Source organism: Anopheles coustani, chromosome X (genome assembly GCF_943734705.1).
Source record: "Anopheles coustani chromosome X, idAnoCousDA_361_x.2, whole genome shotgun sequence".
In the NCBI taxonomy this organism is placed as follows: Eukaryota; Metazoa; Arthropoda; class Insecta; order Diptera; family Culicidae; genus Anopheles; species Anopheles coustani.
In genome coordinates this window covers 16815035-16931798 of record NC_071290.1, presented here as the reverse complement: position 1 = coordinate 16931798, position 116764 = coordinate 16815035, and the positions used below count along the sequence as shown (strand labels likewise).

The 116764-nt window shown below is 47.0% G+C and overlaps 9 protein-coding genes across 9 annotated transcripts; 3 read left to right on the top strand and 6 right to left on the bottom strand.

Annotated features, from left to right (window-relative positions):
* Positions 1 to 376: 376 nt before the first annotated feature.
* Positions 377 to 58004, top strand: LOC131269369 (uncharacterized). Its single transcript, XM_058271719.1, has 11 exons — positions 377 to 2985; positions 16936 to 17083; positions 54647 to 54719; positions 54793 to 54859; positions 54930 to 55043; positions 55133 to 55223; positions 55425 to 55595; positions 55661 to 55830; positions 55934 to 56047; positions 56204 to 56394; positions 56513 to 58004. Exons 1-11 carry the CDS (start codon positions 377 to 379, stop codon positions 56629 to 56631), a joined length of 3867 nt encoding a protein of 1288 aa, XP_058127702.1. The 3' UTR covers positions 56632 to 58004.
* A 2436-nt stretch (positions 58005 to 60440) lies between these two features.
* On the bottom strand, positions 60441 to 68366 carry LOC131268684 (dipeptidyl aminopeptidase-like protein 6). Its single transcript, XM_058270937.1, has 14 exons — positions 68185 to 68366; positions 67091 to 67205; positions 65407 to 65505; positions 65179 to 65282; positions 64990 to 65084; positions 64616 to 64917; positions 64413 to 64557; positions 64043 to 64331; positions 62691 to 63640; positions 62427 to 62618; positions 62302 to 62354; positions 62119 to 62226; positions 61364 to 61569; positions 60441 to 61280 (listed from the first exon to the last, which is right to left on the bottom strand). Exons 1-14 carry the CDS (start codon positions 68245 to 68247, stop codon positions 61146 to 61148), a joined length of 2856 nt encoding a protein of 951 aa, XP_058126920.1. The 5' UTR covers positions 68248 to 68366; the 3' UTR covers positions 60441 to 61145.
* A 1932-nt stretch (positions 68367 to 70298) lies between these two features.
* LOC131268700 (NADH dehydrogenase [ubiquinone] 1 beta subcomplex subunit 1) lies at positions 70299 to 70911 on the bottom strand. The gene is made up of 2 exons (XM_058270955.1): positions 70876 to 70911; positions 70299 to 70717 (listed from the first exon to the last, which is right to left on the bottom strand). Exon 2 carries the CDS (start codon positions 70564 to 70566, stop codon positions 70396 to 70398), a length of 171 nt encoding a protein of 56 aa, XP_058126938.1. The 5' UTR covers positions 70567 to 70717; positions 70876 to 70911; the 3' UTR covers positions 70299 to 70395.
* Positions 70912 to 71265: 354 nt separating this feature from the next.
* On the top strand, positions 71266 to 74522 carry LOC131268686 (SET and MYND domain-containing protein 4-like). Its single transcript, XM_058270939.1, has 6 exons — positions 71266 to 71393; positions 71455 to 71970; positions 72046 to 72222; positions 72293 to 72617; positions 72686 to 73355; positions 73423 to 74522. The coding sequence occupies exons 1-6, from the start codon at positions 71266 to 71268 to the stop codon at positions 73839 to 73841; spliced, it is 2235 nt and encodes a 744-aa protein (XP_058126922.1). The 3' UTR covers positions 73842 to 74522.
* A 671-nt stretch (positions 74523 to 75193) lies between these two features.
* Positions 75194 to 76826, top strand: LOC131268695 (syntaxin-16). The gene is made up of 5 exons (XM_058270951.1): positions 75194 to 75417; positions 75511 to 75608; positions 75679 to 75769; positions 75852 to 75933; positions 76013 to 76826. The coding sequence occupies exons 1-5, from the start codon at positions 75337 to 75339 to the stop codon at positions 76666 to 76668; spliced, it is 1008 nt and encodes a 335-aa protein (XP_058126934.1). The 5' UTR covers positions 75194 to 75336; the 3' UTR covers positions 76669 to 76826.
* A 296-nt stretch (positions 76827 to 77122) lies between these two features.
* Positions 77123 to 77842, bottom strand: LOC131268697 (cytochrome c oxidase subunit 6A, mitochondrial). The gene is made up of 2 exons (XM_058270953.1): positions 77654 to 77842; positions 77123 to 77524 (listed from the first exon to the last, which is right to left on the bottom strand). Exons 1-2 carry the CDS (start codon positions 77748 to 77750, stop codon positions 77289 to 77291), a joined length of 333 nt encoding a protein of 110 aa, XP_058126936.1. The 5' UTR covers positions 77751 to 77842; the 3' UTR covers positions 77123 to 77288.
* Positions 77843 to 78734: 892 nt separating this feature from the next.
* On the bottom strand, positions 78735 to 82541 carry LOC131268698 (small ubiquitin-related modifier 2-like). Its single transcript, XM_058270954.1, has 3 exons — positions 82381 to 82541; positions 81611 to 81733; positions 78735 to 79592 (listed from the first exon to the last, which is right to left on the bottom strand). Exons 1-3 carry the CDS (start codon positions 82396 to 82398, stop codon positions 79455 to 79457), a joined length of 279 nt encoding a protein of 92 aa, XP_058126937.1. The 5' UTR covers positions 82399 to 82541; the 3' UTR covers positions 78735 to 79454.
* Positions 82542 to 84783: 2242 nt separating this feature from the next.
* On the bottom strand, positions 84784 to 86956 carry LOC131268692 (glutathione hydrolase 1 proenzyme-like). Its single transcript, XM_058270945.1, has 7 exons — positions 86613 to 86956; positions 86344 to 86544; positions 85890 to 86281; positions 85663 to 85708; positions 85286 to 85526; positions 85107 to 85220; positions 84784 to 85025 (listed from the first exon to the last, which is right to left on the bottom strand). Exons 1-7 carry the CDS (start codon positions 86948 to 86950, stop codon positions 84879 to 84881), a joined length of 1479 nt encoding a protein of 492 aa, XP_058126928.1. The 5' UTR covers positions 86951 to 86956; the 3' UTR covers positions 84784 to 84878.
* Positions 86957 to 94980: 8024 nt separating this feature from the next.
* Positions 94981 to 115663, bottom strand: LOC131268701 (alpha-1B adrenergic receptor-like). Its single transcript, XM_058270956.1, has 4 exons — positions 115537 to 115663; positions 102053 to 102319; positions 100744 to 100953; positions 94981 to 97065 (listed from the first exon to the last, which is right to left on the bottom strand). The coding sequence occupies exons 1-4, from the start codon at positions 115633 to 115635 to the stop codon at positions 95824 to 95826; spliced, it is 1818 nt and encodes a 605-aa protein (XP_058126939.1). The 5' UTR covers positions 115636 to 115663; the 3' UTR covers positions 94981 to 95823.
* Positions 115664 to 116764: the final 1101 nt, after the last annotated feature.

Genomic DNA, 116764 nt, shown 5'->3' with positions numbered 1-116764 from the left:
TTGATAAAACGACATGATCAGCAGGCGAATAATTTACAACGGTGCCTTAGCGTAGTGATATTTTTATAGTGCGCGCAAGAAAACGCCACCTTTTTTTTTTCGGTGGCGTTAAAACCATTCGTGATCTTCCAAAAGAACTCCAATCAACCCGAACAACGAATCAAACTCCTCGTTATAGACACACACCGTTCTATATCCTACGTGTGCATGCGTGTGTGTGTGTATGTGTGTATACTGAAGTTGCTAGTCACTGACGTGTAGCTCTCGTGGTTTCTGCTGAGGCTGTGATTCTTCTTAGGAAATCGTATGGTTAAAATATATTGCTCAAGCGTTAAGTAAGAGTTGCCTAAATCCGGTTTAGAATTGTATTACCACGATGTCGAGTAGTCTATCGGCAATGCCCTTTGCGCGCCAGTATGGTTCGTTTCGGGCTACAACAACTACTAACGGCTCGGGTACTGGCAACACGACATCCTCCTCATCATCGGTGGCCGGTGGTCTGCATCATCACTCCCGGTACTCGTCGGGTGCTGCCGAGGGCGGTACAACAGCTGGCTCTAATAGCAGCAGGGTACGGCTACAGATGGCTCCTTTGTCCGGTTACCGGCTTTGCAACCAAGTCAACCGCACACCCACCGTAAGCACGTCCTCCTCGTCGTCAACGTCCACGAGCGGTAATGGCAGTGGCAGCTCCTCTCGCCAGTCGAAATACTCACAGCAAGCCGCGTCCGGTGGGACGAAAAATCAGGAGAACATTCCCACGGCAACCGGGCGACCCTCCGGTACCGTTAGTGTTGCACCGGCGGCGGCGGCGGCAGCTAAGCTGAACACAACCCCCCAGCACAGCTACAACTCCTCCGCAGAACGGTGTGCTGTGCACCATCATCGAGGAACGGCGGTGGGGGGGACGAAGAAAGTTGGCGAACTGATCGGCGACTCGCCACTCCTACAGTCGCCCCGTATTATCGCCCGCTCGGCCAGGATTGTCGAGCCGAACGCCTGGAACCGCCGGTTAACCGCGTCCAACTTCTGCTCCCCACCCGTCCCCGCTAGTCATCACTTTCAGAGCAGCAGTAACAGCGGTGGTACTGGCAACCACCACCACCTGTCGGCCGCCACCGGCCAGAGGTTGCCGCAAGCGGCGTCGTTGGTCTGCCGAAAGTCCCCGGGCAGCTCCGGAACGTCGGTCGAATCGATCGTGCCAAAGTACACGCGAACGACGCAGGTCGGCGCAGGTGGCGGAGCGGCACTGAGTACCGTGGCGCAGAAGCGAACGTACAACGCACAAAAGCCGCAGCTTCGGATCGTTTCCAGCCGAACGTTGGCGAACACGAGCGGAAGAATCGGAGCCGGTGGTGCGGCCACCACCAGTATCGCCAGCAGGAAAACGGGGGGAACCACCGCCTCGGTCGCCGTCGGTCGACCGATGGCGCAGCAGCAACAGTCCACACAGGGGTTGCCTACGGCCGCGCGGGAGGTTGCCAAGGTGTTGCAGCACCACCATCACCACCATCATAGTGGTGCGGCGTCCATGCGGGTGATCGATGTGCTGAACAACAATCATCTGCAGCACCAGCAACCATCGGGGGCTTCCTACAGGCCTCCGGGCCGAGCTCAGGCCGGAGAAAACATCGAAAATCATCACCCTCACGATACGCCGCGTGTTGAGACGGCTACGGCAAACCGTTCTAATGGAGGTCTGCAAAAGCATCTGGCATCTTCAACGAAGAAACAATCCGCGATCCCGCAACGGTTGCCACTGACACTGGCGACCGATCAGCTGCAGTCGGGGGCAGCTTCCTTCTCCAGTAAGTTTCCCAACGGGCTACCGTTCGAGCAGGAATTCTACTACCGACGTCCACCGCCAGCCCCAGCCCATCGGCAGGATGATCAGGAGGAGGACGTGGACGAAGAACAGCAACATGCTGATGAGGACGAGTTGGAGGGCGAATCGGACGGGCAGGAGGACGTAAAGATGCGGGAGGAAAACGGAAGCTATATGCCCGATTCGTGGCGGAACACCTCGCGCAAGATGAAAAAAGTTGGCTCGACGACGCGTACGGTAGCGTTAGGAGGAGGGAGGGCTCCGAAGGAGCACCATCATCAGAGGAATCGCAGCGAGTCGACATCGGAGGACAACAACACGACGTTGGTCGGGTCGGAGGACGTTCGGTTTGTGGATTTTCCCAACATTTACCCATCTTCCGGTGGGCTTCAGCAGCTCCATCGAAGGCACCAGACACGCCATGAGCTTGAGCTGGAAAAGGATAAGCACAAACAGCAACAACACTATCAGCGAAAGCAGGATGCTGGAGATGGAGACAATGTTGTCCACTCCAGCGGATGTCCGATGACTTCGGTCGTCGAGTATCGGCACATCAACCATAGCAACTACTATTACAAGTTCGAAAGCGTCCGCAGTGGCGCGGCCAAGCTGGGTAGCAAGCAGCATCAGCAGCAACAGCGTAAGCTCCTACAGCGACGCCCTTCGCAGGTTGCCGCCAACGGCGATGAGGAGGATGAGCGCGTCAGTCGACGCCAGAGGACGATGCGATTCGGCGAGGTTGACGGAAATGGAAATCACAAAGGCGATGGATTTTACGCTGACGAGGGCGATGTGCTGCTGCTACACTGCAACGGTAGCGACGCAGACGAACATTACGATTACGATGACGACGACGACGACGACGACGACGACGACGATGACGACGATGAGGTGGAGGATGCCGATGGCGAACGGTCGACGGTGTACGTGGCCGTCGCTACGTGGGTTCCGAAGTGTAACCGGTTGCCAGTGGAGCAGCAACAGCCCGACGCAGACAGGCCCATCTGTCTTACGCTGTCGGGCGGCGAAAAGCAGCAGCAGCAGCAGCTAAAACAGAAGCAAAAGCCAGCGGTCAATAATCCCCCCGCAGTAGTTGTGCCATCCGCCGTCTGTCGGACCGCTCCGCAGCCCGTCCCGGTGGCTTCGGTTCATGGTTGCAAGTAAGTTCTCCTCTTCTCCCGCTTCGGCCAATGTCGAGGGATGCCTTAGACACCCTAGAAGGGGCTATATCTAACTATCACCCGAAGATGTGTCGTGTCCAATCAATTGTGAATCATCCTGATATTGCTCCTGGTGCAAAGACTTCTTATCCTTATATACTTATTATTATATATACTGGAGAAATGGGGAAACTTTATGTCTTGGTTAATTTAAGGAGTGTTTGGGAAAAACAAATCAAACATATCAGAGGTTCGTTGCTCATGTTGTGGTCTCTTATTTCCAATTGCGGTAAATGAAGCGTAATCGCTAGATTCACAGAAGATTCATGCGAATGAATCTCATCGAAAGATCAATGAACACCACACCCCTAATGTAGACGCGTTTATGGCTTGGGAAACCTGCGCGCGAAGGAATATGGCAATGCTTCGGATTTCCCCTTCGGTGGTTAATACGAAAAATTGGGAGGCTGCTGCGAGAGCTGCGTGTACAACTCCCGGGTGTTTCTCTTTCTTGACCAAAGAAGGCCTTTGCAGCAAACACCAGACGCGAATGGAAGTGAGGCTGTTCGTCTCCTTTCACCCTGACCACACCACTGCGTATATGAAGCAGCATGCCCATAACCACTGTCCCTTGTGTATTCCTTTTTTCATGCTCCAACGTTATCGATTTACAGTCAGCCTCCCTGGATTCCGTTCGATCGAGAGACGAGACGGGCTTTGGAAACCAAGCGGGCTGCTCCGCATCGGGCAGACGGCTTCCAGCGACATCGGGAAGCCTTTGGGCAAAAGAGAGAGTGAGAGGGAGAGCGCGAAAAGCGATCAAATAAAAGCGACACGACGGTACATGTCAAATGATGAAAAGTTGCGGAGGAGCCTGCAAACCGAACCGCGAGGCAAAGCACAAACGCAGCAATGGTAACGTGCGCGCAACTTGTGTCCCTCGCGGGTCGTTACAAACCGGTCCACAAAACGTCGTCGACGCGAGGCCCTTGCATGGCGGCGGCGGCGACGTTGCCCGCACGTCATCCGTAAGAGAGTTCCCGCGTTCATTCGCACGCGGAACGCAAGCTCCGATGCCTTGAGTGGTCCGATTTTACTGCAACCCGTCGACTCTCGGGAAGCGTGCATTGACTTTTGAGGGAGATTTCAGCCCGTGGGGGAAAGAAGGCTGGCTTTGGCTTTATATGAGTACGGGGAAAACAAAAATCGCCGTAAGAAACATCAGGGGCAGAGGCAGGGCGCGGGGGGATATAGTGGTTGAGAGATCTGGTGGGATCGCACCTGCGGTAGGATTTTGGGAGGCTGTCATGTCCTGCACGTTTCGCGATGGATTATTCCCGCCGCCCCAAACAAGACACGGGGTACGTAGGAGTTCCAGCCTGCCTTCCAGAACTCCTCAGAACCAGCGTCACACTACCGACCGCCATTTTCACCGCCAGGTTTTCTCACCCTCTCACTCTGCACCAGTGAGGAGACGGGGAGGGGGGAGGTTATTCCCCGGTTCCGTCCGGCAGCGTATAAATCATTAAACTCTTATAGTTTCCCAACAGCTAGAGAGAGGAAGACGGAATATAGACAATCTTAAAACAGGAAGTGGGGTAAGGAGCATCGGTAACGCGTAAAGTGGGCTAATAGAAATCGTCGATGGCAAGCCGATGTACGATATCAGCTGCTGTTCTCCAACATTAGGGAATTTAAAGCATAATATTTTGAATCTACATTTTAAATACAAACTATACGCCTCTCCACAGTGCGACGGATCTGGTTGGAATTTACTTTACAAACACTTTGAATCGACATACCTTCGCTTTTTGAGCTACACATTCAACGAAACACCTGATAGCCCCCCGGGGTCTGCTCCGACATACGGCAAACTGGATATAAATCTCTGATTCTGTGTGTAGGATGTCAATGCAATCGCTTGCTAGAACCACCTGTGTATAACCGGCAGCTAAGGTTCAATCACTTACCATGACTCACTCACGATTTTGACTGGTCCAGAGAAGAAGGATAAAAGAAAGCCCCACTTCAACTGCTGCTACCGGTACGAAAGCGTCCGCGGTTGTTTTATCTTGCCTTAGTTCTCCTTTGCAGAACCCGACCGAAGCAACACTGAAAGTGTCATAAAGTAAAACCCCCAATAAGCAAACGAGGCGAAACTCCTTTTACAATAAGTAATTAGTCATCTGTCGCAGAACGACGACCCCGAACGCGATCCCAAGCCGCTTGCCAGCTATTCCAGCGGTGGCTTGTAAGGGGGGACCTATTACCTTTCTCGCTTCGACGCTATCCAGCCTCTTCGGTACGTTCTACGCATTCTCCTCTCTGTAGTTCCTTAGCTCTGTGGCAGATTTAAGGCAAAAATGTGTCCAGTCGAACTGCCGCGCTGTGCTTCCGGCGAGTGGCGAGACCCAGCTTCCATATTTGGCAGTGTTTTGGGTAATCGCGGGGGAAGGGTACTGGGACTGCTAGTGAGTGGTGTGTGCGGTAAGAGCACGGTGTCACGCCTGAGATATGCGACTGGCACAACTGGGGCAAAACGACTACAGGCTGGACCCGCGAGTCGGACATGAATGATTGAATATAAATCAGCGATTTTAACGCACGCCGTCGAGGTCTCGGGCCTGATTCAGATCGTCCAGGTTTGTCCCTTTCCCCGGAGTGGGATGAAGAATGTAAATGGAGTTGTAGAGATGGAGGGAAAAAAGCCAAACAAACGTACAGAACAACTTGTCGCCGTTAGTTTATCGAATGAGAAACCGTGGGAGATACACCTTCCTTGCGACAACAAAAAGGGAAAACACGCGAGAAATGGGAATGCGGGAGGCATTGACTGAGGCGCAGCTTCTGAATCATCTCGCGGTAGACTAAATAAGGCACTGGGAAACATTATCAAATGGTAGAACTCTAAAATCCGCTGAGTTACGCAGTATCGCGATAATCTCCTACCGACACTCGCTTCGGCTGCCGCCAAGTGGCGATAAATCTATCACGGCGGGTTTCTGTCGTTCGCTCGCATCGACATCATCTAGCTCTAATATGCAAGCCGGAAAAGCTTCGGATCTCGAGGATCTCCATAAAATACCACTAATAATTCCTAGGTTAAGTGAGAGATACTTGAAAGCGATTGATTCCGAGTTATTTTGCGTAAGAGTTCCAGTCGAGATATTGAAACGGAGGAAGTCGGGTTCTATACTGCACGCCAGTATAGGCACGCGCATTGCCGATGTCCTTGCGTCATCGGGCAAAGAATCGCGATTCGAACCATAGGAACCGGTATGCAAAGGCTCAGCTGTCGGGTGAGGATAGTGTCATAAATTTCTACCAAATTGTCTTGCTAATGGGACCGGATCTCTGTAAGTAAACATCGGCAGCCTGGTTTACGAGAGTGCGGCGCTAACAGTAGCCACTTCGGGGCGATTCTAGCGAACGCGCATTTGATCACCGTTCTGTATTCTCCTATTTAGACGTTTTATGTCGCACGGATAAAGAAACACAACCAGCTACCGCACTTAGCGATAAGTTAGATTATGAATTCTTTAGGTGGGTATATCACCTGTTGTTACCACTTACATCACGCGGAAGTAAGCCTGTGCTAATAGATCCAGTTCCAAGTGATCCCATCGATCGTACCACTTCCAGTTCACGGATATAGCAAACAATGACTTTTAAAGTATTGCCTACACCAAGTCGTGGAGTTGGAGATGGTTCGATTTAACGAAAACCCTTGACACGAAGAAGGAAGGTTCATGGGGATTCCATAGTGTGGCGAACCTGCGACCGGGGATTGTTGTGCAAGCGTCATCCCCTATTTCGGGCATCAAAAAGTCAGGGACAACCTGACTTTGGCTTTGACTTGTACCACCGTACCTTTCCCACATCCTCAATCGCTAGGTTCTCAAACGAGTATGCAGTAGCTGTTGCGGCGGGAGTTGGCGGTGTGCCACTGTTTTTCATGGTTGCAGTCCACCCGGGGTCTATGACTCTCGGCGGAACTGCGGAACCAAAAACTGCCTAACCTGTTGCTGCGCCGTCGGCGGAAGGATTCCGCACCAACACCGCGTGGGTGTAACACGGGTCGGTTATGGCCAGGGCGACTTGTCGAAATTCAACCAGATGCCAGATTCGTGAAGCGAGAGGCTGCCGGCCGCGTTCGCTGATTGAGTAATCGACGGGCACTCTAAGGACAGGAGGGCGTCCGTGGTTTTAATGTGAGCAAGCTACCTGGGCGGACCAAGCGAGACAAGTTCGGATGTCGTTGATCTCCGCACAGTTTTTGAGCATTCACCACCGAATATGTCATAGGTTTCGAGCTATGGCTGTAGGCGGGAATCCCTGCCGACGCTTTTGGTGGGTTGTAGTTCCACTACTGTGCATTTTTGACATTCCATCACCGAAAACCAAATGGTTTGAGGGTTCCCAGATGGGAACTGAAACACCTTACGAGGTAGTAAAACCTTTACAAACAATTGTTTCTCGTGAATTGTTTACCTTTGGATATAAGTTACACGCATGAATACCGCAAAATTCATCGTAAGTTGTTCTGACATTTGCTAGGGATTCTTGTCTAATGTCCAGCTTCATTTCATCACTATGGGTTCATTTGTTTCTCCATTAGAATCAACCCGGTGTCTTGTATTACAAAAACCGTTGTCACTAATGTTATTCCCTCCAACCTCTCCACCCTCACCCATGATTGAAATAGCGCATCAACTTTTGTCTTGGGAGGTAGCTGTTTTTGACACGGCACATCAATTTTCGTCGATTTGAATGATTGCACATATAATGCTTGTTTATTGGCAAATGTTTTCTAACTTTTTGAACTTAATTGTATTTAACACCCTTTTTCTTGGTTTAATATTGCGTTGCTCTGTGGTTTTGAAGCTCTGCAACAAGCAATCCATACGATGTAAATTGTAAATAAATCGATTGTTTTGCATTATGCTAATATTTTTCTATGATTCTTATATGATTCCACTTGATTATAAGGCAGATTAAGAACAAAACGGCATTAAGAAATACAAAACAAAAAAAAAACCTAAAAAAACTGTAGTGCAACTAACTCGGTTAAAAGTTACCAATCGAAGAAAGTTCCTATAATTTGTATTTGTAAAACAAAACTTCATTGGAGGGTTCATCTAGGCGAAGTGAACTGCGCGAATGCACCGTGTCAGTCAACCGTGCTCGAATATTACTCGAGCTGTTGCTCATTGCTGCGCCTTGACTGTGCACTTGAACCTCAGGTGTTCTAAATATTCACACCGACGACGGACGGGGAGGGAAAGGGTATGTACGTGTATGGAACGCGTGTCGAGGACAAAACCACTCATCACATTTCGCGCAAATAATGCCTTAGATGAACTCTCCGCCCGCCGACGTGGGAACAACGACCCGAAGAGTCCGCGGCGTTGCGTACAACAGTTTCCCCTTCCGGCATGTCCAAGTGGCGCTAAGGCGTCTCGTGTGTGTATGGGCCTAACCTGGCAGACAGTACACAACACACTGTACCGCCGAGCGATGACCCAATCGAAACCAATCAGTCAACACCTCCCCGTATACGTTCTGTCAGTGTCAGAGCCTTCATCTGTCTTTCCTTCCCTTCCCTTTTTGTGTTGTTGCACTCGTAACGGTGTGTGTATGTGTATGTGTGGGTGTGTGTGTGTGCGTAGTTCAAGGTCGCATTGCTCATTAATTTGTTAGCCATTATGTTTATTTTGCGTTAGAATGCATATGGCGATGGGTAGAAGAGCGTCCGAGCAAACAATCAATTATGACGCACACACGCACCTACAAACTCACACTTCTTGAAGAAAAGGAACAACAGTACGGCCTGATCACGGGCAGATCTCTCCTCCATCAAGGCGGCTTTGTTGTTTGTCCGCCCGCTTGAGATGTTTTCGATGATCCGCGCGCGTAAAGCAATCCGAACACTTTCGCTTTCCATCGTTACCTCTCAGCATCCAACCGATACAGCATCCCCTTCCCCCTTCTCCCTTCCCCACCTCGTGTTAAAGTGGCCGAAGAACAACTTTTGTTGGTCTTTCTTCTGTTCGACGTCCCCGAGGGGTTGGTGTTGGTGCGCGTCCGGTTTTGGCTGACGGTGTGTGCATTCACTCCACTTCCTTTTATTGCCATTTATTACATTTATCCGCGGACCCCCGCGCTCTCTCGCGCGGCATATTTGGCAATTTAATGGCCACAACCGTGTGGCCACTTTGCTTGCTTGCCGATCAATGGACGGCGGCGAAGAGGCGCACTCGGCGGGGCGCTGTTAATCGTCGTCGGTCGGAGGAGGACTGGTGCAAAAAGGAGAGCAACACGCGACAACGAGACCGGTTCAGCGTACGGGTTCAGGTTCAGTGGTTATTGTTGTTGTTGTTGTTGTTGTTGTTGCTGTAGTACCACGTCATCGTGGCCTAGCGCCGCAGACGGGCGATGACTCGGCGGCTTTCGGTGGCTTTTCTTTCTCTTCTTCTTGGATGGGTGTTCCAGTGAAGTGTCAGACGGCGAGGCCACATACGGTACGGCCCCAAACCGTCTTGTCCGCCTTCCCCCGAACCGGGTCGAGGAAGAGAAGGAGGGCAGTGTTGTGCCTGGCAAGGGTTCTAGAAGGCGCTAGGAGAACGTGGGGACAGATGCACTTTATCTGATTTGTCTAAAAAGGTCTTGTCGGATTTGACTAAAAAGGGATAAAGTTTAACGTAATCGTAGTTCAAACTATAAAGGTGATCAGTTATTACAAACAGGTATACATACATCCAATAGCTCTATACGCTACTCAACGAGTACTGAAAACAATTTCGACAAGATTCATGCTTATGAATGTCTCAATCGTGAATCACTCGGTGTTTTTAATTTTTAATTTAATCCCAATTTCTCGTAAAACTGCGTACTTATCGCTTTTCCAACAGAATAGGAGCGATGTTTTCTTGCGACACCTTTTTTATGGCTTTCTTCCGCTCCTTCTGTTGGACTCATTTCGCGTGATCCTATCCGTTTAACTCCGAACCCCCCTACTGTCACATTTGCCATCTATCGCGATCATTACACATTAATGCAATGCTACAAGAGACCCCAGCTGTGTAAAAAAAACAACGGGTCGTTCTTCAGAGTACATTCTGCTTTTAATTCTGTTAACTTTTTCCCGTATCTGTACGGAAAACATGGAGTAGTTCAATGCTGCGGGCGAGGTGGATTTCCGGGATGGTTATGTACAGATACAAAATTAGACGGCCCTACCGGATTGAATAGCTGCCAAACTCAAACCATAACTGGTATTACCGGAGCCTACGAAGCGCCCCCTATATGCAACATTGTGGTGTCCTCCTCAGCCGGATTTAACCCTTAAAGGTTTGCTGAATTGAATACGAGAGTTTTTAGTTACGATTGGTGGTTTTAAATGTTCAAAATATAAGTAACTGTCGGCAATGATTCAACAAATGGACAGCACTTCAAGACTCAACATGTTTGTTTACATAACAATCATCCTGCAACGGTTCCTTTAAGGGTTCACTCACTGAGAGAGGGGGGGAAGCATAATTTCATGCACACTTGTACAAGGAAAAAACCTTGTATGTATACTTTTCTTCCTAGCCTCGTAAGCGATGTAAAGCCTTTTTGTAGCATTTCCAGTGGTTACGCGTTAAAAACACGACCCAGCACAACCGAATTCCCCTGCTGAGGACCAGTTCTGGAAACGCGTTGGCCGTGCGAGGGGGGAGGGGGTAAGAGGAGTGTCTTTTTACGGCCTCAGACCAGGCAAGCATTTCCATCGCAAACATCACCGGGCCGAGAGAAACGCACATTTTATACGACTGTTGTGTGCTGTTGTACACGGGCGACGCCGTACGCCGCTTTTCCTGTAGAGTCGTGTACGCGCATTCCATACGCATCGATGGTTCGGCGCTGGTACCTGAATTGCCGTACGTTGTTGTATATGATACCCAAGAGCGTAGGGGAGTCTCATGTAAGGTCTTTTTTCCTCCACACCTCCAAACAGGGCAATAGAACATGGTCAGGCTACATCGTAACACTCTCCCTACCTTCGGCCACACATCTCTCACGTGTACCGGAAGTGTGGACCCCTTGAGCCCCTCCCTCTTCTCCTCGCGCTGCAGTCGGAGGCATATTTGGAGCAGGAAATCGATGAACAAGACATGTTTGCTTCTTATTTTGTTACCGAAGATGATGAATCAACGCACCACATCTTGGATTGATTTGATTGCCGATTTCACCATAATGGTCGTCGGATGATTTAATAACCACTTCGCTTCCTCTTTTAACCCTTACCTCTTCACGGTCGAAGAGTTGCGCGGATCATTCCATTCGAAACTAAATGACAGCTTTCTCGACGCGTACTGTCAACGGTGCGGTACACAAAGTAAACAAACACTAAGATCGTGTCACCTAAACGCTCAAAGAAGTTCGTGACACTCTTTAAAATATGTTCTTTACTTTTTGTATGAAATGTTGACAGGTCGCTATTTGGGAATGACCTAAATTATTTTGGAATATGTTCCTAGTCCACAATTCTGGTTAACTTGTACTAGTGTTGATGAATGTAATTCTTTGACATGCGGGAAATTACATGCCTAATAGCTAGAACTACGGTATTACGAACTATTACTTCCCAGTCACTGGTCACTGTGCCTTCCTTTCTGCCAGTTGTGCGTTGGTTCCTTCAAAGCAAATTTTCGCTTTTTATCGCTCGCGCCGGTTCACCTTATTTTCTTTTTAAAGGCCAACCGGGGCGCAACAGCGACAGTGTTAAGGTGACTGTCTAGGGTACCAGTTCTTGAGGGCAAGATTTACCAATCGTTTAGTCCGTCTGGCGGGGTTGGAAGGAAGGGCGGGGGTGGGAGGGGATCTTTCCAACCGCATGAGAATAAACCTGTTTTGTTGAGCGTGAGTTCACTCTCCTGGCGGATGCGCCCGCGTGGACCAACGGAAGGTGCAGAGAGACCGAGAGATCCGTAGTCGGTGCGAACACACACTCCCCTGGGTGGAGGCTGTAGGCGAGAAGGATACATGGTGGAATGTGCACCAATGCATACCCTGTAGCAGCGTGTGTGTTGCCGATTGCAGCCGAAGTTCAATACCGAATTTGGCATTATTTTTAGCAATCGACCGTCAGTACGTACGTCTACAACCGTCCCTCCTATATAGTAGCGTCGGCCGGTAGGGTGGGGAGGATCGAAGGGGCCTGAGGTGGGGCCGCGACTGTAGCTGCCGCTTAAGGTGTGCGACCTTGTGCAACTCGACAGCACGACCAGCGTATAACAGTCGGGACCCTTTACACCGTAACGGACGGTGTACGCTCAGGAGGGTAACCTTTACGCGGATCGCCCTGCCTGTAAGTGGTGAGTTCTCGCGGAGTTGGGGTACACCACCGACAAACTGACCGGCAACGTAGGCTAGACCTTCAACGACCTTCAGGCAAACGGTGATCACGCGAGAGGAAGTCGTCTGGTCTGCTTATCGTAGCTAGTGATGAGGAAATCGAATCCCTGGATCTAGGATTCGAATCCCCGAATCCGGATCCAAAACCGAATCCATCCAACGAAAGAGTTCACCGTTATACAGTGTTCTAATGATAATAAAGATACCTAAACACTGTTAGTGGAATGCATTAAGAATTGGATCGTCGGCTCGTGGATAAACTCTTGATAATCGCAACCGAATAATGGAGTTCCAAACGAATCATATCGATTGTAAATAAAATCGTACCCGAATTGAATACCAAACAAACTGATTGAGAAGTTTATTCGATTCTGTCAATCCGATCCACTCCCTTTCGGGATCGAGTCGTCGAATCTTTCTGCATCCGCAGTCTACCATCACTAGTCGTAACACAACTTCACTTTCGACGCTATAAGGCATTTTGATATCACAGCAGTCTTCCGAGTTGTGTAGACAGCAAATTTGTTTTCATCATGAGACTTTAGATCATCGTCCATATGCAAATCCTACCCGCAAGACTGCAACAAGCTTGATGAGAAGAACGGATTGAATAAGCTGAAGCAGAGGCGCTACGCTGAAAGTGAGCGAGAGAAAGGTCAGGCGACGACTCGTTCTACGGTCGGTCGTGTAAAAATAGTGACTGGTGCGGTGTCACAAAAGTCGTTTATTTTCACACTTATATTTATAGTAGCGCACAGCCACTTGCGACCCTAACGCCCCTTGTTGTGACTTGCTTCTCGCTCGCCCCTGATCCGCTCCTTCCGGTTTTCTCCAGTAGGCCGCGCTGTGCTTCAGCTGTGGGACTGTGGTTGGTACTCCTACTGCTACTACTTCACCGAGCATGGGTTGTGGACGAATAGTTCGCATATTTAGGTCAGCGCTGCTGTGACTCACAACTCGTGGCGCGCATATGCACGGTGCCATCTGCGTCGCTGTCGAAACATCATCGGCACGACGGCCCTTGTTTGGATCTGGATCTGATTCCATTCGCAGCCCGCACCGATACCGATCGGGACACGACCTCTTGAATGGATGAGCGATCGCTCGGGATAAGTGTATTCTCCAAACATTACCTCGGTACACATCTGCTTCCGCTAAAGTCCGAGCAGATGTTCTTATTTGCTGTCAACTCTTGCGTGCAATAAATGCGAAATCTGTCATTTTCATCCTTCCACCCAATTCTTCTTCTGGTTGTCTTAGTTGCTCTAGATGTCTTGGTGTCCAGCTACTACTAGATAGAGATCTTGCTATTCGTGAGCTTGGAAGAAGTATAATTGAAAATTAACTCGCTCTAATTTTTGTTTTAGTTAAAACCTACCAAAAATATTCTGACATAACATAACAAAGCTGATGCAATCAGTTGTTCAGTTGCTTTATGTTGAAATAGCCTAAATTGTAGCATTTAGAAAAGGTCAGGATTTGAGAGATAATCCGTTGCTGCTCTGTGTCTAAGAGTTGGACTCATAGCTATTTGAGGCAGTGTATTCGTACTCTGGAGAAGTTAACTTCCATGCTATATTTTCTCCAACTAATAACTTCTTCAAATACTAATCCCAGGGACTTCTGGTTTCTGTTAAAGTGCCTTTGTCTGATGTGAGAACGTGGTGAAGGCAATATCCGATTTTCATATCCTCAAAACTCCACCAGCGAAAGGCAGTGAGGGATGTAATTCTTGAAACGAACTGGTTGACATCATCGTATGATTATTAAACGCAGATGTTTTCGAGGCAGATGTATTTTCTCAGTCGCTTTCCAGCGTGTTTCCCACGCGGAAAATTGGTACAATTGGCAGTTGGAAGGATGCCAAATCTTTGCCCCCCTCATGTGTAGGTCGAGCTCTGAGAACCACCGTGTACAGCGAGTTTCCTCCGTCTTGGGCGGATCGATACGCTGTGCGTTTTGCACGGAAACTCCCCTCTAAGGGGCCATTGGCCAAACCGCGACACACACACATGCCTCCGTACAACCGAAAATCGGTTAATTAGCTGTGCGTTTGCGACTCCGATTTGTTTTTCCGCTCTTTTTTTCTGTTCGGTTTTGCGGTGTGTGTCACATTCGGCTTGTCCGGGCGCGCGGTGTTTATGCGGGGCTGCCCTTCGAGTTTACTCATTGCTCCATTTATTTTCAAGCGCGTTTTCATTAAACCGTAACCAGTTGGTTATTTTTCCTTTCGGGGGCCCCCCCCCGAAAATCGGCGGTCCGGATTTTCCGAGTATTTTCGTTACACTTCGGAGTTTTCGTCACCCACTTCATAACGGGTTGGCTGGTGGGAGGAGTTTTATTCGCGGGGAGGGTGTTTAAGCTAAGCATAGGTGGTTTTATTGAACTGAACGCCCTTGAGTACGTGAAATGGTCTTTGGCACACAAACAAGGTTGAATTGCGTTGTGTAAACTATGCCGAAACCAGGCGGACCGTATGCTAAAAGTAAACAATTATAGTTTTACACGTTACAATAGTATGCGTAGCAAAAGTAAAACAACACCTATTTCTTCAAATGCTGTTGATTATTATTCAAAAGCTGGTTATGAAACAAAAAAAAACAATTGCTCAGCAAAAGTAAAACAACTTCCATTTCTTCATGTGCTGTTGATTATTCTTCAAAAGCTGGTTATGAAAAAAGCCCTTCCGTTTCGTCTACGTTTTATACGTTGTATGTTATCATAATTGCGTTTTGCAACTCTTGGTCATTTGCTACTTGATACCATTTGATTTGTATTGCGTTGTACGCTCATTCCGATGCGTTTCCTTTTCCCTCTAGATTAGTATGTTACCGACTTACTCTAATTTGTGTCGCTATATTGAGTACAGCTTTCGGCGGGTCGATGAATATATATTCTGGTGGGGGTCCTACTTTGAACGTCTGATTGCGAGTGTGTAGAGTTTAGTGCCCTAATATTGGAGAGGTCTGTTAATTGGTGGTGAATTAATTTGTTCCGAACGAGAGACCACCGCGCCCTATAACGCAGTGGAATAACTTATTAGAACAACCGAGTCCGATGAAAAGGCAGCAAAGAAAGTATACGAAACTTCTTTCAGGGCGTGACCTTCTTCTGCTAAGCCCCAAGATGTTTGATTATTTGGCAAAACTTCATTTTGCAATTAACGCGGCTGCTCGTTTATCTGAGGCACCTGTAGGGGAAAGTGGGGTAAGATGCATCCAGTGAAATTAAACAACTAAAGAGAAACAAGGATTAAGCAAATTATGCACAGTCTGTGAAATGTGATTTTTGAAACAATTTATCATATTATTGCTCCATTTAACGAAGACTCTTAAGAATGTGAGGTCAAATTGAGGGATATTCCGACTTACGTGGGTTTGCTGATTAAATTAGTTACTAAAGCTAAATAAAATTGGAGATTTTGTGTATAACATGGATACATATTAACAAGACATTAATTTGACATCTTATATTGAATCGAATTACATTTGATGGTGGAAATCAATGTTATTGGATGGACTGAAATAATTCATCTTGTTTTCAAAAATGCAGCTACTGAAAAATTATGAAGTCTCTGTACATAGTTCACATTAAATATTTGTTAATGTAATGCGATCCCTCCTACTCTTTGGGCTTGATTAGTGCGAAGTAAATATTTTTCGCTTAAGCGGTACATATTGCCTCAGTTTACCTTATTTACAGTCATGTTATCATGCGCCAACTAAGCAGTCGTCCTTGGCGTTTATCGGCTATCCTAATATTTCCATAAACCCCTAGTATTCTGGGACAAATGAATATTCAAGACCCTTTCCATTCCAACAACTGCGGGTGTGTGATATAGGGAGAAAAAGAAAGAGCATACTATAACTACGTTTTTTGTTGGTGAGAAGAAGATTTATTCCTTTCATATTTTCGAGCCTTGATTAGTCAGAGTTCAGTTTCATTCTGTCCACAGGAGCGGAAGAATTGTTTCTGGTGTTATTTTAACACCTTCGCTTGCCTCTTCCTGCTTGCGCTGTCCAATCATCTTGTTTCGTTTGGACCCCAATTTGGTTCCATCTGTTGTGCTTTTTGTTCTCCGTTGCTCGTGGTGTTTGATTGCGCCAAACCGTTCGCGTCATGGTAGTGATTGACCTCTACGATGTCACTTTCGGTTGTTCAATGCTCGGTTCTACTGATATTGTGGCCGTGGAGTTGCAGTTGCTTGCTGTAGTTTGTCTCGGGGTTCCGCGTGGCGAGGCTGTGTTTTTGTGTCTTCTGACGTTTGTGACGTTTGTGACGTTTGTGACGTTTTAATAAATACTATTACTTCGTTTATCACCCGCCCTTTGATAAAACAAGATAAAATCTGGGAATAGTTAATGTCGGCTGTTCTAAACGATCGGGCCGTTGCTGCCGTGCAGGCAGGTAGGGGATCTTCTGCCTTCGCCTTTGTTCTATAGTGTGATGATAGTCTTGACTTATTATTAGGAGTTACTTTTCACTCTCGGATAGTCGTTCGAAAATTATATTCGTTAACGTTAAAATTATATTATTTTTTTCACCACACAGTTTCACCCCGGATCTTGAAGGAGCCGGACCGGACGAGCCTCCCAGACGGGGGGAGCGCGAGCAGAATCAAAGCCCGGTTATTGTGTCCACCCTGCGTCGTAACCCCCGCCTCAAGCAACTGTCGTACGGGCCGGGGGGAGAAGACGAGGTAAGTCATTGTTATTATTTACCATGGAACAAACAAAATGCAACGAATGATCATAGCTGTTACAAGGAAGGTGTCATAATTTACAACATTTGTTAACAACACAACTAACTATGATAAATGCATAGCTGCATAGCCTTTTTAGACATCAGCAAACCATTTTCAAACAACATCCTGTTTCGGGTTGTCACTGTTCTTTCCTCGATTTTGTTTATTTTGTCATTTATTCGTCGCTTATCTGTCAACCCTCGGCCGAACTGTCAACCAGAGACCAGTGCGCGTTAATGTCAAAACATATTCTCCTAAAATTCCCCATCCCAAATCTTCGTCGCAGGGGAAAACCAAAAGTTATGGAGTAATTTCTTAAATATGACAATTCTTCTATTGAGGTACTCTAGTCGAGTATAGAGTTTGCTGTTTTGCTCTTTCTAAACATAAACAAACGCGAAGAGGGGAAAAAAAGCTGTAACAGTAAATCGTTTGTTCGCAGAAATGTGCCCAGCTAGATGTTAGATCGAATCAGATTCAACAGTGCGAGCATAATCGGATGACAAATACAACGAACGTGCATATAAGACCATCGAAAGGAGGTAAAATGTCAATACACGCGTTACCGGTTTCGTAAGGTCTCTTGTTGCCGACTTCCTCCCGCATTCCCCGTGCGAGTGAGGTTTCGATTTTAACGTGTCTCGTTGAAGGTTACTTCCGATTTCAAGTTCAAGTTTCACCGTCCCCCCCCACTCATCCCCCTATTTCTGGTTGCGTCGTGCGTCGCCACTTTCCTTCTTTCACTAAGCAGCATATGCACATGTACCTGTACGTTTTTTTTGTTGTTGTTGCTGTGGTTTTTGCACATTCACCCTGACGGGCGATCGTCAAACTGAACCTTAGCCAAAACAAACAAAACACAGCGCTTCGGGGAGAAGGGTTATGGGGGTAGCAAGACGAAAAAGGAAACCCTTGTGCGCGCGGCATTGACTGAAGCCGAAACCTCCTTTTTCGCGCGCGGAAAAGACAATCGCACACACTCGGCAAAGCTCTTGTTGCAGATGGCGGTGAGTGAATCTACCTTTGGCACGGATGTTTCTGAGGCGATACGAAGAGGGGGGAAGGATGAAGCTGGGCGTGTGAGAGAGGCTTGTATTACCTGTCTCTGCTGTTCGAGGCCACCCTTAAGACGTGCGATGCGTGCACGTTTCTTCTCCTGCGTCTCTTGCGTGCGTAAGGTTTGGGGGATCTTCACCCAACGCCACCGAAAAACCCTTCAGTGTCCAAGGAGGTGATTGGCACCAAACGATTGGAAAAGCCGCGAGCGTCAGGAAGTGCCCATTATTTATCAAAACGTCTGCGTTTGTTTAGTGGGCACGCCCTGAAGAAACTGGAGTTAGCTTCTTCTGAACTCCTCCGCTTTCTTCCGCGCGTCGTTGGAGTTGCCGGTAAGGCACCGTCCGCCGCCGTCTCTGTCTGGTCAACATCTGGCACAGTGGATCAGTGGATCTCTGGCCGATGCCGACACTGCTTTCCGTAGGCGATAGCTATCTTGCATGAACTTATTTCATTTCCCTCGGACACTAGCCGGCCTGGCTAGTGCCGATTGTCAAAAAATGTCTACCTGTGTCTAGACACCAATTAACACTAGCACACTATCAGTATGTTTCAGTTTTCGGTAAAAGAGTAAATGAGGCCCCGGCCGCCATGTTTTCGATCGTGGCTACACCTCTTGTGGACGTTTAAACTGAATGTATGCAATTGGTGATACATTAATTCATTAAATTCAACCTACGAGTATTTGAACCGTAGTTTGTACCGTTAATTTCGGCTACGCAATCAACCTACTGGTGCGGTATGAGGGGGGCCCACGGGCTCCATGATATCATAACAGTATCAGCATTATTTCTAACTGCAGCACATAAAAACCCTGTATTTAGTACTCTTGCAATATTTTCTGTTTCACTTGTTGAGATTATATCTTTTAATCATTCACCACTTACTGCTTTGGAAAATACTGCACAGTGTTACCATGTACACGAAAATTGAATTAAAATCGGTTTTCAACTTGGAACTAATAATTTCAAAATGGCGGATAGGAACGAACAGGGCTTTTTGTGAGCGAAAACTAACTATCAAACAGATAAGTGGCTGGTTTAATCACGTCGTAGGCATTGATTGTTTGCCGCTAGTTTGTGCAACAAATACTGATGGGTGTTGTTACTACACAAGTTACTACATTATCGGACCTCAATAAAGTTTGCTCGCAGTAGAATTACTCCCAAGATAAGTTTTTTTTTGTTTACCAATGAGAGAAAGGTTTTTCTTTCGGCTTCTTTGAAATTAATATGTTATCAATTAATAACAAGATAAGTTTTTTATTTACCAATAGGAGAAAGGTTTTTCTTTCAGCTTCTTTAAAATTAACATATTAGCAATTAACAACTGTTACGATAAGTGAAAAGGACTGGTCCGGTAGTTCTAGTGTGAAACAGATTTATTTTCATAGAAAATGTTCCTCGCACAAGAAGTGTAATTTGTTCAGCTAATTTCATGTGGTTTCTAATAAAATAACGTTTAACTTAGTTAAACATAATTTTATTTTACTTTTCGAAGTGGTGAGATTATCTTATTGAAGGTGAGTGAGGAAAAATATTATGTGTTGGTGGAAGTTATGACAAACGTAAATCATTAAAAGTGATAGAAATAGTGATTGAAACTGAACACAAATATGGCAAACATAGTCTGCCGGTACGATTAGTGTTCGGTAGCCTCGTGTGTATGTGTGTGTGTGTGTTCCTTTTCCTATCCGATTCTTCGGGTGCGCTTTGGATTTTCTGCTTCGTGCAAGATCAATTTAGGTTAGTAGTGTGAAGCGGCGGCGGCAGCGGTTGCTACCTCCAAGACGCTAACATAAACACCCAAATCGAGGCCCAATCCCACACCACAACACACCACCACCACCCCTGTCTAATGCATCGAGGCCAACCAAGACACGGGGTATGTGTGCCGGCGATTCCGGAAGCCAACATGTGTAAACGGAAGGAAAGCATTGGGGGGAAGGTGGGGGGTTGGATGCGTCCATCGAGGATGGTTAGAAAGATGAAATTAACCGAGAAGAAAAATGTACGGAAGTTGGTGCGAACGAAAGAAGACATACGTTTTCACTCACGATCCGGCTGGGGAAGCATTATGTTGGAAAATGTTGCGATCATATGTACAAACCGCGCTTTCCCTTTCACTGACTTTCACACGCACACCGCAAACCCCCGCCATCCGGGTTGCTGCTAGTGTTGGGCATTGAGGAATCACTGTGGGGAGTGATTCGGATCACCGATATGACTCCGGACGATCTAAATCAGGGGTCGGCAAAGTCCGGCCAAATCCGGCCCGTAGTAACATTTTAATGCTTCATACAAAAAATCCATATCAATTAAAGTTTTTTCCCAAATTGAAGCTTAAAATTGTGGAACGAGTTGTTCAATACCTGGTGACTTTCTCTTATGCTTTTTGTTAGACTTTTTTTTATCGTATTTGTATTATAAAAAAACCAGGATATTTCAAAATAATTTTAGTCGAGAATCAATTTCAAGTACAATTAAAGAAACTAATTAACAGTACAACGAATCGAAATTTATTTGTTAAGAAAAACTAAAATTCAACTAAAAGAAGTAGGAAAATGTAAAAAAAAGATAACTTAATTTCTTTTGTTTTATCTTACACCACTTTTTAATGTCACTTTACTATTTAAAAGTTTAATACTCTATTCAAAAGGATTAAGCATTACATATAAGTTATCCGGCTCGCACTTTCGGTTTCTCTTAAATCATTTGGCCCTTTTTAGTGATTGTTTGCCGACCCCTGATCTAAATGATCGAAAGATGTACCATTTTCATGCTTTTTGATATTGATTGATTTTGTTGTAGAGAAGAATCAATCCGACATACACAATTATTTGGTGATTCAGACTGAGATTCATGATTCTTAGCAAGATTCACCCACCACTCGTTAAAGCTGTTGTATTTTATTGGTTTATCGCTCGTTAGTTTCTGTTGTACTCTTCTCTAAATTTCAAGATAAAATATATTTTATTTTGTGTTTTAGTAACAGATTTTACTTTAATTTATTCATGTTTATTTGTAGCTCTTGGGGTGTTTTCAAAAAAGAATCACACATTCAAACAATGAAGCCATCCCTTGTTCATCAATTAGTTTCTAAGTGAAGTGGATTGTGCGATGTGCAAGCCCTGCTGCGCACATTCTCCCCCCTTCTTTTTATCTTTTTCTCTTTCTCTTTCACTCGTTGGACGAAATCGGAAATTCAAATCGGAAAATTTCATTTACAATCAGCTTAGATCGTCCGTGTGATCATGTGCCGGGTGGGTTCATGCAGTGTGTGCTAAACACAGCTTTACCCGATGAGGAGGATCGACACACAGGAAAATCTCTTTTGTGTGTGTGTGTGCGCATGTGGGTGAGGGAGCGAGTGGAAGATCGAATGAGCAGCTTGGTTTGATGGATTCAAACGAAAGATTCATTATTTTTAACACCCGTTGACAGAGGGTTGTTGAGAGCGCATTTTTTTTTGTCAACCCCCCCCCCCCCACGAACCTTACCTTCCCGTGTTCTCGATGCCTGCCTTTCGGAGAATCGTTGGATGTTCGCGTTAAATTTTCCACCAACACAGGCTGCTCACAACAGTTCAATGACGTAAGCCCCCGAGGGTGGGGAAATAACCTACGTCAGCGAAGGAAAAATAGAAAATGACCTACGAGTCGGAGGCGACCGCACTGCGGGACCAAACGGTGGACAGAAGTTCATGTTGCGCATAAGTGATTTAATTTTGTCTGTTCTTGTTAAATGTTATTGTCTCATAGTCTAATGTTAGAAATGGAAAGTCAATCTCACTCTGCTTAACGTTGCGAACGATTGTGCGAAAGTTTCCACACTTTTATGTCCCCTTTAACGCATACTATCCCCTATAGTCCCTACACCTTTCGTTCAATTGACAATGAAAGGCAGCTTAGGGTTAGAAGAAAAAGCATTAGGATTTAGGAAGGAGCGTGTCAGAGATCGAGAAGAGAAACGAAAGAGTAAGATAGCAATTCGACATCCTGCTCTCTCAAGGCTTCAAGGTGGCTGTATTTCGTCCGTCGAAGGGTTTTCCGACTGTGTTCTAATGATTTACCGTTTTATTTCGTTTTGGTATTTTGATTTGTGTTGCAGGATATATTGTCTCCTTTAGCGAATTTTCCTCCCTGAATTCGACTTTGCTGTTTTGTTTCGTTGTTTGGATCATTGAGTTAGATTCTTCTCTCGATCTCTCGATTCGATCTTGGCACGCTTCGTAGATCGAACTAATCTCCGTGTGTGTGCGTGTGTGTGTGTCTTTTCTCCCCCAAAAAAACCCCCCGCTGATGTCTATTTTGCTCATCGGCTGTGCTCTCGCGGCGTGCTTTTCCTTTGGGGCCATCGCGATGGGGGGATGTTTCATCCCCCTTTCCACCCGCCTTTCCCTCCCCTTCTTCGTCGTGTGATCGGTGATCGCGCAAGGACCTAGGCCAGCGCGCACGGTGTTGGGTGTCTCGGTTCGGCGGCAGAATCGGGCGCCAGAACGAAAACAACTGCAACGCGCGCAACAACAAGTGGTGGTGTATCTTTTCTCCGTTTTTCCACGTTCCGTTTTTCCGTGTCCCGTGCGGCGGTGTGTTGTATTGCTGGCCCTTCAGTGGCGGAGAGTGGCGCAAAAATCTCCTAGTGTTTTTCTCTAGTGTGCACACGTTTTTTTAGACGAGTTTTCCACGTTTCCGTTTTTCACGTTATTTTTTTAAATTGTTTTCTGGTGGTCTTTCCAGTGTTTTCTGTAAGCCCGCTTACTACCAGGAGTTTGCTCATTTCCCTATCGCGGTGGCACGTTGTGTCCCAATCCCGATAGGGAGGATGAGCTTCTTCCTCCAGCATTTATTCTTTGTTCAACCCTTCACGATGGGGGGCTCCTCCTGGTGGGGTCTCAAACCGAATAAACCGAGGACTGGGAAAATCACCCGACGACATTGAGAAACAGTTCTTTTCGCCGGGAAAAGTTGGTGAAAAATTTCGCGTGCGTTTTCTTCATCACCGGGGGTGGTCCCGGTGGTGTGGGTGACGATCTGGTCTTTCCGTTCGTTTGTACCAGTGTGCCACAGAGGGTCGTCGAGCACGACGTATACGACGTTGGTACCACAAGATGTACGATTTATTTTGTTTTATAGCAAAAATTTCCCGGCCCAAAAACGTTTCGGAAAACGAGAGGATAACTAGAGGGGGGATGACCGCGAGCGGTGAGGCGAAAACCGTGCCGTGACCTTCCGATATTCTTGCCCGCTTTCCCTGTCATCATGGCGACGTTTTTTTTCCCTCCGCTCCCCGGGCTCTCAAGTGGCCCGCTTTTCCTCCTCCTCATCCTGTTTTCTTTTTCTCAATTCGGATTCGGAAGAAGCCGAAGGAAGTGGCGAGAGTGCGCTTGCAGGAATGAGTGCTACTGCGCTCGCCTTCCCCCGGGGTGGTTCCATATGAACGAGTGGGAAGGAAAATGGGGTGCGTGTGTGTGTGTGTGAGAGGAAGTTTGGCAAAGAGCGTCGGCGCGAAATGCGCGAGTGACAGTCTCCCAGCGAGATTTAAAAAAAAACCACACAGTCCCACCTGGTTTCATTTACTCGAACGAGAACTCAACCGCTCTTCATCACCACCGCTATACACCCCCTCCCCATTGACAAGAAGATGCTGCGCATACGCAATAATTCGTGCGTGCGTCGCTGATCGGGAAATTCGCGGTCCCCGCGAAGCCAAAAAGGAGGCCAAAGGTGTGTGTGTGTGTGTGCGCGAGATGCAAAAGAGCGTGGAGAGAGAGATCTAGCGACAGTGAGAACCAACGATCGTTTTTCATGTTGCGTTTTTCTTATTCCAGGAGATTGTTGGAAAAGCGTAAAAAAAACCGCTGGAGATGATGAGTGGAAAATGCATCATTCCAACGACATGTTAATTAGCAAAAATCTTGTAAACGAATGGAGGGAAAGGATGCCCCAAGAACCAAGGCATTCTAGGGCGGCATTCTGACGAACCTTGCATGTGGAAGTAATTAGCTATCGTTTCTAATTATCGAGAGAAAAAACAGTGGGAAAAATCCTGGGAAAATGGTAACCAGCTTCCGGCAACTGGGGGGGTTAAGTGGACCGTGAAAAGGAGGACTCCTCCAACCCCGCCGCCGTTGTTCTGGAGAGCTCGGCACCTCGAGCCCTTCTTTTGGAAAAGCTATACGAATGGTAAACTCCTCCATATACGTAACAATTCGGCGGATGAGAGGCTTTCCTGATCTCTCACCCCGGACATGCACACTCCACCAGGTGGGAAGGGGGAGTGGGGAGTGGCGATTTCCTCACCCCCGTCCATGTATTCCGGTGGAGATATAGCATTTTGGAGCGAGAGGAAACAACGTTCGTCGATTGACGGAGCCGATGATTCATGGTTTAGTGGGGGAAGAGGACGAGAAACTGGAGCTGCAAGGGGGGGATGCAATGGTTTGCATTTTCCTCTCCCTGGTTTTGGGTACCACTACTGCTGTTTACCAACCGTTTGGAACCATGTCATTCTGAGCTAGAGAGAAAGTATGAGGAAGCAGAGTGTTTGAGCGGAGTAGGGAAAATGCATGGACACAGGAGGAGACGCTCGATGCACTACGCGGCGGAAGCGGGGGGGAGAGGTCATGTGTAGCCGAGAGTGCAGCTTCGGTACGGAGCCGGCGGCTTCGTCGGCCATGCACCGACCGATTGTTGATCAGATCGCATCAGGTCAGGTTCTTGGGCTGTTCTGCTCTTCCCAGACACAGCAGTGTTGAGACGCCGCGATCTCGGCGAAGAAGTTCTCCCCGGGGCGAAGAAGCAGGTGGTGGTAGGCTTGCTAGGTCCTATCGCAGCGCGAGTGCTTCACTTTGTGTCCGTGCCTCGGCGAGGACAGTCTTGCCTCTCGAGAAGTCTCTTCCGGTTCGCGGAGTCCTTAGGTGTTTTGCGGTTCAAGAAGTTCTAGTACTACTCTCCAGCGATTGGAGAAGTTTTCTCGGAGTTTCTTCCTTGTTCACCGATCAAACAATACTCGAGCAACTCAAGCAAGCGGGGCTAGATCCGGAAAAAAACCCCTCGTGTGGGTTCCGGCCAGCCCGGCATAACCGATTAAAACCCTAGCGTCCTAAACCAACAAAAAGGAACGTTCAGTAATTCTCAGTGAAAGCCAATCGTTTTTGGAAGTCGGTCGCGGTTTTAGAGTTTGAATTGTGCTTTTGTGTGCGGTGTTGTGGTGCCTTTGTTTTTCCTGTACCTGCGGTTCCGGATCGTCGCATCCGTCGTGTGGAGTGGTGTCAACCGCGCGGAGAGTTGGACAGCGGAGAATGTCAACCGTCGGCGTACAGCAAACTACGGCTAACTCGACCAGCAGTTCCATCGCTGTAAATATAGTACATTTACATACCAAACATTCCCAACCACCACCATCCCCACCCAAAAAAAAAAAACAAAAAACACCTCACTGCAAGCAACTTCCTCCCGCGTCGGGCGAATCAAGGATCAAGACTCCACTCCTTTCAACATATACGCAATCAACCGGTTCGAGTCCGTGTTCGCAGTTCCTCAACCTGATGAAACCTCCGAAAGAACTCTCCGATCCTGAGGTGTTGTCCGAGGCGAGAGCAAGTGATTTAAACCACGAGTCAGGCTTAAGTTAACGTTGAACAATCCGCAGGCCAAAGGAAATATTTCAGGATATAACCAGATATTATTAAAAAAAATAAAGTAAGACGCAATCTTAGAGTATCCTAGGTTGAGTCTTTCTGCAGATTTAAAGATTTTAATCCCAATCCCCCAAAAATACGTCAAACATGCAGGTATCTCCTTCAATATTTTCAAAATTGACTGAACTAGTGTCCACTCCACTTTAATAATATTTTCCTACCCTATTTCAATGTTAATCTCTTTTTCTTACGTTTTTGCCATCGAACGTACTTTTGGACCCAAGATTAGTGATCGTTTTGGAAACATTTGTCTAAAACTTCAACACTCAAAAACTGGACTTTTATTTTACGGTGGGTGGTAGGAACCTTCCGGTACCAGATATGAAAGATTTGTCAGGTCATCTATAGGTGAGATTCATTCATATGTATCTTTCACCTAAGACTCAATCAGATTGATTCATCAATCTTTTGGAGTTCGAATCTTAAAACATTAATTAATCTTTTGAAACCTTCTTGAATCATCATGAATCTTTCATGATTCTTTCTTTGGCATGGATGGGACCAGAAAGAAAGGAGCATCTCTTCCCATGTTCTGAGCTTTACGTTTCGATTTTTTTAACATGATTAATGAATCTTTAAGAATCATGGATCCTCCATTATAAAACTCCTGAATCTCGAAGACAAAGCAAAAAGTCAGATTCATGAATTTGCATCGGATTCACACAACTCTAGTTCTGACTGATTTGCTAAGGGTGTAACGACGCCATGGTCGATTTCAGTCTTCAGGTTTTGGAAGATGGTAGGAATCTTCTCGTATAAATATGAAACATTTGTCAGTCAGAACTTCGGCTAGAATTTGAAGTGGTAAAGTGTAACATTTTACGTGTAGTTATTTAAGGCAGGTTCTTTTGTGGAAGCAGGTAACAGCAGTCGAGGACTTCAGTATATAGAAGTCTAGATGTTGTTGATTAAGGTGTAGTTATTCTAAAAGGATTGTGGTAGTCTTTGACGATATATGTCTAGATAATCTGGAACTCTGGAGATGCGGGACATTTGCGGTTGATTGGAGTGTTGCCATCTTGTTGCGTTCGCCAACAATCATCTCCACCCCCAGCCTGTTCAGGCCGAGTTGGTCTTATGATTCTTTCTCTTCTTTTTCTTCTTCCCTCGCCCCTCGTCCACGATCTGTTTGATCGGATCTGCCTTTTGAAAATTCTGATGCTGCTTATATCTCCCGCTCAACCCCCCCTTCCAACACCCACACACACACACACTCATCGCGATAGCAGCAGTATGGGGAAGCGAAAAAGTTCACCAACGGCCGGGCTGCCGGCAGCAAAAAGGAGCACCGCGAAAACCACCACCCAGACAGCAACGGTACCACCATCTCTTCATACCCCTCTGCTCCCACAGTAGTAGTAGGCGCCTCGTCCAATGGGCGCAAGCACACCGCACCATCGCCACCAGCTTCCGCCAACGCTACCTCGGCCCCCGTTGCCGGAGCCGGACGACCCGGAGCCCTCCTGCGGGATCGCAACAAGCGCTCCAAGTCCCCGCCCCGCTCGTCCGGTTCCGGCAGCTCGCCTTCCGGCCGAACCAATGGCGATGGTGGTGGCGATGGTGCGGCGGGGGCGCCCGTCGGAAATGGGACCTCTACCACCACCACCACCACCGCACCCGTCCCCGCCACCGCCACCCCCACCGCCGTGCCCTCGACGATCCGGGGCAGTGGGCCTAACGGCGAGCTGACGCTCAAGGACATCCCGGTGTCGGGCATCTCGTTCCAGGAGATTTTCAAACCGGACCATGAGGGACCGCCGACCACGCAGGTCATCATCTACAAGCCCAAGTCCGGCAAGGGTCAACCGACGGCGAAAGTGATCGTCACGAAGGTTTTTAGCTCTCTTCTTCTTCACCCCCTCTCCGTCGTGTGTTTTTTTTTTGGTTTGTGTGGTTTTTATTTCCGTTGGTTTTCCGTGACTACCAGCACACACACTCCACTCCAGCCCTCCTCTACCAAGAGCAGAGCAACCGTCGTGTTGTTGTATGTTTTCCATCCCCCCCCATGTTGGTCGTTCACTTGTTCTTCGCCACTTTCGTTTCCACTTTTGATGTTTTCGTGCGTATCCTTGTTATCGATTTTTCCAGTTTTGTTTTCCAATCAACCACATTCACAAGCAACCGGATCATCAAGCAAACCACTGTGCATCGAAACAGTATTTTAAGGTTCCTAAAGGAGGTTGGTCACACCGAAATACGGTATTTGGAATTGCTTATGTAAAGAAACAACTTCGACTTTTCGTTTGATCTGTCTTATCGTGTTCACCTTCATCGAGCGCTTCGATCTTGGGTTACCTTTTCTTTTGGTGCAATTACTCACCACCTACAAAGCCTTGCACTAAACACCCTTTAGTGCGTGAAAAAGCGCGTGACTGTCTCCCACCATTTACGTCAACACCTTCGCGTTGGTCCTTCAATGGTCGCCTTCCTCTAAAGAGTTGAGAAAAGCGGAAGGTTTTAACCTGACTCTCACTGAGTTGTGATCAGCGAGGATACCGTGTAGAGGGTGACCCTTACCCAAGCGTCCTCTTCTTGGCAGTGGGCCACCTGAGCTATCTAGCTTTCGTGCCTGATGGCGTTAGGCTAACGGTTTTGTTTGGGAGCCTTGATCAAACTCGATGGTCCTAGAGAAAGTCTCGTCATCTTGTATTCGTTCTCCTACAGCATCCTATACGATCGTTTAATAAATTGCACATAAAATGAGGGATTAGCCGCTAATGCGTTTCTAAACAACGCAATGGAAAAGCGTCTGTCGACAAACGGGGCGCCATTTAAAACCCGTTTCAGGGATCTTGATTTACGTCTTGGCGAAAAGCATTCCGACGTTGAGTACATCCCGGAATGGTTTAAATTTAGGAGTGAGCGAGAAGAGACCAGCTCTATCAATTCTTCCCACCAGTCTTTGCGCATATATAGTTGAAGATGTGAAATATGGAACTCGTAAAACAACTCTTTCCTCGTGGCAAGCGAGGAGGAAAATAGATTCATCCATTGAAGGGCCGAAGTGGGTTAGATCTTTTACGACTTTTCTATCGTTTCCATATAGCTTTCTTCCGGCTCCGTAGGCGTTTGTCTTCGGACGCAAACATTCCGAACATCTTTACGCCTGTGAATGCAAAAATGCATCGTTCCCTCTGACCATCTCCGAGAAAGGATGCCTTGCATAATTGAGACCAGTTTTTTACGGCCGATGGTGCGGAAAAGCGCTCGCCCAGCAGACTTGGCCGGATGTTGATACTTCCTCCTGTGGGTTGTGCATCAGCTCGCCGTCGCATTGTGTTGGCGTGGCACTGTTTTAAAATCAACGATCCATAATTAGACCGCGACTACTGCAACGGAAAACTAGTGAGGCCTTTTTTCTGTGTCTTTCCAGTGCGCACCGAATGTAGGTGTGTTGACTTTTGACGGATGTGCAGCTCAAAAGCAGCCTCGCGTTGAATGAAAATTAAAACATACACTCCTCCAACATAAAGCGAAACTCCGCCGGAAAATAAACACGCTCGCCGGTTCGAAAGATGGATCAACATTCAGCTCAGCTAAGAAACAAACAGCGAGAAAGTCTCTTGTTCTTAAATTAATCCCACCTGTAACAAGAAAACCGAGTGCATCGCCGACTTGGAAAAACTTCCTGTGCACGTGTTTGGGCGAATCAAAGGAACATTTTTAAATTCAACCAACGCACAGCGACCAACTCCACGTAGTTGAAACAACAACTAGCTTCAAAGAGAACAACCCCATTCGTGCCACGCAGTGGTGGCGACTTTTGCAGTCTATTTTCGTACGAGCCTCCTCTTCTTTTTTGCCAAAGTGGGGGTTTGGAAATTATGAAAAACTGCACTGGAAGCTGCACATGTGTTCCCATTTCAGGCCCGATTTCCAACGACACCACACGATGGTTACGAAAAGCGAAGCCACCACACAGTAGCTTAAATGAAGGAAAAAAATAACACGAACGGAAAAAGGGGTTTGAGGGGAACGAAACATTTTTCCCAACGATGACTTTTGCGAGTTACGTACCAGTTACTTATTTCGCAGCCAAATTTAACCACTTCGGATTTATGTTCTCTTGTTCTAGAATCGCTGTTGGTTGTCCATGTTTTTCGAAGATTACAACTGTGTCGACCGTTAGCAAATTTGTGCCAATTTGCGGTTCGTTGCCCTCCAATTACGAGTGCAATAATATTTGTTAACTTCCCCATCGACATGCTTTTCGAATTCTTTGGGATTCTAATGTTCTTTTTTTATTCAGTATAGCATACAGATAAAGGTTTCAAAATAATGTTCAGTGAATTTAAAAAGGTCACTGATTGGATTCCAAAATTGAATTCCATCGTTGACAATTATCTCTTCTTATCTTATTCATTGAAAACTAACTAACTTTGTTAAACAAATGCAGATTAATATATTTTATAACCTGCTAAAAACCTTACGTTGAAACTTTGAAAGTCCATAAAAGGATTATTCGGTTGCTATAAAAATAGCGCATAGTTTCACGAATTAAAAACGACTAGAGTTTTGGAGGTATTAAAAGAGCTGTTAAAATGCATGAATGATGTTTCATACAAATACATTTAAAGTGAACTTTGTCCACAATAGCATAAGTACTGCCAAAGATATCAGAAATTGAAGTTTTCTATTAATTTAATGAAAGTTGTGTAAACGTTCCTTAAAAAAATACTTAAACTTAAAATAATGATAAATGAAGCTATAAGAAGGGCTAAACAAAGTACAAATTTTAAAGATTAAATAATAAAAACTAAAAAGTATATAAGAGTATATAAAATATAAAAAAAAAGTATAAGATATAAAAAAAAATATAAGAGTATTTTGTTAGTTCGGAAGTAGTACTTCTGAATTTTGTTTTTAAAAAAAATGTATTTGGTCTTGGAGCAAGCAAACGCAGTTAATTAGCGTGACTACCTTCTTCACTAGTTGTAACGCCCCATGTTTTCCTCGGAAAATCTAATCAGCCGACAAAGCAAAATTGGACAACTTTTTTTTTTGTGCAACACCCCCTTTCGGAAAGGATCGAGTTGCAAAATTTCAACAATCGATTCGCTGAGGGTGGAAAACCAAGGAAAGCAAAATCCTGCTCTTGCGTCCTCCAAGTCTTTTCGTTTTTCGGTCGTTACCATAACGCTCGGTCGACGCACTCTTCCAACCGTTTACGACGTTGGTTTGTTGGTTTTAAGATTTTAGTAAAAATTTTGATTCCTCCTGTTCGCTTGTGGTTTGGTTGTTCTGTTCTTTGTCCTATCGTGGCGTCGTCATGGTTGTTGCATCAAGCTGCAGCTGCATGTATCGGTTCGCTGAGGACGAAAATAACGCCCTCTTTTCTTTTACGGCATATGCAAAAAAACACACAATGTGCACCGAGGGTTCCGGTCCGTCCCAGGACCGTGCTTGGGAGTCGCATGTCGTCCGGCTGATCGAGGCCATCCTTTAAGCGGATCTCCACTTGTGTGTACAACTCTAATCATGTGCCAGCGATAATTTACGACCCATGCGTCGTCCGTGGCGTCGTCTATATCGAAAACCCATGTACACTCCAGTCTGCTTCGGCGCCTGCTTCCTGTGTAAGCATCCACGATCGACGTCTCTTGCTCATATGCGGCACCCATCACCATCATCGCAACAGCGTTGACGATCGGTATGGTTCAAAATTAAATATAAACACGTTTTACTACCTTTTCGCTGCAAGAGGCTCGTCGTCGACGTTCTCGAAAATCCGTTGACGGATGGCGCACCCCGGGATCGATTGGAGCCGCATCATCACCATCATGGTTAGGGGGGGGTACTTCATCCGTTTAACGTTTAACTGTTTGCAGATGTTTTGTTTGTGCTACGAGTTGCCGTTACGGTCTAAAATATTCCCCACTGTTGCACAATCGTCGCGCAAACGAAGCACTTCTGCCGAAAAAGACATTCGCTGGGATGGAAATGTGTCGATGTTCACCCAATACCGTCCACCTATCCTGCTTACAGACTCGTTACAGGACAATTCATCTTTTATTCTTAGCCCTCGATGAAATACGAGGCCAGTTTTAGCGCTTCTCTTTGTTTTCGAATTTTAAAAAGTGTCGATTTGAGGATCACGTTTATACGATTGCCTTCACAACTGTGACGACTTCATGCTGAGAGTTGATAATAATTGTTTGTTGTTGTTCTTCGTCCCACCTGTGGATCCTCAAGGTTAAATCGCTCTCTACCACTTCTGAGCATTTCTGCTACGTCAGATCTCAGAGCTTCCTATTGTCCATGGAGGTGATGTTGGAGAAATCAATTTGATCATCAGGTTCTTTCTGTGTTGATGTCGGAGCAGTGGAGCCACTTAGAAGGTCGTATGGGTTTATAACCGGATTCGGAACGATACAACTCCGGCTGCATTTGGGTACGATTCAGGATCAACTCCTGATTCCGGATGCGGCTTTAAAAAAGTCGGACTCAGAATAGTTTCGTGAATCCTTTCTGGAGTTCTCACCATTACCTTGTAGGTCACCTTAAACGTTAGATGGGCATGGATTAAAGGAACGGTTAAGGAGTCTAATTGAAGACAGAAGGGCCACAACTTTTGAGGCGGGAACATTTTTTAGGAAAAACATCCTTAGCGTTACATCCGGTGCGGGTGTGTGGGTGCGTGTGAATTTACTACCTCCGAAAAGAGGTTCCTCTCGGACTTTGGTATATGGTGTCGTGTATGTTGAAGAGACGATACGAGGTGTGATAATATTTCATTCCATTTGTTTTTGTACTGTGGCTTCCTCTCCGCCGGGAGGGGGGCAAAACTCGAATCGATTCACTCATAAGCAGACTCAACAACCACGACAACCCCGTCAGCCCCGCCAGCCTAAGCAGCCGCCGCCACCCAGTCAACAGCAGGGGCAGCCGGCGGACAGTGGTGTTATACAAAGCGGTGGTGCAAACCACACCCTGGTATCAGCAGTATTGAACTTTGAAGTGCCGGTGCAAGTATCGCCGGGAGTGATCCAATGGGCATCGGTAACTAGTGTTGACAGTGTTGGAGACAGTGCCGGCACGACCGCGGCAGGTCACAGCGGCAGTTATGCACCTAACGTTAGTGCGACGCCACAACAAGCGGGTAGCAGCAGCTACACTAACGTTGGCATCCAGCGTGAGCCACCCCCGTGGAACCATGTCTGGCAGAGAGATGTCGCGAATGCGCAAGTGATGCGATATCCGGCGCCCTTTGCGCCACCGGTAAGCAACACGCAACATAACGTTGATTTACTACGAGCGGACCGCCGTTCCCAACTCCTGGTAGAGCAAGCGCAAGCGCAAGCTCCTGAACCCAACAATCGTGAAGGTCAACAATTTGGACAGCCATCGCGTTTAGAATCGGAGTATGTGCCAGAGGTTCACCAAACAATCGATCTATCAGTTCGGCGTCAACCAGTTGAAAGAGGACCACCCCGAGGTCTTCAGGAAGCGCCGCAAACAGCAAGATTGCAACAAGCGGTTCCGCAGCAGGAGGTGCGAACACATGATTTAATTATTCGAAACGCATACTCACATCTTACCGAGATTCATCAGCTAGAGCATTTTCAGCTACAGAACGATTTGCGACAATTTTGGCGACTGTTTCCAATATCTGAAGAAGCGCAAGACCATCACAATCATCGCATGCAGCACGAGCTGCTCTCTATCCAGCAGAACGATTTGCTGGAACTTCGGCAACAAAGAGAGCAAGTGGAGTATCAAGAGCGGCAACACCAGCAATATCTGCATCGGCAACATCAGCAACTGATGCAGCAAGGTCAGTTGGATCTGCACCGACAACAGGAGCAATACCAATTCTACCTACAACAGCAGCAAGCTGGTCTTCTACAACGGCAAGCATTGCATGCACTGTTGCCGAGTGAAACTCACACGCAAAATCAGTTACAACTGCAACTGGAGCAACAGCAGCAGTATCAACAGGAGATACAGCAACTTCAAGCGGAACATCTAAAAAAGCAGGAAGAAAAAATACGGCGCCAACAGCGCCAACGGCAACAACGTCAGGTGCAGAAGCAAAAACAGCAGCTTCAGCTTCATAACCAGCTAGAACAACAACAACAGCAGCTACAGCAATTGCAGGAGTTGAGAATCCAAGAGGAGCTGCAACATCAACAGCAGCTTCAGCAACAACAACAGCAACAGCTGCAAGAACAGCTGTTGGAACAACAACAGGGGATACGGCTCCAACAGAACCTTTTACACCAACAGCAGCTCCAACAACAGCAGCAACTGCTAGAACAGCAACAGTTGGAGCAACAACGGCAGCAGCAGCTGGAGCAACAGCAGCAGCAACAGCTGGAGCAACAACAACAGCAACAACTGGAGCAACAACAACAGCAACAACAACAGCAACAGCTGCAAGAACAACTGTTGAAGTTGAAGCAACAACAGGCTCGACAGCAACAGCAGATTCGTCTCCAACAGGACGTTCTACACCAGCAGCGGCTCCAACAACAGCAGCAACTGCAAGACCAGCAGCAGCTGGAGCAAGAACAGCAGCAGCTGGAGCAAGAACAGCGCCAGCTGGAGCAACAACAGCAACAAGAGCAACAACAAAAGCAGCAGCTGCAAGAACAGCTGTTGGAGCAACAACAGGCTCGGCAGCAACAGGAGTTTTGGCTTCAACAGGACCTTCTACACCAGCAGCAGCTCCAACAACAGCAGCAACTGCAAGAACAGCAGCAGCTGGAGCAACAACAACAGCAGCAGCTGCAAGAACAGCTGTTGGAGCAACAACAACAGCAGCATCTGCAAGAACAGCTGTTGGAGCAACAACAACAGCATCAGCTGCAAGAACAGCTGTTGGAGCAACAACAACAGCAGCTGCAAGAACAGCTGTTGGAGCAACAACAACAGCAGCAGCTGCAAAAACAGCTACACCACCAGCAGCTCAAACAACAGCAGCAGCAACTGGAGCAACAACAGCATCTGCTGGGGCAACAACAGCACCAGCTGGAGCAACAACAACTGCAGCAGCCTCACGAACAACTGCAGTCACTGCACGGACTTCAGTCTTACCAAGAAGAACTCGAAGAACACATTAGGCTGGAATTGTTGCATATAGAGCAGGAGGAACAACGGAGACTGCGAGAACAGCAGGAGCAGCAACAGAAACAACAACAGGAGCAAGAGCAGCTAAAGAAGCAACAACAGGGGCAAGCGGCTCTGCAACAGCAGAGTGCTGAGGTCCAGCAAAGACAACAACAGCAACAAAAATCACATACAAACAAGCGGAAGCAAAGGCAGCCGCGACGGCAAAATCCATCTTTGCAGCAGGAGCAGGAGATACAGCATCTACAACTGGTTCAGGGGCAGCAACTGCTCCTAATACAACAGCAGCCACAGCAGGGTAGGGAAAATAGGCAGTATTTTGAAACACAACAGCAGGAAGAACGGGACAAAGAACAGCATAAACAATTATTCCAGGATCAGCAACAGCTTCTACAACACCAACATCAGCGGGAAAGGCAAGATATTGAACAACAACAGCAGGCAGAACGGGACCAGCAGCAGCAGCAAGAGGAACAGAGAAACCAACAACTGCAGCAAGTACTAGAATCGCATATTTCTACCACAATATCTGTAGAACTCTCAACTACGGTTCCACCCGTATCACTTTCGTCCTCCAGCACAGCTACCAACATGGAAACCAATATGCGTCACGAATCTAGGCATCAGCAGCAGCCGCAGCAGCAGCAGCAGCAGCAGCAGCAGCAGCAGCAACAGCAACAGCAACTGCAGCAGCAACTGCAGCAGCAACAACAACAGCAGCAGCAGCAGCAGCAGCAGACGCAGGAACAGCAACAACAACAGCAACAACAACAACAACAGCAACAACAACAGAAACAGCAAGAACAACAACAGCAGCAACAACAACAAAAACAACAACAGCAACAACAGCAACAGCTACAACAACAGGTACAACAGCAACAGCAACAACAACAGCTACAACAGCAACAGCAACAGCAACAGAAACAGCAGCAGCAGCTACAGACATCTCATCAAACGGCGCAGACTCAGAGAGTGGAGGATATGTACTCGGCTGATATAGATTTCATGAGCAACTACGTGAAGAATCTGCCAGACTATGGTGGTGGCGATGCGGCACCAAGACGAACACAGCTGCCGACGGTGCCCTTACCTCCACAACAGTCAGCGGCGTATCCACCAATCACCACCAACTACCGGCAGCACTACGTCAACGATCCGTACTATCAATACTACGACGACGTAACGGGTGTGCAGCGTTTTTACCCAATGTTCAAGTCAAACTCATATCACGCCTATCCGTATGCCGGACTGGAGGAGCAGCAGGCAGCTCCCCTCGACTACTCCCGGTACGCATTCGTTGCGCCGCCGGCAGCGCGTCACATCTCGGATGTGGTAGCACCAACAACGTCGGTACCATCATCTTCGTCGCCTTCCACGATGGCACTAGAGCACCAGCTGCAACGGGCCAGCTTGAGGTCACAACCCTCCACCAACTATGCAACGGGCTCATCAGCCCCGCTGTATCAAGATCCTCGAAACATTGGTGTACCACCATCGGCGACATTCTCGTCAGCAGAACAGCTAAATCAGCTACAGCGCTCTAGCTCCAGAACACAACCGTTCGCATCCGGTGTCGGTGGACACAGCCTGCAAGGACCTAGCGAACCGCAGGAATCACTTGACTTTCGCCTCAACAGTGGCACCCGATCGTCAACGATGGCGAACCAGCGATCTGGCTCTAGAAGTCAGTACTCCTCGTCAACGTCGTCCGCCCCCTCATGCACGGTGACTTCTGGGGCGCTGGCGTTTGCAACGTCCAGTTCGCGACCAACTCCATCGTTCGGGCAAAGTAGAGCCACTAATGGGTCACCTAATGTTAGTGAAGGGCGTAGCCAACATCCATCACTCGATGCGCCGGTTGTTGTGCCCGGTTCAGTTGAATCGTCGTTGCCGCCGACGGCCTCCAATCACATCACCACCAGCTGCTCGTCGGACCACCATCCACTCTCCGTGCACAATTCTTCCGTGTATGCTGGTCTACAGCTGAGACAGTACCAGCGCGAACAGCAGTCCCAAGCCGCCAAGCAGCAATCGTCGATGAGCCGGTTCTGGCAGGAGACCACGTCGAATCGACCAACCGGACCGCCATGGAGGATCGGCTGGGACTACAACCGGATCATTACGCGCAGCCGCAAGGATGTCCACAACAGCATCAACGAGTACAAGAAGAACGTCACCAGCACGCCGCACGGCGCGATCTGCGGTGCTGATGGTACCGCAACGGGGGGCCAATCACCCGCATCGTCGTCGACGTCGTCGTCCTCTTCGTTGTCGATAGGCTCGAGGACGAACATGGACGCGGTGTGCGGAGGCAGCGCAGGTCCCGAGCCGCCCGGTGGTACAAACCACCCCTTCCGGCTGCGTAAGAACTACTCGTACTCGCACCTCGACAAGCACGTCCGCGACCACCTGACGGAGGAGGAGTTCTACCGGCTGGTGCAGGAAGGTGAATCCATGCCGAACTACTGGGACCCACATCATTCCTGTCAGCCGTGGAACTACGGTGCTGCTGGCACCAGCAGCGCCAATATAGCGGGAGTTCCTGGAGGCGTGTTCGTCGGTGGGATGCCTCTGTGCAAGAGCTTCTCCAGCGATGCGATGGGCTTGCACACGCTACCGCCGACACCATCCACCAGCAGCGGCACGCCCATATCGTCACTGCAGCAGATGCTGGCCTATCAACAGCAGCCTCTGGGATGTCCGGCCTATCCCCAACTCATGCCGCCGGTGATTGTTCCGCAGAATCACCACCATCACCATCAGCACAATCAACGGGCTGGTGCAACGACGCCACTCTACAACGCTGGACCGAGTACCACCACCACCACGAGTATCGCTTCGCAGGGTTCCAGCTCGTCTATAATCAACCCGTGCGAGTCCTCCTCCTCCAGCAGCAGCCGAGCGCAAACATCGTCTAATTCATCCGGCAAGTCGCCATCGTCTCACGGTGGTGGAGGTGGTCGCCCCTCTCGTCTAGTAGGAGGAGGAGGTGGCAAGCCGCAACCGGTGGCCCAACCCCAGCCACCACCACTCACGTCAAACATCTCGGACAACATCAGCGTAGCCAATATGCTGATCTCGAAGAACAACAACCTGTTGCTGCAGAAGAGCGCCTCGTTTGGTAAGCCGACGGGCGCCGCCGGGACCATGATGGGGGGAAGAGGTCCCCCTCCCGCCACCGCTCTGTCGTCTGGAATCACCCCTCGTCCCGCACCACTCGCAAAAAGTAACTCGGCTCTGGCAGCCTTGCCCACCACCGGTGGCTTCGGTGGTGGCGCACCCTCACCGCGGTCACCCCGACCCCCACCACAGCAACAACCACCTCCACCTCCGGCTCCCCCCGTTCGTGCGAACTTACCCGAACCTTCAATCAATGGCGGCGGTTCCGCCAACAGCAACAACAACAGCGAGCGGAACAACGTCATCTTGCACACATCTGGCGGCGGTTCGCGGCTCAATCCGGATGCGAAAAACTTCACTCCGACGCACCGTCAGCCCGCCGCCAGCTGCTCCTCCTCCTCCTCCACGAACGTGACGCGCTCGAACTCCGGAACGTTTTATGTTTCGCGCAGTGGCCGCATCGAGCCGCTTCCGTCGACCACCATCGGCGGTGGTGGTGGCACGGACAACACCGACGAGTTTAACCACCACCGCATACCGACGGTCATGGTCAGCAAGGGCGTGTTTCTGTCGAAGTCGGCCACGCAGATCGTGACGTACGGTGAGGTCCAAACGCCAGCTGAACCGTCGCCGCAGGACGACGAAGACGAAGATACCACCACCATCGTGCCCGGTCCCTCCTCTGATGACGACGACGACGACGAGGAGGATGACGATGGCGAGGAGCTGGACGATGACCGCCATCACCGCTATCAGCGCCGGGAGGACAAGGAAGACGATGGTGGAGCCCAAGAAGGGGCCACCAATGGTGGATCGGCGTACCGTGGCGCTGATGCCGGCTATCCTTCTGTAAAGGACCAACATCAGCAGAAGTGGCACTCGACCGGGAAGGGTGGCGGCAAGTACGCGTACGACGACGAAGCTGTTGCCGACGACGCACCGAGCGACTCCGACGAGCGGGAAGACGGGGAACTTGGTAGTCTGTCGGACGCGGACAGTACCGGCGCGGTCCAGGGTGACGACCACCCGCTGCCCCGCTACTCGTCCACGCCGACCATGTACCCGAAGAGCTTCGACCACTACCTGCTGCCTGCGGTAGGCTCCGGCGGGGGCAAGAAGGTCAGCAGTCGGGCAATCGCGCGCCACCAACATCAGCTGCGGCTGGTGCCGGAGCAACCGAAGCCGCCACCGCGTCTCTACACCTCCAAGTCGAGCATCTTCCTCGAGACGGCGAACCTGCAGCCAAGCCGCAGCGTCGGGCTCGATCCGGACCAGTACCAGCTGCTCATTCTGGGCGATCACCACGATGCCGAAGACGAGGAGGAAGACGAAGAGGAGGAAGACGATCGCGACGACGCGGAGGACGAAGATGATGAGGTGGAAGACGAGGAGCACGACGGTGCCACAGCTCTTGCCGTCTATCACCAGTCGGGCAGCAAAACCACCGCAGGTGGCAGCCTGCGCGGTCCGACCAAGCACCAGCAACACCCGGTGCTGTACGAGGACGCACTCAGCACCTCCGACAACCAGCTGGCCGAGGAGCAGTGTACGCCGAACGATGTCGAGGTAGAACCCTTAGACCCAGCCCCGCTAACCCGCTTGGCTTCGTTTCCGCACGAAGGTGATGCCTATTCCGCTGCCATCGCTGCTGCTGCTGCCAGAACGGCCACAAGAAGCAACACAAGCTCACCGTGACGATGTATGGCCGGTCGCTGTCGCCATAGAGTCTGCTTTTGCTGCTGCCGCGCTGGCGTGTCTTGCTGTCTTCAAGCTTAACCCCTGCTTACGTCCTCCAGCAATCACGGGGTCATGTCAAAGACAGCCCCGACGAGCCCTGAACTACTTTTAACATCTAACCCAGTACAAAGAATGCCGCTTCGAAATCTAAGAACCTAACCTCATTTCAATTCGCATCCTTGATCCCAACTTATGCCCATACATACTATAACGCCATTGTCTTTGAGTGTGTACCCGTTTGCATGTCGTTTTTAGACTGCCTGTGTTTATTTACCTTTGTTTTTGTTTGTTTACTTACATGACAGCTTTGCTTTACTTTTTTCAGCCATTTGCATTTAATTTTTATTTGTTTACAACCGTCGAAGATTTTGAAGTGTATATGTCTTAACAGATCGCCAGTATCGATAATGTGTCAAAGTTTATTTTTGTTTCGTTCGCTTTGTATACACTTTACGCCACTTTGGACGTATGTCAACAATTCTTCTTTGTTAGTTTTTTTGTTTCTTTGTTTGTATTTTTATGTTTGTGCGGAAAACTTAATTGATCGCCCCCGTGACAGTCGCGTCGATCGAATCATCCACAACATCGTTATCAGGTGCTGATAAGAATATGCCACATCCTTCCTCGTGCGGTAGGATGTTGTTGTTTGTATTGTCATGGAGCTAAGCTGTCTCTTTCTACTATGAGGTTCGTGCCAACGGTGATCTAGAGTGTTAGATCATGGTTAGGAAGAGGAAATGTCAGGATTGAGAGCAGAAACAAGAATGTAAGCCTGTCTTTACATCTAGATAGTTGATCCCTCCGAGTACAGAGTGTGCGCTTGTACGCGATGGAAAGACTTTACTAAGTGCTGAGCTTGCTGTAGAATCCACCAGCAGATGAGATTCAGACAAAACAAACACCTGCGTCAGCTAACCGCCGTTGACACTGTTGACGTCGTTATCGTCGCGTCTTCTTTTTTTTAATTCTTTTTCGTCGCATTGTAGGTCAAAGCCATGTCAAATCATAACATGAGATCGTGCGCGAAGACGAGCACAACCAGTGACACCAACCAGCATCTCTTCGGGCGCGCGCGTCGCCCGGGGCTAATCGACGGGTGAATTATATTTAGAAAATAACGCCGGCGTTCGTAAGTCACTCTCTCTCTCTCCCTCTCTCTCTCCTTCTTAATGGACTGAGGCTGAAAAAGGCAGATCAGCAGGCCACCAGATGTGTTTGAACAGTGGTGACGAAGGGTATTGCAAGGATAAAGGATGGCAGGTTCGAGGATCTCCCGATCCTCTGCAAGAGATGAGAGTGGCAGAGAGTGTTTAAGAGAGATGAGAAAGGGTTCCCAGAATAAGAGGGACCCCTACAATCAACTGTTTTTGTAACCAAACAGTTGGAAGTATCTAGTTGAGAGAAATTTATATGAAGAGAGTTGGTAGAAACTGGTGAGAGAGGAAGAGATTTCGTGAGACAAAGGGAAAAACACAAGAGGGAAAATCTCATGCGGTCAAGGTCATTGACGCTATGTCAGAACCTTTTGGCAGAGGTGATTTAGGAAGAGGTTCTTCACCGGTCGGCTTTGTTTTGCGTGAATAAGTTTAGTACAAAACAAAACTGGTTGTGGCCAAACAGAGCGGCGCAACCACTATGAGCGATGGCGAGTAGAGAAGAGCATTGCGGGGAGACAAAAATGGCTTTTGGATGCTATAGATCAGATACTTGCAAATTCCTTATGGTTAGATATGCGGCCTACGGGGGTACGCTCGGGAATGTACTCTCGCTAAAGGACCCAACCTGATCTTGATCTTTGAAGGATGAAAATCAACCTGTCAACGCCAAAATGTTTAGGGGTTTTGAAATTTTCAATCTCAATAGCCTGAATGGTGGCGAATGAATATGCCTACACCACCAGTGTGGTGTCGAATCTGTTGGACAAGATTCGAAGAGGTGTTCCAATTCCACACGACGACCAGACCCTTGGATGGTTGTAATGTAAACATTCTAGAGGTAGGGCGACAGCACGCACGCACTCTTTTACGGCTGCGGTAGGTCCTACAAAATGTAGTCTAGAGTCCTACGCTGCGCCGCACCTTCCGGCACAGTCTGCAAAGTAGTAGTAGGTATCTGGTAGATGCTTCCCACGACCTGATTTATCGCACAACAATATCTGTCCCAGTGTGCCGCTTAAGCAACCATCCTCTTTCGATACACCTCGAGGTGGTGGTGCTGGTACCACTGCTGACGAAATTATATCTGCCTCTCGGACAGAAAATTTATAAATAGTGCATCGCGCGTACGCAGCAGTAGAGGAGGCCGCTTGCAAACGCTTGGCTTTGGCTAGCTCTACCACCTCCGGTATCGTGTCTCGGTGTGTGTCGGTGATTACCTCCAACGTCAACGAGCGGCGATCGTTGAGGCAGAAAAAGAACCTAGACCAAACCAACCTGGCTCAGCTGCTGGGTAGGAGGTGATGATTCCTCTGTGGGAGGGCAGCAGGCATCTAGAGCCGACGACGGGGGTGATGATGGGCAGCAATGGTCCCTCTAAGATCCTGCGCGAAGCAGCAAGCTAAAGATTTTTGGTCGATCGGTCTGCCGATGGAGATAAAGAGCTGAGCACAGGTACTAACGAAATCATGTAGAATACCAAACTCACATCTACTACGAGCTCCTTGCATTATGGGATAATGTCACTCTCTTGCTCTCTTTATGTTCCTGTTACCGAACGACTCGGTTCTCGATACTTCAAAAAGGTTATTTCAGTACTGCCCCTCGCAAACACACCTGGTGACCCCTTCCCCGGGGCGAGGTGTGTTGCGTACGGTGTTTTCTCCCTGTAGACATCAGCAGGTGAAGCTGTGGCGATGGTAGCCACCGTCTGACAGCTGAGGTCGACTATGCGGCGGCGCTCATCACTCTGTAAAGGTGGTCAGCCGCCAGACCGAGGCATAAACTCTCAGTACTCATGGGAGTATCCTGTCTGGTAGTGCGCGCGTGGGTCTTTACCGGTCCCGGTTTTGTGTTGTTCTGTTCTGGCGGGGAAAAACATTTCCATACTCCAAACACATATCCGCCTTTCCTTCCGTTCCACTTCGTTCCGTCGGTGGTAGGTGACGCCAGGCGGGATTTTTTTCCGATTTCCCTGTTATACACACCCCGGACACACTATGTGTAGGTTTGCATAGATATTTTGTTTGTACAAGTCGTGACCTGGTAACTCTTCCCGGGAGGTGTTAGAATAATCCCTCGTGGGTGGCTGGGAGTCAAAAGAAAAACCAACGACTAATGGTGTAGCAACATCGGCGTGATGCTGCTACTGAACCTCCTCGAAGATCGAGCACCACGCTCGGTGGAGGTGTCCACACACACCCACCCCCCACGATTCCTCTGTTCGGATCGGTTCGACGCACTTACCTCTCTTTCTCCTTTTTCCTTCAATTCTCTTGCTGTCTCCGTGGGGCGCTCCCTATCTCTCTCTCTCTCTCTATCTCTCCCGCTCTTCGTTGGCCTGGCTCGCCGCAGCTGGTCTTGGGCGGAAAATCCGTCACCACCGGGAAAAAGCGACAGGCCAGCCTGGCGCAGTGCCCGTACGTGGCGTAGTCTTCCTTGTCGCGCCAGCCTAAGCGGGCATGTTGCTGCGATCCATCCGCTGCTACGACCGTGCGTTGTCCGTCGTGTGTGTCCGCAACGTAACCTCCTCTTTTTCCCGGATCTCATTCTTCGCAGTTCGGATCCGTGGTCCGGTGTCGTCGTAAGTGTGTGCGTGCGCGGAGCAGTGTTGTGCCGGAGGACAAGGTCCTCGTGGCCTATAGTCCTATATCCGTGAGCTTATTGAAAGTGCACTTCGATAGTTTCATTCGGTGTCATCACTGACCATCACATTGCGATTCTGTACGTCTGTGTGCGTGCGTGTGTGTGTATCTGGCACTTGCTTCGTGGCTAGCTGTCATATCAGGGTTTTCGCGGGGACTGCCGATCCTGGAGGAAGCGTCTAATTGCGTCGCGAATTAGCAATATTCAAGACCCCACGGTTAACCACTCAGCTATCTCTTATGATCTGACGTGCAAAAAACCCCCCGCCCGCACCTTCCATCGTTCAACAAAACCCTGCGCGGCATGGTCAACTCAAACTTCACCAGAGATGCCTCCGAAATTCGCACATCCCCATCAACCTCGATTGCAACATCGATTCCGGAAAAAAGGGTGACGATCACAAGGATATGTGTGACCTTTGGCGAAAAATGAAAAACCGCGGTGGGGGGGGGGGGGGGGGGAGAGGCTGTTGCGCATGTGTGTCATACCTGGTCTTTCGTTGGCGTTTTCTTTTGCTTATTTTTTTTTGGCTACATCTAAGGTGGAAGAAAAAACGCGCTTGGAGAAGATCATTCCCCCGGCACATCGTTGCCTCGTCCTTCTGTTGACGGTTTTCCCACGTAGACGGTCCCATATGTGTGCGTGTGTGATGGTTGAATATACTGTTGTGGCAAAGGTTGGCACACACCAAAAAAGCGATAAAAACATTCGAGAAGTTTGATATTTTCTTTCGCTTCGGTCAAAATCCGCGCTTGTCGTATCCAAATTTTTCCAAGGCACAGCGAAAAACGGAGAGAGAGAGAGTGACAGCTACGTTAGATTAAAAATAAAAACATCACATATAGAGAAGGGGTAAGGGTGGGGGGTGGAAAGCGCGTATGTGTGACATTTTATGCGTTCGCACACACGGCGGGTGGTACGGGCAAAACAAACACACGCGGTAGAGGCGTTAACGACGCCCGTGTAGGATAATATGTGCAACTATTTTAAAGCATAAAACAAAAAATGAAACCCCGTCAGACAGCGCACAGAGGCAGAGAGAGACTAGGGGAGTGAGAAAGGGGAGGGGGGGGGGGGGGAAAGGGAAAGACACGGAAAAGATATAGTAGAAAATAAGCAAAGAAACAACCAGTCAAAAATACGTGAAAAATGTTAAAGAAGATCGAAAGAATTTCGTCAACAAGTAGAGAGAAGCGAGTGACAACACTCGGTTGACGCGCGCGCCCGCGAGCAAAAGAGTGAATCAGGTGTGCGATCGTCAGCATCAGCCGAATATTGGTTTTGGTTTCTTCTTTGATGGCAAAGCACTTGTTTCTTGCGCTTGTTTTCCACTTTCACGGAACGGGGGTTCGCGGCGAATGTGCGAGATTAATTTCTATGTTCACCGCTCCTCGCATATGAGCGCGTTCTGTTTATTTTTATACAGCGCGTGATTGAATCAGCGTGTGTGGTGTGTACGGGATAGAAAAGAAACTGTTTGGCATACAGCGCACTGGGGAAAACTGTACCGAATTATCATCGCTTCCTTCTTTTTTTTTTTCTTTCTTCACTAAGTTTTCCGTGGGGGTACTTAAACGAGAATGTTTTCAAAATCAATGTTGCAAAACTAAAGCAGCAACGACGTGTTAACGTGTTGGCTTTTAATTCTAACGACTATCTGAAACTATTTTGTTTCAAGTTTTGAAAGGTCATCAAAAGTTACACGAACTTCGTCACGTTTTCCACTAGGTAACCATTTTTCCTACAATTCATTCCTTTTTTCATTTTCTAGTTGTTTAGTTCGTTTTTATGTTCCCATTCAAAAAACAAAACTAGTTGACATTTCTCCTATCGACTTTGCATCCTTTGGTGGGCTTCTTGGTTGAATAATTTTTCCTTCCAGCTGCATGGAAAAACTATTGGTTCGAGCCGCAAAAGTTGGATGAAACATTCGCCGACGCGAAGCCATGAGTTTCGCAGCGGAAAAGCCGGCACTTTCTAGGGGGGGGCTCATTTTCCATGTACAGATTGGCAAGAAAAACACACAGTTGATGATGTTTTTTCGTAACCTTTCTCACGTTTTCCACTCTTTGATATTGTTTCATTTTAAACTATCCATTTTTGTTACGCTTCCCCTCTGTGCTTCTTGGTGTTGTCGATATTTAACGTAATATTCCACCCAGATTATTGTAAAGCGGAGCATTCTGTGTCACTCTGACTGATGTCCGGTACATTTCGGCTATGTTTTGCCATAGCAATTATGTTTTGTTTTGATCTTAACATTTTCCTTCGAACTGGGTCGATATTTGGTTTTTCTATTTTTTTTGTTTATTTATTGGTGTTTCCTATTTTGTTGTGTTTTTTTCTTTAATTTGAACATAAAACCGCAACAACGAATGAAGAGCGCGGCGGCGGTAGCTTTTTATTTGATTTTGATTTCCTTTTATTTGATATTCGATGGAGGCGCCTGATTGTGATGGAGCCACCTGGTGCTTTACGCGCATTTTTCGGGCCAAGCAAGCAAAGCAAGCAAGCATTAATTTATAAACAAACACAATACCACCACCTTTCCTATTGAATCTTATTTTTGTCATTCTGTTTCTTCTTCTTCTTCTTCTTCTTTCTCTTTCTTGTTCTTCCCTACCACGTATCTTTTTGTTTCCGTACACTTAAATATCTCCAAAATTGGCACATTAACGCCATATCTGCTTAATTCTTTTGCCAACACTTTTTTCTTCGTTTCGATATCACTCTCTATCCCTTTCTCTCTCTCTTTCTCTCGTTCTCGTTCTTTCGCTCACACATACTTGCACATCACAACACGGCCAAATTGACCCGACCACACACAGTGCCTTACGACATGCTTCTGTGTGTTGTGAGAGCCGTGTGCGCGTGTTTTTAGGGGGCCCAAGGATGATCGTCAGCTTTTCACGCACGATAACAGATGGGTCGTTCGGGAAAAACAAAACAACACTAAAGAGAATTTTTTGTTTTGTCATTGTTACCCGTTACATTTTACGACCGAAAGTCCACACACATACAAGGCAATAGAGAGAAACAATTAAAAGCCATAATTATAGCCGATAAGTCAGCCTCAATATCGTTGTTGCAAAGGTATAAACTAGATTAAAATTGTTTAGTAAACATATTGTAAAAACGTTGTCTATGATAAAAGTATATTCAGAAAAATTGTTCAAACCAACACTCTAACGAAGTAATTTTCTTTTTTACATTCCAAACTCAGTATGTTCGTCTCGTTTGAAAGGGAAAACACCCCCCCCCCCCCCCCCCCCCTTTTCTGGTCGTTTATCTAACTTGACCAGAATATGGTTACAAACAGAATTCCTTTTTATAGTTGTGAGCAATAACCAAACTGCTACACATATCTAAAAACAAGTATAAGAAATAGAAGTACAGATTGCAAATGCATTTGACAAAACAAGCAATGAGACGAAACAAGAATACGTAATTCGAAGGGAAAAGTTGGATCCAAGTGCACTCGAGTTAGGGAAATGTTTCGAGGTGAAAGTTCCTTTTTGATTCCAAGAGATGCATAAACAGTAATAGGTTAGGAAGTTGGCGCATGCCTAAACAATGGGTGTTTTGTTTTGAAAAACTCTGTGCTGAGCATTACACACTCACCGTTTACCTCCCCTTCGTCGCGCGTGCGGCTTCCGCTCTGATGATTTACGTCAGTCGTTGTTTTGAACTTCCCATCACTCCAGCAGCAGTCCGCTTGGGGAGAGTGAAGTGAAACATTCTACAAATCGACACCTAACTGCACACTTGCACTTGCTGCGTGTCTCGCCTGTGCTTGGTGTGGTCCGCAGCAGTGGTTTAACACTGAGATAAACACGCCGATGGTGTCGTGTGTGTGTATGTGTGTGGTCTGTGTGCAGTTTTGTTGTGCCCTTTCCGGCCAGAAACCGACCAGCGCGCCTGAGTTGTGACTTCTACCCAAACCAACTGTGTTGACGCTGTTGTGTGCGCGGCTTTCTGTGTCGCTCCCGATGCGTTTTCGTTAGGACACACCTTAGGGAGACGTTAACGCTAGTTGAAGAAATCGGTTTGTGCATCATTTATACTAAAGTTGTACTCATCGTACAACATCGTGTACCGATTCAAGCACATCTAGAGTAGCATCAAAAGTGTCAAGGAAGTAGCTGCCCTAACCTCTTCCAAACAACGTCCGATTTTAATAGGCTTTAGAGAACTCCCCTTGGCCTTGTTTGCGTATGCGCATCACCCGTCTAGTTTGTGGGAACCATTATCGTGCATCTACCGGCCCTCCCGACAGTACATTCGTCACCCAGGATGCTCCTCTTCGAAGGTGACGAAGTTCAGAGGATTACGCTCGCTCGCCTGCGGATCAAATCCTGTGTAGGTGCTGCTGCTGTCAGCCGGGTTTTTGTTTTGCTTTATGACTGGGGTACGCTCTGTTATGGCGGCCTTGCCATACGCGTCGTATACTGGCGCGCACATTTAGCGGCCTGTGTAGCATCCGCCAGGAACAAGGGACGCGATGGGAAACAGGATTTAAAGTCTCCAAGTGTGTGAACGCCAGCTAGGGGTGAGAAAAAGGGAGAGAGAGAGAGATAATAAACGTCTGTGTGTTGGGGCGTGTGCGAGGGTCAGTGCAAGCGATAGAACTCTTTGTGGTTCGTTGATAGCAATTGACTGGCCTACTCTCTTATATTGCCCAGCAGCAGCTGCCGGCCCCGCAGCACGTTCGAAACAATTGTCGAAGTATATCATATTATCGCCTTTATGCATGCGTTGGCCATTGCGTGAAGTGAGAGAGAGAGGGGGAGGATGAAGGGAGGAGCGAGAGTGAGGGTTGTTGGTTTGCTATTATCACCATCATTGGTTGGTTATGGTCCTCCATATATATATGTACAGCAGCCACGGCAGTAGGGGATGACGCGAACACTGAACTTGCACTAAATTATGCGATAAAAAGAATCGAATTCGCTGAGCATTGAGCGCAACTAGAGCGAGGGAAAGAGAGCAAGAGAGCCGACACAGTGTCGGGGAAGTATTCTGAACATAGTGTACGGAAGCTGTGGTGGATGGACCGATGGATATGCAAGGTGAATATAAGTCCATAGTGCGAGTCGGATTGTCAAGGAAGCGCGCTGATCATCATCACCATCGCCACACTATTGGCACTCAGAGAGAGAGATTCGGTGTTCGGTAGGATTTGTCTGATGGGGATGTACGCACCACACCGCGTGGTGTGACAACAGTGGAGGTTGTTGTGTGTGGTCGCAAATGGGAGGGGTGGGGGGTGCGTTCTAGTTGTGAGATGTGCGAGGACGAGGCACACATCTTTTTTTAGGAATTCAAATCATCCTCCTCCTACTCGGTGGAGGCTGGCCGCTCCTCCTGGTGCAGGCAGGCAGTTGTTGGTGGTGATGTAGTTGGTGTGATGCCTTCCCTTCTGTAAAGCGGAAAACAAATCGTTCAATTGAGCGAAGTCGCGACGTACCAGGTCTACGACCAACACCACCTGCACCTATCGTCAGATTCTATCGATACTCTATTGTACCGCCGCGCGGGTGTCCCTTTCAGCTGTGATGTTCCCCGAACTAGAAGCGATAGGGCACGCATACAGAGACTGACGCACGCACGCACGCGCTGACGTATAGAAGTATAGTTACGCAGCTTCCGAGCCGGTTGCGGGCAGAGATTTTCGGCAGTGGTGTTGTGACAAGCAGTGTATACAACTTAGTGTATGTGTGTGTGTAGGACGGTGTCTGTGTGAAGTGCATCGAGTGCTGCTGCCCCCCCAACAACGCAACACAACACAGTACCCACGGCTGGTGCAGAGTCCGTCAGAGGAGAAGCGCGTCGAAAAGAGAATCGGTAGCGGCAAATGGCGGCCAGCTCAACAGCGACTTCCTCCTCGTCGGACGCATCGGCGTCGACGTCGGCGGCTCGTGCAACGACGACGAGCTCGTCCTCATCCTCCTCCTCCTCCTACCTACTGTCCGATCGGTCATCGGGCATCGGATCATCAGCCGTCGGTGCGTCCTCGTCGACGGCTCGCCGTCGCTACATGCGCAGCAATACCGCGAGCGTCACCCAGCTTCTGTCCGACAGTTGCAGCAGCATACTGCAACGATTCCGCCGCAATCCGAGCGAGAAGTTGGAACAACAGCAGTCGTCTTCGAAGCGCTCGCAGTTTCGGTAATATTCCGCCGTTGTCTTGTGCCTTGTGTTGTTGTTGTTGTTGTTGTCGGTTTTTCCTTCCTAAATCCCGCCCCAAAGAAGAAGCAGTGAGGGCGCGGGGAAGGAATAGTGTGTGTGAGAGTAAGAGGAGCAATGTATCAGAGAAAGTATGAAATCGAACAATTGGGTTCTCGACAACCGAGTCATTACGTGTTCCAACGAGTGCCGGTATTTTCGATATCAGCAGTTGCCTAATAAGGAGCTATAAGTTAGTTAGAGGTCCCTTTCCATCATATACTATTTGCTCCATAATTTCCTAAACTAGCGTTCCTAGAGACAGCTAGAGGGAGCTGCTCAGGAAGTGGAGAAAATATGATAAGTTCATTAAGGGACTCCAAGCGAATGTGTATACCCCTTTCAATTCAACAGGACGTTTGTTCATTACGTCACTTTAGGCAGAAACTCCTAAATCCCGTAATTCGTTCGAATCGTCAGTGAGGTTCACTGCTGCGGGGTACACAAGTGCGCCTATCAGTCCGCTTTATGAGGCTTGCCGTCGAGTAGGGCGCTCTGCCTTTTGGTGGGATCGATGTGCAACGCACCGATCCCAAAATGTGACCTGACCCAACCAGCAAACAAGCGATCGTGGTCGTGGTTATCTAATCGCCTAAATCGGTCAATTGTGTGGATGCGGTCATCGCCACATCGCCAGAGAACAACGTGCGTGTGTTGATGAAGAATGGCGGAGGGTGTGGCGCGGCGGCTGCGGCGGCTTGTTGAATGATGCAGGAAGAGAATGCTGCCGCCCCTAGCCATTGCCAATGACACCCCGTGATCGTCGCCCTGTGCTGAGGCGATGGTTCTTGGGCCAAAAAAGAAATAAACCGTGCGTTGTCAACAGAGCACATACGCAAGGCAGCTAGGAAGCTGTAGCTAGAGGGAGGTATTTTTAAGAGATATCTCGAGGCTTTCCGCAATCGCCGCTGCCCATGGCGCGAATACTTGCTTATGATCGAAATTCGTTTCTGGTCTACAGCTCTGGCCATGGTACCGGGGAGCCGTCTCTAACGTTGCAATCCTACGAGCATAGGAATGTGATATGGAAGGCCACCGTTGGAAGCTTGCCTGGCTGGGTTGTGTTTTTCGAAGAGCGTCTGTACAGCCACGACGGCCAAGAAATAATTTGAGGTTAGCCTAGGCCAGGAAGTAGGAACTTGTGTTTAGAACTCTATCGAGCAGAATATCTGATGAGGATTGAAATGTGAGTGAGTGTTATCTTCGCTGCTTCTTCTTCAAAAGGCTCTCTGCCCTTCGTCAACACAACAACAATCAATCCTTCAACCTCTTGCTTGAACGTTACGGACTTCTTCTTGTTCTTCCTGGTTTGATCGCTCAGTGGTTTCAACGATCTCGCCTCGTCCGCCTCGACCAGCTCGATCCTTTCGCACGGCAGCGGTACCAACTGCACGTCCGACTATGGTAGCCTCGGGTCATCCACCGACTCGGTGCACCGGGCGCCGTACCTGAGCAGCTTCAACAGTACTATGAGCTCGTACTACAAACCGCTCTTTCGAACCTTCGGCAAGCGCTTTGATTCTCCAACTACGACGCCAGCGTCCACAACGACAGCTCCTGTGACCTCCTCACGCAGCAAAGTAAGTTATGCTCCTCCGGTGTGTGCCATCAACTCTCGAGTGTTGGATGGATGATTGTTGCCGGTGGAGCACGCGGGTATTAGCGTAACGAAATGTGTACCGACGACACACTCCCCAGTTATGAGGTTCGCTGGAAACTACAGCAGACTCCGTTCATGTAGACACACTCTAAAGACTGTCTCTACATAAATGAGGTGTATGAGGTCCAGGTCTCCAGGTGTGTTTGGTTTCCTGGGAACTACAGCACACTCCGTTCATGTAGACACACTTCATAGCCTATGTGTACAGGAATCTCAATGTGTAGTAGTACATCCAGAATTCCCACGAGCCAAAAGAACTCGGAAAGTGGCCGCCAGAATGCAATCGTTTTCGCTATTCCCCAGCTCCAGGGCATTGACATCCTGAATTTTGGGAACGACTACAACGTTTCTAACACGCCCAGAGCTACTGCTTGCACATTTGCAGCGCGACAGTACTACGGAGGATAAGGACAAGACACCGCTGGTCGTGCCAGTCAAGCAGTCCACTGGTGGAACGGCGGGTGCTGCATCAGGAGCAGAGAGTGGCACCAACAGTGGTAGCACTATCTCCCGACTCGAGTCGAAGTATTCCGAAATTCTCGACCGGGTGCATCGACGCAAGGAGCAGCAGGAGGACAAGGAGAAAACGTTGGAACCGGCGGGAGGAGCTACGAGTCTGTATCAGGCGAACAATCACCAGCGGTTGCTGAACCCGCTGTCGAAAAGTTCCACTACCAGCAGCATCGTGCGCGACAAGTCCTACACGAGCGTCACCAAAGAGCGCACGCCGTATAAGCTGCAGCTTCTGATGGGTGGAGGACGATCGGCCAAGCTGGGACCTCCGTCGACGGTGGAGAGTCTGTACGATCGAAACGGACGGGGTGTCGGTAGCAATGGGGAGAGCATGATGTACGCAGGCAAACACCGCGATCCCTACCCGGGCGATGGTAAAGAGAACGTCTACAAGTCAAAGTACGATCCGACGGAGCTGCTGTCGGAGGTAAGCTCGTCAAACGGCGTCAAGGCTCGGCGTACGACCAAAGCGTACAAGCGCAGTGATACCACCGACATATCCCACCTGCTGCACCAGCAACATCCGACATACGGCGCCGAGTTCGATACCGGTTCGCGTAATGCCGACTCCAGTCTGATTGCGCTCAAAAAGGAGCGCAGAAAGAGCTGCCACACGGCAACCGATGGGAAGCGGTTCTTCGATGCGGATGGCATCTGCACCATACCGCTGTCCAGCGACGACGACTGCACCGACGGTGGAGCCGACGGTCAGCCTGACCCGCGACAGCGTGAGCGCCTCACCAAACGGCGTGAGATCGAGAGCCTGCTCCAGAAGTACGCCCCGCTGGACGATCCAACTCGGCAGCCTCCGGTACAGCCACGCCGTGAGCGACGTTCCCATGCCACCGTTAATCCCGGAGCATCGGACCGCTCACCACGCCCCGCCGATGGTGACTCCATGAGCCGCTTCAAGTCCCCCACGGCAGCCGGTGGCAACTCCAGCCTATCGCTATTTTCGGGTAGCTCGTCGCAGCACCAGCGCACCTCGTCCTCGCACGCCCGAATGTTCTACCACCAACAACAGCAGCAGCAGTATAATCAACACCTACACAACAGCCTGTATGGAACAGCGGTCGCCGGTACCGCGCACGGAATGTCTCGCGGATCGGGACTACAGAAGTCCTACACCGTGCAGAACGTGGCGTCGCACCTGCAGAACGGCCACCATCAAAGCTACAACCACCAGCAGCAGTACGGTGGCTACCACCATCACCACCATCCGTCCGGTGGCTCTATCTTCCCGATCAACACCTCCCAAGCGTACAACGGTCGCACCTCGACGACCACCACTGGTCACAGTACCGCCGGTCACCTACACAACCAGATGCGCGGACCTCGCTCGCGCATCCCCAAAGCGCTGTCCACATTCGTAAGGATCACATCAGGGGACGCACCAGTTTCACCCCCCCCCGCATTTCTCTAACATTGCCTTCACTAACTGGCGCAAACATCACACCTGCCCTTGGGATCAGCATCTCTCTTGGGAATGTCAAGAGTTAAGGAGTTGGTGAAACTACGGCTATTCCATCTATGCGAATTCCAAGAAACCTCTGTGGCATATTCTTATCAATTCGCTGGAACTCTTGATCAGTTCGATAACTTGCATCCACGCGTGTACATACTGCTTTTGTGTTTCGATGTTTGTGTGTGTGTGTGTGCCTGTGTTTTATGGTGTCAAGTGCATTTAGATAGTATAGGGGCGTATGTCAGAATCGGTGCTCGCCGCCGATCGTCACTCAATGTGAATATAAAAGTGCCTCTAGACCGGCGCCTATACTCTCGCGTTCTAAAGTGATTCTCCTATCTAACGGTCTTACACCTCTACCTCCTAACAAGCAAGCACACCCCATCAATCAACCTCATCTTGAGCTGAACAGGAGGAAACACTAGAGTATGAACCAAACCAAACGCATGTTTGCTATATCGTGTTTGTACGCTAGGAAAGCTCACCATTACGGCTAGGTAACGAAACGTCTTACCTTAAGCGCCACGATAATGGTTAGCTTTTCGGTTGTTGGCTGCATGCCTCTTTCTATTCATCCTACTTTCCGGCAGCTGTTCCATCCGAAAGTCGGCGAGTAGTTTCTACAGCACAGCGTCCGGTTGCGTACCGGGTCTCGGAGTCGATCCTGGTAGCCCCATTTTCAGCTAGGTACATCAACATAGACTGACTGTCAAAACATTCACGCCGCTTGTTCTACTGAAATGACGCTTTACCTCCTTTCGTTGATTTCCCTGCCAAATGTTAATGAATTTAACGCTCCTTAATGGATTGCTCGTGTTTCAGCTGTACCTTGGATTGATTCACTAACGTTTTACAGTTGCCTAACACACCCGCCTATTATGAAGTTTTTAATTGCTCGTCCAGATTCCTTGTTCCTGGTTTGTAAATGATGTTTCTCTTCCAGTTAACGGCTATGATCATTTTTAAGCAGTTCAGATGGTTTAAGTAAATGCGTTTTTATTAGAAATGCTACCACTTCATCGATTGACAACGCATTTTTGTTTTGGACCAGTCCCAAAAAACAGTTGCGTCACGGGTCGGGTCGTTTTGCACACCTGCCTGATTGTGACGCCTTGCGAAAGAACGAACCACCTACTAACGAGTGAGTTTTATTTTCCCTCCACGACACGCAGAAACAACCCTCCGTGCGGGATGACGCCGATGGCCATCTGATCTATCAAATCGGCGATCAGCTGCACAACCGCTGTAAGTAAAGAAAATGAGCACACATCGAGTGCGACAACCTTCCATCGCTGACCCCATGTATCTCCCGTTTCAGATAAAATACTCGACACCCTCGGCGAGGGCACGTTTGGGCGCGTGGTGAAAGTGCGGGACTTGCACATGTAAGTACCATCCTACTATTTGGCTACTATTTTCCTGATCGACCTGTTTTGGTTTTGGTTTTTGCTCCAGGCACCACAATATGGCACTGAAGGTGATAAAGAACGTTGACAAGTATCGTGACGCGGCCGAGCTCGAGATCGCAGCGCTGGAGAAAATTACTCAGGTGGATCCGACCTTCAAGCAGTGAGTAGTGTGCAGTGCCCAAAGCCTTGTGGCTTGTGATGCATGAGTTGATGCATCATTTCACGTTTCTACTACTCTCTTGCCCACAGTCTGTGCGTGAAGATGCTGACCTGTTTCGACTACCATGGCCATACGTGCATCGGATTCGAGATGCTCGGACTCAGTGTGTTCGACTTTTTGGTAAGTGGTAGCTAGATGTGAGCGTGCGGTGCATAGGGAGCAATACCGAGTGGTTGATTGTAAATTAGAACCTGTACAGGAGTTACCTATGTGTCCCTCATGTGCATCGCTACACTCCTCGGCACTGTTGATGTGGAGGTGTTCCTTACAGTTGTCGCTAACATGTTTCCCTTTATTCGCCGGACATGTGTACCACTACAGAAACAGAACAACTACGAACCGTACCCGCTGGACCACGTACGCCACATTTCCTATCAGCTGTGCTTCGCCGTCCGGTTCCTGCACGAAAATCATCTCACGCACACGGATCTCAAGCCAGAAAACATCCTATTCATCGACTCGGAGTACACAACCGCCAGCGTTCCGAACAAGGTACGTAGTCTCGTAGTCTCTGAGGTCGCTTGCCTATAACGATGCATTTTCGCTCTGCTTTACAGTCAACACAGGTGCGTCGCAACAAATGCACCGATATTCGGCTGATCGATTTCGGCAGTGCCACATTCGACGACGAGCACCACAGTACGATCGTGTCGACGCGCCACTATCGCGCCCCGGAAGTGATCCTGGAGCTGGGCTGGTCGCAGCCGTGCGATGTCTGGTCGATTGGGTAAGCGGTCGGGCGAACGCAACGATTCTTGTTGACGTTGACGTGCTGTTCTCTAACCTAAATCCTTTTTTTATTTCGTGGCTGGCACTCAATCCATCCATAGCTGTATTATGTACGAGCTGTACAACGGCATGACACTGTTCCCCACACATGACAACCGGGAACATCTCGCCATGATGGAGCGCATCCTGGGCACCATTCCGTACCGTATGGCTAGGTAAGTGGTTCAATAAATTAATCCTTGAAAGAGCAAGGAGGAGGAAAAATATGGGTTAGTTGTTTCAACAACTCAACTCTGTGTGTTTAAAGGGCTGCGTTAAAGTGTCAGCACATGTGTTATAATTGTTTTAACGTGTATCCTCTCCCGATGTAGGAAATCAAAAACCAAGTACTTCCGCTACGGCAAGCTGGACTGGGATGAAAAGTCGTCCGCCGCGCGCTACGTGCGCGACAACTGCAAACCACTGCACAGCTGCGTAATGGCCGACAAGGCAGATCACCTGCAGTTGTTTGACTTGATCCGGAAGATGCTCGAGTACGATCCTGTTAATCGTATCACTCTGGGTAGGTAGCACCACAAGAACAGATGCCCTCACGGCTCGGGGTTGCATCCTAATCCACCTTCCGCACCATACTTGATGGCTTTGCGCTTACTGATCCCACCGTTTTAATTTCTTTTTAGATCAAGCACTGCGCCACCCGTTCTTCGCCAAGCTGCCCGCCAACCAGCGGCTTCACGAAAAATGTAAAAAATGCTGCGGCATGGGGAACGTCGCCGAACAGGGCAGCCTCTCACGATAAAAGAACATCGCGCGCGCCCATTGCATGAGAAGAGAAGCGCACGCGCTTGCATGAGGCTGTGTCCACACACCATCCAGCCCAGTTTCTTCAAACCATTACATTTGGTTTACTTTCTTTTGTCCGATTTCTTCATTTCTTCATTCGTTGCTATTTTTCATTACTCAATCGCGCAAAGGAGCGCACATAGAATTCAATTTGCGATCGACGCAGAACCGTAGACAAGCGCGCACGATGCGTTAATTTTGGTGTGCCTTTCGAAGAAAACGTCCCCCGGGAGACGAGGTCTAGTTGTGTTTGCGCAACAGGAAGCAGTTAGTCCTACCGCGGCCGTCAGCCGATGGCCATAGTTTGCAACTTATCACTAAGTTAGGTTAGCTTGTTGCTAAAGCGAATTAGATTGAAACACAATGAATGTGTTTACGAGTCTCGACTGCAACCGGATTGTAGGAATGTGCAAAACGAGGAGTCAATTTAGGAGCACAGTATTTCAGCATGGTGAACCATCTGCCAGCTAAACGGTGTGGCTCGCGATGCGGAAAAGCAATCGCATGCGAAAAACACATCTCGGCAAGCTCAACATCAAGTTTGCCCAAAAGGAGGGACGCTTTGGAAGAAGAGTGTTTATTTTTTCATCTTGCCTTGCAGCTTCGAGAGTTTTTATTTCTATTATTTACATCAACACTTTTCATCTCAATCAAAGGCATACAAGTATTCTTAAGGCGTTGCTAAGTTGCTAACAGAACTGACGGATGTATGGGAAAACGGAAGGTTACCTAGTATAAGAAAGACAGCTAAATCTTTTCCCGCGAGAGAAGAGGGTGAATTTGATAGGTTCGTAGCACAGGGAGGGAATCAGACGATGGATGATTTGGTTGGTTTCCGAATAGGTAGGGATAGGAGGTAGTGATTGGTAGAATTTAGGAGTGAGAGATCATCATTCGTGAGTGCGAAAAAAGAGCTAACAAGCGCGTGGATTAATAACACGTACCAATGCGAGCGGCAACAACTGCTCAGGAACAGAAACAACAATTCGGTGCGAGTGAAACCCCCCGGGGGTTTATTTTTTATTCTTCTTTTATCTAATGCCAGTAGTAACAACAAAAGTGAAATGCTCTCATAGCTTGGAGGATTATGCTCGAACAGGGGTTAGTAGGGCATTTACGTTACACCAAAAGACGGTGACGATGATGTCGGAAGCTAGTTCGGGTAGACCAGGCAGGAGTTGGAATAGAATAGCATTGATTTTGTTTTTTTAATCATCGGCTCAGATCAAGTCGCACAAAAAAGCATAGCATGGACTCATTTCTAACAACGCAACGACGTTTCGTGTCGAACTAATTAAAACCATATTTCTCATTTTGTTCGTTTCTCTATTGGTTGGTGGTTTGTGTTTTAATCGTGTACACTACTACATTCTCGCCCCGCAAGCAAAGCCCATCATTATGTCTCACTCCGCACCACTCCGGTGTTGTTCGCACCACTAAACCGGTCTCTATCTCTCTCTCTACCCCTTTTTATATTTATTATTTCGCTGCAAAACAATACGCCCTCCTGCCCGCTTACCGCTTCGAACAGATATTGTTAAAGCAACTGACCCGCGGAATCCGGGCCGCCCGGCTCCAAAGCCGAGGCCGCTGGCACTGCTGCCCGCGATGGCACGCTGGCAGAAGGGTTTCATTGGCTCCAAGGCCTAACCACGGGAACAGGAAACCCGCGCAGTGCGCACACAAACATACAAATACACACACAATGCCACCTGGATCTCGCACGTGGACAGACGGCAAACATCCCCAAATATGATAGTGAAGCCAGCGATTTTTCGCAGCAAGGAAGCAACACTCCACAGACAGGAAAGGATACACTACTGCACCGACAACAAAACCAGAACCCCCTCCACCATCACTCCGCACCCACCAAAGCAAGCAACCTATAAAAGCAACTGCTCACAACCTACTGACCCCCCCAACAACAGCCTTACCCCGTACCATCGCTCTCTAATTCCTTCGGCTCTGAGGGCTTAAAGTGTGTTGCGTTTTATTTACTATCTTGCTTCGAAAAGTGTACCCCCCACCCTTCTCCGTTTGGCGCTAGATGTTTGGTTTGTTATCTTAACCGGTAGTTAAAGACTCCGCCGGTTTCTCTTAAACATCACAACAAAAAAACCTCTCCTCCCGCGCAGCCACATCCTAGTCGTGTACTGTATTATGTTCCTAGAAAACAAAACAAAAAATGAAGGTCTCGTTTATGGCTGTTTTGACAAGTTAATGGTGTAGGGTACGCCAGGAGGGTTCTTCGAGGGCATTGTGAGAGAGAGAAAGGGAGGTACAAGAGAGAAGAAAACGAAAAACGCAACGGTGACATGATCGGCGGCGATCGAACAAATCAGATAAAGAGACACTTACATAGTATAAGGTTAGAAAAGAGGGAAAACACCCAAACAGGGGGCTGTCGGGTGAAAACACTCAAACAACGCAGGGTCAACTTATGCGCCGGAGTATGACTCTGGATGTGACTGTGTTTTTCGAATCTGCCCACCTACTATCGGCGGGAAAACAACAGGGGGGGTTTACTATTCCTGCTCGGGAAACTCTAGATACGTTTTAATACTCTTTATATAACAAGTGTGTTTACATTAAGGCTAAGTGAACGTGTTTTGACACACGACAGAAAAAGAGAGAAAGGGAACGAGGAAAATGCGCGTAGCAAGGGCAAGGTTTAGCAAATGTAAGAAGTCAATGTGTAGAGCTTATCGGCCCACCATTGTGAGGTGAACATTGCATGCCTTTTAACATTCTAAAATATTCTTCCAGCCGCGACCGCGGTGGCGTGCGGCCAACTTTCTGATGCAGGATCTGCTCACCGCCGCGCAGTGTTCCGGTCGCTAACAAAGTGTGTGTGTGTGCGTGTGCGTTGCTTACTTCAGCATGTCAAGATTTTCCTATGCGGTATGGCGCGGATGATCGCAAACCAAGGAGAGGAAGATCGAAGCTGTACGAGCCGCTTCCCCGAAACTGTCCAAACTGGTTGGATAGAGTTTAGTATCTAAGGGTACCCCCACCCATCCTTCACTGGTCTTTCTTTTACTATTGTTTAAACATTTCCGCTTGTGCACAACACTGCAGAAAAGGGGGAAAATCACTTCAACACGTATGATAGGACACTTAACGGAAAAAACTACTTCCCTCACGCGTCTGATGTGTGTGTCTTAAGTCGATGTTTTTCTTTTCCGCAGATGCAAAGCGGGTGTGATCAATGTAATCTTGTATAGAAAAGAAGTCCTATTAACATAGCTATGCTGGTCGGTTTCATTTAACAGTTTTTTCGTTACTAAAGTTATTATAAGCGCGGAAAGAGGAAGACACAGCTGCAACCGTAGTTGGGGGATGATTTCTATAGTCAATGTTGGTTTCTTTCTTTTCTTCTCTCTGTAAATGTCGACGAGTCTCTTACACACAAAAAAAACCGTAGAAACATAGGGAAGCCAACGCTGCAGCGATATGTGGACGCTGCAAAGGAATAAAAGATGAACTTACGGAATGAAATTGAAAATTGACTATGAGTTAAACAAATAAATTGGATGCATCGACAAGTAGTAAAAAAAACCTAGTCTAAGAGAGGAACATGCACCGCACGAACCGGGTACGGTTGCGTGTCACAGTGCAAGAAAAAACGTTGTTATTATTATGCTGTATTTAAATAAAGAGCGGAATTTCGGAAACAAAATTCACAATGTAAAACAAAACACCAAGTCGTGTGCCAATTCTCTGCGTCCTTTGCATTTTTATTTATTTCCACCGTTCGTTGCGACCTTCTCATCCTGCCTTTCCACTCTTTAAGCAAGTCCCTTCCATTACTACCTTACCTACAACATTACCTCTTTTCTACTCTCTCTCCCGCTCGCCCTTTGTTTAACTATTTTCTTCATGATTTGCACTCGGAATGAATGAAAGAAAATGCAGGAAGAGTTAAATATTGTTTTTGTGTGTCTTTTTTTTATTTCATTTCATTTGCGTTTATTTTCCTTTCAATGGGAATCATCATCTGTTTAAAATCTATCGCACGATTAAAACATCAAACACACACGCAATCCGGGGTCCAATGTTTCACTGCTTCACTCACATACACACACACAACACACACATACATACACACAAACACACATGCGCGCACTCTTCAGTAGGGGAGTGGGAAGGATACGTACGTCGACATAGTTCATTCGTTTTCCATTTTCCTTGAGATATCCTTGTTTTCGTCTTTGCCCTTTCGAATGTGTCCCCCTCTCTTGTCGCTATTCCCCCGTGCTCCGTGCGCGAGTGGTCTGAATTTTTCCTCCTCCATACCGCGGGATGTCCGTACCGTTAATAATGATCAGCAACGTTTCTGGGATTCTCTAGTGTTGTGTTTTTGTTTTACTCTTTTTATTACTTTTCTGCTGGGTCTATAAATTATCTTTACTCTATCATGAATCAAACGTGTTTGTTTTCTCTTTGTTTTACTTCTTTCCACTGGAAGAACTACGTTTTAGACAGAAAGAATGCCGACGTCCAGTCCTGATTATCGTTGCCGAAGTTCTCCTCGATGTAGGTTTCGATCGTGTGGTACAGATGCTCGGAAACGCTCCGGTACTCGTGATCCTCGTCGACGTACATCTGGAAGGGACGCGGAAAACGCGAAAGGAAAACCATGCGATCAGTTAATGGCAAACGAATGGAGGCGGATCTGACGCTAGTACCTGATGGCGGAAGATGATGCCCCGGTTGACGAGCGACCGGGTGAGCAGGGCGGCGTGCTGCTCGTGCACCACGCAGTCGGCGGTGCTGTGGATGATCAGGAAGTTTTTCGACGCCAAACTACCGACCTTGGTGGACAGGTCCGACTCGATCAGCGAACGCTCGGCATCGTCCTGCTGCAGCACGTAACGCTCGGTGAAGAATGAGTCTGCGAAAAAGAAGGCGAAAAGAGGGCATTAAGCACCGTGTCCCTCTACTGAATCTGTCATGCGATCAATCCGAAGTTCTTTAAGTGAAATGAATTCATAATATTCACTTTTGACCCCAAATATGTTAAGCCAAATGTCCCAAAAGCGATTTCGACAAAACTAGATTCAGAAGACACAACAGTCTCGGCACAAAGTGTGACGTGTGCATTGTGAGTTCCTTATGATGTACTGACTTTTAAACTCTCCAAAACCTCTGTATGTACCATGCCTTTGGATCCTTTTAATAACAAATTTTATTTCTTCCAAGGTTCTTAGATTTTTTCTATCAAATCCTCAAGATGTTAAACTGTGGCAATGTATTCTTGGACGTCGTCATATTTCATTACGCTTCCTAATCATATTAGAAACTCAAAAAGGAGGTGAATCGATAATGGACGAAGTTTTGAAAGTGAAGTAAAGGCGTAAAGAGAATGGGCTGGAAGTACTGGCGTTAGTGTTGTGGTTAGTTTAAAGAAGATGGTCGGTAAACAAAACATCACACTACTCACTATAGTAACGGAAGGATACGATCGGTGAAATGGCGGCAACACATTTCAGCACCTGGCTCGAATCGGTAGCCAGCATCTGCATCGCAATGTAGCCACCGTAGCCCTTGCCTGAAAGGGAAAGAGGGAGAAGAAGAAAAAGTAGACCATAACACGAGACGTTGGCGGAAGATGACGACAACGTACCGTACACGCAAATACGGTTTGGATCGACGAGCTTCAGGTTGTCTCGCAAGTACCTTCGGGAGTAGAGAGAGAAGCATCGGTTAGGATGTGTGTGCAAGATGGAGGTTGTTCTTCGTTGGGCTTACATCAGCACGGCCAGTTGATCCTCTACCTCGATGCCGACGCGGCCACGGATCTGCGTCTTGAGCGACTCGCCCTGGAAGCCGGACCCCCTGGCGTCGATCTGCGCGATGATGTACGACTGGTGGCTGCTCAGGTACCAGTTCCAGTCGACGCCGTACTCCTCCGACACGAGCTGCCGCTCTGGCGACGCCTCGCTGGAAGGGGGGTACATCATAAGCGGGAGTCATACGTGCGGAAGACGTGTTCTGGAGTGTTGTGGAACTTACATGTGCAGGATAAGGGGCAGCTGCAGATCGTCGTCCTCCTTGACGCCGGGCGGCAGGAACAGTTTCACCTGCGCGTTGAAGTCGTACTTGATCTGCACGCTGAACGTCATGATCTGCGGCTTGGCGAGCTGCACCAGCTGGTCGCGCAGCTCGTTGCCATCGTTCAGCACGCGCACCTTGCGCTCCGAGCCGGCCTCGACCAGGTACGTGGAGGGCGACTCCGGCCCGAGGCACTCCTGCACGAAGTACGTGTAGTCGTCGTTGAACGCGACGCGGTTGTACAGGCAGTTGTTCGGCCGCCGCTGGGACTCCTGCTCGCCATCCGAGGTGGTACCGTCCGCCGCCGACCCGCTGCCGCACGTCACGCAGTACGGCACGGCGGAACCGGACGGACGCAACAGCAGCACATCGCTGGCGTTGTGGGTGCCGGCACCGTGACCAACACCGTCCGGTCCTGGTTCGCCGCCGCGTCCGCCGGCATTCGTCATCGACGCCACCGTTGCCTGGTCGAGCCCGAGCGGGATCTTGTAGAGGTGCCGCTGGCCCGGCTTGTGATACGGCGCGGCCATGAAGTAGACCAGCCCGCGCCGCTCATCGTAGCCGACGATCTCCGTCACCTCGAACTGGCCCATCGTGAGCGTGATGGTGCGCTTGGTGCCTAGCTCCACCAACACCAAATGGCGGTAGTAGCCGTGCGAGCCGTCGCGCACGTTCAGCCGCTTCAGCATGTACAGGTCCTTCGGGACCGGCAGGGCCGACGGCGGTGCGGCGGTCGTCGTTGTCGGAGCCGCCGTGCTGCTAGTAGACGTCACCGTCCCGGAACTATTTCTCAGCGCTTGCGACACCGGAGCATCGTTGACGGCGTGGTCGGTGAGCGTTGGACGATGGATAAACAGTGCCGTCTCACCGATCAGCACCCACGAGTTAGCGACGGCCTTCTCCTGGAACATCTGCAACGACCGCAAAACCAAAGCGGTACACAGTAAGTACTCCACAACACTCCAAGTAAGTTACCAAATAGTTTAACTTGTGGATATGGTCATTAACATGTCCAATACAGCTTTTGTGAGATATTGCAATCGGACGCACATTCATCAGTCGAATTGGATTCATAATACTTGCTCTCTTGTTGCTCTTCAGCATGCTTGCTTCTCTTGGTATTGTCACGCAGTGCCTGGCACTAAGTCCCGGCAATTGCCCTTATGAATACATTAGACAAGGAATACTTACTACCTCCCTACAATTAGGGCTTAGGTCAGGCTTTCTCGGTTAAGTTTTGCATGTTTTAATTTTGCATGTAATTTTGATACTTTTCTAACTCTGTTGCCTTTGACTCTGTGAACGATCCTTACCTCCACGCACGTGAAAGTCGGTGCCCGGCAGAGAAGAACATGCGCCAGGCTCTGGTTGCGGCTGGCATACGTCACAGACAGCTCGGTTGGCGAGAGCCAGCTCAGCCCGCCGACGTAGCTGTCGGTGGCGCGGATGTGTGCCGGTACGCTGATCGGCTTCGGGAAGATGTACTTCAGCACGCCCAGATTCACCACGTACACCGTGACGTTGGGGTTCGCCGAGTGTACCTTCGGATAGCGCAGGCTGCGCAGCTTCGGATACTGTTGACCCTCGCCGTACCAAAGATACCTGCGAGGCAATCGGTTGATCATTGGATATAGAAGGATTAGCTGACAACCTAGGCGGGTCGCGCTGTAGGTTGGTACTTACTGATACTGCTGCACCTGTGATACGTTGAACGAAAGGTATGCCAGATGTTGGCCATCGGGTGAGAAGAGCAGCGAAGGTCCCTTCAGCTCCGGTACGTTCGAGTACAGCCAGTCGGGTACGCCGTTGAGTACGAAGCCATCCTTGCCTGTGACATAAAATGCCCTTTGTAAGAACGACCGAGAGATACGGGGTAAGAGGCCTACCGTTGGTGGTGATACGACAGATCAGATCGTATTGCATGCGCGGCTTGTAGTAGATGTCACCCTGATGCACGAAGGCTATACCTTGCGACGATCCGGAAGATGTGGACGACGAAGACGACGACGACCCGGACGATGTGGAGGAAGGTCCTGACTGATGACCCGCCTTATCGCCCGACCCCCTGGAAGAACCATTTGAAGTCGTCGGTGCCCAGAGCACGTACTGCAGCTGTGGCGCAAGCTGGTCACCTTCTTTTACTGACAGCGAGAACACGTTCGACGCCGCAAGGTCGTAGATGAAGTAGCTGTAGACGGTACATGTGCACACACGCGAACAGGTGAGCGACGGTGTCAGACGGTGTCAGCAAGTGACCTACCTTCGGTTGTATTTCTGCGTGTTATCACTCGAGGCGTACAGCAGTACAAAGTTCCGATCCGGCGACACATCGTAGCTGTCCACGTTCAGCTGCCTCTGTCGCGTAGCAGATAGGGGGTGCAAGTGTGGAAGCGGAAAAATTAGCCTACGAAATGCAGCCGAATGGCGAGCATAGGAGGTGGACACTTACGAAAGTGGCGTTGTTCATCAAAACCTCAAAGCGGAAACCGCCATCTCTGGTGATCTGCAGCGATGTCAGCCCTCCCTCGGAGTTGATGAACACGTACTCGTATCCTTGGCCGATCGAATAACCCAGCGTTTAGTGTGAAGGAAGAAGAAGAAACAAAACAAACCGACAAAAGGTGAAGATCCAACTTCCAATCGAACGAGACAATCGCCGGCGCCGGCGAGAACTTACGGTTGATCCAGGATCCGTTCTGTCTGTTCCACTCGTACCGGCCCGACTTGATGTCGTACAGCGATATTCGACGCCCGTGGAGCTTCGAACTTTCGATTTCTATAAAAACGCGGTCGGGCAGAGCAAAATGAGACAAATGAAAGCAAAACGAGGAGACGTCGCAGGACGAGCGTGGAAAACCCAAAACAGTATGACGACAAAAAAATACAATGAAGGATAAAAAAAACAGGTAGAAAAAGAGAGAGAGAAACAGATAGAGAGAGACAGTAAGAGAAACGAAGAAACATGTATATGTAAAACAGAGAGACAGCGAGAGAAAGCGAAAGAATCGTCCATTCGGGAAGAAGTGAAAAGAAATTAAGAAAACAACAACATGTACTACTTTCGATTGTTTTTATCCTTCAGGCCCCCTTTTTCTACTAATACTGCCACCGCCTAGGATAAACTCGTGACAAACATTACCCCCAACACCACTAGGACTAGCAACAGAAGTGTGTTTCCAGTAGACACAAAAAGCTGTAAAAAAACGTTTGCGCTCACAAAAACTCGTGCACTCGATGGCCTAGAAAGATCTGCACTAAATAGTACATTAGTTTCTCAGGCGCCCTTAGTACATACATACATGTTCCAGTACCAAAAAGAACGAAAAAAACCAAAGGCAGGCTGCAGTGAAGAACCGAACAACAAATAGTAGGCATTAAAGAGAACACCAAAAGAACCAAAACACACATACACTTAGTACGACCAAACCCATTTGCACGGAGAATAACCAGCATACTAAACTGCAACTTGAGGCATAATCAAAATAAGTGCACATTTACACAGTGTCAGTAACCATCGATTGGCAGCTAGGTATAAGGAACAAATTCGTTAAAGTCGCATGCTAATACAGCTTATAGTAAAGAGACGATGCTAAGTATCCACCTGGCGACCCTCGGAAACAAACGTTGCGGTCCGGACTAAACATTTTAGACAATTTTCAAATTTGTCAAAACCTATCACAATTAATGCATTTTTAATTGTTCTGGTGGTTTTTTCAACCTAACTTTCCCTAACGATAAACATTATACTAGTCAATGAGCTCCTTAAATTTTATATTCTCATAGACCGTGTACTTGTTTTCCAAAATTCAAAAATCATTACACACGTGGGTTCATTTAAACGGAAAATAAGGATTCCTTCACTTATTTCCACCTCAAGTGTTGCATTTCTTGTTGTGTTACGTTGTGCAGTGTTACAAGTAAAACTAATAATTGTCAACGGACTCCGCAAACGACAGGAATCGAAAAAAGGGTGATAGTTTATATTTATATGTTATATCCATTATTGCGGCATTATATCCTCTCTTCATTATTGCAGCATATAATCCCAGTCCTATTCCACAATCGGTTGAATTTGAACAAAACATTCGCCAACTAACAACGTTAAATGCGAAAAAATGTTCAAAGTCTTGTACTGTTTAGCTTCAACTTCCACGTTATTTACATCAATCCGGAAACATATTAAAAAAACGTCAAGCCTCATTATAAACAGCTGTAAGTTCATGTATTGTTACTATTCTTACCTTTCGGGCAAAAAAATCACTACTACTACTACAACTACAAAACTTGCATTACAACAAAAAGTCGTTGGAACGTTTAAACGGATTGAAACATGAAACATGTATTACAGAACAAAAATGCACCTGGTGATAGAAGTAGAATGGAAAACACAATTAGCCCCAATACGGCAGCAATCACTAAAAGCGCAATAAAAATTCCCCTCCAATTTCTTTTTTCCGAGGAAGAGACAGTTAACTCCTATGCAGAGGAATAAAAGCAAATAGAAGAAGGAGGAAAAGAAGGCATTGAAAGGGCAGAAGAGGAGAGAAGAAAAAACGAGGATCGGAGGAAAAACGGAAAAGACAGGACCTCAAACAATGGAAGAGAAATTGTTGTATGATAAGGGAAAGTGGTACGAAGAGCAAAATAGAGAAAGGGGTCAGTGGAAGGATAAATGAAAAGTATATTCGATTGGAAAGTGTTTGGAAAAAAAGGCAGCGACAGAGAGAAAGAGAGAAAGAGAGAGAGAGAGAGAGAGAGAGAGAGAAAGAGAGAAAGAGAAAGCGAGAGAGAGAAGAAAGAGAAAAAGAAAAGAGCGTCAGTTTTCCAGAGTAATTCTTTTGTGTATGTTTTTTTTTGTTTGGTCTATAATAATATTACGTTAGATTTATGCATCATATGGGGATTAGGGCGCGTATTTTCGACAAGTAGGTTGTTTGTTGCTACTATTCCTGTAAGTGGTGTGTCGTTGCTCCGACTGATTGAAATGTACATAAAATGTGGATGGGCACAGGACTGTGTATGGTATCGGAAAATTCATTTTTCTTTTCTCTATTCCACGGACTTGTTTTAATGTATTTTTCTACGTTAGGAGGAAGAAAAAGCACTCTAGCGAGTCACTAGTACAGCGTTACTCTAGGTGAGGCTATCAAGGTATAAATATATTATAGGTTGTATAGGCTCTTAGGCAGCAGTGTTTAGGAATAGGAAGGATAGGGGAGGCCTCTACTTCCGGGACGCCAACCAAGCCGTCAGATACGAGTCCTTGGGGCAGAGGAGGGTGGGCGGGGGGTGGGGGAACGACTGAAGCCATTGCGCGCCAGCGGGGGAGGGTGGAGAATCAAGAAAAACTCTCAGCTGGGATAGGCCTACAGCGGGAGGTATGGCAGAGTGAGAGGAAAGGGGGGTGTCGGATAGCGAGAGCGCGAATTGATCTAGTAGATTGTGTGCACTTCACCTCGAACTGCGAATCTTTCTTGTTCCGAACGGTCGCATGGCCCGTGCTCTGGACGGTGTTCATCTTCGATGTCGTGGGTCTCTTCGTCTTCTGCACCTACGCCCTTCCTGACTCCTGGTGGGGAGCCGCGTGCCAAGAACTAGCTGGTGATAATGGTGCTTGGTGATACGACGCTCCGTTCCCCTCAGCGCTCCTCAGATGGATGTAGTTTGCGTTTCGGATTGCTGTCCCTGATGCTGCGGCTTTGGAAGACCTCGAGGCTGATTGAGCTGAGTTGTTATCGCCTAATCCACTGGGCGCTGATTGAAGCCTTCGGTAATTCGGAGGGGTCCAACCGCTGCCTACTGCGGAGCAATTTGGAGCGCCTGTTGTTGTACACCACTACAGCGGCACCACCCGCAGGACATTCCTGGAGGAACTTATCTCTAGGCTTCGCTTCGCAGCGTTCCCTCGTGCGGAAGAGTGTGGAGCACTGGCAGCTGCTCACTGCTGCATCGCGGTACTTTGCCTGCCAACCTAGGTGCTGACTTCATAGGTACTATAGCCTATTACTCCTCCCGCATTACACGGCTCAGGTAGGATAACGCTTCACTAAGCACTCGCTCTCGAGTACATTCCCGTGCATTCACACATCCACACACACGCACCTACACGCATTGGGACACACACTGCTGGGGTACGAAAAGCGTCCACCGAACACGGAGTTTCCGAGCTGCCAGAACTGCCACCGTGTCCGTCGTTGCGTTGGGCGCAAACTGCGTTGAAAACTGCTTCACTCCAACACACTGGCTCCCCGCCACGACCCCACCGTTAGGTTCTCTTCCCGCTCAACCCCCAAACCTGAAGGTGAAGGTGTGCTCCTTCGACTAGTTACTCTACGGTTCACGCGTCCTCCGCGAACAACTATCGTTGTTGCAGGCTTTGAACAATTTCGCCGTTTGTTGATAGGCTACTATCCACTCCCAGGTGCGATCGTTTCCTGGCAGGATTTGTGCACCGCTACGCTGCTACAATTGGCTCCCACTGGTTGTGCCTTTTGCAAAATTTGTCCTGTCTGCTGCCGTTCGCTACTATTACCACTACTAATACTACTACTAGCACTGGTACTAGCGATACCATAGCTGCTGCTATTCTCCCGCTCGCAAGTACTAATAGACGACCGTGTCTGTGTGCGTATATATGTAAGAATGAATGGGCCAAACACACAGTCCACGAGAACATTTTCCACAGGTCGTGAGTCGGAAAACCCGCATCCATATCTCAGCAAACGGACCAACATTCAGCTTCACTCTCTGCGCTATCGTTCTCTCTTTCTCTCGAGCCATCCTTCCATGTGTCCTTGCTGGAGCACCATCGCGGGTGTCCTTTGAAAGAGCACGGAAAGGGATTTACTTTGACATGTTTATCCTTTTTATGATGATCCGTTTCGGTATTCGCGTTTTCGCGCGCATGCCTACTCGATTTCTCCGCTTTGTGTCACCGCTGTATTACATGACTGAGTCTGAAATGGGGGTTTTCTTTATTTCTCTCCCAATCGCTGTTAACCTCAGGTTTGGGGCAAACAAAAAATATCATAACGCGTGTTCTGTACTTCGAGGGAAAACACATAGGAGGGAGCCGCGGAAAACAAGGAGTCCGCAACACTTACCCCATCGCGTTTGAGATAGTCATGCGTACTAATATCGTGGGTGTTGATGCCCCTTGTTTGTTGTAAATTTCCTTTACCATCTCTCTCATCATAGTTTTCTGCTCCAGTTATGCATCCATATTTCTCTCCTTGTGGTGAAGTCCTGTGGTTTTTTTAAGTATGTACGCAGCAATAGTTTTTTTGTAACGGACAAAAGTGAGCCATGGGTTCTGGCCTAGTTGCGATGAAAGCCTGGCACATATTTTGGGGCAAATTATTTACATAGAAACAGGGCCAAAGCTCCACATACTGCTCTACCACGCGGCGCATGAGGAGCAGGAGGAAAATCTAAAATGCCACAAGAGAAGAATCAAATACAGGTTCAATCCTGTGCTAACCCAGTAAGCATTGGAAATTAAATGCAAGCCAATTCGTCAATACCTTGAGAACACTATGCTGGAATTGCAACAAAAACAATTGGTTTAGAATGAGAAAATCAGTATATTTCCTTCACTAAAACAGTGTTATGGTTACCCACTACAGCATCTTTTCTGTCCATTTACAATCCACGGGTTTGCGCACCCCTATGGCCAAGATGGTTTCTCGCCGTCCTTCAGTACTCTTCCGTACAGCGCACTCTTGTCACGGAACATGGTCATCCGTTCCGTTTCCTTCCGGTCGAGGAACCATCCGACGCCGAAACCGAACAGCGGCACCACGCTCCACAGGTACTGACGGGTGATTCCAAACACCATGGTTGCTGATTGTTGGGTTTATTGCGAAATAACCGGTGCCAAACGTCCTATGCAACCTGCTGCAGCTTGCCTTGCCGCTCCTTCTTCCACTGCCGGGTGTAGTTGTAGTCCGCCGCGATAGACCCGAACGCTAGCGCTGGGAAGATGATGACTACCTTGTAACGATTCCAGAATTGGCGAATCATTAGTTGGCTGCAAAAAGGGTTCCGCGTGTCGGGCAAAAAAATTATGATATAGCAATTTCGAGTATCACAACAAATTGTGATATTTCACCACTCTTTTATGGACCAGCAAATCAACAAAACCTACCGCTTTCGATTGCACCAAATTACATAATTGTCAAAATCGTCCACTGACAGCATGAAACTGACAGCAATTGACATGCGATTCCCAATGTTTTCGTATGGCTTGTTTACAGTGGCCGGTTACAATTCTGCCTTCACTGTTAGCTAGTTATATACGTATTTACAACAATTAATATAAAGCAAATCTTACAGTACGAATTATGGTACTTATCTATGAATAATCAAAGTACCTCGTTATTTTACAAACATGTTTTGAAAGCCTCAGGAATTTAGCTTTCAATTTTAACAATTTTAAATGCACCGTTGTACCCAAAACGTCAACCTGCTTAGTCATCTGTCAAATCATAACATTTTGAAAGCGGCATCGACGGCATTGCACGATCAAGACCTAAACATGGAAAACGAATGGGATACGTTTGCCTTCGAGCTTATTACAAAATATCAGCTACAAAAATGCGTTCTGCATCGTTACACCAGCGAGATGGACATCATACGTAGATTATCGAAGGTAGAAAAAATAGAGTAAGTATCGCGATCCATTTCTAGGTTACACATTCTATTTACTGCACTTCTCTTGTTGCAGTGAAACGATTCTCAAATGGCTACAAGGATTACCGGATGTCCATCCAGCCACCGACGAGAAGTCCAACCAGTATCGCGAAGGAGGCAATGCAATTTTTAAAAGCAAAACAAATGACCATCTCGCTCTGGAAGCCTACAGCAAAGCAATATTCGCTGCCCCTGAAGGATCGGAAGCCCTTGCGCTGGGTCACGCTAATCGTGCTGTACTGCTCATTCGTTTTGGTCGCTATCGAGAGGCGTTTGAAGATTGTGAGCTAGCGCTCGCTGGCCGCTACCCGCAGTCGAAACGATTGAAGGTGTGTTTCCGACAGGCGGAATGCGCCGAGCAGCTAAACGATGGGAAGCTGTTGGACACCATCATTGAAAACATTGCATCCCAGGAAGCCACGACACGGCTGTCTGTAGCTGAAAAAGCAAAATTAGTCCAACTTCGGGCGTTGCAGAAAGTGCTTAATGGTCACTCGTCGCATGCTGAGGGAGTTTTGCAGGAGGAATTGATTTTTCCAAAGTTGCTAGAGTAAGATGTTGGGCACAAATGGAACCAACATTTTAGAAGATGTATGTAGCTAATACTTCTCTCCTCCCTTTTTAGGAAACAAAATCAAAGCGTTGGTAGATATGTAGTTACAACAGAGACGATTGAGGCAAATAGCATCATTACCAGAGAGAAGGCTGTGTCGTTTATTCCGGTCTATGAACCGCATCCTAAATCCACGATACCTTCGTTCGATTGCCAATATTGTGCCCGCGTAAATGTGATACCATTTCCGTAAGCGAAGTTAACCAACTATTTTCAATGTATCCGCTGTAATGCGTTTAACCGACAATTTCTCCTTCAGATGTGCTACGTGTGGGGGCGCATGCTACTGTAGCATACAATGCAGAACAAACCATGCATCGATACATCGTTACGAGTGCTATGGATATAGAAAGCACCTCTGGTACCATATCGGTATCGCTCATTTGGGAATGCGCTGCTTCCTGGATGGTTGCGCTGCGATACGTACTACCGATTTTAACATCACCGATACACTCACCGACATTGGACAAATTATTTCCCCCGCTGAACAGGATAACAGTGCACTTGGCAACTACATTGGATTGTTTCACTTGGTGACCAATTTCGAGAAGATGGATATGGCTGATGTTCTTCAATACGCGCTGGTAAGCAGAAGCAATAACACCCGGCAATTATCTCCGATTGGTTAACATATTTTTTTTTTATATTTTAGGTGTCTTTCATGTTGGCCGTATATTTGCGAGACTGTACGAACTTTTTCAGTGAAATGAAAAGTTTGTCGCACAACGAGAAATTAGTGTTTGTTGGTACACGCGTGCTACACCACGTTGGCCAGCTAGTTTGTAATGGTCACGTGATAAGCGAACTACGCGGGACACTGCCTTCAGAAGTCAACTGTTACGAAAGAAATAGTTTGCACATCAATGCCGGCCACCTGCACCGGTATTTCACCAGCTCGCGCGTGTTCACTGGAATTTTTCCTCGGATCAGTTTGTTCAATCATTCATGCGATCCGAACATACGAAATCATTTCGAAGGATCAACACTCACGGTACACGCTACAAGAACCATCGACGCCAATGAACAAATCTTCAACTGCTACGGTCCGAACTGCAAGATTATGACTACGAAGGAACGGAAAATGTACCTTCGTAAGCAGTACTGCTTCGATTGCAACTGTTCTAGTTGCTCGGCCAACGATGATTCCGGTAGTGAAATGTACAAGCTAATCAAATGCCCACAGGCAGGTTGTGGGAAGCAGTTCCCAAAAGAATTGAGACAGCAAGACCTACGTGATGCATTAAATTGCATGCACTGTGGAGAAAAAATAAATTGTGCGTGGTTTACTACTATAGTACAAATAGTCCAAGAAGGCCAAGACTGTAAGTATCAGCAGTTCATAATTTATTTAATTTTAGTTCACGTTAATTTTAATTGTTTCGTTTTCAGATACCAACCATCTGTTTCGGATATGCCTTCGAGCGTATGCAGAGGGTTGCCAAATTCTGACAAAGTATAATGAAACGAAGGTACACATTTTGGCCATAATATTTGATTATTTCCTGCAGTTTGCTGGCATCGATCCCTTTTGTTTGAGTGCATTGAAAACTCTGGTTTATGAGTTGATCATGCTGCGACGCAATCAGTTCGGGCACATGAGCCTGGAATACATCGTTGGATGTTTATATCTGCTAGATCTGCTAGCCATTGAGAGGCTTGTAAACGATGGTAGGGCGGTTCGTGTGGATGTGCATTGTTGCAAAATTTTGACAGACTTTCGCGAGGCGCTTAGTATTGTAGGAGAAAATACCCGTTCAACGGTTTTGCATTATTTAGACAAGTATGTCACGTTAGATGGCCCAGAATGAACTGGCTAGCGAGCACAACCAAATTAGGCATATTACCTTTCCGGACGGTTCCTTTGTTCATGTTATAAGCATAAGTAACATCTCTGAATAGCGAAATCTTTGGTCAGTTCATACGGAGGAAAAAGCAAGAACTGCAGAAATCTCAAGGCACTAAAAAGTGGCAAGAAAGGAAAATAGTTTCCTGACCGAACTTCTCAATTTTCATTTCCCGGAACTCTACTGAGTATCCTGTCTTTTTCTTATTTGTTCGTTTTGAAGCTCCATCGTTTCTATTTTACGGACTTTTTTCATAACTGAATTCAACCGAGGTCGTGATGAGAATTTAAAAAAAGTGAGCTAATTTCAAATCATTATACAACTGTGAACGAACACGGTATTTCTGGAATAATAGTAATGGTTATTTTATCTTTGAATGTAAAATAACTTCTATCACAGCAACGTTCTTCTCTTTAACTTTTTCTCTTATTAGTCTTAAAATTTGAAACAGTTGAAAAACTACTTTTGATAAACGCCAGTGTCAAGGAACTTCGATGCTTGAGGCATTTCGTAACAAACGTGAAATTTGGTTCAATACTACAAATCATGTACCTAATGTTCATGCTTATGTATTAATTTTCGTTTTTCTCATCATATGAATTTCCGAGATTTAGCTCATCGAGAGTTAAATATAACTGAATATACAAAAAATTTTGTTCGTTTGTTTATGATTTGCCCTGGTTTGCACATTTCAGCCAATTTTTGTTGTAGTAGCGGCCGTCGGTAGGTATAGATTGTATACACATATGTTCTTCGAGGTAATATATTTTGGAAAAACGGTTCGAACACATATCACACTGGGGATTGACCATGTGCTGAGCGCTGTGGTTTTGTATTTCCTGTTTCGTTCTAAACGTTTTGGAGCATATTGTTAGATCCCTTTATGCAGTAGCTCTCAACGGAATGTTGCCGTAAAGTGTGCATGTGATTGCTCCACTCCAAACAGCCGTCCCAAAGCTCTGCTTGGACTCCAGTCGAGCCTTGTGCTTGAGGATCCTTATCATTTTTTTGTGGCTGCTTGTCGATTCTATTGCTAAGGATATCACCATCATCGCGAATAACTACAATGTCAAAATAACGAATTCATAGCCAAACTGAACATAAATTAATTTTTAGTTTTAAGTAATGAACTGAAATGAAAATTTGCACTTTTAAAAAGTGGACATTCGTAAAAACTATTAAAACACTTTTAAAAGGTCCGCCGGTAAGCGGTCGTTATAAGTTTAAAATAAAAAACAATCGCTATGCATCTACTGCCAACGAGCCGCCACAACAATCATTGGAAACGTCATTGTTGCAGCAGCTTGGACAGAAAATCGATAGCAGCACACATAAACAAACGTTAGTCAACGTATCCTAAATACTTTCGTTGCATTAATTGTGCTTTGCTGCTAGCATAGAAAGTAAAGTGTTCAATCGCTCAGGTGAAATAAACTGCATTCCACCTAAATCTTGCACGATGTCTCATCGCAATCTGACCGAATTGTTCCATATGCTAAGGAACAATGCTGTTCACAGCCGAAGCGTTAGCTACGAAAACGTAAGAGCAACATAGCAATATGCGTTCGGAAAATTGCTTTCACTAGTTAGTAGCACGAAAACTCAAACGAACTGTTCTCTTTTTACTACGTAGAATTCTGACAACGAAAATCTGCTAGAAACGCCGGGAAAATCCAACGATCAGCCGCGCTGGATTGGAAAGTACGATGAAGCCAACTACCTGTTATTCAAGTATGTAATGAAGATCTGCACATACCATCCGGCACTCGTTCACTCTGTATAGCATACTGTTTTAATTTAGAATTCAGGAGCGAATCAATGAGGTGAGAAAGTTACAGTCCGCAGAAGTACGGTCGGTGCTGAGCGATGAAAACACAGCCAGTAGCAGCACGGTAGGCTATTCATTTCTCTGCCTGTTTGGGAGGGGTCTAATCTGTTTGCATGATGCTAGTGATCGTCTTATCGTTGTTGCAGACTGATGGATTAATAGCGGAAATAAAGCAGCTCATCTGTACCTGCCACGACAACATAAACTCCCTGCGACGTGCAGAAAGCGGTGAGTTTGTCGGGGGAACGACAACGGGAGATGCTTTGTAGCGTATCCTTTCGCAACTTTCATGTGTGCATTTTTGCAGGAATGGAGGATATGCTGTTGGCGAACATACAGCGACATTGCTTCGTTATGCTGCAAGGCATCACCGAGGAGTATCGGAAACTTTTAGCGAACAAAGCGGCTCGTTCACTCACGGAGACCGAGGGACCGCTGGGGTTGGAGCCGGGTGCGGGAAGCAGCGGTGCAACGGGCTCCTCCTCCTCCGCCGCAGGCCGTCACCATGGGCCCGCGCACAATTCCGTCGAGACGTTCGACAACTTTCTGCAGATGGAAGCGGAAACGCACGGCGACGACGGAGACGATCAGCAGCTCCTAGATGATTTCTTTCAGCTGCCGGCGACGGGCCTCACTATCAACCAAAAGCAAATCATGCTCATTCAGGCGGACAACACAAAGATGCTTAAAAGCCGGGAGGATGAGGTGCTGCGCATGACCAACTCGATAACGGACCTTAACGTTATATTCAAGGACATTTCCAAACTGATCCAAGAGCAGGGCACGATTCTGGATCGGATCGACTACAACATTGAGTCGGCACAGGTGCGCGTCAGCGACGGTCTGCGGCAGTTGCAGAAATCCGAGTCGTACCAGCGAAAAAATAAGAAAATTCACTGTATAATGCTACTCGCGATGGCCATCATGTTCATGATCATTTTAATTATCTTTACAAAGCTATAAAGCAATTTGGTTGGTGAACATTCTGGCAGCGTATGCTGTGCTCGTTAAAAGGGTTATATATTAAATTTATATTTATTTGCACTTTGTCCTCCAACATTAGCCAGTGTTCTTCTCTCTGTTGAGATGCAGTGGCTAAACTAAAAATACATGTGATAGATGTGAAACCCGCCGTTCATCTTTTTCTATCAAGTATTAAGAAATTGGGTGCATGACACTGGAACGAAAACAGTTGACTAGTGCAATTTGTTAAGGAAATTATATAACATAAAAAGAGTTCAAATTTCGATATCGTATCTGATTGACTCGATACGGAGCGGAGGGAAATTGTTGCTGCAAGCAATTTTAAGAATGACGTGTACGTTCCATCCGTAGGAAAAACAAAACATGTTTACCAAGCACCATTTCGGATAGAGCCGTTGCTGCACCGACCAAAACGGTTTTGCTAAGTGTAAATTTGATTCTTATTTGACCGAACGTTTTATTTAAACAACACTATTCGCCAGCTGGGAGATAGGAGCCAATCCATGAACTTCGGCTACTTCCACAACCGCGTCCACCCATGCATCTGAACCATTCCGGAACCTGATCCCAGGCAGCTGAAGGACTTCTTGCACAATTGTCTAATGCTCGTAGCCGTCCGGGAGGGCGTTGGTGTGCGGGTTGTGGAACAGGCTCTTGTTGCCCTCGCCCCACGGGAAGCGCTTGTTGCGGACGCGCAGGTGTTCGTACTTAACGAATTCTGGTCGCGGGTGTCCGTGCTCCTCCTGGTGCTTCAGGTAGGCATTCAGCATGCATAGGCCGACGGCCGGCACGGCCACGAAGAACGACAGCTTCTTCCACACCTTGTATCCGCCGGCTGTAAACGAACGAGAAGGTGAAGAAAATTACGTTCCTGCTGTTGATATCGACCGGACGCACAGATTATATAAGCGCAGCCGTCGGGAACACAGTCATTTTTCCCCTGGGCTGCGTGTGGATAACCTACCTTCGTGTCCAGCAACAGCGGATGGGCCACCAACCTGGGCGTTCTTGGCAATTGATTGCGAGATGGAGCGGCGAAGAATATGCGAAACCAGCGACATGGTTGCTGCGTAGTGGGTTCGGCGGATGTATTTGACAAAACTCGGTCGCTGTTCGATACAGAACTGCAAAATGCTCAGTTGACCAAAGTAAATCGTTTGACAGATACGACATGCAGATTTTTTTTCACCCCCGCGCGTTTCATGCGATTGCCATAAGAGGGCGCTTTATGAAACGATATGTTAAACGAATTTATTTACTCTGTAATTCCTGCAGGACATTTCTTTCTCTTCCTAGTGATACAGGTACTAATCGAAAAAATAAATAAAATGATTCTATACATGTAATAGTTTCTGATGTAATTGAACTATTGAGTTATAATATGAACGAACACCCCACCGTAGGTCATGAGATTGCCAACAGAGAGCGCTTCACTGGTGCTCATAAAACGATATGTTATATGCCTGGAAATTTATTTATTCTTTAATTCTTTTAAGAAATGCCTCGTCTGACCTATACTTATGGGTTTCTGCAAGTGACTATACTAATGGAGGAAGAAATTAAAAGGTTCTATACATATAGAACTCTCTGTTTAAATTGAACTGTTGGGTAACATGTGAACGGCTGTGTTGTTGGATCCGTCAAAGTTTGTTGTGTTTTGACATGCCTGTACCATGTTTATGCTTCCTGCTGGTTTGCAAGTCAACAACCGGGCTTCTGGTCGCCCGCATTTGGTAAATCGGTGCGTAAAAAGTGTTAATTCCGAGCGAAATGTTCTATTCCCCTGCTACAACTGGAAGTTTCGTGAGCCCCTCGGGCTCTGAAACGCGCTCCAATCGACACGGAAGGTTTTGGATTCCGCGCACCGAGCTTTCCGGCGAGGCAAATTTGGCGAGCCTTTGGCTTGAGATCTGTCTACGATAGCGATAGTCGCGAGATTTAAATCCCCGCAATCAAGAGGAAACCATAAACTTATCTCTCAACCCCGACAGTAGTTCATCTTCGATTCTTTTCCCTGATACAATTAAACACGAGAGACTTGCGCATGTAAGAACAAAATGGAAAAATTTATTTCATCGATGAAGTCCCATGAGCCATTCCAACATGTTTCTCATTTGATAGATTGCCTTCTTAGATCATTCAATGCTACAAACTAAACATAGGATTTATTTGGGTGCAGGTTTTTCGTTATTGATGCGGTTTTTCCTGCCTTGTATTGTATTTGTCAAAGTGCTTTAAAAGATAGCGACCAATAAAAGAATAATAATCTCCTTGGTCGAAGTGCGCCAAAAGGTAGCATGCGCAATCTTCTAATGTGGTATGTATCTACTTCGTTTCTCAAACCATACGCATGTGTCCATTATGTTAAATCGCAGACTGACCCTACTTGTGGCTCTCGATGACGCCTCTCCTGCCCATGCTTGCTTATTCTAGTCTCCACCATGGTGTTAGTATGGGATATTGTACAATTTCTTACGGAGCGTCCACATCTGGAATCGATTTGCCCATTTTGCATCGTTCATCCATGCATTCGAATGGATTACTTCATCGCGTCGTTCAGATGTGGACGCTCGGGTAGCTGCTGTGCTAATTAAACTCAGAAAAATGGATTAGGAAATCGGAGTAGCAAGGACGCAAGTAAAATTTTCAACGAGGTTTGAGTACAGTAGAGAAAGAATTATAATGAAACAAGTTAAAAGTAAATCAAGAGAAGAACGCACACAGCAGCTATCGGCCGCCGTCGCCCTTACATCATTTACGCGGATTTAAACACCAATTCCACCGGTTTGCTGCTGGTAGACTTCTATGGTATCGCCTTCCTCCATCTCCAGCGTAGTTGGCGTGTCGTTCTCGTTTATCGGTTGGCCGTCGAATCGGAAGCGTACGACCTGCAGCGAAAGACCCTGGTTGGAGAAAGAGTGAGAGAGAAAGAAAGGTAAAAAAACAACGCAACCTGCACCTTTGCACAACCTGATGGATGATTTTTATTTAAAACGGACAAAAGCTATGCATTTTTGGCCTATGGCGACATTCGCATCTATTTACATTAGATGTTTTTCATCACCTTTTAAGTATTGATTGTTCTAAAATTTCGTAGTTTGGTAAATCTTGTCTAGAATCCAGCGGGAAAATAACATGTTTATATTGCACGAACCATTCGAACAATACAATTTTCGACACCATTGCGAAACCATGCTAAATGATTATAATTATAAGCGTGATATGATATGTATGAAAATTGACAGCTCGATTCGATTGAAGTCCGTGCTGAGGCTTAATATCATTACAACTACCAATGCTGTAATAAACATGATCGCGAAATACAGGGTTTCGATCTATATAATGGAATGTTGTAAGTGGTAGAGGAAAAGTTTGATCAACACAGGAGATGTCTACAGAAGCAACGGGGAAAATTGCAATCGTACAGGGGAATATTACAAATAGCAATGGGAATCGCGCAAACCCAGCGGGGAACTTTGCAATCGATTAGGCGAGCAAGCTATCAACTTCGTAAAGCTCTTCGTTTTTGTAAGACAATGATGTTTCTATCGATAATTGATAGCGCTTTCAGCGTTGTTTTTCAACTAAAATACTAACATTATCGTATTTTCCACCTTGTTTATTTCGAGTTGACCAAACAACAGATCCGTCGTGGTAAACATGAAATTCATCGTCGATGGGTAACATTCGATGCGAGATTCTCCACGTTTAACGTATCGAATCCGTTACTTAATAAACGAGTATAAACAAGTGGATTAAAAATTCGAAGGAACTAATTTCAACAGTTCCAGTTCGGCAGTGCATCTGAGCGGATCGTTAGCAGTACACGGGGTTCCTGAAATAGTTAGCGGAAAAGTAAGGTTATCTTACTGCAAGACCGCGTGGTGACGCCGAGCTGGAGCTCAAGTCAGACAAATCCTAGCAGCCGCACATCTCGTGCTGTTTGAGTCAATCAAGCGGACCACAAGTTTTGGTGTCCTGACAAACGGAAGGAATTATCCCTCCCGTGGACGGGGGATGGGCATAGCCCCTCTGATTACGAGTAAGGGAACAAATTGAGCGTAGGAGCATCGCATACCGAAAGAAGAACTAATTTCAATTGAATTAAAAGATGAGTAAAAATACACAATAATTTACTTTTCTTGTGCGAACGTATCGTACGAGGACTTTTGTGAGGTTGACAACTTGCTCCCCCAACCGGTTACAATGTTGAAAATATCCCCAATGCTTTTGAAATATTCCCTCTACCTATTGAAACATTCCATTTTATAGATCGAAACCCTGTGAAATCAACTGATCCTGTTGGAATATCATATGCTGCAGTCAGAAACAATGCTGCTAGAGTTATATCACATGAAAAACCTTGTATCAATTATGATTAAAAACTGTTATTGTACGAGAGAAAATAAATGGAGGAGAATTCTACTTAACTTGTGACTTGTGTACTTGAAAAAATGGTGCTCTTGATTAGTTGAAATTAGAACAAATGTCCTTAGTACGGACCACAATCTTGGAGATATAGGTCCCAAAAGCATTTGAGGGCTATATCTCCAAGTTTGTGGTCCGCGACAGCCGAGCGGTAGCGCCGGTTAGAAAATCGGCCCTTGAGCGCCGGGGCTCATCACTTCGACGGCGTGGGTTCGAATCTCAACCGAGACCAGACCCTCCCCTATACGAGAAGACTGACTATCCACGTACACATAGGGTAAACGCCAAGAAGAAGAAGATCTCCAAGTTAGCTTACGAAGGCCCAGGGAAATTGATTCAAGAGCCGTAATAGAGTAAATCCTCTGGAATAAAGCAGAAGATTTGTTGACATGATTTTCAACTCGTACGATTGATATTTAAGTGAATCTGCCAATTTGAATTAGGTATAGTAACATGTACAATTAAATCTATATGATCATAAACAGGTACTTACCGCTCGGTCGCAATATGCGTTCATAAGTTTGCGCAGTGGGGTGTGCTTTTTGATTTTAAATTGAACGACCGCATTGTCCTGTCCAAGGACCTTCAAGTTGATATGCTCAGATTCTTTCGTTTCCTGGAAAGGCGAAAGAGATGACGAAAAGGAACATCAGAACATTGCACGGAGGGTTGAGCAAAATGAGCCTGTGTGGGTGCTTGTCTGCGAATGCGACGAGTTTTGTGTTAGTCATGTCAGAACAGGAATATTACGCTTGACGGTGCTCTGAGCGCATTGACTGCTGCAAGCCAACTTTTGTTTGGCTTGGGGCCTGCACGAACATTAGACTGCGGATGCAATGTTCGTTCCCTATTGCGTGTGCGTTACTCGTCTAGGAATCGAAATATTCTGGCGCCGGAAACCGGCTTTTGTCAAGCACACAACAAAACATCTGCCAGCACCCGCAAACCGATATCGCGCCACAATTGCAATGGCGTCACCTCCATTTTATTGCTGATGGACGCAGTGTTCAGAACCACAAACCCGGTGCGTGGAAAACTAGCTATTACTCCACGAAACGTTACCGATGGAATTGAACATGGTTGCTTGTAGTTCGGTGATCATATCGGCACGGGAAATAACACCTATGATGCACATTACAATCGCTCCAGGTTTGCGTCCGGCACGACATTTTCTAAGATGCCGGGAGCTGTAGGCACGATGTTCGCGATGCTTGGCGTACGTAAAAGGTATGGCGATTTAACCTGCACATGGAAAATACATACCTTCTTATCGTCCGACATGTTGTATGATGTTTAATTTTTCTGACCCACTAAGAATACTGAACTAATTGGAGAATTTCCGATAGGAATATTCACAGCGCACTCGAGTTTACGGAAACGCGACCGACGCGAAGCACAGCTTGATCAAAAGTGACGCACACAGGAGTTTCAGCGTTCAACTAGAGCGGAAGCGCTGGATTGCTTTATGCGCAGGTGCTGAAATGTTCAGACAGTTTACACAACCGGAAAACATATTTAGTACAAGCTAGTGATGTACACACGAGAGCGGATCTGTAAATCCGACTCCAGCCACACCGGCTGGGAATAAACTTTTGAGGTCATCATGAAATAACGACGCCATCTGTCAAAATTATCGACTCGTCTTGTTAAAACTCCATACAAAAAGTAAACAAAAACTCATACCGCGTCGTTTTGTATCAAAGTTAAAACGACTTCAAGCGTCGAACTAGGTGAGAGTCGGAGTGATTTTAAAAAGAGCTGGAGATGGATCGTCCAAGTAGATTGCATTGTAATAAAAGTTATTTGTAACGTTTACTAGTGGTTAATGTCGTATTCTATTTGGGGTAAGAAGAGCTAAGACACTGCAATCATTTCACCGGCATTATATTAAATGACCAGGGTGTGCAATATGGCTCAGTAACAAACACAGCAAGTTAATTTGACTATGTAGTTCAGTATGTAGTTCATTAAACACACTTACCTTGGTAGCTCACTAAACTTACTTGCTCAAGTACTTCAGCAAGCTATAACAGGATGCGGAGCATCCCTTCCGTTTTCTGTACTAAAAATCAAACGATTTCGATTCTTGCCGCAGAGTCTTGCGTTTTTATAAGCAATAGTAAATATTGTTCCTTGTAGATTATGACGAAATGATATACTCTTATAATTGGGATTTTTAAAAGGTAAACTATTATTTGGCGCATAAAACTGTGTTAGTTTGACAGCTGAAAAGCGCAAATCCATGTGGAATCTTGATCCATCTTGACAGAGGCAGTCGGAATGACAGTAGATTCTGCTGTTTCTGTACTAAAAATCAACAATTTCAGCCGGCTCTATTTAGCTGTCAATCGCAAAATTCTTTAAATTAATTCAAAACGTTGAAATTTGCATAAAATGCAATGTTGAAATTTAAGTGTGCATTGTGGTTATTAACTTTTTTCGTTAAATGCGATGATAAATGCATTTGGAATACTAAAAAACCAATTCGGTTGTCCCGGACTCAGATGTTTTATCTGCTAATAAAAAATGTTAATGAAGATGCGACAGTTCTGCCAACATAAGCACCACAAATGTTTGTTTTCCTCACGTTCTGCTAGAAAAAACGTTGGGAAAAATACTTATACAGTCTTTCCCCGAGTTACGCGACACTCGAGTTACGCGAATTCGACTTACGCGAATGTTCAAATTTTGACAGTTCATTGAGTTTATGACGTAAACTTCAGTTCTTCAGACTCATCATACGTCACTTGTCATTTGCAAATTTTCACATCATTACACCGCCATTCAAAACACGTCGTCAACAAAATTAAAAGCGAGTAAAATGAATAACATACGCAAAAATACCGAAAAAAGAAAGAGAAATGCAATAACTTTTGCTGAAAAATGATGATATTAAATACTCGATCTCTTAACACCAGGTATAAACCAAGTGTCAAGCGGAACTCGACTTACGCGAAAACTCGACTTACGCGAATGCCTCCGGCACGCATTATTCGCGTAAGTCGGGCAAAGACTGTATGATATATTGCAGACCCTCGTTAACTTTTAAAAGTTATATCATAGATTATAAGATCCTATTTGTGATAAGTCCGTGATTTTTTTGTTATCTTGATCGATGTATGAAAAAATGAGTTTGAGGAAAATTTTAGCTGTTGTGTGAACCGATTGAAAAATAATTGCGTTGAATTTAACATTTATGTTTCCATTATGATCGTACTCGTTGCCCGCGAAGTTGTGTTTCTTGATATTAAACTATAAATATGATCATTTTTGTTTAAAATAACCATAAACCGATGTCAGTATGATATGGTTGAACTGCTTCGTCAAACTTAACGAATCAAAAATTCATCGATTTAATACAAACATGAGCAGTAGATTCTATTGCATACTTTTAGGCGCATGGAAAGTGCATATTATGAAAAAGTAGTTTGTTAGTTTGTCGCTTTACTAACAAAGTATTACGCGAGGTTCAGGATAAACACGTTTACTGGTTACTAATAACCAAGTGAGTAAACAGTATGTCTAAATTTTCCACTAAAATGTTAACTGATCGCAAGGTCAAGGTGATGTATGTAAAGTTGAAGGCATCTGAGACGATAAACAAATAGATTAGCACCAAGTGAACGAACGTGCGTTCACCATCTGTATTTCTTAGTCTTTTTTAGTTAAACGGGAACCTTAGGTAATAGTGTAACAAACAACAAATGCACTATGCTTAGCAGCTGGTTTAAATTCAAAACAATGTTCACGTATTTTCTACTTCAAAAGCCGGCAACGTCGCCACCCTTCCGGAAGTCGGCGTTGGCGTACACCCCGGACGCATTCTGGGCGATCGCGCAGATTATGGATCCTCGCTCTCGATAGCGCGTTGTTTGATGTCCTTTGCCTTGCAGCCCTTTAACAATAACCTAAAGGGAGAGTAACAAAAACAAACGGTAAGAATATTGACTCAGTAGCTCGAGGCTCTTATATCGTTCCCCGGCACGCACGTCTAAGTTTCCATATTCGTATTGCACCGCCATCGGTACCAGCTGATGGTGCAGTCGAGGTGCGTCGATCGCTTCCTTGATGTCGTAGCCGAACCAGAGAGCGCGCATCAACGTCTGTTGGGATTGAAACAGATTAACATATACGTGGATAGGAATGATGATAGTGTTGTACTGCTTACCAACGCGACAGCGGTAGTAATTTTGGTACCACCGGCCGCACCGACGATCAGTCGGACGTTGTGTTCCGCATCAGCCACTATCGTCGGTGACATCGACGATAGGGCCCGCTTGTGAGGCCGTATGAAATTCGCTCTGGAACCGGGTAGACCGAAGTAGTTGAGCAGCCCGGGTGACGAAAAATCATCCATGCCACTGTTTACAATGATGCCAGTGCGGGATCCCATCAGGCCAGCACCAAAGCTGCGGAACATGGGGTCGAAGGAAGATAAAATTGGAGAATGTAATTGCGCATCAAAGGACGTTGCAAGACCCGAGGCCAATGTGATCCCCGGGGAACTCAGGTAGGTTTGTGGTTACTGAAAAAAGGTTTACTTACTAAAAGTTTACCGAGCTAGTTACCGACACTGCGTCCCCAGATGGCGCTGCATAGAGTTTCGTTGAAAATAAAGAGAATGTTAGAGTTCAACATCTTTGAAGGAGGATAAACATTCATGAACGTTTGGAATGAGTCATCTACGTCTAGAGATTCCTAAGACACAACCATATGTCTATCTGAGGTGCGCAACTTTTTCAACACTTTGGTCATATAGACTCATGACTTACCAAGCACCGAAATGTGAGCCGTGCCATCGTTGTTGGGGGTGAAGAAGTAACCATCGTAGTCCCTCGGATCAGCATGCGTGTGTTCGTCGTCTATCCGTTTGCGCACGGTTTCCGCATACTCGTCCGACGTGAGGTTCGCCGTGAGCTCCCGCACGTCGATGTAACGGGGATCCCCAATTTCTGTGCGCTTGCCGTAGGCGTACTTGAACGCCTCCACGATCCGGTGCAGCGTTCGGACGGCATTGTCGACGCTGGTTACATCGCTGGGCTGAAATCGGTAGCCTTTCAGGATGTTCATGATTAACGCCAACAGGACGCCACTAGCCGGTGGTGGTACCACGTACATTGTGTCCTCGTTCAGCTTGATGGGGATGGACTCGCTCCAGATGACGCTGCGAAATGGCATTGCGTGGGATTACTGACTGGGAACTGTAAGGAGCGTGCATTCCTATACCTGTATTTGCGCAGATCCTCCTGCGTGATGATGCTTCCCAGGTCCTGCAGGTCAGCGGCGAATTCGTCGGCCAGTGCCCCCCGATACAGGCTGTCGCCGCCCTCGTCCGCGATGCGATCGAGCGTGTTGCAGAGCGAATGTGGATGTACGAGGTCTCCCTGCTGCTTCCGTCGACCGGTCTGCGGATCGGTGAACAGCTCCCTGCGCATGATGGGCAACGGCGGAGGTCAGCAGCATTGGCCTGGCTACGGTTCTACATCTACGCATACCTGATTCTCGCGTCATTGAGGGCTTTCGAGTTGAAGGAGAGCGAGTCCTGCATGTGCTTCGAGATCGGTATCCCACGCCGGCACAGCTGCTGCGTCGGCCGAAGCACCTCGGACCACGGCAGCTGCCCGAAGCGCTGATGAGCCTCCCAGTAGCCCTTCAGCTCTCCCGGCACCGCTATCGACAGCGGACCCTCGTTGGTTGTGCTCGGATCGTCCAGGTGCATGTCCTCGGTGGCGCGCCCGGCCGCAATCTCCCGCGCGTCGAGCGTGTACGCCCGGCGTTCCTGGCGCCGGTAGATGTTCATCACGAAACCACCGCCCAGTCCCATCGACTGCATGTTGGTGAGACCAGCACAGAACAGTGTACCGATCGCCGCATCCACTGCGGACCCATTGCGCTTCATCAGGTCCCTGTGGGCGAGAGCGTAGACGAAGGGAGGATTAGATGGGGATGGGGGCATACGACTTTGGTGGACCCTGCACCATACCGGCCGATGTTGCTGCAGATATCCGAGTCCGAGCAGATGGCAGCCGATTCGAACATATGCAGCGTCGAGTAGGAGAGTTTCACCGAGAGATCGGTGTGCGCCGGATCAGGCGGTACGAGGCCGGTAGGATCACCGAGTGGTGAGGCTGGAGGCTGCGTTATGCGCAGACCTGGCTGATACAGTTGCGCAAAGATCCAGTAGAGCAGCACCGCCACAAGCGGTACTGCAAAGGAAGACACTCTCGTAAGGCTGTTGGATGAGAGAACAGAAGAGCAGGTGGTTAGGTTAGCCAAGCACATAGGTTTGTAAAGATGCTTACAGTCGCTTCTAGTGACTTTTGTCTCGCAAGCAGCAGCTATTATCTCTGAGCCATCTCTTTTTCAGATAGCACATCATCTTTTGTCTCTAATGCACCTGTTTTTGCCTCATAGTCATTTGTTTTTGTCTTTTTACCGAAAATAGGAAAATAAAAGAGCTAACTGTGGTTATTCGATTATTAAAGACAAAACCTTATGCACTCCGTCGAAACGAGATGGCTTAGAGACTAAAATGGTAGCGTTATGTCCAAATAAAATGCTTTCGAGCCAAAGTGGATGCGTCATGTTGAAAGGAATGACGTTAAGACAAAAGTTGATGCGCTGTTCCAATCATGAGCGAGTTTGGAGGTCCTCTCCAGCTGTATTTGCGTTAGATATGTTGAAAAATGGAGTGTTCACAAGCGGAAAATCCAAGAAACTAATTTCAGAACATTGAAATGGAGATAGAAATATTAAGAAAAGGTAGGCTTTCGATCCCTCGCTCGTTTAAAGGGTGTGCTGTCAGATTCAGTTGTCTAGGTTGAGGTAAAATTATAGTTCTACTACTTCTGCCGTGTAGTAAAATCCTTGCGGGTGTTTTCCATCCCTGGCACAATGGGTGGAGACTGGCACGACCAGCAAGATCGATGAAAACCTCCTGCATTGCGCAGTGTTGGTTATCCCCAAGCATTGCCCGGTTCGTTCCCCCCTTTTTCGCCGAAGTCAAGCGACGGATGCCGGCCGACACTCGAGAGCTTGGGAAATCCGCTGCGCTTCAAAAGGCAGTTATTGTGCAGCCCCAAACGGCCTCGGTTCGGTTGTTGTTGATCCGCTTAATGCTTCACGTTTGTTTTCTTTTTTTTTTTCGTCCATTCTGTCACTTTCTTCGGTGGGTTTTGTTGTACTTCTATTTGATGCTGGGAACTCCCGATGCGCAACTGCGCATGCTTCGGGCCGAGTCGGGAAAAATTTACGAGCCCCTTTTTCCGGAGCTCGCGGAGCGGAGAGGGGGAGGGGGACGACGACAAAAATATTTCTTTATTTTCCATCACTCTGCTTTCTCGCGTTGACTGTTTTCCTCCGGCATCGGAAAGAAACAATACACTACGCGCGTTCGGGTGGAACGAACGTAGCGAGAATCGTTACGCGATTGATTGTGGATGGGGTGAATGTTTTCCCGAAGCACACAGAAAGAGAGAGAGAGAGAGAGAGAGAGGGAGAGAGTGAACGAACAGAGGAAAATCGAAAGGCAGGACAATGGAAAACTTATTGATCTGCTGCGACGTGTCGACGTGCTAACCAAGCACCCCAGCGGGCGCACACATATAAAATACGCACAGGCACACACACACACACCGGAGGTGCTAACAATGTGGCCGGATGTAAAGCCTCTGCCGGATCCTGGCACAGGCGTGGGCATTTCTTATCTTTCGTTCGTAAGAAATGGCAGCCTTGCCGTGCGTGGGCATGTTTGATTGGCGAATGTACCCGAGCGCGTGTGTGTGTGTGTGGTTTGGTTGTTGGACGAGTGTGGACGATACTTTACCAGCTGACCATGGTAGTTCCGAGCAGGCACGCAATCACTGACGAGTTTCGGTTTATCGTTTGCTCGAGCGAGGCACGGGGGGTAGGGGGAAAGGAAACCCGGGGATGAACGGGGAAAACACAGCACTCAGCACCAACACACGGGCTGGCAGGACGCCAGGACGAAGCCGAACGCGAAACCGTGCGACGCGCGACAAGACAACACCGGCACCACCGTAGTGCTGGAAAAACAAGTGGAAAACTCGTGCCTGCGAGCGAGCGAGCGAGCCGTCAGCCGAAGCGGAACGCACCAGCGGAACCGGACACCGTTCGAACGTAGCAGAAACAACAACAAAACGGGGAAAGGAAACGAAGAAAAAAAGGAAACAGAAAGGAAACTGACAACAACCGCCCGCGTTCGAAAGGGAAAATGCTTCCGTGGCGTGCGTGCGTGCGTGTGTGTTCGCGCCCGGAACCGACGGGGAATTCTGGCTCGGGCGTTCCGGATCGAGCGAGCTCCAAAACCCCGATCGTACGCCGTGTGTTCTTGCGTAGCGCTTCTGCGCCAACTGCTCGTGGTGGCTCCGATCGCTAGTGATGCGTCTTCGTCTTCTCCCCGGTTTTGCCTCTGCCCTCTTCCTTCTTTCTGCTCCACACTATCTAGCTCTATCGCTCTCTTTGCAAGCACCCCGCCCGCTCTCTCCACCCCAAAGACATGCTAATGCACGTGTGTTTGCTGCGGGACAAGGAATCACCGTCCGGCAGGCGAGTCGAAGCTTTGACCTAGAACTCCAGCAGGGAACATTTCTTGATTCATGAGCCAAACGTTACATCCTTTCAGCCTAAAACATTTAATTCTGGTGGTATGCATTGAGAACAAATACTCTTCACAGTCCTGCCAAGTTGAGAAAATGACTTAAAACATTGTCACACTGTTTTTTTGCATACTTGTAAAATAATTTTTGATCCAGAACTGAAGAAAAAAATATATTTCCTACAAAATTTTGGGAATGGGAATTTTGATTAAATGGTAGTCAGTTTGTAAATGGATTATTTGTGATCATGATCAGTCATAATAGATATTTATAGATAGATATTTATAGAAAATAAACAAAAGTTTGGTTCAGTTACTTCGATTAGTATTAAGAAATTAGAAAAAAATATAAGCAAACAAAAGAATAAGGAGAAATAAGAGCTACGAAATAAGAAATATTAGAAAAACCCATGTGTCAAAAAACTAGCAAAGCAATACATATTCCATACGCCTGCCCAAAAACTGTGAAGGAGTTAATTTGTTAACTTGTGGTATTTTTAGAGATGAGGTCCTAAATAATAGATGCAGAATATGGATGGCTTTGAGTTATTATTAAAGTATTATTTGCAGTAGTCGTTGAATGCCTTATTATACCATGGTGGAAGATTGAGAATTATTTTGAGAATCTTGTTCTGTGTTGTTTGCAGTCTCTTAATGAACGTTCGTGCACAATTATTCCAAAACTGGAGATGCGTAACTTCTTTGTCCAGAATTTTACTGTCAAAATAGGCTCTGGCGTATTGTTCAACATAGAGTAACGAACAAAATATGTTGCAACTAATAGAACCAAGCGTAAACAAATTGGGACTTTGACACAAAACTTCCAAACCATTGCAGAAAGAAGTCAGGCATGCTAGGTTCTGATTTCGAGAAAGGAATATTTATTTCAGCGGCGAAATTTTGGCTAAAGATGTCAGTTAAAGTCCACGTCTAAGAAGGGCATTAAGCTACTTAGTGTTTATATTATAGTAGTGAAATCTTTTCTCAAAAATTTCATAATTCAGCTAAAAACAGAACTAAAGTCTCTTACTAAAATAGCCGACATTAAAGCTGGTTTCATCATACGCAACCCACGTTGGTTTTCGGTTTGGACAATCCTGGCTGTGGAGTTCGACACCCCTGACCGCACGCCGCATTCGCTCTATCTTTTCGGTCCAATTTTTGGCCCGATTCTTTTTAGTTTTTTTTTTTAGCTCTCACCACCGTGTGACGACAGTGGCGGTATGGTGTGTGCGGTTACATCACTCCATCGTGTCACCCGAGTAAGGGGGAGGGCCGTCACCCTTCCCCGACCCCACCAACCAGCCGGCACTTTAGTGCGATGGTCCCATCGTAAAACGAACCGGTCGTTAGCTGAAACTCGGTTTTACACTCTTTTGGCTTGGTTTAACAAAAAAAAAATAAAAACAAACACAAATGTTTTCCACCCGCAACTAAACATTACATACGTACGTCTCTGGTATCTGGAATACTGTGCGAGAATATTACCAACCATCATATTCTCATATTATTATTTTCTATTTTAAACTGCTGTTGAAATATTCTATAGGTGAAAAACAAACTGTTTAAATGAATTTATATCCGCTAGAGATGACGGTTTTTTTTAGAATTCATTAATAGGTAGGCATAGAGTTCTGTTGATCATTCGATTACCAATTCTCGATCTTCCTACTAAGGCCGCGTGTTTTGTATTGTGTTAAAAAAATACGGAAGTGCGCGCCTTCAGAGATGTTGCGGGTATTTGAGCAACAGCTTCAACTAGACCTTGGAAGGGGTTAGTGGTGCATCGCGAGCGAAAAGAAGATTAGCGTACGGGCCAAAGACCGACGGCCACGTCATTGACGTGCTTCGACGGCGGTATTTTGATTTTTTTTCGGGGAGCCTAAACCAACGATAAGACGCTAGCGGAATTGCCGAACTAGCTCGACTCGAGGGCAGAACAGATTAAAATTTACAAAATAAAACATAAACATCCGATCACATACACACATACACACAAGCACACACTAACCGATGGACAATTCGATGACCAATTTGACACCGCGTCGTCCGAGATAGCGTTAATCTGTGCGGACCCGAATGCCGGCATCGGCGCGTTCACACGTTCCAAAATATGTGCTGCCCAACATTCAAGGACAACGCTAACGGCAGCGAACAGCCTACATCCGCATGCATACGGCACGCAGTGAACGATTGACCGCTGGTGCACAGTGGGGCTGTAGATGGACTTCGTTGTGATGTGGTGAATTATTAGAAGACTAAAAATTAGGATTTTTTTTAATGAACTAGCGTTAACTGTATCCGATCTTTCCCGAAGCGTTTCTGTGCAATTCTGGTAACTGGATTAACTACCAGATGTGTACATAGTTATAGCTAAAATAGTTTTTAATATTTACGTATTAAAATAAGAACTGATTTCAATCATGTTCCGTGCAAAAACGAAACCCGCTACCAACTATATTTGGAAAGTGTCATCAAGAGATCAAGAAAAGAGAGAAAATTTAGGCTTATGTAGTGGCCAAATAGCTGGGAAACACTTAGTAAAGAAAGGCTTTGCAAAGCGGGAGAAGTGTCACTCGGAATAAAAAGGCTCAGAACGCTAGTGGAAATATGTGCTCCGAAAATCTCGACATCGTGACTAAAATGGCTTAAGTAACGAGTTTGACTTTAGATCAGGGGTCGGCAAAGTACGGCCCGCCAACTGATTTTCCCTGGCCTGTAAGAAAATTTGAATACACCGCACATAAAATCCATCTCAGTTCTTATCGGCTTTGTTCATTCTTATCAGGCTTTTTTCCACAAAATGAAGATCCAAATTGTTGAACGAGTTGTTAAATACCAAGTGACTTTTGTTAGATTTTTCCTATCGTATTGGTATTATTGATCGTGATAAAATTTCTTAGCGTCGTGAGTCTTGTCCAAAATCCAACAGCAATAACTCGCTTATTTAGCATCCAAAATAGATAACTTCAAAGAATACAATTTTCATATCCAATACAAAATAATATAAGGCATGCAATATTGAAAACAAAACGAAGCAGTATTTGATAGAGGCTACAAAAGACCCGAAAGATAAGCCACTGTAGACAGTTTTTGTAGACTGTGTCTACAGTTCGTCCTTGTTCGATCGTCTATATATTTTATATAGTTTTTAACTGTAGTTAGTAGCTTTTGGAATTTTTTTTCTTCTGTTGTACACTTATAAGATTGATTATAATTATTAAATCAAATTTATATTATAACAATAATTATTTTAAAAACGACATGTCCGTTGCAAATGATGGCCCCGTGTTACCACAGTGCGGCAGGGAAACGCCATTGTTGGTGCTCGAATCGTAGGCACGTGCCCCACTGTGCTCGCCATTTTTGCTCGCTTTACATTGGACATTGCATTAGCGGACAGGTATTAATTGACCATCGCGCAGACGGTGCCCCCCCCTCCCCATTTTCCTCCCCACCCGCTCGGAAACATTGTTTGCTGCAAGCGAATCGAAGTGCAAGCAGCAGAAGAGTTCCATTTTGCATACGTTACGGTAACGGTTACGGACAGCGCTGTAATCTGGCGTTTTGTTTGCTCGCCGGTTCGCCTGCAGTTACTTTTATTTGTAATCCATCCTGCAGTATAGGTTGAGTTGCCAGAGTTCGGTGAGTTATTTTCCCTCCCCCGGCTCGATGACCCTGACCTGAATGTTTAATTGAATTTCCCTTCTCGCCAGTCGTTTAACGGATGCATTCAGATGTATTTTAGGCTGACCGTGCTGATGGCGAACTTTGAGCTCTTCATCTGATAGTCGTCCTACCAACGGTACCGGTTTGAAATATTAATGCAATGGAAGAACACAAAAACAAAACAAATAAAAAACGAACTCTCCCCCCCCCCCCCCCCCCCGCAAGGGGAAGCACTTGCGAAAGCACTTCCGGTGCAAGGAAACCGAGCTCCGCTTTACGCCGGTTTATACGTGTGTGTGTGTGTGTGTGTGTTGGCGTATGTTTGTTTGGGGAAGTTAAAAATACGCGCTTCCTGTGCATCGACGGATGGTGGGGGGAGGGGGGGGGATCACACACAGCACTTCCGATTAAATTTCCATCGCACGATACGGTTTGCCCACAGTGCAGTCGAAAGAAAAAGTGGGACACGAAGAAGAAGAAGAAGAAGAAGAAGAAATTACCATGACACGTGGTCACTCCATTAAGTATTTTTAGAGTGGAGCTAGTTAAACAGTGTGGTGCGGTGCATTTGCCGAAACATGTGCCATAAGCTGTCAGTCACTTGCAACTGTTTGTAATTGTAAAATTCAATTTGCAGACGCATGGAACAATGGAATTAGCTTACGGGGAATGTCCTTTTCAATTTGAAAGCTTTCGTCGAAATGAGTCACTAGATTGTTGATAACGTTCCATGTTTATACCGCCTGAAAAGGATCATAAATAAAATGAAATGTTTTGAAGGGTCGAAGTGAACGTAGGTAGGCGGTTCCTGAAAAGAATATTTAACGAGAGTGCGCCTATCAGTGATAAGAAAAGGACCGGACAGGAACCTGAAACTGAGCGCCGGTTTCGTCAACATCTTGTTTTGTTTTCATTTGGCTCCCGAATGCCGCCACATTCGAACGGAGCATTCCAGCGGAGCAAAAGAACTCACAACGCGAGGGAACACACGAAGGGTTCGTCAGGAATAATTGATAACGGAACTGCCGGATCCTATTTGCCGTGATGGTGCACGAACGTCCCCCCCCCCCTCATTCCCCCCTCCACCATCATCCAACCGTTCCACCGTGCAGCGGGTCGAAAAGTGAAGCAAAATAACGCTAACTCGGACTTAAAACAATTACATGGGATTCCTGAAGTCCTGCCCGGCAACGTTCTGCATAATTAAATCTAATTTCTATGGGAAGGGGGTTGCGGGGGGCCCGGAATCCGGTGTCGGAAAGGGGGAAAAGTTTCCACACCACGGTAAATAAATGATCCACACATTCACATCCGAACGAGCGAGGGGAGGTTCGAGAGTTCGCGTTGGCTCAAAAGTTGAACTCACTCGACGGACACCAACTGCATACAAATTTCTCGGCATCCATAAATTGTAAATACTACTATGATATCATCCACTTTGTTTGCTTTTGACTTCGAAACGATAAAAAAAAAAAAGTGAAAAAGTAGACTCACGTATGACAAACAACAAACTGGTAAAGTAAACAAACGAACAAGATAAAACAACAAACCGAGGCAATCAAACCAGCGTATTGAGCTAACACAAAAAACATTTCCTTTTAGTTTATTCCATCTCTAAGTTGCGGTTCGCGTGTATGTCTGTGTGTGTGTGTGTGTTTGTGTGTGCTACATCATATGGAGCAGTTCCGTTTTGTAAACAAAACAATATATGAATACATCGATTTCCTCTGGCGTGTGTCACTGGGCATCCGTCATCATCATTAGCGCCTCATTGAACATGACTATCATTACCATCGAACAGCACTGTAGTTTTACCCTCCTCTCATTCACAACAGCGGTCAGGTGTGGTTAAGGTATGTGTGATATAAGGTGAGTAGGTAGGAAGGGCTCTTTCTTACTCGTTTTCCACTTCTTCTGCTTCTCCCGTTTGCTGATCCGATACCAGAACCATTTACCGCTAATCAATCATGCTTTTGTACGTGCCTAAAGTAAGTTCCTAAGATTGTTCGTACTGCGTTGCAACTCCCGTGCCCGAGTGCCCGGGGTTTCGTCTTTGATAATATCATAACACTAGCGTTCTTCCTCCCGCCGTTTATACCCGACTAATACTTACTAAACATTTGGTATGGATTGATTTGGTTTGCGGTCTCTCGTCTCTCTTGCTCGTTCCCTACTTCACTTGTGTAATTTAACTCCTAAATCTGATTGTTGTACCGCTGCGTTTCCCCCCGCCCGAGTACGGTGTTTGTTTAGCTTTAGTTACTTCTACATTAATGATATATCCTTTGCTCGCCCGTCGCTCGGTATACGTCCGCAAGCAGCCTGTTCGGCCCGGCCCGGCGGTGGCTACTACTGGTTTAACTCTAGCTCTAGCACAGCACTTTGCTGTAAGCGGCGTGGTTTTTGGGGGGGTTTTGTCCTTAGTCAGTTCCGGTGCCTAAAATTTCCTGCAGCGAGGCAAACTTCCTAAACAGTATCTTCGGCTCAAGGCAGGCCGTGCCGGCCGGGAGGGGTGTGGCAGGGTGCAGCTTGGCACCTGATTGTCCTGCGACGCTGAGATTGTCATGGTTCGGTGGTACCGTCGTGTTGGTGGTGGTGCCGCTTGTGGCGCCATCTACCGTGGGACCGCGTGGGTCGTGCTGGTGGGTTTGGTGGTGGTGGTGGTGGTGGTGGTGATGGTGGTGTTCGGTGGTGCCGTCCGGCGGTGGTGACCAGGGCGCGAAGGGTGACAGCGGTGAGAGGGGAGAGCGGGGGGACGATGGGGACGGTGGAAGGTGCGCCATGCCCTCCGGCGGCTCCTCGTCCGGCAGGATCTTCGTGATGGTGATCTTCGGCCGGCGGCCATGCTCGAGAGCGGCCGGGACGGCCGCCAGCGGATTGCAGGCGAAGAGGGTGACGGGCGACGGGGAGCCGCCGGTTAGTGCCGAGCAGCTGCCGAACTTGACGCGGCTGAGTGGCGAGAGGCAGTCGGACGGCCCGTCCGGGTCCGTGCCGATCTCCGAGCGAGCGTCGGCCGTGGCGGCTGAACCGGAGCGGCTGCCGTCGGCGGTGAACGCGAACAGGAGCGGCTGCTGTTGCTGTTGGTGGAGCTGGAGCTGCTGCTGCTGCTGGAACTGGGTGCCGGTGAGCGAGGGGCGCCGCGAGCCGCACGTCGACGGCGTACGAGCCTGGATCTCGTAGTGGATCTCGATCTTCTGCTTCTGCTTGCGCCAGATGTTGCGGAACGAGCGGCGCACGATCTTGCTCCGCACGCCGTACAGGATGGCGTTGATGGTGGGCGACAGCAGCAGCAGGAAGGAGGCCAGGTTGAGCAGGGTGGCCGGGGTGCGCCAGCCGCTCGCCACGAACGGCAGCACGCTGTTCCACAGGATGACGAAGTAGTACGGGCAGTGGAACAGGATGGCCGAGCCGACCAGCTGGATGACGCTCGAGGCCGGATTGTTCTGGTTCGACGCCTGCGTGCACGTCTTGCAGTTGACGGCCAGCCCTCCGCCGCTGCCGCCCGGCTCCGTCCCGACACCCTCGGGCCCTTCGTCGCCGTCGACCGGGTTCGGCACGAAGAACGGGTTGCGCTGGTGTGTGATGGTCAGCTGGGCCGACAGCGTCACCTCCAGGATGGCCGACGCGATCCGGTTCCGCTGGTAGCGAGCAATCATCAGCACCTGCAACGGCGGATGGGGAGGAGGGGGAAGGGGGAAATGCATTTCAAATCAACTCTTAAGTACAGCAAACTTCTTCACCTGTCAAAAAACAGATGATGGGATCACCTGTTAACAGATATATGGGATATCAAATCGATGCCTTGTGAACTGAACCTCGGCTTCGTCTATATTTGTATTAACAGGAAGTTTGGTGCAGTGTCTATAAAGTATTACAGAGTTCAGTAGCGCCCACAAAATCTTGACTTGAACCATACACTTAAGAGATACTAAGAAACTAAAAGGGAGATCTTCACCACACGACAAAGTCTTGGAGAAGATAGCAGAGCTCCACCAAAACACTTTTTTCTCTTCATTGAGTTCAACTGAACTGATCACCGATAAACCTGTATGAAGTCAAGAGCTGATGGTTTGAAATCTCTACCAAATTAACCAGAATTGTGACTGGTGACCAAAACTCTCAAGTTCCTTTGTACCAACAAGGGACTACGCCAAGGGGTTAGGGTTCCCTGCATATTCTTACTCTGGAGGTGGAAACTTCAGCGATCATCTCCTGCTAGTCAATCCAGATCCTGGCATACGCTGAAGATCTTGAGATAAGTGGTAGGAGACTCTCCTATGTAAAAGAAGCATATGGACTGCAGATGACCGTGGAAAAACCCACTTCTGAAGTCGTCTAAAACATCACAGAACACACGGACTGTACAGTTCCAGTAATCACACACGCCTCGGATACATAGTCTCTGTCGATAATCTGACGGTACCCTCTTAGCTATGTTCGGGGAGGATTCTTGGTCCCGTATGTGAGAAGGAACAATGGAGCATGGCGTATACGAAGTCATCGGTCGAAACCGTGATATAGAATTGAACCAATTTGGCAAGAAACCGTGAGCAGTTTTGGATGGAGTTTCCGGAAGTAAGTAAAACCAATGTTCAACAACAACAACAAACTTAAGTATGAAAAGTCAACCTCGTTGACAAAATCCGTAACTCGAATGTGTTGGCATTTCTCCAAACCCCGATCGGAAGATCGAAAACAGACGAGCGTTCATAACAAGGACGAGAAGAAAGAGGGTTCTGACAGTGTTGTGTGCACTAATTTTTAGGAACGATTGTCTACTTTCGATCTTCCATTCGAGCGCTGTTGAGATATGCCGTCTCAAACGAGAAATGGTGAGTTGTTAACGCATTTGAGGTTCCATCTTCATTTGCTGTTGTTATCGTTGAACATAGTTTGACAGGTGCTGAAATTTGCTAGACTCTATTGTTGTGGTTGGGATTTGTCCCACAGCGAACTCGACACCTCGCCAAATTGGCTCTCGCATCGATCCGACCTCCGGCCTCGGACTCCTCGGTGGTGGTTCGTGAATATTAAAACATACGGAAACAGCTCCCCGGTGAAACCCGGCCCTCCTTCGCCCCGGGCAAAGCCCTAGGTGAAGGTCACCATCCCCTCCCCCTTTTCCCGGTACCGCTTTTCTCCATCTCAAGCCGGGCAGCACGTCCGACAGTCAATTTTCTTCCCTCCCATTGGGGCGCCGAACGGAAGAATGATCGTTTGCGTTTCCGGTTGCGTCCCGGGGCAAAACAACAAAAAAAAAAAAAGAAATGGCATCGGTCCCGGCGGCACACCGTTGGAGAAGTTGATTAAAATATAGAGACCGTTCCCCCGATCGATTTATCGATTCCCACCACGCTTCGTCCTTCGTCCGCTTTCAAGAGCACCTTCCCTGAGGTCGCGGCGAGGCACAGGTAAGGTGCAAGGGGGGAAGGGGTGGGTGAAATTGAAAACCATTACGAACGGGACGAAATCATGCAGGCATTCGACAAAACCGCGCACCGGACCGGATGCAAATGTAGAAGCCGGATGATGGCGATGCCTTTCCTTCACTTTGGTCCATATCCTTTGTCCCCGCAAACACACACACACACGCTCTTACCCTTTTCTTCCTCGTTGCTCGTTTCACATAAACGTCATATCTCTGTCAAGTGATGTACCAAACCGGGTTCTTAAATCAAGTAGCAACTAAAAAACTAAACGCTTAAATTTACGGGAACAAAATCTCTTTTATAAAAATTAATTTTACAATAATGAACTTCCCGATACACTTTAATTTCTTTTTAATAGGATGTATCAAATTGTTTTGTATTTTTTAAAAATTGTACAAAAGGATAATAAAATGTTCCTTCTCCTAGAATAAATATTCTGAAGAAGATATTCTTCAAAAAGTGCACATGAATAAACTAAAGTTTAACTAAACATTGTAAAAACCTCTTCCTAGAAACCTCTATATATTTCACATTTGTGTAATAAAATTGATAACACTTTTCATCAAACATATGTTCCTTCATATGGAATATCTATTTTGAAAATTGCTTTAATGATAAGTCAAATCAAAAGACTGAGACACACTTTTCATGTGTTTTGTTTTCAACGAAAACTTCGCTACTTCGTTCTACAAACATTATTCTTTCTTATTTCATAACATTATTGTTCTTACAAATATCATCTTTCGGTCAAAACACTATACTGTGGCACAACTCGTTTTAAAATAAGAGCTTATCAGAACAGTGACCAAAAAAAGCACCCAAAAGAGTTTTATTTAATCTTCAATATGTGGCCAAAACGTGAAAATGCCAACTCGAGGGCAGTGTGCGTGAATTTAACTTTCGGGTTGACTTAATTATTGACGACGGGATTCATTTCGTTTTCGTTCGAAAGTTGTTTGAAGGCAATGGAAAATAGGAAGAAACCCGATGTATAAAACCTCTAGAGTGGTACATCACTGGCAGTCGTTGTGCGTTGAGGCGCGAAAGCTCGTTCTATCGCGTTGTCCACCGCGTTTGCCTACCGTGCGGGCCCCCCCGCATTCAGGGATACAGTCGTAGCCGAATCACGGGAACCCGAACGGCAGAAGCCGTTGCCTTTGAAGTTTTGAAGCACATTCATATTCATGAGCCGGATGGGAGCTTTTGTTTTGGAGTGTGTGTGTGTGTGTGTGTGTGTGTTTTTTTTTATTTTCCTTCCTCAAAATATGGCTTTCCTTGGCACGTCTACGCCACTATCGCTTGGTCGCGCTGGGGGTGGCAAAGTGTTTTCCAGTTAAGGTGCTTTGAAGGCGCCACAGAAATCAGTTCTATGGCTTAGTGTGCCTTATAATTGGTAGTAACAACACAGCAAAAAAATCAAAACAAATTGTGACAATAGGTTTTCCTGCACGCTTCGCCCTGAGTTGCCGACCCCTGGGTCGCTACATCGAATGCTTATGAAGTTAAGTGCCGGTGGATCTCACGTGGGTGGGGTGAAAGTACTGCCGGCATTCGACACGTCACCGGGTGTATGTGTGTGTGTATGCATGGGTGGGAGGGCTTAATTAAACTCAACGTTATTCAGGCGAAGCCTAAATATAGTCCCGGGCTTCATTGTCATTGCCGTTAATCTCAGCCGGCTTGCGAGTGCTATCGTAAAATCAAGCAAATACACGCGAGTTGTACTTCGCTTCCGACTCGCTTCCGGAAGTAGATATTGACTAGTCTGGCTGCTGGCTGTCATTTACCGCACGGGGTGGTTTTGACATTTACTGATCCTCCCGTTCGCCCGGAGGTGGGGGAGGAATGGGGGGGGAATGATGTAATTGCCCTCAGCAGGCAGCACGGGGAGCGTCGAGCTGTCGAACCTACCTTCATGTTGCAGCCCAGGATCAGGATGATCGGCAGCAGGATGGTAAACAGGACGAAGCTAATGCTGTAGATGAGCGATTCGGTCGTTTGCAGGTTCGGCAGGCAGAGCTCGTAGTCGCTGTCGAACTTGTACGCCGATATTCGTACCGCCTGCGGCAAGCTGAACAGCATCGACACTATCCAGCCGGCACCGAGCGTTATTAGAACCTGCTGTTGGCGGGGCACAGGGGAAAGGGGGGGGGGGGGGGGCGGGGGAGAGAGAAAGAGAGAAGAAGAAATGGGTGGCACGATGATGAGGTAAAGGTTATGTCACGTGCGATGATTACAGCACGAGCCAAGAGTTACTTGCTAGCCAGTGGTGGTGAGAATATTAACTCCTTTGAGGGATTTGAATTGGAATCACCGATGATGGTTCGAAACTTTTAGTCATACTTTTGCTAATGAGAACACACAAAATGTGTGTGCTGAGAATTCGAAACGGAGATTCAAATCCCAAACGAATGAATGTGTAAGTGAAGGAGATTCAATTTGACACAGAGATGTGAAACCAAAGAGTGACTTCATGAATATGAATCTCGAATCTGGATGCATCCCAAAAGAGTTAATTAACACTATTTGTACCGTGCGTACCTAATCCCAACTTTTCATATTATAAAAAAGCATTTGTACTATTTCAAATGATATTTCATTTTTACTTGTTCTAGGACTTTTCATCACTAGGTTTAGCGAGAAAGAGATCATTTTTCTTCAAAGCACCAAAGCATTTTTCAGAAAATGTTTCATTACTTCTGTAAAAGTAATACTAGATGTGACAAAAGTGTTCGAGACTTTCTTTCTTTTGCTATTAGGTTCAATCCAACCCATTTCGCATTTTTTCGTAAATGTCGTTAAGTGAAAAATCAGCTTGAAGAAGTACGCGAAAGGTACAAATTGTTACAAAGGCCCAAAACTACTTCTGTTGAATTCTCAGGAATGGAAAGAATTTAAAGACAACGTAAAAAATGTACTGGTTAACTTCCATAACATTCAGGTAATTTTACACCTCGCTTAATTAATCATCATTGGTGTTGATAAGTAAAAGAGAATATCTGCTCACTTACTCTCTAAAGTATTTGACGTTTGACTTACTAATTTTTCATTTTGACTTTAGAATAGCACATTGATTCGAATCTCACATTGTGACTTCTCACTCTTATCATTTCATTTCATTTCATTTCATCATCATCTTTCAAAACATTAGTAAGCTTCTGTTCACTCACTACTCTCTACCAGAACTACCTGAGCTGAGGCGCTCTGCCTCTCTGCGTACCTTTTTCGTGTTGATGAACGTCCCATAGTGTAGCGGCGTGGCGATGGCGAAGTAGCGATCGAAGTTGAGCGCACACAGCGTCCAGAGGGCGATCGAGTGCAGCGTGTTGAAGCAGAGCCCAAACAGCAGACAGGCGACGTCCATGGCGTCCAGCGCCACCGGCAGCACCCGGCACAGGCTGAATATGTAGAAGATCAGGTAGAAGAGACATAGCACCGCGTTGACCACACCGAGGTGAAGCAGCAGGACCTTGCTGGCGAACGTTATCTAAAAGAGAGCAGGACCGAATACCAAAACAACACCACACATCAGCTCTCCGTAGCAACCGTACGGCGATCGGTTTGACGTTGCTCGAACGCTCCCGGCAAGTTGATGGTTTTTGTTATTACGGGGCACCATTTTAATGGGACATCTCTAATTGGCAACGTGAAAGCTGGCGCAGACCAAATAAATATCTCAAGACGTTTGTTTGCGAGCAGTCCGCATTGCATCGCACCTGAAGGTCTTCCTTCGTACAGTTATTGTGTCTCGAAAAGGTACAAACAAACTGTTGAGTGATCCGGCGTACCAATTAGTAGTTGTTTAGAGCGATAAAGTTGCGTTCCATAACATTAGAGGAAAATAATCAAGAATTGCTAACGGCAACCGACTCGCACCGGGAACATCACCTGCACCACGGGATTAGAACGGTCTCCAAGGGGAAAAAAACAAGCAACCCATGGCAGCAGCAACAGTCGATAACAGTTCACTCACTCACTTCCGTTGGCGTAGAGCTGCCTCTCCCTCTCCTGCGGTTCACCACGACCGGAAACCAGGTGCTTAGCGTCGCCGGATGCTGCAATTATGGCCGACGCTAGGCGAGGATGATCGCAAATCAATTCGTGCCAGCCTCGTAAACTGGCCAATCATCGTCCTGCCATCGGTTCAATAATTGGCTATCGCTCAACGGAGAAGCAGAGGCGCCATCGGCTACCGGTTGGAAATCCAATAACTGGGAGATAAATAACGGCAACAAGATGCCAATAACCGGGGGAGAAATGGAACGCATGAAAGAACAAAAAGCAAAAAACGAAACAAAAACAACCACCGGGCAAATAAAAAAGCAACACAGCAGCAGGGATCCCATTTTTCATCGGAACAATCGCACAATAGAAGAGGAAGCTAAGCAAACCGGATTGAAATATAGACAAAAGGCAACCAGGGAGGATTTGTAAATGTCCGGGGAGGCGTAAAACAACACGAAAAACACAAAAAGTATAAGAAAAAGGAGAAAAAAAAACAACATTTAAAAGGAACGTGAATGTAAACAAACAGAACAGCATAAACAGATGAGCGCAAACAGAGAAATTCACGCTAGACCAAACCCATCCCAGAAGTCTGGGGCTCTTCGGATGTTTCCGAGCGCAATGGACTTTTCGCCTGCCCCCTCTCCCCTCCCCTTGTGGGCTTCCTGATGCGGAAGATGCTGTCCACCCGATGCTGTCAGATCATTTTTGTAATTCTGTTGCTTTTACTCTGTTTTGCGTAAACCATCGGTAAGGAAAGAATCAACTCCCTCGTGTCCACCAGCGTTTGCCGGATGGACGGAAGGATGAGCAAGGTAGGGAAACGAGCGGGGAACCAATTTAACAGCGCAAATGGATGCAGTTTGTTTGCGCGGAAGAGGACGTAATCCGGAGCGCAAACAAATCGCGTACACGCTATGGCGAGGGTATTTCGGGGAGAAAGGAGATGAGGAACAGTGGGGAGTTCAAGGAAGGGGGAGGGGGGGACTAAAAGCGGCCATGATTATGATTGCCTCGGTGCGAAAGGGGGGAGCGGGAAGTACGTGCTGGAGTGGCAATGTGGCGATCGATCGATCGGATGTTGCGTCTCGTTTCGTGCAATTGTTTTGCGACGACATTCATCGAAGCCCTCGGAGGTGCGGACGGGGTTTTCACCTCCATTCGGAGGAAAATGTTCCAATCTTCGGTGCTTCTAGGTAACGAAGGCTTGCCGACCCTGGTGCTGACATCATCGCAGGTTGCTTTTTCCAGGACTAACCAATTAATTTGAATGATGTTTAATTTGTCTTCGTTTGCCATTGTTTACCGAAAGCACCGCAATACGATGTGTTTAATCGGATCGTAACCTGTTAACCTGTTGCCACTTGTTGTGCTGTACACAGCGAACACATTAATTAGAAGTCGTGGCGCATCAGCCAGCGTACGGAGGCTTCTCCGTACATGTTGGCATCGGTAATCAAAATTTAGCATTACCTTCTAATTACAAACCTCAGCGCAATATCAAACAACTCCACTGCATGAAAAACAATGAGTAAAGGTGTGCTGCAATGGTGAAAGGAGGTTGGAAGGAGGAGTGAACAGTTGTTTATGGTAAAAACAAGAGTACAAATATGACAGAATGGAAGCAACTCAAATGCTATGTATTGTAGTTTTCCAGACATCAACTTCGACGGTATTCGAACAAGTGAGCAACAAGGAAAAATAAAACAAAAACAAGTTTCATCATCATCATTTTCATTTATCATTTGCTACAACTTTTAACATGAGGACAAAGCAATTTGCACAGTACCAACTGTAAAGCATAACTTTTGTGACACTCAGCATAGAGTAAACAACCAGGCGCCTCCATTATGGTCCTATGGTGAGCATTACCCATAATTTACTACGTAAAAAAGCATAGAAAATAAAACGTAAATTGTATAACACAATAAGGGAAAATTTTGTGCAAAACATGAAAATATAAGTTGTTATATTAATTACGACAATTTTGCTCAACAATTGCTAATGGTATTTTGCATCACTAATTCAATAGTATAAGCAACCAGGCGCCTCCATTTGTACCATATTTGAGAACAGGCCAACATTTTAATAGAAGACTTTTTATTGCAAAATCATGGGAAAGTATAAATAAGAAATCGAGGATTAGCAAAGTAAAGGAGGTTTAGTTTTTGCGAAAAATGTAATCGAATAGGACATGAAAATTACATCTCTTGTAAGTCAAGTTATTGTGAAAAAAGCATAACAAAACTTGCGTAATCCAACACTACAATTTTTTCAAACAATTGTTGATTGTGTTGGTACCATCTTTGTCTGATAATATTAATTTAAAGGCATGAAAGCTACCGACATGAGAAATTTTGAAACTACAAGCGACTAGGCGCCTCCATTTGGACCGTATTTGGGCTTTACCAAGAACATACTCTCAAAGCCCTTTCATTGTAAGCATTTAATGATAGGTAAATCAAAAAAAAGTGTTCAAAAATACAAGGGAGTGTAAATCTTACATCAAAATAAATCAAATCAAACTAGTAAAAACACTTCTACGGCAAGATGTTTCGAAAGAATCAAATCAAATCTTGTTATATCATTTGATACAGTTCTGGTCGGTAAATTCTAGTGTATTTAGGTAGAATTTGAGCATAAGCTCAATTGTAATGGTGAACTTTTATTTAGATTTAGGCCAATTTAGAAATCGTAAACGACCAGGCGCCTCCATCGGGGAACTATTATGGCTGTTTGATTAAAAACCCCGTTTGATTGTGTCTTTTGATTGAAGATCTTTACAATCGATAGCGCTAAGTAGGGGAAAAGGTTGGCGAAGGTGGCTTTTAGTATTAAGGTAACAAAAAACTGTGTTCCTTGTGGAACTAACCGACCAGGAACAATGAACTCTTCGCTTGTGGTCTACTATGAGCTTCACGTGCCGGAAGTGGAAGAACGAACGAAAAAAACACACACAGATACACACATACCAAAAGGACCATAAACGATCGACGGTGAAAGCCAATCAAGCTCCGACGCTGTCCATCATCAGGTGTATCTTCTGTGCAGATGCAGATGCACTAAGAGAGCGGAGGGGTAGGACACGGCAAATGTAATTACACTGTTGCCTCCCGAGGCTTTTTTTCATTCCTGCCCAACGTTTTACATCCTTTCCCTGCGTCCACCGTCCGAGGCCATTGCCATTAATACTCGAAGGCCGACCTAATCCATTAACGGCGCATTTGAACTGTTCGGCAGGAAGGCGGCAGCAGCAGCAGCAGCAGCAGCGAGCCCATTATTGCAGTTCCCCCGGTTTTTTGCAAGCGGCAATTTCCCGATCCGACGACAAAACGGGAGGCCGAAGAGTTGCACATCCTGCTTAATCGGTTTCCGGCTTCAGGGCATTTTTTTTCTGTCAGTTTTTGCACTTTATATTTCTCGCCCTGCCCGCGATAAATCGGTTTTGTGCGCTTTTTGCGAGCATTGCCCGGCCGGGAAAAACTTTCACCCGCCGCCGGACATGATCACGAGTAATAAAACTTTGCCCCAATTAAATTAGATTGCATTTCCATCCGGTCGATTCGTTCCGATTGGGGCAAAATTGGCCGCGTGGGGAGAGGGGTGGGCTGCGAAGATGGATTGACAGGATGGAGTTAAATAAGGCATGATGATGCAAATGATGATTTTTCCATTCTTCCCCCCAGGGTTTCGGCAAACGTCGCGAGCGATCCAATCTTTCTCTACTGTTCAGTGTTTGCGGTGTCCATCACTGAAGGACACAAGCGCGCTAGGGGGATTTTCCCTTCAAGTTCGTTGCGCTAAGAATATTGACAGGCGCTCAAATCTTCGTCAGCATCCGCAGGGCCGCTGGCAATCGGGGGGGAGGGGAAAAGGGGAAGGGAGAGAGATTTAATATGGGGAAAATCAATCGCTGTTTCGAAACGAGAATTCCTGCGAGACTCACTCGAACCTTCCGAGCGGCTCGACATTGGCCGTTCACTTACATTTGGAAAATACAAAACACATGAAGTGAAGGAGGGGAGGAGGGGATGTGGGGGAATATTTGGGCAAGCGGCCCATTTCCTCCGTCGGTGCCCGGTTCGAAATCGAACAACGAACTTACAATTGAAATTGATCTCATCCGTCGGTGCTTTCGGAGAACTCGTATCCGTTTTGCGGGGGGAAAAAAATGCCGCTTTTCCCGCACACCACACGCTATTGAACGGTGAATCGATTTCCTCGCGGTACAACACGAAACAACACGGAAAACGAAACAAACGCGACCCGGGAAAGGTTGGGCAGCGGCGCGAGGTTGGGCACAATTTTGATTGGTTCGACAATTTGATGTCGTTCCGGCCGGCCCACACACACACACACACACACCCCCGTCCCCTTGAAGACGGGTGTTCAAATTCAAATCCAACGCCGGCGAAGTGATGCCAATTGAGGCTGACAGTTGGACGCGCTCCGGGAAACCGATCCCCGAGAAGCCGATGGCTCCACGTAATGTTATTTTGCAGTAATTCGACGCACGTGATTGCCCAAAACACGGTGACGGATCGGGAACGGTCGAAAGGGAGGGAGGCCTGTGCCGAATCTTCGGTGTGCCAAACCGGGAAAAACCCGCCAGGAGGCTGCTGCAGGCGGAAAATCGATACCGTTTTGTGCTTAATTTGTTTGTTCACGACGCTACAGCGGGCACGGTGCGGAGATGGCGGTACGCGGAATCAACAGTGAGTGCCAGTACCGCACCCCTCCCCTCCCTCCACCCCCCCTCCATTTCCCCACTCCTTTTCTCACCCAGCCATTCGTGAGCAGCAGGTGGAAAAAAGGGAAACACCACATTGGTCGGTGGCGTTTTGCGGAAGCTTTCTTTTCGTAAAAGTAAAACTTACGCCGCTACGTTCCGGCGTTGAGTGTGGGTGTTCGCGTGCGTTCGTGTGTCGGCGAAATAAGTTGTTCCGCTAAGCTGTTTTCGGGATCTACGATTTATTGCATCCGCACGCACCCACGCACAAAAAACCCCCAGATCGCAGGTTTTGCGAGCAACTTGTTGACTTGTGCTGCGTTACGAATACAAGAAAGGGAGGGGGAGTGGGGGAGAGGACGAGGGAGAAGAGGAAAAGGTGAAAGGAAAAGCGCACAGGCAGTCGGCACCGGAAAGTTTTGCAAATAATCAAATTCAATCAACTTGAAGACTGGAGTGAATTTAGCGTCGAAAAAGGTAAAAACGGTAAAGCGAAGGGAAACTCGCATCCCAAATCGAACCGAATGGTGGGGGTGGGGGTGGGAAAAGAAACCCTCCCTCCCCCCTCCCCCCAACTTCACACTCCTTTTCCCTGGAGCAAGGGATGATACGGCTGAGTGTGCAACAAATGGTCGAAAATGCGCGCGCGAAGGCAAGACTGCACGTGAAGAACGGAAAATTGGCTTTTATGAGTGATTTGATGAACCCTCTTTCCTCTTCCGAAGGGCCAAAAGAAAAAAGAAAAAGGAAGCACGAAAAAATATACCGACTCCCCACCCCCCCACCGGCATTGATTGATTTATTTAATTTCGCGCGGTTCCACAACGAGTTCCAGCGGGGGGTTTTTTTTGGAATGGCAGTCCGTAGTGGAATTTGAAGCCGAAAAAAAAACGGGTGAATGTGGTGGTGTTTGCTCCCGAATTTTACTCCTTTCTTGTTGGGAAAGGCTGTGCGCCGGGGGATGAGAAATCAGAACTTAAATAAAAATCATCGAAAAAGTTATGTGGATGTGTGATAGAATACACTCTGTCCAATTGCTATAAGACCACCTGGATTTTCACGATTTTCAATGAAAATATTGGTAAATTAGCTGCCTATGTTTCTTAAACAAATACAGAAATCATAGTTAATCATAGCTTCCCGAAAATAATATGATAAAAAGTTGAAAGTAACTGCTTTTGAAATAAAAACCACTGATGATATGATCGTGATTTTGAAGAAAGTAAACATATAAATAGAGCTGGTGAAGGCATAAATTGAGTCGATACTGGCACAACAACTTGTGACTTAAGGTAGTAAGTTGTTGTCGCGCTAGAATAATAATGCCCCTTTTATATGGTTTGTTACAAATCATTTGTTTGCTCCATAAAACGTTTATTTGGGATGTTCCAAATAGTTTAATTGGACATTGACGAGGTCTGAGGAAACAATAAAAGTAGAAAAGTAGAAGCTGGCCGTTATATTATCTGAGATGACTAGGTAATGTACTAAAAATACGATTGGTATCATTCATTAAGCAATTTTGAAGAAATCCTTGTATTCCAACAGTTTTTTTATACCATGGCAGCAAACCAACCATTAATTAGTCGATGGGAAAATGTGAATTTCATCGATTATTCAGGCTTAAGTTAGGTTGCAATTTCTTGCGGTTATTAAGCTTGCTGAATTTATTAAAAGGGACATGGTATTTCCAACGCTATTCGAGCTAGTAAGGCGTATTCCGACATGTTCAATAATCTTTGAACGATCTTTGCTAGTTAACTCCAATCAATATACGCTAAAATCGAATTATTCAGATCCTTAAACTGTTTGAAAAGGAAATTTAGAATTATAATACTCTAAAATTCATTTTACCTATCCATTAGTTTGGGATAATGTCTTCTTATTCCAATTGTATTTAAGTGGTCTTATAGCAACTGGACAACTTTCCAGTTTCCAAAAGTGATTTTTAACATTTTATCTTATTATATTTGGTAGGCCATGTTGTGTTATCAATTTCCGTATTGATTATAGCAAGCGATCTAATTTAGCAATATTTTCGATAAAAATTATGAAAACCAAGGTGATCTTAACAAGGTGGTCATGTCAATAACTTTGTGCGAAATTTTCGTAGTTGAGTTTATTCCACAATGGATTTGTATCGGAAAATCGAACGCTGTTTTCATGTATCCTGAACAAAACGTTTCGTTTCAATTTAAATTTGCAATCGAATGTTTTACTCAACATTCCTTTCTGTTTTTCCCTCTTTACCAACCAATAACTGCTTTATTATTGTTGGCCAAGAATCTTGTTTATTTTATTGAACCTTTTTCAACACATTCTGCTTACTCGGGATGAAGTGGAACTCCCGTTTCCATCTCCATATCCGGCAAAGCGGGAACTTTCCACCAGTGGGAAAATCGATACAGTTAAGACTCGTTTGCTGCAACAGGTTCCGAGCGCTTTTGCGTTTTTAATGGAGAAACAAACCTCGTCGAATTAGCGTGCGGTGGGAAAGAAATAAGCCAATCCTCGCCTGGTTGAGGGTTAGCCATTAACCACACAAACACACACATACACACGCACACATGCGCTTGGTTCGTGTTTGCGGTTTTTCCCCTTCCCCTTTGGAGTGGGAATGAGGGGGGACCTCCGAAAAATAAAAATAAAAGTACGGCACGCCTGGGACGAAGGATTCGCAAGGACACGGGCTTCATTAAAAGCAGTTACCACAACGAACCACACACACACACACACGCACAGGGGCTACCGGCTTTTCCCGTTTCCCACCCTGGTGCGTGCTGTGGCCGGGGTTCGCTCGGGGACACTAATAAGTTCGCCGGAACATGGCATGGAAAAAGCGTGTAAAGTAAGATAACAGTCCAAGCGGGAGGGAGTTTCAAATGGGAAAGACGAAGGGGACGAGGGGAAAACAGATCACGAGTGAAGCTCGAGTTGTCAGAGTGTATCTTTTTTTATGCAGAGTAGAGGAGAGTGTACAGAAGACGGACCTTAAAAATAGTCCCCCGAAACGTCGGAAAACACGATAACTGGTCAATAATAATGACAATCAAAATATAATAACAATTTTCCTTTCATCCCTTAGCACCATCGAGAGGGAATGGCGCGAAGGGAGGGGAGGAGGAGGAAAGCGTAAAACGACAATCCCCCCCCCCCCTCTCTCCAGCGAGCGCGCCCCAAAAAATGATGGATATTGAAATACTACACTTTCGAGCGCGCGTCATCACATCCGAAATGTTTCCCCGCTCCGCCATCGATCGCACTCGACTTCCTTTCGTTTCCGTTTATTGTCCTTCTAGGGAAATGTTCACTCTCCCCCTCCACCAGTGTGCAGCACAATCTTCAGCTTCTCACATCCGGCTCGTCTCCATCAAAAATCCTCCCAATTCCGGGAGGGGTTTTCTTTTACTTCTGGTTGTTTTTTTTTTTCGTAAGAGAAAACGGCAAACTTTTAAACAACTTTCCTGCCACAAAAATTCAGGATGCAGCGCACAGTGGCCCCAGCTGAGGACGTTTCGTTTGATGCTTTATTGAACCAATCTTCGAGAAGAATGGCGTTTTAGGAAAGATATGTTTCTCACACTTTTTCGTCTGACATCACACATTTTTTAATACTAACTCAAGGATCATCTGTGAACCATTATTCAATAATTACCAAAGATCTATTTCTCTATTACAAAATTCACTAACGGTTCGTAAATCAGTCATTCATTTGTGGTTGTAATATATTAATGTACATTTTCTTTCGTCACTAGAATTTGGAAACATGTTATCGACAAACACAATACAAACAAATCTTTTGATGATGTTTGTGCAAATAATGTTCCTGTTGTTGTTCCAAACCGACAAAAGAAAACGTTCATAAATAAATTACAAATAAAACAGCTGAGAATCATGAAGATTGAAGAATTCCGATTCGTGGATCGTTGGTGACTCATGATTCGTTGGAGATCTCTTTTGATCCGTTGTTGATTCATTACTCTTCAGAGACACATAAACCTTTGTAATTATGATTTTTTTTATTTTTGACTTGTAAAAAACTAAAATGGTATATAGTTGTGTTCAAAAACCTACCACCGTGCAGTGGCAATGGCATCGACCAGGACGGATGTTTGTATTTCAGCCGGAAAATTTAGGGGGCGAAAAAAGTAAAAAGCACCCCCGTCACTCCCCATTTCTTTTCCCATTGGGCAGGTATCCGAGAGGATGGGGGGACCCGGGTAAAGGTGCAGCATTAAAAAGCACGACGGGTTTAGATCCCCCCTCCCCCCCACTCCGTTTGTGTTGAGGCGGGATTTTTGTGTATCGGAAAGGATGGTGCTAGCACCAGCACCAGGTGGAAAAGCTTGGAGGGAAAACGGGCGCAACGGGGTGAAGCAGAGTGTTCACGGTGGATTTTCTTCTCTCCTGGCGTTTCGCGATTTGCTTTCGTGCAGGAATAGGAGAGAAATGTTTCTTTTTCGCCATTTTGCACGGTGGTACCGAGGGGGGGGGGGCGAGCCGTTGGAGGAAACGGGCTGGAATGTTATTGATAAATTTTCATTCGTTGGTTGGTTGGCTAATATTCACGGGGCCCATATCTTCGGGCATGCTTTCCTTCCTGCTTTCCGCCCCCTCCCCCCTTTACTTTTGCCATTGAAAAAAGGACTCCTATTAATCCTCGTATGCGTTTGGGCGTTCGGCCGGAGCGCTCGAGTGTCCATCACCGACCAAAAGGCTTTCTGGCTTCCTCCAAGCTGGCCTTCACCGTTCGTTAAAGACGCGCAAATCCTTACCCCCCACCATTCTGCTACCCACGTCAACCCTCCTGTCCATCCAACCAACCGCATCTACATCGAAAATAACGGGGCATGCGAGAAAAGTGGTCGCTTCCAGGGAAAACGCACCATCTGTTGCCGGAGCCAGTTCAACACCAACACCAACACCGGCCAACCGAAGCGGCAGATCATCAACTGATGGACATCCACCGAGTGGGTGGGTTGTTGAAATGCTCATCAAATCCGGCATGATCGCACCGCAGCTAAGGCGCCAGGTGGAACGAAAATAACGAATCCTTTCACCCCCACTACTCCCCGCTCACCTGCTACCGGGCCCGATCGTCCACGGGCTCCGGTTACATGCACGTCCCTAATTCCGAACCCCTTTCCACCAACCCCCCCACACACACACGCCAACTACTCCCCTCATAATTGGGAGCTGTTGTAAATTTTCACTTTTAAATATTTAATTGATGCCAAGCCGTCGAAACCCGCCCGCATACCGCATTGACAAGCCGAAAAGGGAGATTAAAGAAGGAGGGAAGAAGAAAAAAAAAGGCACGACGAGGCGCGGTATTTCCAAAAGTCCTCACGTTGTAGTCCACTTCTCCTGGTTCATCCTAGCTGCGTGGGAGTTACGGAGAGCGATTGAGGGTTGGCGTAGTTTTAGCCCAAAAAGTTCGTCAGGAATGGAAATAAGCAGGGCAAAGTGTTCAAATATACAACGGCTGAGCGAAGAGGCACGCCCTTTCTTTTAACAGCAGTTTTAGCAAAGGGTATTCACCCAGATACTCCAAATTAGTATTCTCCAAGAAGTACTTCAGCAATATCCGAGAAATCCTGCACTATTCACAACAATCTCGGGAAAGTATTTTGAGGAGAGTAGGTTCTACTCACTAGAACATATAATTAGTATTATCCAACTTGCTGTACAGTAACTTGCTGTACAGTAATCATACAACTTTTCCTGAAAATGACATTCCAAATCATTCATTTCCACTGCCCCATCCTGTAGTATTTACAAGTACTACTCGAACAGTGTCGCACAAATCCTACTCCTACTTCAACCACGAAGTTCTCTGGGAGTTCTTCTGAGATCGATGTATTCTACGATTCAGAACGCTCAAATAGTATTCTCCAAGTAGAATTTAGCCGGTTAGAAAATCGGCCCATGAGCGAAGGGGGCTCACCACCTCGACGGCGTGGGTTCGAATCCCAACCGAGACCGGACCCTCCCCTGTACGAGAGGACTGACTATCCACGTACAACAGGGAAACAAGTCTCGTAAGCCCTTAACGGGCAGGCATGACCAAGAGGTCGTTACGCCAAGAAGAAGAAGAAGAAGAAGAAGTAGAATTTGAACAGGTGTCTGACAAATCCAACTATTTTTACGACGTCTTCTAGAAGTTCTTTTAAGGGAACCAATTGGAACTAGAATAGGTTCTCCAAAAAGTTGTCAAAGTCTAGTTCTTTTGAGAGAAGCGTGTTCTGCTATGCAGAATTCACAAAATTTAGTCTCCAAATAGGACTCGAACAACATCTAGCAAATCCAACTCTTTTACGACGTCCTCTGGAAGTTCCTTTTGACGATAACCCATTTAGAACTCACAAATATTATTCTCCATGTTGTCGTCGAGCAATCTCTGATACATTTGACTCTTTTTAATACTTCTCCTGCTTTTGAGGTTAGCTCTTGTTTACAATTTACAATGTACGTCATATTTTGGTGTCTTTGGTGAACGAAAGTTCCAACTAGTTTTCACGTAGGAGGTGCATAATGCAACACTTTTCCCTATTGTTAAAAAAAGATCCGGTGCTAATGGTCGCAAGGAAACAGATTGGTTCATCCAGTGGGGTGGAGGGGTTTATAAAAAGCAGCCAGTGAGGCCCGATTGACGTCGACCCTTCAAAACCTTCGAAAGAAAGGGTGGGAGTTGGGAGGGGGGAGGGGTAGACAATGGGTTTGACGGCGCCGAAAGGAAGAAAATCGAGCCGATGGGAAATGAAATTTAGATGACAAAACACGCCCCAAAAAACCACACCGGAAAGCGAACCTCGAGGTAGGACGGTATAGCCTAGCTCCGACGAGCTAGCCCCTAGCAACCTGTCAACGAGAACGACAAGTTCCGGACACTGGCACGCTAGGCACTGGTAGACAAGTGTCACCGACCAGTGCTCCCGCCAGCCCGCAGCACACAAACAATAGATTGCTCCCCGTAGCCGTACTTCACCGGGCGCCCTCCATCTTGTGTCCCTTATCTTATCTCGCCTGGCGACGCGAGATTCAACTAAGGGAACACTCGACAGTCGGAGTTCGGAGCTCTTCAATGCAACCACACTCAAGGAATCTTGATGACTTTTGAGTCGACTGTGTGCGTCGGTACGTGCGGGGTTAGGCCCCGCCTTTGGCCACCGGAAGACTTTGACAATCACGTAGTTAGGAGGCTTTCCGCTTCCACGGCCTCGTGACTGAAGCTCAACCTCATCATCGACACTTGGGTTGGGGATCCGTTCTGAGGCAGAAGAAAGAGAACTCACCTTCACTCTGGCCTTACCAGGATACAGGAACGTTCAAGCTCTCATACCGATACACACATGCATCGAGCAACGAAAGGACGACCGGTGTGTCTTATTGTATTAAGATTCGTGCGACATTGTGCTCCACAACGAATCACACGTCACCAAAGGAAGTTTGGGTGTGTTTTTTTTCTTATATAGAAGGGAAAACAAGGAGTTGATTAGACAAGCGACTTTGGTCACAATAGCAAACGGTAGTCAGAATGAACCAGTGAGTTCTTCTGAAGAATTGTTTAGTCCATGATCCAAAGATTCTCCTGTTCGACGTGACTGTACTGTTATGAGTTTCGGTATGTAGAGTGATGATGGATGTGCCTCATTGCCAAGTCGTTATGTTAAGTAGAAACGATTGTATCTGGGATAAGCGATACAGTCTATTGTGCACTGACGACTAAACGTCGCATGACAGGGGAAAGCGATGAAATGGAAAATAGGTCGACCTCAGAGGGCGTTCCGTTCTAAATAAGTAAACGGTGCTCGTTGGTTTGTCCCAACACTTGCTGCCCGAACCGAAGAACATCGGCATCGACTGTTGCAGCTGTACTTTCTCGTGCAATTACTTCGTGGTAGATTAAAATCGATTACCATCGATCGCTGGGAGGCTGACTGGCGGTGCCCGCCCCGGTATCGACTTACCTGCTTCGTGAGGATAACAATAACGACGATATAGGTGTTGACGGTGAAGCCGATTAGCACGGCAACGAGAGCCAGTATCTCCAGCTGAAACGGCACCATTGCGAATTGCTAGCCTGGTTGCGTCGTCGGTCGTCGGCGTAGGCGGTGGTGACGTGTTGCGGCAGCGGTGGTGGTGGACGACTACCAGGACTGCTCATCTCTCGTGCCGTTCAGTCTCGTCCGGTTCCCGTGGTGGTGCCGCCGGTGGCTTCGGCCGGTTCTAACCTATAGCCTGGTGCACGCGATGTCCACGGCATTCGACAGGGGAGGGACGGTGGCGGACGCGACACAAACACACGGAACTGCCAAAAATAGGGCTGCGCCAGAAAAGAATAAAAAAAAACAACAAACAGAAAAAGCTACAAGCTTCAGCTACCAGCTATTGTCCCGAGTGTACGCTTAATTGGCTGGACGACCCCCGAACAGGGCCTGTAATAATCCCGCAGCTTACCTTTTGCTCGCGAACTTGTTCAGATGACCAGATTGGCGCTCGATTGCAAATAATGATTGGTTGCAGCGCACCGCGTTGTCGTTACCTCGTCGTTATCTCTTGCAGATCCTTTACAACCCGTGGTGTACAGAGAGGTGAAGAAGTTGTTCCAGTTCCATATGTTAATTGGTAAGATACAGAAGAATGTCCAAATCGCTCTTCCTGCTGTTCACCTTTGCGTCACCGACGGCTGAATGCCCAAGTATTGACCCGTAAGGTGTACAGCGTTCAAGCGATACCGAAATACCAGATCTATTCTCTATAGCGCTATACAAACTGTAATTCATTCGTTTTAGGAACCAACTTTACCGAAATATTTTGCTGGAAGCAAGGGACGCTCAATCGGTCAGTCCCACCGAAACCTTTTATACTACCGTCCCCGTTGTTCCACAGTGTTACAGCTGGTGCCGGAGCGTGTGATCGTAGAGTGATGTGCGTTTGATTGTAGGCAGGCTCAACACTTCGGTCGCTCGGGCTGCAAAAATCCACCGTTCCGTACAAATTCGTACAGCCTCCCGGGTGATTGCCAACGATGGTTGTTTAGTAACCGTTGTAGCACTTTCTTATCCGTTGCAAACTGATATGTGTTTTGTTGTGTAATTTTTGTTTTGTTTGTTTCCTGTGCAGATATGTTCTACATGGAGAGAGCACTTTGATATTATACATGTCCAATGGCAGGGGGAGATGGAGACTAGATTG

Coding starts and splice junctions, on each gene's coding strand:
- LOC131268698 (XM_058270954.1), bottom strand. Junction 79,593..81,610: donor ACGCATATTGCGACCGAGCG/GTAAGTACCTGT, acceptor TTCTCCAACCAG/GGTCTTTCGCTGCAGGTCGT.
- LOC131268692 (XM_058270945.1), bottom strand. CDS start 86,950: ATGCAGTCGATGGGACTGGGCGGTGGTTTCGTGATGAACATCTACCGG. Junction 86,282..86,343: donor GAGGATCTGCGCAAATACAG/GTATAGGAATGC, acceptor GCCATTTCGCAG/CGTCATCTGGAGCGAGTCCA. Junction 85,709..85,889: donor GGCTCACATTTCGGTGCTTG/GTAAGTCATGAG, acceptor AACTCTATGCAG/CGCCATCTGGGGACGCAGTG.
- LOC131268697 (XM_058270953.1), bottom strand. CDS start 77,750: ATGTCGCTGGTTTCGCATATTCTTCGCCGCTCCATCTCGCAATCAATT. Junction 77,525..77,653: donor CGCTGTTGCTGGACACGAAG/GTAGGTTATCCA, acceptor GTTCGTTTACAG/CCGGCGGATACAAGGTGTGG.
- LOC131268701 (XM_058270956.1), bottom strand. CDS start 115,635: ATGGTGCCGTTTCAGCTGGAGATACTGGCTCTCGTTGCCGTGCTAATC. Junction 102,320..115,536: donor TTGTTATCCTCACGAAGCAG/GTAAGTCGATAC, acceptor GCTCTCTTTTAG/ATAACGTTCGCCAGCAAGGT. Junction 100,954..102,052: donor CGTTCATCAACACGAAAAAG/GTACGCAGAGAG, acceptor CCCCGCCAACAG/CAGGTTCTAATAACGCTCGG.
- LOC131268700 (XM_058270955.1), bottom strand. CDS start 70,566: ATGGTGTTTGGAATCACCCGTCAGTACCTGTGGAGCGTGGTGCCGCTG.
- LOC131268684 (XM_058270937.1), bottom strand. CDS start 68,247: ATGAACACCGTCCAGAGCACGGGCCATGCGACCGTTCGGAACAAGAAA. Junction 64,558..64,615: donor CTGTCGTATCACCACCAACG/GTAGGCCTCTTA, acceptor TTTATGTCACAG/GCAAGGATGGCTTCGTACTC. Junction 62,619..62,690: donor CTGCCCCTTATCCTGCACAT/GTAAGTTCCACA, acceptor CCCCCCTTCCAG/CGAGGCGTCGCCAGAGCGGC.
- LOC131268686 (XM_058270939.1), top strand. CDS start 71,266: ATGGAAAACGAATGGGATACGTTTGCCTTCGAGCTTATTACAAAATAT. Junction 71,971..72,045: donor ATTTTTCCAAAGTTGCTAGA/GTAAGATGTTGG, acceptor CTCCCTTTTTAG/GAAACAAAATCAAAGCGTTG. Junction 72,618..72,685: donor ATGTTCTTCAATACGCGCTG/GTAAGCAGAAGC, acceptor TTTATATTTTAG/GTGTCTTTCATGTTGGCCGT.
- LOC131269369 (XM_058271719.1), top strand. CDS start 377: ATGTCGAGTAGTCTATCGGCAATGCCCTTTGCGCGCCAGTATGGTTCG. Junction 17,084..54,646: donor GGCCGGGGGGAGAAGACGAG/GTAAGTCATTGT, acceptor CACGACACGCAG/AAACAACCCTCCGTGCGGGA. Junction 56,048..56,203: donor ATTCCGTACCGTATGGCTAG/GTAAGTGGTTCA, acceptor CTCCCGATGTAG/GAAATCAAAAACCAAGTACT.
- LOC131268695 (XM_058270951.1), top strand. CDS start 75,337: ATGTCTCATCGCAATCTGACCGAATTGTTCCATATGCTAAGGAACAAT. Junction 75,609..75,678: donor GCCAACTACCTGTTATTCAA/GTATGTAATGAA, acceptor GTTTTAATTTAG/AATTCAGGAGCGAATCAATG. Junction 75,934..76,012: donor CCTGCGACGTGCAGAAAGCG/GTGAGTTTGTCG, acceptor GCATTTTTGCAG/GAATGGAGGATATGCTGTTG.